Source organism: Oreochromis niloticus, linkage group LG10 (assembly GCF_001858045.2).
Source record: "Oreochromis niloticus isolate F11D_XX linkage group LG10, O_niloticus_UMD_NMBU, whole genome shotgun sequence".
Taxonomy (NCBI): Eukaryota; Metazoa; Chordata; class Actinopteri; order Cichliformes; family Cichlidae; genus Oreochromis; species Oreochromis niloticus.
In genome coordinates, this window is record NC_031975.2 from 11,711,348 (window position 1) to 11,850,351 (window position 139,004).

At 41.5% G+C, this 139,004-nt stretch overlaps 11 protein-coding genes and 2 long non-coding RNA genes across 30 annotated transcripts in view; 7 read left to right on the forward strand and 6 right to left on the reverse strand.

Annotated features, from left to right (window-relative positions):
* Positions 1 to 5,404: 5,404 nt before the first annotated feature.
* Positions 5,405 to 17,019, reverse strand: adamts15a (ADAM metallopeptidase with thrombospondin type 1 motif, 15a). Its single transcript, XM_003446868.4, has 8 exons — positions 15,827 to 17,019; positions 11,498 to 11,630; positions 11,203 to 11,370; positions 9,184 to 9,467; positions 8,906 to 9,083; positions 8,634 to 8,806; positions 7,795 to 7,970; positions 5,405 to 7,649 (listed from the first exon to the last, which is right to left on the reverse strand). The coding sequence occupies exons 1-8, from the start codon at positions 16,754 to 16,756 to the stop codon at positions 6,857 to 6,859; spliced, it is 2,835 nt and encodes a 944-aa protein (XP_003446916.1). The 5' UTR covers positions 16,757 to 17,019; the 3' UTR covers positions 5,405 to 6,856.
* Positions 17,020 to 18,169: 1,150 nt separating this feature from the next.
* stk36 (serine/threonine kinase 36 (fused homolog, Drosophila)) lies at positions 18,170 to 24,344 on the forward strand. Of its 3 annotated transcripts, none has more exons than XM_025910966.1 (20): positions 18,170 to 18,667; positions 18,752 to 18,892; positions 18,995 to 19,072; positions 19,157 to 19,287; positions 19,364 to 19,613; positions 19,831 to 19,924; positions 20,024 to 20,211; positions 20,308 to 20,480; positions 20,556 to 20,661; positions 20,809 to 20,940; positions 21,027 to 21,203; positions 21,293 to 21,384; positions 21,501 to 21,564; positions 21,700 to 21,810; positions 21,898 to 21,972; positions 22,065 to 22,182; positions 22,274 to 22,400; positions 22,499 to 22,679; positions 22,926 to 23,831; positions 24,120 to 24,344. In XM_025910966.1, exons 1-20 carry the CDS (start codon positions 18,584 to 18,586, stop codon positions 24,237 to 24,239), a joined length of 3,348 nt encoding a protein of 1,115 aa, XP_025766751.1. In that variant the 5' UTR covers positions 18,170 to 18,583; the 3' UTR covers positions 24,240 to 24,344. The 3 variants fall into 3 exon arrangements, with proteins under 3 accessions (XP_025766751.1, XP_025766752.1, XP_019219366.1); XM_025910967.1 differs by having other exon boundaries at positions 18,172 to 18,667; positions 22,128 to 22,182; positions 22,902 to 23,831; XM_019363821.2 differs by having other exon boundaries at positions 18,173 to 18,667; positions 22,902 to 23,831.
* Positions 24,345 to 25,095: 751 nt separating this feature from the next.
* Positions 25,096 to 30,184, reverse strand: atf5a (activating transcription factor 5a). The gene is made up of 5 exons (XM_005472060.4): positions 30,055 to 30,184; positions 29,837 to 29,958; positions 28,656 to 28,904; positions 27,130 to 28,318; positions 25,096 to 27,043 (listed from the first exon to the last, which is right to left on the reverse strand). Exons 3-5 carry the CDS (start codon positions 28,795 to 28,797, stop codon positions 26,857 to 26,859), a joined length of 1,518 nt encoding a protein of 505 aa, XP_005472117.1. The 5' UTR covers positions 28,798 to 28,904; positions 29,837 to 29,958; positions 30,055 to 30,184; the 3' UTR covers positions 25,096 to 26,856.
* LOC109203878 (uncharacterized) lies at positions 30,109 to 75,602 on the forward strand. Of its 2 annotated transcripts, none has more exons than XR_002063544.2 (6): positions 30,109 to 30,235; positions 53,037 to 53,173; positions 53,281 to 53,355; positions 53,501 to 53,719; positions 71,937 to 72,102; positions 75,422 to 75,602. It is a non-coding gene; the product is annotated as an uncharacterized LOC109203878 (long non-coding RNA). The 2 variants fall into 2 exon arrangements; XR_003221966.1 differs by lacking the exon at positions 30,109 to 30,235 and adding an exon at positions 50,366 to 50,494.
* On the reverse strand, positions 33,588 to 35,803 carry LOC109203879 (uncharacterized). Its single transcript, XR_002063545.2, has 3 exons — positions 35,487 to 35,803; positions 34,582 to 34,691; positions 33,588 to 34,466 (listed from the first exon to the last, which is right to left on the reverse strand). It is a non-coding gene; the product is annotated as an uncharacterized LOC109203879 (long non-coding RNA).
* On the reverse strand, positions 38,499 to 67,486 carry phldb1a (pleckstrin homology-like domain, family B, member 1a). 9 transcript variants are annotated; one of them, XM_013272306.3, is made up of 25 exons: positions 66,289 to 67,486; positions 61,690 to 61,788; positions 60,877 to 61,000; positions 59,994 to 60,164; positions 58,877 to 58,999; positions 56,644 to 57,713; positions 53,472 to 53,699; positions 53,260 to 53,391; positions 52,960 to 53,097; positions 52,277 to 52,405; positions 50,287 to 50,442; positions 50,092 to 50,202; positions 49,871 to 49,966; positions 49,629 to 49,760; positions 49,167 to 49,289; positions 48,826 to 48,987; positions 48,511 to 48,651; positions 48,056 to 48,166; positions 47,905 to 47,983; positions 47,206 to 47,350; positions 46,814 to 46,904; positions 45,012 to 45,158; positions 43,652 to 43,871; positions 40,076 to 40,161; positions 38,499 to 39,466 (listed from the first exon to the last, which is right to left on the reverse strand). In XM_013272306.3, exons 2-25 carry the CDS (start codon positions 61,747 to 61,749, stop codon positions 39,326 to 39,328), a joined length of 4,116 nt encoding a protein of 1,371 aa, XP_013127760.1. In that variant the 5' UTR covers positions 61,750 to 61,788; positions 66,289 to 67,486; the 3' UTR covers positions 38,499 to 39,325. The 9 variants fall into 9 exon arrangements, with proteins under 9 accessions (XP_013127760.1, XP_019219365.1, XP_019219364.1 ...); XM_019363820.2 differs by lacking the exon at positions 66,289 to 67,486 and adding an exon at positions 65,968 to 66,201; XM_019363819.2 differs by lacking the exon at positions 66,289 to 67,486 and adding an exon at positions 63,389 to 63,546.
* Positions 69,480 to 70,130, reverse strand: h2ax (H2A.X variant histone). The gene has a single exon (XM_003446866.5). The coding sequence runs from the start codon at positions 70,051 to 70,053 to the stop codon at positions 69,625 to 69,627; it is 429 nt and encodes a 142-aa protein (XP_003446914.1). The 5' UTR covers positions 70,054 to 70,130; the 3' UTR covers positions 69,480 to 69,624.
* On the reverse strand, positions 74,092 to 92,197 carry c2cd2l (c2cd2 like). The gene is given in 16 exon segments (XM_013272315.3): positions 74,092 to 74,413; positions 74,416 to 74,549; positions 75,441 to 75,654; positions 76,128 to 76,261; positions 76,605 to 76,703; positions 76,814 to 76,985; positions 77,516 to 77,637; positions 77,886 to 77,950; positions 78,653 to 78,785; positions 78,874 to 78,973; positions 79,101 to 79,208; positions 79,818 to 79,928; positions 80,247 to 80,366; positions 80,463 to 80,558; positions 91,162 to 91,600; positions 91,874 to 92,197. Coding segments are annotated over 15 exon segments (2,070 nt in total). The 5' UTR covers positions 91,516 to 91,600; positions 91,874 to 92,197; the 3' UTR covers positions 74,092 to 74,305.
* A 4,343-nt stretch (positions 92,198 to 96,540) lies between these two features.
* dpagt1 (dolichyl-phosphate (UDP-N-acetylglucosamine) N-acetylglucosaminephosphotransferase 1 (GlcNAc-1-P transferase)) lies at positions 96,541 to 101,089 on the forward strand. Its single transcript, XM_003446865.4, has 9 exons — positions 96,541 to 97,025; positions 97,135 to 97,255; positions 97,340 to 97,553; positions 97,654 to 97,800; positions 97,894 to 97,978; positions 98,095 to 98,283; positions 98,384 to 98,471; positions 99,859 to 100,014; positions 100,106 to 101,089. Exons 1-9 carry the CDS (start codon positions 96,871 to 96,873, stop codon positions 100,169 to 100,171), a joined length of 1,221 nt encoding a protein of 406 aa, XP_003446913.1. The 5' UTR covers positions 96,541 to 96,870; the 3' UTR covers positions 100,172 to 101,089.
* A 724-nt stretch (positions 101,090 to 101,813) lies between these two features.
* Positions 101,814 to 106,728, forward strand: hinfp (histone H4 transcription factor). Its single transcript, XM_005472062.3, has 9 exons — positions 101,814 to 102,274; positions 102,649 to 102,875; positions 103,962 to 104,073; positions 104,203 to 104,355; positions 104,439 to 104,516; positions 105,195 to 105,315; positions 105,422 to 105,560; positions 105,649 to 105,773; positions 105,845 to 106,728. Exons 1-9 carry the CDS (start codon positions 102,118 to 102,120, stop codon positions 106,209 to 106,211), a joined length of 1,479 nt encoding a protein of 492 aa, XP_005472119.1. The 5' UTR covers positions 101,814 to 102,117; the 3' UTR covers positions 106,212 to 106,728.
* Positions 106,729 to 107,588: 860 nt separating this feature from the next.
* si:ch211-117m20.4 (sushi, von Willebrand factor type A, EGF and pentraxin domain-containing protein 1) lies at positions 107,589 to 110,390 on the forward strand. Of its 2 annotated transcripts, none has more exons than XM_005472064.4 (5): positions 107,589 to 107,961; positions 108,123 to 108,287; positions 108,391 to 108,558; positions 108,651 to 108,851; positions 109,019 to 110,390. In XM_005472064.4, the coding sequence occupies exons 1-5, from the start codon at positions 107,790 to 107,792 to the stop codon at positions 109,030 to 109,032; spliced, it is 720 nt and encodes a 239-aa protein (XP_005472121.1). In that variant the 5' UTR covers positions 107,589 to 107,789; the 3' UTR covers positions 109,033 to 110,390. The 2 variants fall into 2 exon arrangements, with proteins under 2 accessions (XP_005472121.1, XP_005472122.1); XM_005472065.4 differs by having other exon boundaries at positions 107,589 to 107,955.
* Positions 110,391 to 112,757: 2,367 nt separating this feature from the next.
* abcg4a (ATP-binding cassette, sub-family G (WHITE), member 4a) lies at positions 112,758 to 134,895 on the forward strand. Of its 2 annotated transcripts, XM_019363458.2 has the most exons (16): positions 112,758 to 113,439; positions 115,699 to 115,936; positions 121,085 to 121,132; positions 121,485 to 121,602; positions 121,753 to 121,885; positions 121,969 to 122,019; positions 123,249 to 123,394; positions 123,485 to 123,608; positions 123,828 to 123,942; positions 124,027 to 124,166; positions 125,487 to 125,585; positions 125,707 to 125,875; positions 125,960 to 126,060; positions 126,147 to 126,305; positions 131,304 to 131,422; positions 131,552 to 134,895. In XM_019363458.2, exons 2-16 carry the CDS (start codon positions 115,708 to 115,710, stop codon positions 131,775 to 131,777), a joined length of 1,977 nt encoding a protein of 658 aa, XP_019219003.1. In that variant the 5' UTR covers positions 112,758 to 113,439; positions 115,699 to 115,707; the 3' UTR covers positions 131,778 to 134,895.
* A 2,469-nt stretch (positions 134,896 to 137,364) lies between these two features.
* The window catches only part of LOC100696624 (histone acetyltransferase KAT5), a 9,250-nt gene continuing 7,610 nt past the window's right edge, over positions 137,365 to 139,004 (forward strand). For 4 of the 5 annotated variants that reach the window (XM_013272318.3, XM_013272319.3, XM_013272320.3 and 1 more), the window contains exons 1-4: positions 137,381 to 137,503; positions 137,584 to 137,650; positions 138,356 to 138,424; positions 138,748 to 138,924. In XM_013272318.3, coding sequence (XP_013127772.1) covers positions 138,820 to 138,924 — 105 coding nt within the window. In that variant the 5' untranslated portion in view covers positions 137,381 to 137,503; positions 137,584 to 137,650; positions 138,356 to 138,424; positions 138,748 to 138,819. Of the gene's footprint in view, positions 137,504 to 137,583; positions 137,651 to 138,355; positions 138,425 to 138,747; positions 138,925 to 139,004 lie in introns of all 5 variants that reach the window. The other variant, XM_013272322.3, reaches the window with a different exon arrangement.

A 139,004-nucleotide genomic window follows, 5' to 3' on the forward strand; every position in this document is an offset into this window, starting at 1 on the left:
CACATAGGCGTGGCGAGCTAACAAGGTCACACTGTGGTCACGGGTTTAACTCCTTACAGATCTCCAGAATACTCCCGTGTATGTTACCTTCTTACCTTTCCTATTTATCAGCGTATGTGTTTCCCCTCAAGCAAGGTCAAAGGTGAGGGTACAGCAGCAGGTGACCAAAACATCCTTGTAAAGCAAGGAGCTCAACAGCAGTGTTGCAATAACAGTGGATTATCAGAGGAAACTTGTGTTGTGCACAAAACTTTCCTGCAATGTCTCTACAAGTTTGAGAACACAAATCATACCGTTAGCTACAAGGCATCCAACTAACTGATCTCCAGCTGGAGCGTTTATTCTATGGTATGGTTAAAGAATTGAAAAAAACATGGAAGGAAAATATGCTTTCACTTCTGGGTCAATACTTGACTATTTAGCTGTGTCCCAAAACGTAGGCTGCATCCTTCGGAGGCCGCATTTGAAGGCCGATTACGTCACAGCCAGGTGACGAAGGCTGTCCCAATTCGTCGACTCCTTCAAATGCATCCTTCATTTCCCCGAATTTGAAGGATGGGTCGGTTGTGTCCTTCGTGGCCCACCATATCCCAGAATTCATAGCGCGGCCCAGCCGATTCCAGTTTCCAACAATGGCGGCTATTAAGTTTTAATATTACTCTTATTAATCTTTCTGGGTCACAAAATAAACTTTTAACAAATTTTCAGGCAAGAAAGTAGCCGTGTAAACTTCTGCTTGGTTTATCAAGACATCGCATATTTGCAAAAGTGCTCTGACGTTTTCGTAGACGTCTGTTACCCACCAGCTCGATAGCTAGCCAGGGGGTTCAATAGTCACTCGAGCAGGCGAGAGCAGCGGACTCCCGGCTTCATCGTTTTCAGACCCCCGCTGTCTTTCACTACTCAGGTTAAACATGATATATAAGTCACTCGGATAACTTCAAATGTAATTGTTTGGCTTTTTTCTGTGTTTTATTTGTTCCGGAGTAAATCGGTTTGGCTGAGATCGAAGTTATTAGATTAGATTAGATTAAATAAAACTTTATTAATCCATCAGGTGGGTTCCTCCGGGATTTTCACACAGCTGAATAAACATCAAACAGAAAACTGATTAAACAGAAGTGTGAGACGGTCGAGAATTTACGCCAGTGTCCTGTTATATTTTAGATAGCGAGGAGCAGACAGCTGAGTTTATTAAACTCCACCAAGACAGCGGTGACGCAAATCTGAAGGCTAGACCGTCCCATTTCACAGCCTCGCACTTACGGCCTTCTCGGTCTTCGAAGGACCCGGCCCACGTAGACCGCGAAGGCCAGGTCCTCCGAAGGATGCAGCCTATGTTTTGGGACACAGCTTTTGTCTATTATCTGGAACTCAGTCACAGAGGCAGACTTTTATGCAAAGTAGCCTAGGTGTGCTGATTCACAGCCGCTTCCTCCAGCTCCTTCCGGAAGGATCTCAAAGAATATGACATATCTTCACTGCAAGTACTGGTTTCCAACCACTGGGACCCTACAGAGGTAACCCGGTATTCTTTTTGAATGAGGCACAGTGGCTCATTGGTTAGTGCTGTCACTTCACAGCAACAAGGTTTGAACCTGCAGGCCAGTTGGGGTTTTTCCTATGTGATCATTGCACTTCCTGTACCTGTGTGGATTCTCTACACTCACCTCCATCTTCACCACGGCAGAGTTTTAGGGCATCCAAACCACTGCAAACACATCCTCAATCCACCTGTGAGCCCACTGATCCTGTCTGCCATCACTCATGGACAAGAACCCTTTTCTACAAAGCACATGCAGAGGGGATATTTCCGGCAGCTTTGCTAGCGTTGTCTATTGTACCATAGACAAGGAAGTAAAACGTGGTTCAATAACCGCATCTCTGAAAGCTAGTTTTAACTTTTTGGTGGGTGTGTAGTTCAGATTTAGTTCAGCGGGGCAGCAAAGACTGAATGATATTTTCACATAACTACTTTTGACAGTGAGTTTTGGCTAATGATGCTGCACCCACATAATCTACATGACTGTGTCACAAACGTGGCATGCAGTTTAACTCAGCCACACTTAGCTGAATCATTCGAATAGTTTTCCATGAGCAGAGGTCAGCTGCGGCTCTGTCATCACTATTGTTTGCACACTGATCCGCTTTCTGCTGCAGTCAGCAGACCTCCTCAGAGATGAGCATTAATGAGGCTCATTGGGCCTTTCCATGTACCCATTCACATTCAATGTGTACATTCAGATTGTGTACAAAGCACTTCTCTGAGACTTCTTTAAAAATGCTTGTGGTGTGCTATCCATCTGACTCAGCACTTGCTGCAAAAACAAAAAAATATGCTGCTGATCAGACAAAAGACGCCACATAAAAAAAAGCCAATGGGCTCTTCACCCTAATTACTTACAGAGATGCTGAGCCCTTTACCAGTTTACATTTTTTTCACAGATTGTGGGTTAACCCTTCTTTGGTGAATTACAAAAAGAAAACATAGGAACATAAAGTAACAGCTAGTAAAGTTAGTGGCTCAGCGTCAAGGTCTTGCAGCAGTGGCGACTGAAGCAGAAATAAGAAATAATTGTTTGCAGAAATAAAACAAAGTATATTAGCAGGAACTGGTAAACTTGGCAAATATAATATTTGCATACCAAGTAATAGCAACATCAGAGAGAAGGAACACAAGAAGCTAGGGAGATATACTAAGGGCAGAGAGAGGAGCTCGACATGTGGATGGTGAAGGCAACAGTGGTCACGATACTATTTGAGAATTTGGAACAGTGACCCCTAAACTGGGCACGTGGCTCCAGCAGATTCCAGGAAGAAGATCCCTGTAGAGGACCTGAACTTGAAGGGTAAAGACGGCACGCATGGGTGAGTGGGAATAGATAGATAGATAGATAGATAGATAGATAGATAGATAGATAGATAGATAGATAGATAGATAGATAGATAGATAGATAGATAGATAGATAGATAGATAGATAGGTGGCTTTTTTCTGTACTCCATTTATCCAAAGACGTAATTGTTATTCTAAACTGTTGATTCTAAACTGACCTCAGTGTATGGTTGTCCTAGTGTGATGGTCTGGCAGCCCAGACTAGTTTTGACAGTCTATGGTAACATTTAGTTGAAAAAATGGAACTTTAATGTAAAGTAATTAACACAAAAAAGGTAAAGTAACTTAACTGCCTTATTTTGAAGTGTAGCCCATGTCTTTCCACGTCTTTCCAAAAAATGTTGCTCTTTCCAAATTTCCTGATTTATCTCTTGTAGAGGTCTATCTATCAGCTTACTCAAATACAAGAAAACTGTATGTATACACTGTTACTTTTGTTTTCCCTTTTAGATCTGACCTTATACTATAACATATAACGGCAATTAACCCACAACTAAGTTGCACTATGTTAAGCCAAAACAAAAGCAAGTGGTCGTATAAGGACCAGTGGTTTGGACGCAACTTGTGAATCTAAGTCATGTGACAATATGCCCTTCATTTAATCACCTCAGAATTCCTGTTGTGGAAGTTTCTGTTCTTCCACAAAAGTGAACATCACGGAGTGTGTACCATATAAACTGCTTTAAGGACTGCATCCATTAATCCATGGTGTTAAATTGTAATATAACACAGGCCTCACAAATTCTAAGATAGATTTTTCCAAATAAAAAGCTTAATTTGGTAGAAACTTTTACAACCAAACAGCCGTTTGATAAGGAGTCTGAATCAATTAAAGTCATGAAAACTGCAACTAGATATGACTGTAAACCCAGGCAAGAGGCAGCTGGGGAAAGAAATAAATATTTCCATTGGCTCTCCGGCAGCCTTTCCTCTATCTGTTCATATGTAGGTCAGACTTCTCTAATTTTTTTCTTTGACTTATCACTTCTTTCTCAGTAAGTAAAAAAAAAAAGGAAAGAGGGGGGGAAAAAAACATCGGAATCAAGACCGCCCACAGACCTTTTTCTAGACTAGTCAGACAGCTAGCCATGCATAAGTCATCTTGCCAAAATCACACAATTCAAAATTTCCACCTCGCAACACAGCTGCATTCTTGGACCGGTCACAGAGAATGTGAACAGGTTCGCATCAGTGCACGACCAGTGGAAAGTATTCATAGTTGCATGTCTGAAATGTTAAATGCAAAACAAATGCATGACAAAGTGGTTTATAGACTACACTGAAATGCTACATGGCCACAAATACCTCATCTTTACAATTACTGCAGCTGCACACATAAGAGAAAGGCTTTAATGCAGAGATTTGAGCAAAAAGGAAGCAGAGAATAAATGTAGGCTATTGTTCATTTTTTCTAGGCCACACTCCAGCTGCTTCTTCTCCTCAGTCTCTTTGAATACTGACCTCAAAATATGTTTACCACTCTAAGTTTTGTCTCCATTTATTCACACTGACATTTCTGTGAGGAACTAATTACAGCCTGTAAGTGCCCGTGATTAAAGCATTGATAGATTTTTTATAATGTGTGCATTGAAAATATCATGGCAGGTTTAAGAAAAGTCATCTATAAAAATACTTTGAACAGCAAGTGAAAACCTCAAGGGTATAAAAAAAGAAAAAAAAGAGAATGAAGCCAAAAGCAAGTCAGTGCTCATAGACTCACATTTTAAAGTGTTCAGATTTACCACAGATATAAAAACATTTACACTTTGGTACAAATAATAGTTTTAGTCTTTTCTAGCTAACAGCTGTATTCAGGTTGCTTTATAAGTCACTTATTTAAATTCTGTTATGGATTAAAGTTATCATTCAGGTATAATTCAGGGCTAGCTTTAAGGGCTAGGCTAAGCTGATAGCCTGCTATTAGGCTATTAGGCTATCAGCCTAGCCTAGCCTTTTGTACATATATATATATATATATACTTTTTTTTGTATATTTTTTGTATATTACCATCCATCTTCTGTGTGTCCAATTCAAGGTCGCAGGAGCATATCTCAGCTGTTATACAGCAAGAGGCACGGTACATCCTGGACAAGTCGCCAATCTGTCGCAAGGCTAACACAGAGACAGACAAACATTCACACCTACAGCCAGTTTATTATCACATTATCTCATCTCGTGTATGTCTTTGGACTGTGGGAGGAAGCCAGAAGCAGGGACAGGGAGAACAGAACTCCACACAGAGAGGCCCCATGCAGCACTAGTTAATAGGGATCCTGTGTAATGCACCCACAGAGTCTGTGGATGCACCTTTGTGAATAAGCTTGCTAGCTTGCTTAGAAGCCAGAGGCAGCTGACTAATATTCACCTTCCCTAAAAAAGCAAGATGACTTTGGCTATGTCCACCTTTTTACAGTCTATTGTGAAAAGCGGATGTCTTTCCGCCACCGAATGAAGACTGATATTGACATTATATATCTACAGAGTTGAGAAAAGAAAAACAAAGCACCAGTTACAACGGTAATGACTTTATTTTGGAATAAATACACTAGTGTCAAAGACCATTACAAATGCCTGTGTAAAAAAAGATTTTTAAAAAAAGAGTATTTACATTATTTTTTGCACAGAGCTGAATAAATGTATACATAGTATACAGTACAGCCCGTGTAAGTCATTGGTTTCTTTTGCTGTACAAAGTGCAAAAGCAGATTCAAAAACAAACAAACAAAAAACAGCCAACTAACATGAGACTTACCCTGTAGTCGGATGTTGGACTGGTGAATGTGACCCCTTCAAATAAAACAGAACATAATGGATTACAGGATTCCGAGTCTGTCGACAGAACAGCTTGGCTCAGGCTGTGAGGCCATAAGAAGATGGGGATCCAGGAAAACACATTCTCTCTGTGATTTATTGTTTTATTGATAATAAATTAGCTGTGCTAACTGTGCCAGACAGGCATGACTTAACAGGCTTCACGACTGGCTGAACACTATGAACTACGAATACTGTCGCTGAGGTCAAATAAAGGAAGTGATCACGAGAGAGAGGATCTCAATGCAGTCTGTGTGTATTTGCGTGCTTATAGTATCTGGCTAGGCCTCTATCTTAGGTCAGTGTTTCCTGGCCTGTGTTGTTTAGTCAGTGTGACTTCATATTCAAGCTTAAAGTGAAACACGATGTGTACAACGAAGGTGATCTCTGTTCACGTTTTGAAGAAATCCTGGCTACATGACTATCGTGTGTTTTGCATTTTTACTCCTAAAACGTCACAGTATTAGCAGTCTTGATCCACTGCAGGAGTTAACTGCCAGACTGTAAACGCGTGGTGGTAGGAATAAACAGTAAGTATTAACACAACAATGAAAATTATACCAGTTTCATTTCAGAATCAGTTGGAAGATTTTAAAATTCCTTGTGATTCAAAAAAAAAGGAAAAAAGATGGCCGATAAAACATGCGTGAGACATTTTGGAACTATGTTTTAGTCCAGCTGTTATTCATACATGTCACTCTTGGTATAGTTGCTATTTGAAAAATGACTGGAGGCGTTTTGTAAACTACCCACAGCTTTCACTAATCTGCAGCCTGCACAGTTAAAGTATTATGACATGAAATGGGTTCCAGACTCAAAAGGTAAACTAGATTGATTGCTTGCAAATGGACATTCTGTATCTGCTGACAGTACAAGGAATTCAACTAAATTTTATTTGACCTTGATTATCTTGTATTGCCATAAAATGTACTCCTGAATAATGCTTAAACAAAGTGGCAGTGAAAGATATCTTCCAGCATTCATCTTCCAGGTTTGAGCTTTGATATTCTTCCAAGCAGGTGTCCATCATCCTCTAACAGCCCAAGTGGAAAAATCCATGTCTGACAGATACAAAAGATACTTGCAGATGGAATCAATTCACCCTTTTAAAACAGAAAAAAACACTTGTGTCGTTTATAGGTTTAAGTTACTAGCAAGGCGTCATGTTACAGAAGTCCAGCTCCTGTGGTTTACGAACGCCAGTGCAGTGATCTCTTGTGAGAAGATGCCCAGTTTGGCTTTGGCAGTGCAGTGGTCGTCTCTTGAAGCCCTTCCCGCAGGTTCTGGAGCACGGTGACCACTGCCCAATGTACCACTCAGGACATGGCCCTTCACAAACCCTGGTGGCTGGAGGTCTTTGTGAAGTGTCACAGTTCCACCCTGGCTTCCCGTCTGGTTTCAAACACTGCACCATCCTCCTCTGGATCCCACGGCCGCAGGAAACGGAGCAATCATCCCAGCCTGTGGTAACCCACTTGTCCATAACGGGTTCCTCCCTTTTGTAAGACATCTTTAGGCTATCTGTGTCTTTCTCCTTGACACTATCTTCATCCAGGACACTGTTTTGAGAGTTTACCCTCTCATTCTTCTTCAGATTCTTGTCTTCCTTCACCTGACGGGCGAGGTAGAAGGAGTAGCGGATGCGAGGAGGTGTCATCTTGCCTGCACACAGCACCTCCACCGTCAGGGCTTCTCCCAAGGGCTTCGTGGCCTGTATGGTCTCCGAAGGGCCGACTGTGCCACTGTAGCGCAGCAAGCTTCCCTTTACAAAGATGTCCTTCTCGCCAGCTGACACGATGTAGTTCCCATTGAGCAGGTAATGGCCGTCACTGTTCTTCACGGCCAAGTAGTTATCATCACTGACCATTCCCTTGTAGCCTCGCTGGCGGATGTCTATATTGGCTGCACCCACTGGCAACATGACAACGAAGTTGTAGCCATGCCTGCAAGCCAAAACATTTTAGAGTCAGTGGGGGCTTGTACTAGTGGAGCGAAAATGATAAAGTTATGTTGAAGTGAGTGGGGGAAAAAGAATGACCTAAGCAACGCTTTGTAGAGCCCGTCCCATGATGACATAGTGATACTCACACAGGCTTTGTGAAGAGTCCAGACACTTTCTTGCAGCCCTTGTTGTCACCTCCACAGATTCCACACTTATCAAACTTTTTAGTGGAGCCAATTTTGCTGTCACAGCCGGTCTTAATGCACTTTCCCTGGACACACACTCCCGTGGAATCTGGCGAACATGGAGTCCCATCAACAACCTTGGATGTAAAAACACACGAAGCGTTACACATCGAAAAACTGTTACAAATGAGTTCACTTGTTCCTTTTATTCCTTTTATACAATAAACTATTTGTAATTTCAGGTAAACTACCTGCATGACTTCGTAAGTGTACACACCAGAATGTCATAGTATAGTGCATGTTTTGAGATCGGCCCTATTTCCAGTATGTATCCAAATGTGATATAGAAAAAGTGTGCAAGGTTTTTTTCATCCTTAACTATTGACTTCAGCTCATGTCTTAAACTAAATTCTACATAAAACCTGCTGCCAGCTAACTTTTAAAGCTGTGAGTCAGTGGTTAAAACATCCAGCTGACCTGTGCTGAGCTGATCTACGTGTCCCCTGAGTTCTCCCTATCTGCTCCTTCTCAGCTGATTTGATGGACTGAAGTGCGAACTCTGTCTCACTGCTGCAAAAGCTCACTCTACGCCCTGCTATCTGAAAAAGATAAACTGTCCTCCTCCTCCTCTCCTTCATTCTTTCCCCTGCTCTGTTCAGAGACCAGAGGCAGCTGGATGAAATATATTCTCTTTGCTATCGCTGCCTCTAAAAATAAAAGGATTTTAAGCGCTAATGTATTTTGACTTTTGACTGATCGCCAATCAGATTTTCTATCTCTAGAGTGCACCTTATTCTTACCTTTGATTCCAGGACGTTGAAGTAGCCCGTACCATTAGCCCTGCAGATGAGTTTGCACCTGTCACTGAGGGACACTCCAGAGTACTTGGGTATCCACACCACAGAGTGGCTGATACGGTTACTGCTGAATCTCTGGCCGCTACTCTCACACTGCTCTTCACGGTATGTCTTACCTACACAGAGAAGGAGGGACGACATACAAGGTGAGAGGTGGGATTGCTCTAGCTTAAATACGTAACTGGATATACTTGTTTGTGTTGAGAGATTTGTACCTGTGTCAGGGCAGCTGTTCAGGTTGCAAGAGCGATATTTGACCCGAACTCCTTGGCAGTATTTACCCCCATTTGATGGAACTGGGTTGTTACACTCTCTCTTTGACAGCTGGACACCACCACCACATGTGCGTGAGCAGGTACTGAACTGGCCCCACTTACCCCAGCGGCCGTCCACCTAGAAATAAGAATGCATTAATAAAAATGCAAATAAATACTATCATTATTCATATCCTCATAAAGGTATGTGCTGACAGAAAGAACTGCATGAATCTTACCTTCAAGTTGTGAACCTGCTTGTCAGTGCAGACTCCTCGGTCGCAGACCTGTCCGTCCCCACACCGAGTGCCATCTGCCCAGGGAAAGTGCCGAGTCATACACACCAAATGTCCGCTGGACTTTCCAGTGCACCACAAACGACTGCATGGCGGCTGCATGAAGGGACAAGGCTTGGAGCCTTCACCGAAGGCGAGCTCACACTGGCGTTCGAGGTGGTAGGATGATCCTGGCAGCGTGTCAGGCAGGACTAGCGGTTTCTGAGGCTGGTCGAGCAAACAATCACCTAAGAAGAGGGAGATTCAGTAAGCCACACAATGACACAGTATGACCTTCTTATTCTATGACACACAGGTATAACAGATGCAACCAAAATACACAAATGCATGAAAAGCACAATGAAAAACAATGTGTTTATGTTTATTCTCAAATATTTATATGGTCCTCTTCATTAAATGTGTGCTTTTTCTGCGTGTTGTGTTGTGGTGGGTGGGATTGTGGGTGGGCACAGGAAGCAGTCATTGCCCTTGTGATTTGGGCTTTGATGCAGTATATGTAATGTATGCCACACACACAGAATTCTGCATGAGCACACCACACACAGTCATTCCCACCCCAGTCCCTTCCTCAAACTCCCACTAAAAACCCACAAGCCTCTCCTCTTATTTTCCATCCCAGCCTTGTTGAATGACTTGCAGTTAGACTAGAATATTGATTAAAAGGATATGCAACTAGATAGTGCTGCAAAGGTCAAAGGCATCAGAAGCTACAAATACAGACTAATATCAGGAAGAGTTTGCAAGTAGGTGCAAAATGGAATCACGAAAGGCCGACATGAGTGGATGAAAAAGGTTTCCAGGAGAAGTTTTTTTATCCCCCAGAAACATGCAGAACTTTGCACTCTTATGGGGAATTTTCACATACAAACACATTAATCTGTGCTTGGAAAAACTGGGTTCCCCCACTTGAACTGTTTATTATGCCATTCATGTTGTGGTGAATTCGCAGCACATTATAAGCGAACTGCGGTACGGTGGTAACAATCCCACAGATGTAGCAGAAAACACACTGATTATCAGATAAGGCAATGCTGTACAAACAAATCACTCTACACCAAATAAGCTGAACCTCATCTCTTCCTTCCTAGTCTCTCTCCAAAGAGCAATCATGGAAACAATAGCTGGTGGTGTGTGTGTGTTTAAACAGGTTACAAATAGGTCTGGACACAGCGCTGAATGAAAATTACCACAAGCATGTGGCAACATGCTTTTTCCATCCCACTGCTTTTTGAAGTTTAGATTTATGACAGATGGCCAGGAGAAACCAGGTTACGATGCTGTCACAGAAATCACTCCCTGTCAAGTCAAAGATCTTCCTCTAAACTAGTACTTTTGTCCACAGATTATTTCCAAAATGAATAGAGAGGAGCAACAACAAAAAAATGTCTATTTGGAGTAAACCTGCATGGGAAACATTATGCAGATACACTTAGTGGTCCAAACCGCTGTGGTGACTCTCCCCAGAAAAAAAGGCCTGTAATTTGGGACAGATGTGGGGGCAGTTTTAAAATAAAAGTTTAGAATTGCTCCAAGGCCAAGTGCTGTGGTCTGTCCTGTTTGGCAAACAATCTGCATCCAAATGAATGAGTTTCTTCTTGGCTATTGCAAGCCTTTTTTATAAGAGAGGTTTGGCAGATGTGAGAAATCAAGCAAAGGTGGATATTGAAATTAATCCATTCTCTCGCTTGCATTTATCCAAAAATGATTTCAGTAATGTTTGGAATCAGGGCTTGCTCTTCAAAAACAAAAGCATGGTTGTGATTTGAACAAAACACAGCTGTGAACAGACAGCACCATGTGACCAACACAGTGAGGACAATGCCTTGCTATATGTTTGTAAGTCATTACTGCTTCAAGATTCTTTACAACTATGTATCTAACTCTGGCTTTCGACCTTTTCAAGGATGCTATGAGACTGCTTTCAGGTTGGAAACACTGAGGTCAGAGGTCAAGAGAACTCACCATGCCCGCCATCCAGAAATTCAGTGACGATTGCGGCACTGCAGGGGGACCAGGGGCTGGTACGGTTGATCTGAATTAGTGTGGGTGACATCATGTGGTTCTCCAGCATTTTTCCGAACAGGTCCTCACAGGATCTCACATTGTCATGTGGCATGTTGAACACATGCCCTGTGGAGAGGGAGTGAGATCTCAGATGTCTTTCATGAGTGCACAGACTGTGATTATGCATATACACTTTCAGGGACACTGAGATATTAATGTGGACTGAATGAAGGATGACGTCGACGGAGCATACCGAGCTCATGAGCAGTGGTGAAAGCTGAAGGAAGGCCGTCGTCTTCGATTACAGAGCAGCTCCTCTTGGGGTCGCACATGGTGCCAACATCTGCCATGCCAAGTGTGTCACAGGTGGAGGCCCCGCAGAGGTCCTGGATGAAAAAAGACATTAGCATGATTACATCTGAAACAATGACAGCTAAAGGCAAAGTCAAACATGGGCTTGCATCCATCCTTCCTCTTAACCGAAGTCTGAATCACAATGGTGCTCGAGGCTAGCCAAGCTAAGTGTCTCGGACACAGAAACACAAAGAGAGTTACAATTTTGTCTTCTTTTATTGTATTAGTCACTTCTGGGTAGTTGGTACTATTTATAAATGTACAGCTGACATATTAACACCTTTTTCATTGAGTTAAAAACCCCTTAGCATACTTTAGCTCCCTATTTTACACAACAAGAAGTAAGTGCTGTTTAAGGTCAACATATTTGTGTTTTTAGCAGCTTTGTTGGCAACTTTGTTCAGTACACTAGAAAAAAAGACGTTATTGGTCTTTGATATGTGATGCTGAGAAACAAAATGAGCTGCAGCGGATTAACAGTAAATCAAAGTGGTAACAACTGTGGGCCAAACATTTAAACAGCACAGCGGCCTAAGACTCTCCACTTTGTTTTGATAATGGCATTAGATGTATTTTTAAGATAACATAAAATCCAGTTGTAGCTAAATTAGACAATGATTTCTGTCGATTATCAAAGAATGGCTCCTACTGAGTTATTTGCAGTGTTATGGGAAAGTGTGACACAGCTAAATAAAGGTTATTGTAACAAGACATTTATTTTCAAGTGATCAGCGTGACCTCAGACAGTTTGGGTTATTGGTCTGCATTTTTCTTTCTCAGAGATGATTGGAGTTTGTTTGAAACTGGACTGCAGCTTATCCTCATTCTTGCCCTGTCTGGCTTTTTTGTGGTGATGTCACCTTGTTCCCAGACGTCGGCAATTAACTTGTCTGGGTGTGATGCTATTGGGCCGATTGAAATCATGTCCAGTTTATGAAAGTACAATTATTAAATTATCTTTTATGTTGTCTTGATGTCATCGCAGCAAGATCTGCTTTTAAGAAATTGGGAAATTATTCAGTCGTGTCAAGCGCTGCTTTCCACCACCCAGTCTTTAAATCTTTTTAGTGGGAAACAGTGTTTAGAGCACACCTTCTCCTATGAGGTAATTTAAATAACCCCAACCATAACATTTCCATGCCAGAGCAGAGTTTCCAGATGACCTATTTCTCTACCACAGGTTTTAAAATCCAGTCTTAGCGAGTATGCATTTGGAGCTGAACCTCCTAATCACAGGACAACTTCGGCAGTAACCGCTGCAAAGAACCACCCATCTGCCTGTTCCCTAAACAGCACTGTCCCTACATACCCCAAAACACAGAAAACCAGTGGTGGTCAGCTATTACAGATAAAACACCAGTTAAGTCTCCCGCAGCCCCTGCAATCCTCCGCCGTGCTTAATGTAACCATTAAACACGGGGCCAAGTGAAGACCTCGAGTGCTATGACAAATCATTCCTAGAATAAACCACAAAACCACAATTGTACACCAGTGCAAATCTAATCCAGATGTCCTCATGTGCTTGGAGGACATCTGAAAGTTTGGGCCATTTCAGTAAAAAAAAAAAAAATAGAAGAACTGCAAGATGAACAGGGGAGAAGAAACACCCAAGTCAATGAGTTTGTTGTTTGCTATGACCTACTTCCCACATCTGTCATCTGTCTTTGCAATTTTGGTGTTCCTGCGAATTAAAAAAAAAAAGAATAGAAAAACAATACTTACCTCAGCAGACTAAAATTTCCATTTTGTTTTGTGTACAGATTTTATTGCTTTTAAATCCCGTCCAGCCTGTTACCTGTTTGTGCTTTGGAAACAATATTCAAAAGCTTTGAAAAAGGTGCTTCTCAGAGTTTTATAGGTCTGATGCAGCAGTATCCCGGGCCGAGTTTATGACATCTGGACATTCTTTGGTGAGCTCTTTTCTTTCTCAGCCCATTATCTATCATGTAAGAAAAGGCAAACAAGCTGTGAGCTAAAGTACAGTCACCTCCTCTCTCCCCGGGGGAACTTGCATTCTAGCAGATTTATGGTCAGATTTTATCTTTTGGCTGCTCTCGTACAATAAACATTCTGTGCAACTTAAGGAACCGGAGCGCACTTTGCGGCATTCTTTGCACAAAAATCACGCTGACTATACTGTTTCGGGACAACCGCAGTTGCCTCCGGACAACACAGAGTTGGTCTTCATAAAACCTACAAAATTACACAATGGGCTGGTGTTAAGTGGAGAACGAATGGACTTTGAAATATCTGTTAAAAACTGTAGTAAACAAAGGAAAATACTACTCACTAATTGGACAGACTTAAAGTCACTGTGTCATGATGTGGCAGAATTGTTAGCAGACATGTCAGCAGAATCCTTGTTTTATCTGAAACTGATATATATTAGATGTGCTTGAGTTTAAGAGGGGAAACTTCTTAGGCGTAAATTGAGAAGAAAATAAAAAAGGAAAAAGTATATGTCAATCTAATTGCAGTGAACAAAGCCTGACAGGTTTAACTGCAATCTCATGATCAGTAAAGGCCTCTCATGCAGTACAATGGAGATCTTAGACCTTGAAATGTTTAGAGCTTGTTAGGTACATGTTTGCAAACCCCACAGTTTTATTTATTGCTTCAGGAAACAGTGATTATGCTAATAGATTCAATATGAAACTGACTGTAAAAGGTCAGTGAAGGCCTGTATGCTCTAGATTCCTGATGTTGAGCATGAGTTTGGTTGGATGGTGCTGTAAAGAAAGTTTAAGCACCACAAGCCACTGTTTAGACTTTTCATTTGTACGCTATGTTAGCATTCGCTCATAAACTCAATGTTTTGTTTTGTGTGCACTTTATATGTGATATTACACCAGGAATCTGTTGTTCAACACACAGTGGTTAGAGGTGAGAATTCTTTGTTCAACCTGCTGTGTTAAAAGGAGGCTTTTTTCTGAATCCCTGCACTTGTTACACTTCACCAAACCTTTGATTGCTCAATGCCTGTCTTTTTGCTTTATATAGTAAATTACATCCTTGTGACTCTCCATGAGAAGCCAGTAAAGCTGACTTGGGTCGTGTCAAGTGGCTGCAGAGTTTATAACATCAGCTTTGCATTTTAAGTAAAGAACCCAGTAACACCCTTGTTTTTGGAACACTTTTATGGAAAATGCTGACCGTCTTTAAGCTGTCGACATACAGCTAGGACATACTGTAAAAACTTGTGCAGAACCACCATGGCAAAAGAAATGGAGGAGGAAGCATGTGACAGACTGAAGAATTGCCAGGGAAAGATGCAGTCCAGCTGCTGATGTGGAGGAGTTTGTTTCAGATATAGAGCGAACAGGTGAGTCAAAAACATGCAGGCATGTAACTCTGACATCCACGAAGGACCCCACCGCCACTACCCTCAGTCCCTCCATCCCATCCCTTCAGGGGCCTGTTTAATGAGGAGCAGGCAGCTGCAGCAGAATGGGAACAGCTGAGAAAAATAACACATCCACACAGTACATCCCCAAGGGCACTGACGCTCATTATGTTCAGTAAATTTGCAGGTATAACAAGCAATAGTTTATTTATCATTATGTGCTACTAAGGCTGACAGAATAGTACCTTATTATGTTACCATAACTCTGATAACACAGGTTTTAAGACGACCTTGTGACTGCAAGCTAAACACTTTCACTGTAACTAAATCAGCTGGGCTGACTTGTCAACTTTATTGCAAGTTTTCACAGTGGTAATGGAAGCGCATACATCACACTGACCAATGAATGTGAGCAATGACTTCATCTCTGACCTTGTGTCATCTTGCAAATATTTGGGAGTGCAGGGAGAAGTCAGAGGTGGTTTGCAAGTCTATAAAACTGCCCTCTGAGGATCTATGACGAGCAATCAAGTCTGGTGCTCTGTTCAGCTCTGTGTGACCCAGCCTTGGTGTCAAAGCTGTGATGCTATTGGTGGACTGCCTGCATGCTCCCTGAGTTCATGAGAGGCGGAGAGTGTTTTCAGAGCAAACCAAAAACGCGTCAACTGGAGTTTTACTTATCACAAAGTTATAAGAGTACATTGCACATTTTCCTTCTCAAGATCAGAGGTTTCTTTACAGTATGTCACTCATTAAGGTGACGCAATACATGTGCGAAAAACAAACATTTACGTTTTCTGTGCGTAATTGCGCTTTCAGTACATATCCCGCTCTGGTTTTACCCCAAACATGTGTAACATAAACGATACTAAAAGTTTTCTTTACCTGTCTGGTGAAAAGAATAGCTGTGTCCCAGTACTCGGGATGCTTGTCGTTGTTTTTGTTCATCTTTTTTTGCCAAGTGCAAAAGTTCCGTAGCGTCATGGCTGCGTTCCCGGACACCTTGAGTCCTTTGTCCTCCTCGGATATAACCATGATCTTCACAACTGTAATGCTGATGGAGTTGAGGATGCTGGGATGCTTGTAGAGCTTCGCTGCCACTGCCATCAGTGTCAAGAGGTAGTGCTTTAAGTCATCTCCGTGGAATTTCGCCATGGACTCGTCCGCCACAACAAGCGTTTCCACGTATCTGGGGATTGAGGCGAACCTTTTGGCTCTCCCCATCCTCTTCAGCATCGTTTCGGTCACATTGCTGTGGTCTGCCAGTCGCTTGTATTTCTCCAAGGACTGCGCAGCCTGGAGGCTTATGTCGCTGTCCACTGCGCACCTGGAGGTAGAGCTGGGCTTCAGGTTGTTGCTGGCTCTGCGCCGGACGATGTGCGCGCTCTCTGCGCTTCTGGTGTCATTTTGTACCGGACTGATAAAATATTCCCAGCCGTGGAAGCCAAATGCACCTTGCACACCTTTGCAGAGGCTGAGAGCGGCATAAGAGTACTGATCAGCGTTCACATATCCAGAATAAAAACACCGGGTCAGGTCAGTGGTAACATCGGTATCGGAGAGCCACAATGCGCCTTGGTTAGAGATGGAAGGGGCAATGAAATTAGAGTCTCGCTGTAAATCGATCACTAATTCCTGCTGGAAAGCTTTAATCTTTAGGACATATTTTCTATTAAGGAAATCCACGTCGTTATCAGAATCCATACTCTCATCACTATTCATTCTAATCGGGAAGCAAAGTTCACTCTCCATGCAACGAGCAAGCTTTAAGAGTGAGACCACAAAGTAAAGGAGAAAAGTTGATCTGATAAACATGACGATGTTTGCATTAATCAAAGATTGCAATGACCAACGGGGGGGGAAAGAAAGAAAATCAGAATGATGAAGAATCTACAAGCTCAGTGGCGGCGACGAGAGGATCAGGATGAAGAGCATAATCCAAAGCGCAGGATTCTAAAACAGTGCAAGTCGTACAAGTCCACTCAGAGAAAACTCCTCCTGGTCATTCTCCACGTGTGTGCTCAGTCGACTGCTGCCTTGTGTGGAGCTTATGCATTTGGTCATGTGTAAAAATATGGAAACACAACCTTTCTTTGCTGGGGGGGGAGTCTTTCGAGGCGCTCATTGGATGAGCTTCAGCCTTTTTTTCTTCTTTTTTTTTGGGGCCGCCTCTTAAAACTCATCAAACAGCCCAATCAATAAGTCACAACGTACAAAATATGATGAATTAGCAGATCTTGCACTTTACACTCAGACTCCTGCACATAATCCACTACTCCATCAAATCTTTAGCTTTTGGTCACATGGAGTGGATAAAAATCTTTAATGTCACATGCATATTCAGCAGAAATCCCTGGCAGCAGGAAAATAACAGGCATGGTTAAATAAGGGATGACACAAGCCTCTATCATAGTGCAGCTGAAGTTCCTCTGAGGAAGATTATAAGTTGTAAGGATTCAGCATCACTTTTTCTCCATGTTGCGATTAGGTCCGTTTCTGAGAGAATCACACACGACATCTTGTGGACAGAATAATAACAATAGCGGGGGTCCGAGGGTATTCTTTTAAGACTGCCAGAAAATGTTAGAAAGTAACTACTTTAATTATTTTTACTCAGCTACAGCTTTTGCGCATAAGTACTTCTGTACAGGAGGATGGGGGCTGTTGCTAAATGATAGTTCTTTATTATTTCTTTACGGATTAAAATCTTATTTGCAAAAAGCATCAGCATTTGAATTAAAGTTGTTATGTGAGACATATTTTGTAGCCTACTATTATACATTTTATATGCGTTATACACACCTCACAGAGCTCTAATATAAACAGTGCAGCTAAAGTTAATGTAATTCAGTTTTGTTAGTCAAACATAGATAAAAGAAGTAACGGTGCTCTTTATACACGTATTTAACAGCTTAAATATCATTAATAGTTTTGTGTGTTGTCGTGTAAAAGTCTGTGGAAATCTTCATCTCATCCGTCTGTAGTAGTAAATATGATGATTGTGACTTTGGTCTACTATTAGCTTTGCATCTACAGACAGACTTTACGCTCAACCATAAAGATTTATTATATATTTATAATAATTTGTGGTATAAAGTTTCTACTATGGTACCAACACGGGTGAAAAATAGTAATAATACTCTAGGGAAGGGTTAGGGTTTTATTTAAGGTTCAGCTCTGTTTGCGACGTGGTTGCTATGAACGCAGCTGCCGTTGCTAGACTGAGGACCCCTGCTTTTAAGTTGTCCGCACAAAAGCCGGTCTTGATTTTGGCATTCTATCGTTAAAACAGTTGAAAACCACGTTTGCTGTTAAAATAAGCGAAAAAAAAGTCGCATATTTGAATACTGGGTGTATACGGACGACTTATCACACTTTGTTATATGTTCTGCGTCACTTTTTTGAATCGGCAGCTAAACTGGCAATCGTCTGTGCTATTCGTTGACACCCCGCACACCGAAAAAAAAAAAAACACTACTGAAGAGTAACCTCTGCTACCCGTCATAAGTTGTGAGTTTTAAAGTTAAAAAGTGAAAAATTTTATATCCAAGCGTCTATTTTAATAAGAGCAATAATTTACCAATGGTCACAGTTTGAAAGTTACGGGGATTTTTTGGCTCTAACGAACCAGCTGCCGCCGAAATGAACTCGTATCACGTTTTGTCGCTGGTGGGAGAGGGCTCATTTGGACGGGTTTACAAGGGAAGGAGAAAGGGTAGTGGCATGGTAAGCATCTACAGGAGCACAGTTTAGTTTCCTGTTTGTTTAACGACACTGCTTCACATCGTCTCTTCATCTTTGTCCCATGAGGTGGTGGCTCTTAAGTTCATGCCAAAGCTGGGTCGCTCTGAAAACCAGCTACGAAGTCTCAAAAGGGAAATTGAAATTATGAGGGACCTTCGGCATCCCAATATTGTCCAGCTCTTTGACAGTTTTGAGACTGAAACTGAGGTATTCTCCCATTTTCTCAAAACTCTCAAATAAGTCGCTGTCAGCTTATTATCTTTACATAATCCCATGATCATTATAACCCCCTATATATGTTAATGACAGGTTGTGATTGTCACTGAGTACGCAGAGGGCCAGTTGTTCCAGATCCTTGAGGATGATGGAAACTTACCAGAGAGCCAGGTTTTCACTGTTTTTACACAATTGCATCAGATGTGAAGCTTTATTTAATGTTACGTTATTAAACGAGTCTTCCCTTCTTTCAAGGTCCGTGAGATTGCCTGCCAGCTGGTCTCTGCTCTGTACTATTTACATTCCCATCGCATTCTTCACCGTGACATGAAACCCCAAAACATCCTGCTAGAAAAAAGCGGTGTGGTGAAGCTCTGTGACTTTGGGTATGTTGATAGTTGTAAAGAAAAAAGTTTCAATCGTTTCTAAAAGAATAAATGACATGATGCAATCTTGCTGTAGGTTTGCCAGAGCGATGAGCGTCTCCACCTTAGTGCTGACTTCTATCAAGGGAACGCCGCTGTACATGTCCCCTGAGCTGGTGGAGGAGAAACCATATGACCACACTGCTGATCTCTGGTCTTTGGGATGCATCCTTTATGAGCTCCACACGGGGGCGCCTCCGTTCTACACGAACTCCATCTTCAAACTAGTGCAACTCATTGTGAAAGACCAAGTGAAATGGCCAGAAACCATGAGCAGCACTTGCACGGTACAGTAAAGCTACACTTTACTCACCTTGTGTTATATTAGATTGAAGCCAAAATCTTCAATATATCCTAGCAAGGCTAGCTGGAAAATGTTAAGCCTGTAAAAGATTATGTTGCAATTATGAGTCCCTTGAAGGGTTTCTTGGAGACAAATCTAACACAAATTGTTTCCTAATGCACAGTCTTCTGTATTATTACTATCCGATGATTTCTTTGCAGAGCTTCCTGAAAGGCTTGTTGACCAAAGACCCCCAGAAACGGTTGTCATGGCCTGACCTCTTGTACCATCCCTTTGTTGCTGATGGTGTTCTAGGTGATTATTAAAACTCCTGAAGTAGAAAGCTTTCAAATGTAAATGACACATTCTCATGTCTGACAGTCATGATTTTATTCCCATGTGATGTGTTTGCAGTTTTGCCAGCCACAAATGTGTCCAGGCCCTTGACTGTCACACCCAGCCCTGACATGCTGGCGTTGAAACTCCAGCAAGTGGCAGAGAAGACTGTACCAGCTTCTGCAGAAAGCAGATTGCTGCGAAAGGTCAGGGAACAAACAGAAAACTGTAATAAGAGGAAACCACCAGGAAGTGACAGTGCCAAAGTAAGTAATCAGTAATTGTGATCATTTTATTATTTGTAAAAGTTTGTATGGTGAGATCAGCGGAGGGCCCTAAACCTCTATTGTGTGCACTGACAGAAAAATAAGGATGGAAGGGAAAATGGTGCGATGGCAGCAGCAATGTCCCCTAGAGTGTGCAATCCCAAGCCCTCTCGTGGCGATGTTTCTGTCATCTCGGGTCAGCTGGATATGATGGCTGCTAATCAAAGCCTCGGACCGAAGATTCAAGCTAGCTCAACATCAAAGCACAGGTGTTAATGAAGGTTCAAAGTAACGATGAGTTATGCTATTTTAAACAAATGTGTTTATAGTTCCTTTCTCTACAGGGGTCAGATAAGCATAGACTACGAACGGGAATTTCCCTCTATAGAGATCGGGCCGCGACTTGTGCGGAGATGCAGGGAGGAAAGCCACACCTCACTGCAATTGCAGGTCAGAGACAGCTGCCTTTTCCGCTCATTAGAAATTATTTACATATTCTCTGTCAGTAGAGGATCTGCTTTGATAACACAAAAAAACCCAAACTTGCTTTCTTAAATTAATATATACCTGACACTCAGTCATTTCTTGTTCTTTCAGGATGTAAACAACAAGGAATACTGGGAGAATCTGGCCGAACTATCCGATCCCAGCAGACAAACGAGAGAGATCTTAGATTACAGCATAATTATATCTCAAATTAAATCCAAGATCCAGGCATTTAAAGCTCAGGTAATGTTTCAGCGTTTCACTCGGCGTGAATTTTTTCTTCTTCAAAACAGTTTTGCATCTACTCCTTTTTTTCTTTGTTTGGGCAGCTAAAAGGAGGCGTGGTAAAAGAAGTTCAGCAGATTCAGCAACCAATGAGGGTCCTACATAATCTGCTAGTGATGGCCGAGGTTGAGAAGTTGAATCATGTTGGCCGTGAACTTGGACTACCCTGCGTCCTCTTTGGCCTGATCCAGGATACTGTAGAAAGCTCAGATTTCATTAAGGTTGCTACTCTGGATTGAAACAGTGTTTCACAATGAATTGATCCTGCAACACTGTCTCTCACTTATTTTGTACTTTGTAACCTGTTCAGCACCAGCAGAGTATCCCCGTCCTTCAAGAAATGATCACAGTGATCCTGATCTACTGGGAGAAGAACTGTGCCTGGGTGGAACAAGAACAAAGGTTTGATGAGTCTTTTTTTCCCTCGCTGAAACTGACTTTGTTCATTTGTGAAATACTCAGTGCTTACACACGAGATTCCAACTATGGCAGCTCACCATCTGCTTCTCACACTTTAGCCTGGAAGAGTTCACCAAGTCCTTCAAAACAATTCTTAGTCAACCAAATCTCAGTCGTCTGGTCGTGAGTACCCACTGACATATTTCAACAGCATCAGCCATGTTCAGCATGTTTTACATATAATATTCTGTGTCTGTAGCTTTTTGATATGCATTGAGCTGGTCTGTTGTGTGAAACACTTGGTTATCTGTCTTTTAGCCTCTGGCTGCTAGTGTTTTGTCTCTCTTCACACAACACAATGTTGATGTCGAAGTTGATGTGGAGCATCTAATATGCTTGCTGAAAACTCTGGTCTTGGACCCATGTGAGGTACTGAGCTCATGTAAACCTGGCAGTAATATGAAAGCTTAAAGGGATCTGAAAATGTGTGAACCATTTATTTTTCTACATTATCAGCCCCACATTTCTCCACCCTCTGGTTGGGGACTCTGTGATGGCCTGCTGTCTTTGTTCCTAGATGCACTTAATGAGGTCAGACTGCAGATGAAATTTGGTTAACATGTAAATGAGTGGATATTAGCAACATATCTGTACTAAATGTCTGTGCTTTCTTGTTTAAACAGCATGAGAATGGCCCTTTGCCCTCGGGTTTAAATCCAGTTTTCTTCCTGAATCTGTGGAAAAAGATCGGTGCTTCCCTAGAAGGTGCAACATCAGACTCTGACTTCTGTTCAGCAAATGGTAATTATACTCATCCTATGAAACCCATGACATTTTAAAACACTTCTAATGAAAAAAGCAAACCTTGCTTCTTTGTGTGTGTCTGTTACAGGGCTGTATTTCTTGCTCTCTGCTTTGCTGTTTGTCTTCACCAAAGATCCACGTTTGTGCATTCCTCTGTTTTGTGATGTTGGATCAGAATGTGTGTACGCTCTCGGCCGCCTGCTGGGCACCGAGTGGTTAGTGTTGAGATGTTTTAATTAAACTACATTTGAATTTGTATTACAAGTCAGCTACAATGCCAGGAGCTAACAGTAGCATCTTTTATACCCTACAGTCTTCATTTGTTTGCCAAGGGCAATCCTGGGAGACCCAGGTTGGATCTGAGTCACAACACTTTATCCACACTGAGCTGCCACTTGTTATGTTTTCCATTCGCCCTGGACCTGCCTCCACACACCATGTCCACGGTTCTCCAGTTGTATGACAGCTGTGGTATTGTTACAAGCCTCCTGCAGGTTAGGGCCTTATTTTGCTCCAATAAAGACCTCGCCGACAAACATAATTCTCTGATGCAACACAGGATAATTCTTGCACTAGTTTTGTGTCTGGCATGCAGTACTGTACACCTGGATGTGTCTGTACTTTTTTGAGAGCAGTGTTGTTGTTTGTTGTTGCCTGTTTGATGTATGACGAGTTGTCTGTGTGATTTTAGGAATTTTCTTTTTGTGCTTTGGCAGGTAATTCAAACCCTTCCTCTTCAGCTACTGGAGCTGCCTCTTTCCCTTCTGAGCCGCTTGCTCCTGTGTGATCCCCCCCACTCAATTGACCACCTCACAAAAGCAGCTTCTTGCTTTTTCTCGCCATCCTGGGACGATCAGCTCCCTGCCTCCAGCCGTCAGAGTCGTCCAACCAGAACTGCCAGCTCTCTGCTCCTCAAACTCCTGCAGCTGGAAATTCTGTGGGAAGCCGCTCTGGAGCTCCTCACTCTATTGTCTTGCATAGCCCGTTGTCCCTCCTGTCCCTTTCAGCTTTATGTAGAAACCTCAGTGCTGCAACATGCACTGGCTCACTCGAATGAGCAGATCAGGGCTGCCACGTGTAGATTTTTAGGAAATTTGGATCCATTCAGGCCTCTCACACAACACACCCTCCAACCTGACATTTTCAAAGCCATGATAAACTGTCTTAATGATTCTTGCGTGCCTGTCCGGCAGGTTGCTTGCCGGTCAGTTGGGAACTGGTTAGGCTGTATTGCAGCTGGGCTGCATATGGATAGATCCAATGAGAAGGGGATATATAGAGGGAGATGCTGCACAGGAAAGCATCAAAATAAACAGAGGTATTCAGATATTGAGGCAGCAAGTGATTTGGAAACAATAAGAGAGCAGAGAATGGAGGAGGTGGTGGAGAGGAGGTGGACACATGAAGCCAGGAGGACCGTGGCCATGCTGGTATCTCTAATCTGTGATCCTGATGCCCTCACACGTCGTCACTGCTGCGCTGCCCTGGGAAACCTGCTAAATGTTGATGGAGCTGTATCCTTGTTGCTGGAGGAAAATGTGCCCGGCTTACTTCTAAGAACTGCATGCACAGATTCCCATAGTGCAGTGAGAAAAGCTGCCATAGGATCTTTATACCTGTACAGCCAGCAGGATGCCATGCGTCAGGTAAGGAGCAGGTCACAGCAGGGCACATGCTCACATTACAATAAAACAATCTCTGTTTAGAGAATTTGGTGCTTTTGAAAAAGTTACATTTTACTTTTTAATTAGAAAATCAGAAAACAGTTCACACCTCCTGGTATTGAATTTAAAGCTGTGCTCTTACGCTCAGAGCTTGTTCTGTCCTTTAGATAAATTTGTTCACTGTTTAATCTTTCACAAGTCAGTAACACACTTTGAATCACACATTTATTGATTTTTTTAGATTATTGCTTTTTTTGCATTCATTCAAAGGTCCTGATGTCTCTTGATGCCAGTAAGAAGCTTGTTCAGACTTCACACCATGCTCCTCCACAGTGTGACTATCAGCGGCTCATTGGACAGCTGACTCCACCAGAAGAGTCAGCAGCTTAAACACCTGCTCCCTGTTTAACTTTACAACAACATATTTGTCTGAAGCCATGTTAGAGAACGACAGTTTCCCCGTTTATGAATCAAAATAAAACTGTTTTTACTGTTTAACGTCTCAGTTCATGACAGCGAGCTGTTCTAAATGTATGAGAAAAGGAAACGATGTAACTTCTTAAAAATCACGGTAGGTTTTCTTTTTCATTGATAAAATTGTCATAACAATAATTCAGTCTGTATAAAAGTGGCGAATTAGGAGTTTAATTCATTTCTGAGTTACGAGTATTTCTACAGGCACCGCAGCGTGCTGTCGATTTTTGAAAAGCTTTTCTTTAGGTGTAGCGAATGTTGTTGATGGATTTTTAAGGCGATATTTTTCCATATGCAGATCAACATGTGAATTTAGAGGCTTTCGCATTTCAAAGCCCTTCGAGGTCTTCTAGAAGTCTGTGAATTTGGGCTAAATAAAGTAGAAAAAAACGAAGCCGAATTTTCGAGGATTGGACGTCGAAAGCGTTTTTATGTTGTTTTATGTTAAATGTTGTATCGACTAAACCAGAAGAGATCGATACCCATGAAAGTTTTCAGTCCTCTCTGTATAACCGTCTGTCAGCTGTCTGCTCGGCGGGGCTGGGTGAGAAAAGAAGCGCTTGTCAGTGTCCGTCGGGCCCTGACCGGGATTTACTTTGATTTGCCTTGAAAAAATATAATAATAAAATAAAATGAAAACCCTGCGGATTTATTAAATCCAAAAAGCAAGGACTTATTTTCACGCTCAGGCCGCAGATTGTACTTCGGATAACTCAGATAAAAAATAAAAATAAATCCCAGTAAAAGCACCAAAAACAAAAAGCACAGCGGGCCAAGTTGATGATACACTTTATTTTTTTTAAAGCAAAAAGATTGACATCAGACGAAGTTAATTTGTATCTATGATTAAATTACCTTAAAAACACAACGCGCTAAATGTGCTGTTAGTACACACTTTTGGTTTAACCATCGGAATTGATAGTACACCGCTGGGGGCTAAAAAAAAAAAAAAAGCACCAAATAAACCCCATAAATAATTACGATAATTTCGCTGTTATATTTAAGATTGTCTTGAAATAAATATGCATAGAAAAAAAACTATCCTTGGTATAAGCATGGAGCAAATGACAGTAACAATGATTATTTGCTTATATGAACAAAAAAGAATTGAGAACTCTTACACCAAAGCTAAAGCTGCAAAAGCTTTAAGAAACAACAAAATTAGGATTTTTTTCCCAGTTAATTTTATAGAAAGAAAAGGTAAACACACTCCACTCCCTGAACATACAAAAGTTGTTACAAATTAGTGCAGATCAGCCAGAGGCCTATAAAACTTATTGCTTTAACAAGCAGTTTAGAGAGAGAATTGTTTCTGAAACCCTAAATTTTCTATTCCAGAGAGACAGAGAGTACATTTATGCAAAGGCATGCAGAGGAAGGCTGCTAGAATGATACTAGTTACAATATTTGTACACATTGGGGGGAAAAAACAGTTTTACATGAGGAAAACCTGCAAGCTTCAAGTCTGTAATCTCCTCCCATGATTATCTACTGATGTTTGTAGAACTGGTGGATTAACGTGTGTCCTGAGCTGCAAAACAGATTGTACATTTTGCAAAATGCGAGGGAAGAATATCTTACTGCCACCACATGATAAAATGTTACACATTTAAAAATAATATGAAAAAAAATGTTTTGGTCACAGAATGCATAACGCAGACATTATTTGAAGCCATTGCTAAAAGAAAGATAGCAAAGGTTATATTTGTTACATTTAAAGGGATGAAAATTAAACAAATGTAAATACAGAAGACAAAGTAATGTTTCCAACAAAGCTGGCTAAAATACTCTAAACATACGAATAAAATAATTCTGTTATTGACTGAAATAAACTGGAAGCAAATCAAAGGTTTTACAGAAAAACAAACAAAAAAAATACACAATAAAGTTTCACAACTCTTGTACGTTAGCCGCTCTTTCTGCAATTGTAAAAGTCAAAGGACATTCAAGGTCAGTTCTAATAATTTTAGTATTAATGCCAATTACAGTTTTTGCTGTTGCATACACGCAGTTGATTTGAAGTATGTGTCCACACTGAAATGTCAACACCCAACAACGCATTTCACCACTAACTAGTGATAAGGGTGATTCAGCGACTGAGCATGAAAATAATTTTTTTTTTTAAAGAAAAAAATACCCAAACAAACATGAGTTTTCTATTGCTGACATCAATTTTAACGTAAGGCTATTACAAATATAAAACCTGCATAATGAGTTACATTACTTCTGAAATTACCTTATTTCAATAGTAGATTCACGAAGTGCGAGAGCTATTGAAAATGATTGTCATTTTAAAGCATTGCTATGCCACAGTGCCGGCTCAAGTGATTTGAGTACGAAAGCGATGGAAGCATTGGATAGTGCTGATTTAAAATGTAAAAAATATTTCATATTAGCAAAGCATGCTTTTAACCCCTCGCTACAGAAAAAAAAAGAAAAATTTAACATTTGATTCAGGACAAACTTAAAGACAGAAAGAGCTCATGATTCTCCCTGTTACGCTCTCTCTAAGTGTACTCGCAGAAGCTTGGTGTTACGCTGTTGTGTCCTGCTTAAGCCTTTGGCTACGGGCCTTGTAAACTTCAATCAGCAGGTCTTTAACGTACTGGATTTCACGTTCTACGGACTCTGCTTTGTCCCGGAGCTCCCGGTTCCTCCCTTCAAGGCAGTGCAGTTGTTCCTCCAAAGAATCGAGCTCCGCCCTTTTTCGCTGGCGATACCTGCATCGACCAAAAACGAAGACTCTGTGAAAATGTAAACTCGTGAAATTTTGATAACATTGACATTTCATCGAGAAGAATCTCACCTGTGAGCGGCAGTTTTGTTCTGATCTCTCTTCTTTTGTTTGCGCTCCCCGCCTTCGCCTGGAATGATGTCCACTTCGTATTTCATTGCACAGTGGTCTTCCTTCAGCCGACATGCTTGTCTGTGCCCCGAAGAGTCCAAGTTCAAACTATCCCTAGCCATTAAAAGACACTCTGGGCCCTGATCCTCAAGGAAATTACAGTGTAGATCATGCTGAGCTATCTGTAGACTCTCTGATTTCACCTGCTCGTTGATGTTGCCCAAGAAGCTATGATAGGCCTCAGACTGTGCTGTCGTTGGAAGATAACAACCTTCGCTGCTCTCAGCTTTCCAAGAAACGCTGGCTTTTGTCACCTCCACACTAGTTTTGATACTGTTCAGCACATCACCATTACCAGCACCTCCGCTGACTTCCCTCATGCTATACATCAACAGATCCTCTTTCTTATGGGGGACCTCCAATGATCCACCAAAGCCAAACCCACCACCAACAATCTTCCCACCGCCTATCATGTCTTGAGTGAAACAGCAATTTTTCTCTTCTTTTGGTATAACGGCACATCGTCTGAGCTCAACCGCACTACCCAAGCAGTAGCTTTTCCCTACCACCTGGTCGTCCTCTACACAGCCATAATTACCTGTAAGGTTCACAGCTGAGTTACCTGAGTTACTTCCTTTGGAACTCAACAAACTGCTGTCATAGCCTTCGCTGAACCTCGCACCATCAGGAACTCTTTTCCTACCACACCCACTGGGTCGACTGCAACTATATGGGGCGTGTCTTGGAATTTTGGAGCGCCCAATGGGCCCGCCACAGATGCTGAGCAGGTCCAGTTCTCCGGTTGCCAAGGTAACAAGAAGTGGGCTGGATTCCGATTGGTTGGATGTAGCGTATGATGCGTATGGCAGCTGAGTGAATGGCGGAGGACCCGCAGGCAGTGGACCCCTGTCGCATTTTCCCAGCCTTGGCCCTTTCTCGGGCAGTGGCTCAGACAGGAAGTAGTCCTCTAGTTGGGCGAGTTCCTCTTGCAGCAGAGAGGTCATGACCTCCAAGTCAGAGGGCACCTGGATATCATTCTGAAGGGGTGAAGGGGGAAGGGAGGCATTAGTAGAGGAGGGAGGGGAAGGAGGGTTTGGGAGGTACGAGGAGAAATCCACTTCTTCCGTCATCCAGTCAGTGTGACCATCACCTATTGAGGAGGGGGAAAAAACTGCATCGGTTACAAGCTGTTTGTCGCAGGGAAATAATGCTGCTAAAAAAATAAAATAAAAAAATAACGTTCATGCAAAAAAAAAAAAAAAAATCCATCCGTGCACGTAGTAGTTTCCCAAAATAACAATCAGATTTATAATAATAATAATAAAGGCAAATCAGATTAATTTTTTTTTGCCAATAAAGTTGCAGCGTTTTAATATAACAGACGTAGCTAGTTTATTACTTACTGCTCAAGAAGGACGAATGTGCTGCAGTGCCGAGCCCACCTGAAATGGGGAAAAATATAAAAAAGCGTACACGCTGCAACTCACCAATTAAGTGCTGACTCTCCTCTGACACCTCCCCCCTGCACCCCTGTGATTGGCTGTGGTTAGCCTGTGGGTGAGAGAGAGCGAGGGGGTCTGCCGGGCAGACACGAAGAGTCTTCCAAACAGGCGCTGATGTTGCCATCATTTTGTCTGTTGGTGCTTTGATTCAGTCCAAGTCCAAGCATATGCTGAGAGCAAGCAGGGTCTGAGAGATGGGCCACAGTGAGCAGGTCTGGGTGAGCATAATGAAACCTAGAGGGTAAGCAGAAAGAAAAAAAGGGGGATCAGATATGTCTGAGAAAGATACGGCGTACTCAGTCGACTAATGGGGATCATCAGATGGGAGTCTGTCTGTGCTGCCCTCTACAAGTTTCTCTGCATGGTTTTAATAAGAGGCAACAACGAAGAAATCCCTTTCAGGTCCTCACTTAACTCATTTTCACACAAATACACTTTTTCATCTTTTAAACAAAAAGGTTTTACATTAAATACCAAATACTGAAAAGCAGAAAAGTACATTATTCCCAAAACCAAGCCTCAGACGTGACACAGTGGGTGATAGAAAAGTGGGAGCAGTGTCCTGTGGGCTTTAATCTGGCTCAAAGCAAAATTAACCTGACGTCCTCAAAACACGTGGGACCCAGTGACGCTGTCAAGGGCCCAACTGTTGACAAGAAGCACCACAAGAGCTACCTCTCCTCTCTGTAAGTGAGCTGCCCTGCTGGTCAAAGAGGATTAATGCTGATGAGCTGCTTTCAATCGCATGTTCCTTTTAAAATTAATTACCACTTCTTCTTTTTTTTTAATCACTTAAACAGATTGGACTCGATTACAGCAATGAGAGCTAAATTAAACATTGAAAGATTAAACGCTGGAAGTGACAGACGTGATGTATCTCCAGTTAGTGCACAGACTGAAGGCAATACATTTAGAGTAGAGGAAAAATCAATTAAAATCAAACTAAATCTGACCACAAAGCAACCATAATCAGTCAAACTCCAGGAGTGATCGTAGTTTAAAAAAGAAAGAAAGAAAGAAAGAAACATAAAAAATTTGAATTTGTCAAAAAGGTTAATTTAAAGCGAAGAAGCCAAACAAGATGTAGCCACTTTACACCAAAATGATAACAACAACAACAACAACAGCAGCACCAACAAAACAGCTGTAGAGAGACTTTCACTTACTCCATTCTTGCAGAAAAAATTGTAGAGCACTTGGGGGTGCGTTGCTAAAGCAAAGCACGACGACTTTTCGGGTCCAACAACTTAGCAAAGGATTAAAGAGCCATATTTCAGCTCGGAATATCCTGGACAAGGCAAACAGAGAGAGGTGCTGCTTTGTTGTGGTCGACCTGTAAACTGAGGAGCAGCTTAATTGTGACAAAGCATCACTTCATTCACACCTAGCAACCGACTGCGTCACCGGGGTAAACCAGGCTCCTCCGAGCGTGCAGATCCCTCCGCCCCTCCCTCCGCGGCTCACCGAAGGACGTCCCACACTCTCGCTGCCCACACTTTTAAAAAAGTATTGAGCTACTTTTTTTGTTGTTTCTGTAAAAGTAACACAGCTGCTCATTCCACTCGGTGAGTAACAGTAGTATTTATTAGTAATAAAAAAATTAAATACTAAATGCAAACTGTGCAATTCAAGACACAAGTAACAACTGGTTTCCATTTGTATAACCATTAAAATAGGAATCTGAAAAGTAGCCTTTTAGCTAGACATTGTGCCAGTTTTTAAGCTCTAAAGTGTATAACCTCGTCTTTAAATTAAATAACGTACAGAGAGGATTTAGTTTGCGCGAACGCGACCTTTCGAGAAAACTACAGTTCAGACACTGTATTTTACAATAAGGCGTGCCGCTGTTTTGTTTAAAGCGCTGTATGGCTCATAACACACTTTGTTGTTTAGAAGAAGTCTGTTGCATCTCCGTTGCATCAGTGGTCCACGAACAGTGCGATTGGCTGCACGGGCTCAGACTGTCGTTCTGTGATTGGCTCAAAACGGCTACTTCTGAAATATGATTGGTCGGTGGTAGGCAAGGCAAAGCACCACCGTGTTGTCATCTTTTTTTCTCTCTCCCTCTGTCTGCAGTGCAGACTGTGCACATGTTTCATGTCAACAAACCGGGCGTGGAGGTCGGTGCTGCAGTTTTGAAAGCAGAGAACAGCGTTGACACTTTGTGATACAGTTTAAACAAACTCAGATACTGATGCCGATACAGCATTCAGCTTGTAATGATTGAATCTGGCCGATTATGTCGCGAAAACTAATGAACATGCAGCATATATCATTTATTACATAATTTAAATAAGAAATTACTTAGAATTACATAATTGCTAATCACCATTGTTGCTACATGTAATGTCTTTATTTTAATTTAGCTTTCAACTACTCTATTGTGATTATGTCTCATTTCACTTTTATTTTGTTGACTTGTTCATACAACCTGTCTACCCATAGCTTCCCAGGTGCAAAATTACACTAAGTCAGTGAATAATGGAAGATAAATTATTCATCCCTTGTGCCTGGCTGTCAGCCTAATACACTTTGCGAATCCTTATTTTTGTGACTAATTTGGTGAGACACAGCTGGTGGAACTAAATGAAGTTACTGGTAATGACTGTCAATGACATTTATGTGAGGAATAAAGCTTTGTTTTCCTCCTTTCAGCAAATCCCGAAGCTGAGCGAGTGTGCTGTTCTCCTGTTGCTATAGTAATAGCGGACACTGCCCCCTATTTTAGACTTGTTGTCTGGTTGCTGTTGCCATGGGATTTGCATCTCTCTCTTTCTCCCTTTCTCTCTCTCTCTCTCTCTCTCTCTCTCTCCCTACTGTTTTCCTTTTACCTCACCTTTGTTTTGGCACTCCTAACTGCCCAGCCATTCTCCATCCTATTTGCTGAGTTGCATTTCTTTTACTCTATCATATTGCCAAAACCAACTGGTTTCTTTCCAGCTTTGCTGAATTAATAAATTGATTAGGCACTAGGATTTAGCCTCTAATAGATTTGTCCACAGAGAAGCATGTCTGTGCATTGAGTGAACATCTGAAAGTCCGATCGATCGCACAGAATCACATTATCCAGGATGGCTCCAGGGGAAGTTGTTTTCACACCAAGTGAAACATGTTCTTTGAAAAAGACCAGATGAAATTGAACTTGAGTGAAATGTCCCAAGTCTAATATACGCTGTCCGTCTGTGTCGATCTGATGCCTTTAAAAGGATGGCCCTGTTACAGCGGCGCTATTCAGCAAAACGCCCACCATGTGGTTGTTACCATAGGAGTGGAGCTCTGAGAGATTTGTAGAAAGGCAGCCTGATGCAATCGAGATAAATGTGGTCGTAATGGAGACCAGATTGAGATACTAGTAGCTGGTGAAGTTGGCAGGTCTCCCGGGGAAATCGCTGACTGCTCTCTCTGTCTGTATTAATTGGTCCACTGAGGGATTCCTGTTTGCGCATCATGAGAGAAATTTAAGGTGCTCCTCATGACAGCATGGCTGGATTTCCCTGCAATCTCCACTATTAAGTACAGTTTCCTCTGTCACTATTTAGGAAGACATGTAAAATGTGTTATTTGCGCAGCAAAACACCTTCATGTCTCCCCCTCCTTCCTCTGGAAAATCTTAACAAGCTCAGTATCCATTTGCAAAAACAGAATAGATAAACTTTCCAACTTGTTAAAACAACACATGAAAACGAGCCAAAGTAAACAACTCTGGATCAAACTAGACTTCAGATACTCTTGAAATATTTATTGTCGGTTTTTCTATAGTGGGAGTTGGAAGTCCATCACTCGATACCCAAATTCATTGTCTGAATATTGTGGATGAGCAGAGAAGTCAGAAAAGTCAATGCTGCATGCCAAGTGCATGTATGGCACGTTAGTAAGGGTTACACCATCATTTCATCATCATCTCTCTCAGAATTTATTGTCCTCAACTTTTGCCCCTCTTTGAACATACGAAGAAAACATGGAATTCAGTTACGACTTGTGAATGGAAGCCTCTCAGAGGGGATTTGTGGACGTTTCTGTGTGTGTTCAGCCTGCTGATCACTTGAATTTGTTTTTCGGTTTGCCGTGAAAACATGTAATCAAGTCTCAGGAAAGTGACAAGCATAATATCATTTTTCATTCACGGATGTTTAAAGCAACTTCATTTGCATTCAGCTGTGACAGATAGGAGCCAGTCAGTCATAGGGTTCTGTTTATTCGCTATTCCTCAAGGACTTCGTGGTATATTAGAGGTGTTTGATGTAAAGGACTACAGCATCTGCTTTGTCTTCCTGTGGGATCTCGCAGCTTTTAGTAGATCACTCATACCTAACTCCAACTTCTGAAAGCATGTTGAATGAAGCCGTGCGTGGCGTACAGTGTAAGGTCTGTAAAAGAAAACAGAGCTACAATAACAGCAGGACAACAAAGAAAGTAAACGAATTGTTGCATATCACAGCTTTTTATTCATACTTATTGTCCGTGCGTCACTTGTGTTTTCCAGAATTTCAGCTCTTTAAGCAAATGGGTCCCAAGTGGTTCCTCTGTGTCATTTACAGCACTCAGGCTGTGTGATGCTGCGCTGCAGAAACATTTAAAACCCCTGAGGCTCAGCGTCTGTCACCTATGAGTTTTACACAGCCGATAACCATCCAGGCCATATGCTTCGTGCTCATGACAAAACTTAAACTGTTTTGCTCATCAGAGCTTAAGTTAACTCATGCTGAACTTTGAATTCTAATAGTTAACTTGGTGTGGCATGTTAAAATTAGTGTACGATGTTATCTTCCATTGTTTGACTGTACATTTCAGTCATAAGGTCTCTGCTTTCTGTAAAGTGACTTTATTTAACAGAAAATTTGCAAGCAAACAGTCCTTTACTGTGATGTGGACCATAAGACAAAGTGTTAAGTTAGAGCAACATAAAGACAAAAGAAATGCATACACTCACTGACCACTTTATTAGATGCACTTTGCTAGCACTGGGTTGGAACCCCCATTTTTTAAAATTCTTTGTGGCATAGATTCAACAAGGTGCTGCAAACATATTGACATGAAAGCATCACACAGTTTAGCAGTTTTAAGGCTGCACAACCATGATGTTATTCTTCACGTCCCAAAGGCGATCTACTGAACTGAGATCTGGTGGCTGTGAAGGCCATTTGCGCACAGTGAACTAATTTTCATGTCCAAGAAACCAGTTTGAGATTTTTCATGGTGTGTTTTCCCATTCGAAGCATCCATCAGAAGATGGGTATGCTGTGGTCCCAAAAGGATGGCCATGGTCAGCAGCAATACTCTAGTAAGCTGTCAAGTTTAAATCAGGCTTACTTGGTACTAAGTTGTCCAAAGTGTGCCAAGAAACCGTTTACCTCATTACACCACTAGAGGCAGCCTAAACTGTTGAAACAGGACATAATGGATACATGCTATCACATTGTTTACACCAAATTATGACCCTACCCTCTAAATGTGGCAGCAGAAATTACGACTCCTCAGATCAGGCAGCACATTTCCAATCTGCTGTTGTCTGATTTTGTCAAACCAGTGCAAATTGTAGCTTCAGTTTTCTGACTGACACCTGGTGCGGTCTTCTGCTGCTGTAGCCCCTTTGCTTCAAGGTTTGGCATGTTCATTCAGAGATATTCTTCTGCATATCTCAGTTGTAACAAGTGGTTATTTGAGTTACTCTTGTCTTTCTAATAGCTCGAAGCAGTCAGATTATGCTCCTCTGCCTTCTTGCTTCAACAAGCCATTTTTACCCAGAGAACTGAGGCTCACTGGATGTTTTCTCTTTTTCAGATGATTCTCTAGACTCTAGAGATGGTTAGAGAGATGGTGGAAAATTCCAGTAAATCAGCAGTTTCTGAAATGCTCACACCAGCCCATCAGGCATCAATAATCATGCCACGTTCAAAGTCACCTAAATCACCTTTTTCCCTCATTGTGATGGTCAGCTGGAACTTCAGCAGGTCGTCTTGGCCATGGTGACATGCCTGGCTGGTTAAATATGCGGGTTAACATTTAGTTGAGCAAATGAACCTTTAAAGAAAAACAAGTGACCAGTGAGTTTAATTCTGCATCTAAAAATCGGAGCAGCAGCATATTTAATTTATGTCGTGTTCCCGGTATGTGCTGATATTTTCCTGTTGATGAAGAGTGATGTAATAGCTTGACTTTCTAAAAAGAATTTTTTTCATACCTGCAACAGCACTAAAGAGCCTGTTTTAAGGTAGTGAAAATACTACTAGAGGTGCAGAACATTTCAAATTAAATTGAATTATTCTTGAAACACCGGTACATTGTATCCAACTTAAACCTGTCAACTGACCCTAATACAGGAAGTCATGTTAGACAACGCACAGTTTTACTTATTCAGTTTTTCTTACTCTCTGCTTAATGGTCATTTTCGTCAGTAATATTTCTAAATATTGTTAAAAGTGGTTAAGATGCTGACATTTGTTTGTATAATTTAACCCTAACTGTCACAACATGACCAGTTTTTATGGTTTCTTCATTCTGTTTTTACAGTTTCTTCAGTTTTTTCTAATTTTTTTCTGCTTTTCTTCATACAATTCTTTCACGTCATTATATTTCTCTTCCTTCTTTTTTTTACCTCATGCATGTCTTTATTCCTTTATTGTACTTTGTCACATGTGGCTTGTAACTCCATTTCTTGAAGTGCACGCTTTTTATGTGTTTCCATCATCACTTCTCTTTATGCATTTCACCATTTCTCAGAACCTACACTGTATATCTGTCCATATTTTCTCCAGGTGTTCCTTCTCCTCCTCTGTTTCAGTGTTTTTGTCTTTTGCTTTGTTATAAAATACTCACAGTTCTGTATTTTTCCTCTCAGAGTCTTGGAGAATACTCTGCATTTCTCTCTGTGTTTCTTCCTGTTGTTCCCTCTCTTTCTTTTTTCTGCTTCAGTGTTACTTTGTAGTGCTTCATCAAACATTACTTGCAACCCTTCTTCTTTTTTTCCCCATGTCTTGGAGCTCACACTGCGGTACTCGGTGTATTTCCTCCTGTTGTTCCTTCTCTTTGTGCATTTCTGTATTCTTTGCAGTGCATTTTTTCAAGCTCCCTCTCTCACCCGCTCCCTTTTTACTGTCTGAGTGTGTCGATTCACTTTTCCCTTTGAGCTTGGCTGGCACACCTGCTTTCAATCAGGAGTTACCTGTGTGTAAAGACCCAGCTCTTCATCAACTCATCACCAGCTTGTTACAGCATTCAGTCCAATAGCTAGTCTAGCTCTAGGAAGTCTTCCTTGTTGACTATTTTCTCCATCTGCTTTGGATACCCTCTGGTATTCTCGTCTGCATTCCCTTGTTCAAGGGAATAAACAGTCTCTGTGAAAAGAAAACCTGTCTGCAAGAAAACTCACTTGTGGATACGCGCCTACCTGCCCACTCAAACCTCTTATGTAATAAAACTAGTGAGGCTGGTACCTCTCTCAATGCCTGCTTATGGGTCCAAAAACTTTACCAGTTATGACAGTTATGATAAACTTAACCAAAATCTATGTGTCCGTTATGGTGGGAGAAGTATAATGTGTCTGTTAAATAGAGAAATTCTGATTGAAAGTTGTGGCCACTGTTTTAAAGGAGGGAATGTGGATGGGACTAGATGACCTTCACCAAATATTTCCTTTAGGGCCTCTGTGGTGTCTCCCAAGTGTAGACACACGACTCATCAGACTAGGCAAGTTTGGGTTTTTTTAAACTTCTGTTGTCCAATTTTGATGAGCCTGTGTGAACTACAGCTTCACTTTCCAGTTCTTACACATAGCGTGGTCTTCTGCTGCTAAAACCCATCTGCCTAATGAGTGGTTATTTAAGATACCGTTGCCTTCCTTTCAGATTGAAGCAACCTGGCTGTTTTCCTCTGACATCACCTTTCTTCCTCATTCTGATGCTCACTTTAAACTTAAAGCTCTCATGACCATGTCTAAAAGTTTTAATGGATTTAGATGCTGCCGTGTGATTGGTTCATCAGATATGTGGGTTAGCAAGCAATTGAAAAGGGTTATCTATGGGTGAATATACAGTTTCTTTTATATCTCGGATTATCAAAAAATCAATGCACATGTAAAGTGTGATTTTATTTAGTTATCAGAATACAAAGAATTATTACTCCACAGTGGGGGTGCCATTGTGGTGTGTCTCTGTTTTTGTTGTTCTCATTAGGTCAACATTGGCGCTTTTCCCCTCTGGATATATTTTACACATTGTGTTGTGCGTGCTGTGAAGTCTGGAGAGAGAAAAAAACAACAACAGTGTAATCGAATGCTTTGTATCTATTGTGTAGCCTGTTTTTGAGTTAATGACTGTCGGTTTACAACCCCTTCAAAGAAAGCGAAGATGATTTGTTCAAAGCAGTAAACACTGTGAGTGCAACTTTCGCCAGTGTATCAGATGCATTTAGTGAAGGATGCTTTCATGTGTGATGTCTGAGCCTGCGTGTGTGCAGAGGGGGGAGCGTGTTCGGGGTTGGGCAGGAGATTTTTCGCTTTAATCTCCTAAATTAATATGAACTCACATGTGGATATGAAAACTTATAAATTACAAATGCCTGCGCTGAAGTGTTGTGAAGGATGTGAGAGTGGAGATCATTGACAGGAGATGCTAAAAAACCTTTCCCCTGAGCTGACAGATGTTTTCATTTCGTCAGATATTTTCGGTTGTCTTGAGACGAGGCTAATATCTCCTATTAATATTGACAAAATCGTGTAAGACCTTTGCTAATTCACAGCGTCGACGCTCTCATTTGTGTGATAAAGGCCTTGGGAAAAAGACCAGTGTGAGCGGGAGAGTGTGGGGAGATCACCCCCTGGTTCATTAATATTTCACCAACAATAAGGCTGGGTGTCACTCTTGCTCGTCACCACGGTAATGAGCGAGCGCTGCCCTCTTAAAGATCTGTTTATTATTCAGCTGGGCACAGCAGAGACTTAGAAGTACTGAATGGCACGATGTGTGAAAATCTCTCCCAAGGTCAGCCAAATGCAAATGATGTGAATGATATTAGTGAAGCGGCAGCGGTTATTAGTAGGAATCATTGGCTGCATTAAACTGAGGGTGCTCATTTCAGTCAACATCGCTGCACACAACATGTTTTTCCCTTCAGACCAAGAAATTAAGAATTAACATTTCAAGTGCTGAATCGAATCAGTACCTGTCAGCAGCAAGGTGTGTTTCCCTGATTACCTGCACATCTGCTGAATATCCCCCTGGTCCCTGGAGTCAGTTAATCATACTGCCCTGTCACAGGTTAATAGTAATCTGCACTTGCACCTTTACTGAGAAGATTTGAACACGAGAAGATCCGCTGCGTGGATGTGAGGAATTTTTACTCTTAAGCGCCCACTTTGTGGGAACTTCATGCACATGGTTTTATAGTACGTGATTTGAAATTTCTTAATATTGAATCATGCATGTAAAGTCGCATGTAATTCCCCTTCATGTTTTTTTTTCTTTTTTTCATTTTCATGTCTCCCACCTAGTGCAAAGTGAGCCATATAATTAATTACGCTGCCCCAGAAATACAAACACAAAAAATATGGCTTCAGTGTTTCTTTTGTACTTGATCAGAGTTAACGAGCCAATTTAACTCATTAAACCACCTGATTGTTCTCATGTAAATAGACCCGTTGTAACGTTTTAAAAATGATCACCTTTGTGAATGTAAGCAACAAGTTGGGGCGTGCAGGTTTTATTCATAGAAAGCTGGTAATTAACTTGTGTGCAAGACACGCTAATTAAGGAAGAAGTGCTAACTGAATGCATCCAGTTTAGGCAATTTGTCAACAGCGTAGTGCTTTATGAGGCAAAAAGCAACAAAAGATACATCATATAGTTTTGTTTATTACACGTAGTTTTACAATCCTGTTATATAATTTATGATTCTTATTAAAATCATATTATTACAATTTTACTTGACATAGGGTATTTATGTAAAATACAGACATATTAAAGCTGTGTTATTAGCCTAAATGAGAAGCTCCTGGAACAGTACATAAAGTATTAACACTTGTGTAACAAAAAACAAAAAAATCTGGCACAGCATTACAAGTATTTGGCACCAAATAATATGCGTCTCAATAATATATTTCAGAGTAGCTGCTTGTAAGTTGTTTTTACTGTATAGTTGTTGTTTTTTAATACTGAGAGGCTATTTTGTAATGTGAGAAAAGTTAACAAAGGGAAAAAGTACAAATGTATCAAAAAGGTTAGAGTGATAAAACTGCATGCATAGATCGGCTTCAAAGGTGTAAACAGGTTGAGCTTATATAAAGTAAGAATAAAGTATCGTATTGTAAATATTAACAGTACATTTGGTACTCGAATGTGATTGATGTTGCTGAGAAGTCCCTCGTGAATCTACTGGCAGGCTACTCAAAGTATTTTTTTTTCTTTTACTCACACAGCTAGGTGAAAGATAAATACAACTCTCATAATCACTGAAATCCACCCTTGTCATGAGTGAGCCCTCATCTGCTCAAAGGCATCTGGCCCAAGGTTATTCATCCCTTTTAAAGTCCATCCGTTACACGCTGTCAAGCTGTTTGATTCCAGTCCCGGCTGCGGCAGGGAGCAGCTCAGGTTGGCTCGCAGGTGTCTGGGTGCTCGCTCGGTTTCCGACATCAACCAGATCGCTCACCCAGTGGTCCCTCAGCTCATGAACTGCGTATAGCCCTCTGCACCCGTTACTATGACATCCATCCAGATCCTCATGGCCTCGGGGGATGGGGCCACCATATAGTAAAGCCGATCGTGAGTTTTCACGCAGAAGGTCAAAGATGGAGTGGGGCTCTGTGAAATCAAAGACGGAGGGGGATTTTATCGAGCAAAAAGTGAAAGCTGCACCTGTTGCTTTTTCCAGACGTTTTTCAGAACAACAAAAAATATAAAAGTGAGTTATAACAGTTAAACCAAACTCTGGCTGTAGTCTGTTTCAAACAAAAAGTAAACTAAAAGAAAAATAACCTGAGCATGTTGAACCTTTTGTGGGAGAAGTTGAAACTATGACAAAATAACAAAAATATTCCAGTCTTATCTGAACCTTTGGATTGCCCTGAAATTTTCAAAAGGCAGATATTTGTCACAGTTTAATTCTGCTCACAAAAAAATCAAAGCTATACAGAAATGTTGCTTTATACTAAAATTGCAGTCTCTTTTTTAAGGCAGTATTGCTTGTTAAAATAATGTAACATAATGTAAAGTAATGTATCTAATTTAAAATCTTTACTTAAAAATGATGGCTACGATTTTAAAAAACACGCCGTATTTTGGAATTTAGCGCATCACACACAAATCCACCCAGTCCTTTCATGAATTTATACTTGATTATCATGCATGCAAAATATTATAGAGTAGTCAATGAAATTCTGAATTGTAAGTAATGGACAAAGGAGTGTTTACCTTAGTGGCGCTGCGTAGGTGATCGTAATAAACCTCTTCAATCGCCTGAAAGTAAATGAGCCCTTTCAGCTTGGTCTCATGCTTGTCTGAGAGAGAGAAAAGGAAAATAAATATATTAAAAGACATTACATTACATCTTGTACTGATGCAAGACCTCTGCCAGCCCAAGCGCCTTACGGCAGAATCAGCCAAGGATACATCGGTGATAATATGAATGGACTGATTGTGTTTATTCTCACCTGAAGACGAGGGCAGACATTCGGTGACAAAATACATTTCACATTTTAATATGTGGCCTATTTTTCATGTTTTAGCCATTCAATCCTAATATAGGAAAGACGAAATATAAATAAAATAAATAACTGCGGTGAGTACACTGTGAGTCCCAGCAGAAACGCGGATGGCTGAAGGATCAGGGAGCGTAAAAGCTAAATGATATAGCAACTCATTCAAGCTAAGACTGAGCTGTAAAAAAACAAACAAACAAAAAAAACAACACTAGTGCGACTTTAAGACTGTCTTCACTCTAAAACTCAGAAATTAATCTGTTGGTAATTTATATTTAAGTTTAACATAGTTTCTGAAACTGAGAGTTTGTAGCTATTGCTGATTTTATAAAATTACATAAAACCATAATACACTATAAATACAAAAGTATGGAAAATTCACAGTGTAGATGTACATGTTGATTCCTTAGGTTTTATGTGCATGATTCTCCTTTTTGTTATTATGAAGTTTTTGTTACATTTTTCCATCTTTCTTTTTAACAATCACTTGACTTAATAGAACTTAATTCAAAGGCTCAAAGCGATTTATTAGTAAAAGCCAGATATTTTTTAAAGTGTGGGGTTTGTTTGTTGCATTGGATCACCGCACACAGAAATTATGCCCTTTTTTCTCTTATCTTAGTCCTATAGCTTAAATCTAGATGGAGAAAGCAGGCAAAAATGAGGAAAAAGGTGTTTAATTTTTTTTCCCAGCAACACATAATCCATGAATAGGTATGAGCAGCGCCGTATCAGAGTAAAAGTTAATTAAAAGTGGGAGTCTATTTCAAGCTATGCCTGAAGTCTTTACCATCCTATTAATTTGACTTGTTTTCTTCAGTTGTACTTTCTGGATTGTCTCTGTGTTTTTCTTTTTTTTTCGCTCCTGGCGAGGTTAAGAATTTTTATAAATCTTAAAAGAAAAGTCTCTTTTGAATACTACATTTGATCCTTCTGTTCAACATTTCCCTTGAAGCAGGTCAGACCTTCTGTCCAGTCCTTTGGATTTGTGTTCTGTACCCACAGGATGGCTTTAAGCGTTTTAAAATCACTAAGTGAAACCTGCATATGAAGCTCATCAGACACAGTCGGCACGTTGATGGGTTTTTCTAGTTTGAGGCTAAACTATTCGCCGTTGAGTGTGAAGGAGTTCTTCAAATAAAATCTGCTAAAAGAGTTTCTGGATTCCAGTCTTGTTCAAATAAACAGTGGTCTATTTCATTCAGTCTCTTTCATGCAAACTGGAGTGCCCAACTGAGAACCAAACATCCACCAACAATTAAAAGCGGTCTTTTGAAACGCGTCCGGCACTCCTTCTTGCTTTTTCCTTTTCCATAAAGTCAAATCTGCTTAGTAATGAGATAAATGTTTTTGAAATGTGAGTTTCGTTTTATTAGTCACGAACAAGCCAGGAGCTAGCCTCCTCCCCAAGAAAAACACATCCAGAGAAAGTATTGCATCTTATTTCATCACCGTCATCACCATCATCTTCGTCAGGAGTGAGGGGGTGAAAAGGCTAGGCAAGTGAGTGGGGAGAGCGAGAGGAGCAAAGAGAACGGGGGTAATGAAAACACACTCGGGTTCTATTTTGAACTTGATTGTAAAATAATGGCTCAAAAACGCTTGTGAATTATTCAGAAAACTAACTGTTCTCAATTCGAATTCAGAGGGCAGTCTGATAGACGCCAATTACAAACTGGCTTCAGTTTTAACGCACAGGAACGAGGCAAAGAACTCCACCTAGGAGCGGCTTTAATTAGCATTCGCTTGCAGGTGAATCAACACAGAAGTGTTTGGGACACTTTTACACTCATGTGTGCTTCTCAGAGGAGCCTCTGCACTGCTGTGGGGTGAATTGGATCAATCAGGTCAGGGTCTGGTGTACAGTAAGGAACCTTTCTACCAAATAAGGAACAGAGGGGTAGTTTGATCACTTAATGCTGAAAGTTTTTTCCGTGAATGAGGCTAGAGGCTAACTTGACACAATGTGATCCTTCTGCAGACATAAAGTCATCCTGTTAGTCCTTCATACTGTGAAGTTTTGTTGGTGATGAAAGCACTGAGTAGTGTTTAACAGGGCTCAGAGGGAGCAAGAAGAAAGGGTGGATGAAAGTTTTTCACTTTAGTTGCTCTTGAAGTGCTATATGAAGATACTGAAGTGGACTTTGAAAGACAAAGTGCAATTTGATTGGACAGATCCTACAAGCAGGCTGTGTCTGCAATTTTAAAAGAAGCTGAAAAACTGGAGTCAACTGGAGTTTTTTAAAAAACAAAGTGATGAATAATGGTGCTGTGATACACTCAGGAGTGACTCCATGCCGTTTTCAAACCTCTAAAACATCTTTTAAAACATCCTGCCAGTTGCAAAAAGAAGCTTAAAAAACTCATGAATAAACATGTTAATTGTAACACCGCATATCAGTGAGAACTACCTCACGTGTCTCTGTTCCTGTTTTCCATTTATATGGACAGCAAGACAACTGGAAGACATAGTGAGTGAACAAAAAATCTACCATCGCATGACCAGAAATCATCTTTAAGGGGAGGAATTTAATCAGAAAGTATAAAGCTTAAGAGGGCACGCAGTGACTGGACTGTATCATTGTACCATTATGATGCCAGTATAGCCATTATATTTTTTTTATGGTTTCATTAGTTTGATGCCATACTGAAAGCTGTGTTTTCTATCTCTGTAAGTCAGTTTTTTATGTGATGCAATGTCTTGGTGTGTTGTCTTTTGTGAGCAGCAGGTGTAACCAGTCGCTTTTTATTTCTGCTCTAACGAAGAGCTTGTAAGTTTTAAAACAGTCTTTAACTATACCTCCCCTTTGTGCACTTTTTTCAGTGTTTTCTTTTCTCTGAGCAGTTTCTTATCTTTAAAAGTACCTTGAGGGCGCCTGCGTTCACTGCGTGTGTGAAACTGAGCGAGCGCACTTGAAGAAAAGCTTCATTATAAATTGGATAGCTGAATTCACGCTTAATAGGGCACTAGATCACAGGGCAGATGAGCTTCAGAAGTCCATTTTGCCAACTCTGAGCTGGAAATACCGGTGTACTTTAATACTAGAATATACTGCAACACAAAGAGATATTAGTTTTCAAACATTTCTGTGATTTTTAAAATCATATCTAGAGAGTGATGATGGTTTCGTCTGACTCTTTATCTTGAATACATGTGCTCCGTTCGCAGACCTCTCTTGCAAACGACTTAAATAACCGAGGCTCGGCTTTCTCGTGATGTTATTCAATAATTAAATAAAATAAAATTAACCATTGTTTGAGGGAAAACCTCTCCTCGTTCAGTCCTCACCCACGTAATAACAGAAGTTCCTCTTGAGACGGTCAAAAACGAACCAGCGTTTCTTCCAAGATTTGATTTTGCCGCCCATCTTCACCAAGTGGCCCTTGCACATTTTCTCAGTGAGGATGACAAAGGGGCAGGTGTCTATGTTGTGGCCGCATGACTCCACATGGGCACGCAGGTCAAACTCCTCCTTGCGGTTCGGCAGGTAGCGCGTCATTGGACGGGCCTGTAAAGAAAACCCAGACACTGCGTCAGTGCTGCTTGGTAAAATTCTGGAAATAATCAGCATAATTGCTTTCTGTGACCCAAGACTTCATGAGATAACTGGAAGATTTTCTTTTAAAGCTGTGAGGAAACAAGATCCTGCTTAATTTGCTTACTAATCAAATATTAAGAGTGAGGCTATGCTACATTTTTGTTGTTCCTGAATTCAGATCAAACTAAACAACATTGTGAATTAAACCTGCAGCTTATGTGATTTTTATAACCACAATCCGAAAACAATACATTGATACTAACTACTGTTATCATTAAAGGTCTTTTGCAAGCGAACTTGTTTAATTCCAAGTGAAGGTTTGTGTGTGTAAATTTGTGATATTGGGTTTTATAAATAAATCAAACTTAAATGTGTTCAGACACATAGTTGGCTCTGTGCACATCCAGAAGACTCAAGGCAACATTAGCATTCATTTGGCACCATGATCGTCCGCCTGGCAAATCCACTACTTACTTCTTTTTTAGCCGTCTACCAACTGCTAAAAGAAATATCTGGCTGCTAAATCGCCCACTGGATGGATACTACCATTGTCTGTCAGTAACATTTAGCCCTGAGGAAGTAGTGTACAGTATCAGAGCTTTTGTTTTAGCTGAAACAGCTGTTTCATGCATGTAAATATGCTGCTGATAAGCAGGCCGGGTGATAACTGTTTGTAGTTTGGCTTTTAATCTGTTTTTCTTTTAAAAATAGTCATTACAGGAGCTCTAATTGTGACGCTAGATCAAAGCCTGCGGCTCACAACAGGCTGATCTTGATGTGTTTCTTATCAAGTCTGCTGTGACGGACGCTGATAAACACTGATAATCAGCCGGGATTAAAGCTTGAATTATGTGTATATCTTTCTCACACCACCTCCAATAATAACTTTCCCTCTGTTCTTCCTCTCTCTCTCTCTCCACCCTCCCCTCCATTGTTTCCCCCGTCTCTCCCTTCCTTGACAATCTTTGATCTTCATATATACCCAGCCTCTCTTTAGTGTCTCGTCTCTCATCCTCTCCCCCAAGTCTCCTAACCCCTCCTCTCCTCCCCTCTCGTCTCCTCTCCTCTCTCTTCTTCCCGCCGCCCGTCTCCTCCTTCTGTTCCACTGACCTGGGAGAACTGCTTCTCTCTCATCTTCACCTCCTCCTCCACCAGCCTCTGCCTGTGGGCCGTCTCGTCCTGAAGCCTCCTCTCGGCCTCCTCTCGCCTCCTCCGCTCCTCCTCTAACATCTGCCGCCGAGCCTGCACCTCCCTCTCCTGGGAGCGTCGGGGCAGGAGAAAGAGACGCAGATGGAGAGAAGACAAGAAAAAATAATGGGGAAAAGGGAGACGGGGAGAATATGTTAATGGTAGGCAAATATTGCAATACAAAGAAAATGACTGTCAGAAGATGCTCGTGAGAATTCAAGTCCCAATCCAGGGTTTTGTAAAATATATCCCTTAAGTCTGTGTATGGAAAAGTAAGCTTTGCTGATGTAAAATGATCCTTTGCAGCTTTCAGAAACTTACATATGGGTGTACTTTGTTTCCACATGAGGAAATAATACAAAGGTAAACACAATAATTACAACTTCATTTCACCACATCTGAAGTTCACCGATGACTTTGATCACTTTGTACAGGCAGGTTTTTATCTGCTGAGCGAGAGCCACACGAGAGGTTTTGCAATAACTCAAAGTTGGGATGTGTTGACTCTCAGTGGAACTGGAATATTTGGCGATTGCAGTCATTTATTTATTTTACAAAATCTGTGAGCCGGTGATATCATAAGAACTGTACTTTTTTTTTTTTAAACAATTTTAATTTAGTGCAAGATGCGCTTCTTATTTTGATACAATGTGTCAGAGCTGACTGTGTAATTATTTTGTATCAACGTCGTTTTGATTATTCAGGATTATATTGTGATATTCAGAATATTGGTATGGCTTTAATGACTGATCACAAAGGCTGCGGTTTACTATCCACCTCCTCCAGCCTGCAGCTGGTAGGAAGTAACTCTGGAGAAAAATTTCTCCTGACATATTGTGTTTGTGTGTAATAGGCAAAAGGAACATGGCTTGTAGTGTAAACAGGACTAGAAAAATCTCCATATAAATGTAGTTATTTTAATTTTATCCATACAGCACTAGACTGACTCCAGCTATAACCAGAAATTATTATGTTTCCCTGGCTGTAAAGTCATGTTTCAATAGTTGTTCCAAACACTAATTACTATTACTTTCATACTGCAGATAGATTATATGCTCATAGCTAAAAATAGCATAAATACACTTCACTTGTACAGTGTTTATTATGCCAGAGAGGAGGTGATTGCTTCAGGTCTGTCAGCTGAAAGAATGGCTGTAAATACTGATACTGTTGTCATTAATTTCATCAGCTGCCAATTATTTTCTTATCAATTAATCATTTTGTTTACGCAGTAATTGAACATAATAACAATTTTTTTAAACTGATGTAATTTCCAGCAGCTACGAAGACAGACACAGACACTGAGTTTTTTTTTCTGTTTTTGAGCAACAGTGTAAGCAAGATTATTGGAGCTATAAAGACAACTAAACTAAAAAAAAAAAAAACTCGATGTATGGGAAAACTAACAATCTTGTTTAATTAAAAGAAAAATGAACTAGACCGTTAGACAGTAAAAACAATACAACTGAATTGAAAAAAAAATATCTGGAAACAAAAAATAAATAAACAATCTAAAAATGTAAAAACTATAATAACTCCCTCATATCTGATTTAAAGATTTTTAGTTTTAAAAATGGCAAAAAGAGCTGATTATTTAAACCATATTACCTACGATTAATGGATGTGACTGTTTGTTCCAGCTTTTGAAAATAAGAGGATTCTTATGTTCAGCCATGTTAAAAATGGAGCCTTTTTTATATCAGAACTAAAAGTTGGGAACTCACTCTGTTCTCAATCAGTCTGGCTTTCTCCTGCTGCGCTTCCTTCAGCATCCTTTCCATCTCTTCTATCCTCTGGGCCTCTAAGCCACAGGCACTACAAGACACAGAATAAAGGAGCATTTGATGACAAAAAACAAAAAGTAAACAGACACGCGCGGAAACAAACACTGGAAACAGCAGGAGAGCGAGACACAGTCATTAACATCAGTAAACTTAACTTCACAAAATAACTGGAAACTAGAGGTGGCTGGTATAGCAACAGTCAGTGTACCTAGGAGACACGTGAGCAGGCGTGTAAGAAAACATGTTGTCACGGGAACAAAGCAGCAGTGACCCTTCTCCTGAGAGACAGGGCAGACTTGAGTGTTCCCATGGAAACAGAGCCAGCCTCTCACCTTTCTGGGGTACAGGCGGAGTTGCCGGTGGAGACGCTGGTCTCCATGCTGTCTGAGCTTTCCAGACTCAGGGTGTCATACGCCTGGTTGCCACTGGGTGGCAGCTGGTGATGCAAGATGGAGTGATGGACTGTGGGAGATGTATCTGTGCAGGCAGAGAGGACACAGAGTAAAGTGTGACAGACTTACACCACCCTCTACTGCTGGTGACAGGTCATTGCTACTTTTAGATTAAAATCGCATCCAGACAGCAAGTACACAGAAAAACACAGCCCCACCATAAACTGTAGTCAAAGATGGACATAGCCACTGTGACGTCATCTACTGGTTTCTGAAGAGCTGTTCTTAAGCAATGTAAGCGTTATGGCCTTCATCAGTTTTCTCTAATTGTTTGTTTTATTTAGAGAAAAATTAAAATACCTGGATGAGAAGGTGTAATTCTAGGTTATCAGTTAGCACATTAAGGCGCATACAAACAAATTATGGGCGCCCGTAAAACAATAAGGGAGTTTTTACACCTTCACAGTTAATTGCTTTGCAACCTTTGCACACCTATAGTACCTTGCTGCATCCCAGAATACAGCAAACGTGGCTACGGGACGTTTTGTAGCTCAGAATTGCAACGCACACCTTGTAGTCTTTCTCTACAATCCAGAATAAGTCATGACAGTGGACACACAAGCTAATGGACTCTGTTACCTCTGCTCGGCAAAGCCAACTGCCTCCTGGAGTCCATCTCCAGCGGGTTTGACATCTCTTTCAGCGCTAAGTGCAACCCCTAAGAAACACATAAAAAGCATCAGGTGGAGTAGACAGTTTACTGATTACAGTTCAGCTGTGTGAAACTGACCTTTGTGGAAGCATTTTTCTCCTGTGTAGCACCACTGGAGTGTGGCAACATGGTGGTGCTTCTGTTTGATGAAACCTGTCCAACTTCACCTTCTGATTTGGACTTTGACAGCTGACAAAGGAAAAACCGCTTACTCAATAAGTTCATAAATGTAGAATGCTTTGATTTTAGTTTAGCATTTTGTGACCTGCAGTTGAACAAGATTTTGATTTTCATGGTGTACTTTGTGTTTTGTGTTGTGACTCATTAAATTAAGTGTATAAATGTTTTGTTCTATCCCATCCTAATTTAGCTTATATGTTGCCTGAAAGCATTGGCTACCTTAACCCTTTTCCCCACTAGAGGGCTTCCTAGCCTTAAATATATGAACAGTGGCTTAACTAATGACATCTATATTGCTTTAGTGCCCTTTAGCAAGACTCTAAAAGGTGTCCGGAGAGCTTAAGTGAATTTACCTGCCCGTGTCTGCGTGTGGCAAAAGACTTTGCAGGCAGTGGTGGAGGGCATGGCTGAGGCTCTCCAGCTGCCATGATTTCCTGGTACCAGCGCTCAAGATTAAGAGGAGGCAATGCATTCCTGCTCAGCTCAGGTTGGCTCTGCGGTGATGTAAAGCGTTCAGGCAAAGGAAAAAGGGAGCAGCAGAGCAACAGCATCATTAACAGAAGCATCAGGCAGGTAGGAAAGACTACAGGCTAGTCCTTGTGACAATATCAAGCTAGGACAGAAACGAAGATCACAGCAATTCAGTGGATGGCTGCAAATGAACAAACCTGTGCAGAGAGAAAGGAGGAAGGACCACGTGCAGTTGTGTGGCATGAGAAGGTGGATTCAGAGGAGGCAAGTTGGAATGCTGGCATAGAGGAGGAGGAAGAGGAGGGATCGACTCGCTGCATCCCAAAGATCTGACTTAACTGACTGACTGTGATGTACTCCTTTACACAGACATAGAAGCATGACATAGACACAAAAGGAATCAGAACAAGAGCAGAGAGCAGAAAAGAAGGTGAGGATAGACATTGGAGGTAATGTTAGTATACTTTGTTTGGTTTTAGTACTACAACATGTCAGAGAAACATATCAGAGTATGGCAGAGAGGAGAAAAGGGATCTACCTCAGTTGGCAAAGCTGGAGTTACAGTGAGGGAGAGGCAGTGGAGAGCAGCAGGAGAAGAAGAGTGAGGCTGCAGAGAAGCATTTCCATACATCCTATAGACATCAGACATCCTGAGGTACTCCTGCATCGACAGCCACAGCAGAAGAAGGCTGAAGGAGCGGCACTCGCTTAATTCAACAGACTCACAAAGCAAACCCGAGGACGTTTCAACACACTCCACTACCCCACTGTCTTTGAAATGAATGTCTAACATTCATACAGTTTAACCACCAAAGCTCATCTTGCAAGCCTCAAACAATCACAGGGCAGATGTAGAGAAAGGCAGAAAGTTGACCTACTGACAAACACACTGCAAGCTCGCTGCTGTTTGTCAGTAAACGCTACCACACACCGTCATGCCCATTTTTTTAAATTGCAGAAACACAAGAGTTAGGATCTGTTAGGCTCTCTCGAGATTTACCTCTTGTAGCCTGACAGGATATAGCTCGGGGGAGGGGATGTGAGAGGAGGAGAAGGAGGCAGAGGAGGGACAGGGACTATGAGGAGAACCATCCACATAAATAAGGTCGGGCTCGCTGATGTGAAGCAATTCCTGTTTAAAAAGTTGACCTGAGTAAACAAAAGTTCCACTTTGCAGTAATTTTCCTCCAGCTCAGACACCACTGGCGGTTGTGACATGATGCTCTGCATGTACCTGCTCACCTCTTTCATGCTGCTGCTGCCACCGGGCTTTGGAAAGTTTCTCCCTCCTGTCAGCATGTGGTACTTCTTCTCCAGGGCGCACAGCCTGTCTTGTTCCTGAAAGCCAGAACCAACATGGACATTCAGGTGTTGCGTAACAAGTTATAATTGCATGTTTGAATCACCATATGATGTATACGCAATGCACTTTAGACTAGGTTATTGAACAGTGACAGGCTAACCTTTTGTAACAGATGCAAAGTCACTGTCCTGTCCTTTGCCAGCCTTTCACAGTCTTGAGATGCCTGTAACCCCAGCTGCTTTACCTGAGCTTCCAGAGCAGCCATCTTTTCCTGCAAATCAACACAACCAGTTTCTTCTTCTGGAGGTCAGCGTCTACACAAAAACTGTGCATGTTTTCTGCCATGTATCCCCACCTTCCTTTTGGCCACCCTGCAGTGATACTCGGCTCGCTCTTGGAGCAGTTGTGAGCTCTGAGCTTCCTTCTTCTCCTCTAGACGGCTCTCCTCTTCCAGCTGGCAGAACTCCAGCTCCTCAAACTGCTTGGTCCCAGACTCCAGAGCTTCAGCTTTCTGTGCACAAACAGAGAAGTTATTGAAATCTGTGAAATTTAGCTATTAAAGGGTGAGGCTGGTCATATCCTATGTAGTTTTTTAGTTAATGAAATGACACTGAAAAGACCAAAAAAATAACTGTGTATTCACAACGTGGCACATGTTACTCCCTTGAGTGACACATTTCTTTTTATTTTCAACATGTTTGTTTATTTGTCAATGCGTCATCTGGCAGCAATCCAGTGCATGTAAAAGCTTCTGGTCTAAACCTGCAATATTTCCAATACTTCTCTAACCGCAAATATAAACAATCTTCATTTAAGGTATATCTATCGGAAACCACCCTTCTGCTCACATGATCAATAACCTGAGTAAACACTTCACTTAAGTGTTTATGGTCTCAATCACTAGGTTCAAGTTCATGTGAATGCAAAATACAACAACACAGCCCCAATTAGATTCAGAAGGGACAATGATGCAAGGTATGCTTTAGGTGAGCTACTTTGTGGTAGACAATTCGCTAATGTATCAGCATGCAGCGTCTTCTTGTTTCACAGCGAGCTACCTCCTTTACGCCTGCTTTCAAATCTCTAAGATAGCACCACCTAAAACTCCTAAGCCGAGGCTTCAGAAACAGGAATTTATAAAGGAATCAGTGTTACCTGTCGACTAGGTGCATTTGTTAAATACAGTTTAAGCAATAAATTTAGCTGCTGCAAATCAATCCGCAGTTGAAAATAGTCCACAGCAGAAGCCCTTTGTACTCCAGTCTGACTACCACTTGCTAAAAAACCATAGTACAGAAACTGTCTTTGCCCCTTTAACCTTTTCTATTTGCCTATTTAATACTGTACTTAATAAGGCCTACTTTTGTGCAAGTAATGGTTCTTTCTATGGAGGTTCTAGCTGACAATACAGGAGAAAACATGTAGCATAGTTTTTATGGACATAAATATTAAATATTCTTTGTGCAAATTTATATGAGCTTCTCTCCTATGAAACTATTAAACGACATTCTTCAAAAACCTAATTGTATTTTAAATCCTGCTGATACTTCCACATATAACTTTGCACATACCCACACACAGTGCCATATTGGTTTGCTAAATTAAGGCTAAAGTTAGCAATGCTAGCACTAGCCGCCTTCTTTTCTTGCAGGATAGCAACTAAATATTGTTGCTGTCCAATAGAAGGGGCTGCTGGCTCACTAAAGGTTGCCTGGGCTGGTGAGGGCTCCCAGCATAACGTCTCAGACCTAAGTGAACAGTTTAAACAACTTACACTTCATTAGCTGACTAGCGTGGGTACCAAAGGGTTTTTTTGAGTATCACACAGATGGTGGCACGGTCAGGTCATATTTATACATGGACCTGCTTTTTTTTTTTTAGTCTTTTCATTGAATTCATTGACAATAGTGACACAGGCAAGGCGACACACTGGAGTTGAAATTAAACAAACTGGGTTTGAGTGAAAATGACTCAAGGTTTTCAAACTCATTTTCTACTAGAAGGCAAGCACATTTTTAGAGCAAAGCTGTTAATAATATTAATATTTATTACTAATTGAGACTGACATTGTCAAGCATCCAGAATGAGGGAATGGCAGCGAATAAGCAGCAGACTAAAACCTGCTGATGAGTTTCCTTTTGTGCACTGACGATTACAGGTAACATTAACATGATAAACCTGGTTTATGTGATGAAGCACAAGAGCGGAAAATGAGGAAATGCACAGACTTATGAGTAGTTCTGAGTGCTTCAAGACAGAGTCAGTGTCGTTTCTGTGCAGTACTGCAGTATTCTGTATATTATAACTCACTGTTGCCAGCCTGTGGGCTGCGTGAGAACACTGACCCTGCTGAGCTGCTCCTGTAACTGTTCCCTTAGAGACAAGGGGCACTTATCAAACTGCCTCTTCAGCTCATTGTACTCATTCCTCTGCTTTTCCAGGGCCTTCCGCTCAGCCGACACATTAGCCCTCCCCTAAAAACACACAGAAACACACACACACACACACATATGTGCGCACAGTTATGCCCCCATTCAGACACACGTACAACACCAAGGAGAAAAATAAAATCACGGGTAACTCAAATTCATGCAGTTAGGCTTGGAGGCTAACTAATCAAGGCAAGTTAGAGAAGATTTAGAGGAACCAGAGGTTAGGCCAAGCAGAGCTGTTATGCATTTGTGATGTTTAGCGCATTTGGTAAAATGTAATTATTAAATATAATTAAAAGAGCTTCTGCATATCTCAAAAGCAAATTTTAGCACTTTTGATCGCATTCGGCAAAACTTCAAGTTGTTCTTTTACTCTGTGTTTTTTAAACAGATGTGTGCATGTGTCTCTTGTGTTTTTGACATAAGCAGTGCAAGTCAGTTGACAAGATTGTCTATATGTAGATTTTAGTGTATCTAGAATATTTGCATATTCATAAATGAGTGAGATTCACGTGTTCAGGCGCAGACGTTCAAGAACATGTTATTCACGTGCAGTTTGTACATGTAAAACCAACGCCTACTGGATTTACGCCCACCTTGTCCTTCTCTTTCTGGGTGGCCTTGTCCAGCTGGTTAAGTTTGAGCTGTAGCTGAGAGATTATTTCATTTTCAGCCTCCACCTGCTCCTGCTCTGCCCGCCGCTCTGCCTGCAGCAGGGCTTGCTCCATCTCCACCTACAGACAAATACGGAGTCAGAGTCTGCAAGTTAAACAAATACTATAAAGAGCTTCTGCTCCTCTTGCTGCGTTGGTGAGTTGATCTAAGAGCACACAAGCTAAAAGGTGAAATATTTCATTAATGGTTATAAGCGTCAGTGTACATGTGTGCCTGCTGACCTCATGTTTGGTCTCTTGTAGCTGCTGCTCCAGCTCACTGACTCTGTGCTTCAAATCATCAACCCTGGCCAGGATCCTGTTCCTCTCCTCCTCCAGGTAAATCTCCTCCTGTCCGGCTAACAGCTCTTCACACTGAGTGCAGATTTATATATTAATAAAAATAACACAATTCAAATCAGCCACATCATTTAACGCTAGCATGTGTATTTCACCTCTTGGTGCGTGCTCTCTGTGCTGCTAGACTCCTCTCTCTGGATTTCCTCGTCGTTCTCTCTCACCCTCTGGTTTCGGCCGTCTCCCGGGAGAGCCATCCCACCTCCCGAGTCCGAACAAAGTCCTCTACCAGCACCCAGCAGACCACTCTTCACCAGCTCCACAGAGCCGTCCTCATGATTATACTCTGCGCACAAATTCAGGATGGTCTCCAGTCTCTGTCGCTCCTTTAGAAGAGATGCAAAATGTAAGCACGGCTGATATTAGAGATCACTGTATAGATTCGTGTCCTTGAGTGACATTGTCCCATTTAGGCAGCTGTCCCTCTGCCGCTGGCATGGGACAACAGTAACCCGAGAGCAGCGGGGCTGAAGCTGATGCAGTCTGTCTCTCGGGAGGGGGCTTCATGGTAAAACCTGTCTGAACTGCTTGAGTTGTTTATGAAAACACAGTCTGCTGTAACTGAGAAATCCCCAAAAATGCAAGATCTGTGTGTGCTGGATGAATGTATTGCGGTAGATGTTGCACTTTTTTACAAACTTATTTTTTTGTCTACTGCATCATCTGACATGGTTTGAACTTGTGGCCCAGTGTTGTCTCTCATTACAGCAGACAATAGCATGTTTGCTTTAATACTAAAATGATGTGGAATATGTAATCATCATTCCAGCGAGGAGTCTGGCAATATGAGGTACAATTGTATCCAATGTGCTTCTTCCTGTACTCTGCTTTTGTCTGCTACATAAAAAAATCAGCCAGTTAAAACCACCAGCTCTGTTGTTGCAAGATTTACTCCTCAGACTGTCTGAGGGAAAGAAGCAGCAGTATGAAAACTATGAAATGACAGTTTAGATTAAGAAAAGGGGCTAAATATATAGATATAAAGTCAACGTAAACCTTAAAATGGTGTAATAGATTGTAAGGCTAATTATTTAAAGCTATATGTTATTACATTTTAATGCGAGTGACCACAGTAAAGCAGGTTTTAAGCTGAATATTCAACATTAATTCTTACTTAGTTTCACCCTTAGTTTGTATCAGTAGGCACAATACAAAGTATTTTAATACCTCTGAGATGTTGTCTCATGGAGCACAGTTATTCTGAAAAATATGTATTTACATAAATATCTTAGATTTTCAGATTTACAGATGCTGGAGAATCTAGATTTTTATTAACTTCTTCTTTGTACACAAGCGACCAGTTTCTCCACTTCACTACAGTGTCTGCTTCACCTAAAGGTAAATGTGTTTCATTATATAGAAAAAATGGGGAGTGCGGCAGTATGCAGTGCCCACATTTCATAAACCCGAAGAAAATTTAGCATATGCACTTTATAACAACATTTCCACACACATATTAGTAAATGAGGGCCACTGTCAGAAGCCATGGTTGTTGGTTGTTTTTTATAATTGTAATATTTTATAGTATTTTATCCAATAATTGTCCATGAGGTAATTTTTGCAATGATCTCCACTCCTGGGAAGATTTGCAAGTGTCTTGAATGTTTTTACACTAGTGAATAATCTTCCTCACTGTAGAACGATGGATTTAAGATTGAAAGAGTGTGTACTTTTCTGTTCCACGTGACTGTATGAGTTGTTACTATAACCAACGAAGCAAATACATGAATTTCATGTCTTATAAAGGAAACTTTCTCAATTAACTCCAGCTCTCTCTCAAAAATACCCTGTGGCCGCTTCTCAGTGGAAGTGGTGCTAAAATTAAATTCTCTATTGCATTACTTCCTCTCTGACAATGCCCTTTGCTTTTCCTGAGCGATAACCTGCAGAATGGGGGTTTAAAGTGCAGGCAGTATCACGACTATAGGTGGGTTCTGCATCTGTGCCAACTGTGCCAAGAGTGTGGCCTGCCAAATATAGGAATGTATTTTACTGAGAGGATATCCTCCTTTTGTCTGTCCCAGCAGGTCTGCAATTTGTGTGTTTGAGGGTTTAATCCAAGATTATGATACTAAAAAATAAGAACTTATTATAGGCCCTGAAAATGTTTCTCTACATGCCAGCGGGGTTTGTTAGCACCATTCTACTAAAGAACCAAGTCTGTGTGGTAAAAACGAGAGGGCAGGAGAGAATCACTGCTCTAGCTGACACTGGGAGAGAGTTGGTTTGTCACAGGGCTGACACACACAGACAGACAACCATTCTTGCTTAAACAAGTCATAAATTTACCTAACAGACAATAAACCAGCGTTAGCATATTTGACACAATAGTGAATTCAGATGCCGATTCTGATTCCAAGAGCTGCCAGACAAGACAGGCTTATAAATAAATAAATTCAAATATAGATCACAAGGAAAAAAAAAAAAATCAGCACACACTTAGGTCAAGAAATATCTGTTCTTTAACTCCTTGGGTAGTAGGCAACGTTGTCTACACATGACACTGCAGGTGACTCAACACAGTTCTAGAGTAGCTCAAGTAGTAACTATTTTATTTGTTACCAGAAACCCTTTGGGTCCTTAAATAGTCTGCGGACATGAAGGCCAGGCAGCGACCAGCCGCTGGGGTGGTCGCTTCAGCTGTCACTAAGCCGGCAGGATGAGGTGGGGCTGATGTATGGGGGTTGGGTAGGGGGAGGTGTGTGTGAGGGGTAGACTGAAGATGGATTACAAGTATGCGATCTGTGATCGAGTGTGGGTACAAATAGGAAAGAACCTTGAGTCGAGCGCAGATAGCTTTGAAAGTAAAAGCAGCTCATTCTGTTGGTAAATAACCAGCCCGACCCTCCGCTCTGGACCCCAACACTTCTGGAAGAATGTTCACTCCGTGTCACTCGGGCCACATGGGCTGACCATTCCAGTAATGCTCAGAGGAGATGAGCTGCTGGAAGTATGCCACAGGATTTAGAGAAGACATGTGAAAGCAGACATGGAGTCTGCTATGCCAGCAGTGCCTCTTCTACTTAACTGTGTTTATGCCCTTTATAGTCATACTTTGTTATCCCTGTAGTCTTAGTCTTCATTCATAGTCCTGTGTTGTTTTTAATGCTGTGTATGAAGCTAAAGATCTCTTTTCATAGTGTGGAAAATAAACCAAATACGTTTATTTCCTTTCTACAATCAAACAAATTCAAACACTGCTAAAAAGAGATTGAACACTGCTCTTATACTTGTTTCCACAACTCCAAACCAGTATTGATGTTCACTTACCAGTTTCTCCATTTCCTGCTCACGCAGCCTCTCCTCTCTCTGCCAGCGATGGTATTCAAGCAGCTCGTCCTCATTGTCGCTGATCTCAGAGATGCTGTTTTTGCGTTCCCGGGTGTATGGTTTTGGAAGATTTGGGTCCTTGCCGGATGTTCCCTTGGCAGTCACACAAGAAGTCTTTCTTACGCTATGAGGGCTAGCGATAGGAGACAAGCCAGATGCCGAGCCTAAGCTTGAGACCGTGGCATTTCCTGGCGCAGGCCTTGACTGCCTGATTCCCTGCTCCTTCTCCAGCCCAGGGAGTGGTGATGGACTCTGCGCATACAGTGCCCGCATGACTTCTGCTTTTGAAGGAGTCGTGAGTTTGCGGTTGCCCTGGGGGCTCTCTGGGATGGGTTTAGCAGTGAAGCCCTGTGAGGTAAGGGGCAGAGCCGAACCCTGCGATCCTGAGGTCCCTTTGCCGGGCACCCTCAGGGCGGTGGACCCAGACGAGTCTGGAGTAATGACCCTTTGAGATATGTCTACATGGGAAAGAGACTGAACCTGCTCTCGCAAGGGGCTCTGGGATCTCTTCTGTAGGGTGGAACCCCTTAATTGAGGGCTTGATGGAGTCTTTGGGTAAAACTTGATGGATGATGGTTTGTGGCTTTGGCTTAGGTTTTCTGCGCTCTGTCCTGACCCCCTGAGATGTTGTGTGGGGCATGATGTTGCCTCTGCCCTTGCATTCCTCAGAGGCTTTGGACTCTCCTGGGCCTTTAGACTTCCACTGGTACCACTTGCAGCCACAGAGAGTGAGGGCCGTGGATGCGGGACAGGGGTGTGATTGGTATGAGGTAACCGGGCAGGTACTGGAGGTGTTGTGCTGTCAAGGTTATGGCCCAGGAAGCTGCTGCTGTTCTCATAAATTGAGACATCTATTTTGGAGTTGCTACTTCCATTGCGCATGTCCGGGGGAACGGGATGTTTACCAATCCCCGGTGATGATGAAGTCTTGAGCACCAAAGAGTCCTGCAAGGTTTTTGCCATACTGTTAATTTTGGAGTCATGGTTCCCATTCAGAGCCTTATGGGGGTCTGCAGGAGGGAGACAGAAACACTTGTGCATGAGCATTCCTGCTGAATAAAGGGAGAAGACAGTTGAGCAAACACATAAACACCCAATGTGACATCTTTGTCCTTTTGACCTCCACCATGCCTCAGGTCGGCTGCAGGACACAGAGGGTCAGTCCATGCAAGGAAAAACACACTCGCCTGCGCATGTTGTTGCACACGCACATTCATATATAGTGGCTTAATAGTGATAAATGTCTTGGAGCCCATAGGTTCCTGTATGAACCAGTGGTCGGGATGCTCCTTAGCTGTGCTGCAATCCTAAAGGGATCCAAAGCAGCTAAATATACATCGACAGCCATGTACCTCATTCAGAGCAGATGAAATCAGGGTTTGGTCAGGAAAGAGTGAACACAGTGAGCAGGGTGTGGCGGCTCTTACTGTTTAGGCACTGACAGCCAAAGCAGTAAGGTCAGAGGAGAATAGATTCTAAATATCACCTAGAGCACAGGGCAGCAGTTACAGTAGGCGGTGGGCCAGAGTAGTATAACATAACACAAATGTAAGTGTAAAAGCTGACATATTAGAAGCAAGAAAAGATTACAGCAATCTTTTTGTGCAATGAGGTCACACACTGAGCGAGAATCACAGATTTAAGTGGAGTAGATCACAATGTAGGCCACAGATAATTAGCCCTGAACAAGCTATTTCTGCATCCTGTCAAAGATAATAATATTTCAGTCAAACTTCAAGACTAGCAGGGCTGAAAATGTTTGACTTTTTCACTTTTGCATCAAGTATCTCAGGCAGATTTTGTTTACTGCTGAATATCTCACTAACAAGGATCTAAGCCTTGATCTGTGGGTATTTTAAAAAGGCAACCACCTAAAGTTTGATGTCTGAATGTCATTCTACCCAGACATCCGGCCTCTTAATCACTTTAAACTAAACAGTGTCAAATTGTAAGGCACCTATTCAACATTATCAGGAACTGATTGACTTTTACAGCAGGAAATTATGACTCCAGAGTGGTTTGTGTGCCCAGAGCATTTGCTCTGCCCAGAATAGCTGCTGAGCAAACTGTGCAACCCTCGTACACACAGTTGTTGCAACAAGATTATATGAGGATCACAGGAAATGTTGGAATGTGTGTTTGCATTTAATAATCATTAAAATGGGATCTTTACCAGATGGAGTTTTTGCGGCGCTCAGCCCGCGGGTCCCCTCTGGTAGCATGCTCTTCATCCTCTGAGCCTCTTCGGGATGGTTGAAACGGAAAAAGGCCGACTGACCGAAGCACAGCATGCACCCTGCCAGGAGAGGCGACCATGGACATACAAAGCTTTATTTGCTGTCCACTTAGAAGAGTCAACATCATTCATATCACAATAAATCTACAGCCAAAAAAATGGACTGTTGTTAATCTATATATTTTTTTAAACATTATAATTTAAATTAGATCTTATGGCTTTATACTTTTTACAGACCACTGCACGTGTCCTACAGTATGCAGACCAATTCATGCTTTCCTTTTTCAGTAATCGGTGCACTGGAAGGTGTGAGTGAGGTGTCATTGCAAACTACCATAAACAGATGAGGTGGTAAAATAAGATTTCTTCCTTTTTTGATGACGAAATGCAGAGTTTGAACCTCCTAAACAAAGTTTTGACTTGTTAACTAACATGAGCCGACTAGTTCAACTTACATGTAATTAACCGGAAAGTGAAATCAGCTCCTCATCATTAGCTTGCATTTCTGAAGCCTTTCAAGAATTCCTGATACTCCTGAAGTTTTGTACTGCTATTCCACACGAAGTTTAACATGTAGCTGATCCTTTAGAGTCCATAGACCCGCATCATTGTTCCTTATGATGCATAAACAAAGCCATTTCCTCCATTTACAAGTACTCGTCTTTTTCAGTTGTCCTTTGAATGAAGCAAAGCCTGAAGTATTCTTGTTCAGCAGCTGCTGCCTCCACACATACCGGCTTCAAATGACATTTTGGTGTAGCTGCTGGCTTGGATCTTATAGAGAGGGGACTGAGGGGGGGGTGGGACTGTAATGTCTTTTTTTTTTTATAGCAACTATGCATGTTACCGGAAGGGCTTGGAATTGTTTTGTCATCATGACGCCTGGCAGTGTTTTTATCAGCATAGCCTTAATTTAGACATTCAGACACTCAACATTTTATTATTTTCTACTGTTCTGCAAAAGCAACTGTTGCCCTACTCAATCTGTAACCATCAAGTTTAGATTTTGTATTTTGGCAGTTATTTTAGTTTCTTAAGCCTGTGACGGTGCTACCTTGAGTAAGCCGATAGGGTTTGGTGAGGCGAACGCCGTCTGCTGAGCACTGGTTTCCACATGGGTACAAGGTGATGTTGCCTGCCTGGTTTTCAATGTAGCAGTGCTTAGCTGCGATTCCGGGGCCCTGTAGGGGGATATCTGTCCCCTCACTGCCCAGCGTGGTTTTCCCTGAAACCAAGAAAAAAAAAACCCATCTGTCAATAATTTTGGAGAGTCATGTGGTTCGGAATACATTAGTAAAACATTCTTAGACCTGCAGTTCAAAGCCAGTGATGATGTGAGTGGAGTCACAAATGGAACCAGCTTATGAACTCATGTTAAGTAACAGGTGTAGGTCTCAGGAGGTGTGTTTAGCCTGACAGATAACAGGGATCTCATCAGTGGAAATTAATACACCCATCTGCTGACCCTAGTGTGTTGTTCTTAGGTTATCAGTTACATTTTGTCTGTAGGTACAGTAAATATAGCCTGACACAAACACATACTGTATTTATATTTTAGCACAGAGGAAATGGAGCACACACACACACACACACACACACACACAAATCCCCTTTTTTCTCTGGGGTGCCACAGCCTCTCCTCTCTCTCCCTGTGAAATGTTAAGGCTCAGGGGAAGACAGAGACAAATGGTGCAAGAAAATCACAGGCAGCATTTGTAACTGTGCCTCAGTACGAGTAACAACAACACGCTCAGAAGTTAACATGTCTCCGTCACTTCATTACTCTTGACATACTTTGCCGGCAATTCCACTTAAGGAAGTGTCGGTAAAATACAGTAGACTCCACTTATGATTATAATTCTCCAGTTGAGACCCTAACTGTCAACCAAACACACAGATATATTCTCAAAACCACACACACACATAAGGATTGTGACCTTCCAGCAGTGGTAGTAAAGTGATGGCTGTGCTCAGGCGTCCACTTCCCAGGCTGACCAGGTGGGGGCGCTCTGCCTGGACTTTGAGGGATTTGCCTGTTTCAATCAAGTCGAGCGGAGTGCTCTGTTAAAACAATAAAACATCATCAGAGTTGTTTTTACACAGCATAAGGATCTGTTTAAGACAATAGTAGTGGGTAATATTTGGATCTGTATGCATGAAGTAAACAGCATGTCACAATATAACATATAGCATGTAATTAAGCCTGAGTTAGATTGTACTACAGGCCTCACCCAGTAATGTGGCTTTTTTTTCTCCCATGAATAAGATTTACAGATGGACAAAATCTTATGTGTTGTACATGGCATTAGTTCAATAGCCAGCTACATTTTGTGATGCTGGAAATAAATCCGTGCGCAACCCAGATGTCTGTCTGCAGCTGGGAGACACTGGGATCATTTTAATAGGATAATGACTGATTTTATTTAGCAAAGTCAGACATATTTGTAAAAAAAATAATAAAGAGTTGTAGAAAGAAAGTCCGAAAAGTCAGCGCAAAAGCACACTTATATTACTACTCTTATAGTCTTGTGCTATAAAACCAGATATGTCTGCGCTGAAAGCTTGCATTAATGGATCTGAAGCTGATATTACTGCTATGCTCCTGCTTTTAAACGTGTAAACCTCTCAGTTATGCTGAATAAAGCTGACTTACAACAAATGCTGCTAGTAAAACGAGTTACAATTTAACTTAACACCCCACTTGTGTCTGCCATAAACAGTCAGTGGCACCGCAGGAAGAAATGCCTCACCTGTAAGACCTGGTGCGTTTGTCGCCCATGCTCCACTTTATTCCTGCTCATGCGGTCCATGTCGGCCGGACTGGCAGAGTTATCCGACTCATGAAGGTCCTGAAGCGCAGAGACAGAGTGGCAGGGCATGAATGGGAGTGCTGGGAATACTGCTACTACAGTTGTACTACAATGAGAACAGTGCTTTCCATAGAAACCCTTCTGTCCCAGTTATAAGCCCATGTGACCAAACCGTTGTACAGAGTAATTGTTTCTTCAGAACTAAACACAGAGCAATCCATCAAGAAAGCTGCTATTGATTTATGCCTCAGCCTTTAAAAAAACATTAGAGAATGAGAGCAAACACAACAATAGCAACCACAGATTTTATGTGAAATGTGCTTCGGATATATAGCAGAAGGTTTGAGCTGGCTCTGCAGGTGCTTTACTCATCAGGGGTCAGATGACTGCTTCGTCTGGCTGTGGTGAGTCACTGTGATCTTACAAACAAACAGCCCAAACTGTCTGCAGAAACATGTTGTAGATTAGAGCCAGCTGTCTGCTCGTCTTCCTCCAATCAGACAGGAGAGCTTCAACAAGCCATGAGGACTAGACATGGCTCAAACAAACACATAGGCAGCCCGGATGATTCACTCATATTTCCGCTAAAAGCTGCCATCCGCATCTTTCACTATCACTTGTTTTGCCATCTGGGCATGTAAGCAAAACTAGAGTAGACGCAACTACCTTACTATCTAATGTCTGTTGTGTCTAACCAAGGATGAAAAGCTGCTGTGTGTCGTGCTTGACTCTTGGTTTTACATTTCAAAGTAGAGCTCAATGCCCGCCAGTGCCACTGTGCTTGAATGATTCGGTTTAAACTCTGTGACATGTCTTGCGGTGTTTGTTATAGTGCACAGAAGACACGTCATTCCCACAGACACTTTTTTAAGGGCCTGAGCTCTTTGTCGGTCTATGTTGTCATCACTGATTAATTTAAAAAAAATTTAAATATCCACCATGCTCCAAGTTTAGCTCACGGCGTTTTTACACAACAGGGCGTTCAGTCTGCGTCTGATGTCACTCCAGGCAAGGCTGCTGGGTGAAACCGCACGCGTCTGACAATCGCGTCCAGTGTGCGAATCTCAGAGGACCCAGTGACACGAAGAACAGACCGTCCCCTCTATTCGTCACTGACACCGGACCCCTCGCGCCTCTGCTGTCAGCCCCACTGGCTGTCAACACTGGGCCTCTTTGAGCCACGCAGTCAGACACAGGACAGGAGAGTGGGCAGGCTAATGTGCCTCTGTCTGCCTGACTCACACACTCACACACACAAACACATATGCTCCTGCTCCGAAAAGCCTCAGTGATTTAACGTACACACCCAGGCAGAGGAACAGTTTTAATGCTTGCAAATGCAGGGCCTCGCATAGTAACCTGTCATTATGGAGGCAGTTATGCCCTTCAGAGCTGCCACAAGCTTCTGAAAATAGATACTTGCCTGCCACACAGACTGGGCTGCCACTTTTAAAGAGAAATGACTTTGGTTTAGAGTGAACAATGAAAAATCAGAGGAATACACAGAAAATTTAACAGCTGGAATGATCAATAAAAAAAATGAAATAAAATAGAGTTATCTTACAAAGATATTAGCACAACAATGTTGCTGAAAGCAGCAAGTGTTTACTTACTTCACTGACAGACAGGCAGCTCTTACCATCTCTTTACTCTTGCTAAGTCCAGACAAAAGCTGGGTCCATGGGTTTGCCTGACAGTTACTAGCACATAGAGCAGTGTCCACATTATTGTGTATGTCTAGCTCCTTGCTTTTTTCATTCACTCACTGAGTTCCTCTGCTATTTCCCTCCTCCCAACCCCTTCTCCTGCCCATCCCGGTGCAGAATTACATCAGATTACAGTTACAAACAGTAGAGGGGAACCAGGCACTGCCCTCCAAAACATGCTCCCAATTCCTCCATATTCATTTCTTCTCTTTTTTTTTGGCAATTATGAGTAAATAACTTCACCCCAACATGCAGTTTCAGAACACTCCAGAATTAGCGAGGCACAGAGTTCACATCCTGCCGAGAGAATGGTTGAAATTTTCAGGCTCTTAACAAGCTTTCCATTAAATGAAAGTTCAAATGGACCGCACCGCCCGATCACACAAGGCGGGGTCGTCTCCTTAAAAGTGTCTATGGGTTAAGCAGGTGTTAACAGTCTGACCCATGCAGGAAATAACACAAAGTGTAGGAGGTGGTGATGGAAAAGACCTTGTGTCCTCTGACTTCCTGCTCTGAGCTCTGGACCGCTGATACAAGAAACTCCAAAAGAAGTGTTTCCACTCTGGAAAACTGTCGAACAACACTTTATGATAACACTAACTAAATGGACGATGGTGGATTACAATGCTTCCACTGTGTAATGATGGAGCAGAGCGATATGAAAGGTCCACAGGAAGTGAGCGAACACATGTGAGCATCTTTTCAGACGTCCCACAGGAACTATTTGGCTTACAGACAAACACAGAGAGAGTAGAAGAGAGTGGGAGAAAGCCTCCACTATTGATCTCTCAAGGCTTTTCCCATGGTCAGCGGCCAGAGAGTAGAGGGAGGAAGTGAGGCAGATGATGACTCACTGAGGAGAATGAAAACAAACAAACAGAGGCAGCTTAGTAACCCGATGGATTGAAGACTGCAGAAGTCTGCAGATAAGGTTTGTGTTTTGAGTCCTCAGCGATCATGTGGAGGCTACAGCTGAGGGGGTAAAGTTTACTGAATGACCTTTAAATGGTGATTACAATGGAAATCCCCATATAGCTGTCCATCCATGTGAACAAGCAGATGGAAGTGATTTTTAAATACAATGCAGTCTTTATACCATTTAAAACATAGACTAAAGACCATCCATCCATTCGCTTCCACTTATCCAATTCGGGATTGCAGGAGCCTATCCCAGCTGCCATGGTGCATCAGGTGGGGTAGACCCTGCACACGTATGTCACATGCCTAAGACAGAGAGACAATCAACCATTCACACCTATGGCTAATTGACAATCAGTAGTTAACCTAACCCTACTAACGGCATGTCACTGAAGTATGTAAGGCAGGAGAAAAACATTGCTAACCACTGTGCCACCATGCTGCCCAGTACCACAGTGTAGTTCTCATAGAGGAAAGTATATAAATGAAGTCAGACGAAGCAGGTAAAGTGGAGCTGGTGGGGAGGTGGGTTGCAAAGTAGCTTGCAGATGCACAAAAGTCCAGGCAGGCAAAGCAAGCTGAAGATGAACTTTTCAGTCTTTCTGAACCGTCTGCAGTGATATCTCAGCCTGGCTGTGAGCACTCTGGAATGATAATAATAAAAGTCCAAAACAAGCTATGCTGTGAGTGTGTGATTTCCCACAGATACTGAACTGCTTGTCTGGTAGGAGGTTTGGATCAGTCAGCTTGTGAAACCTGCAGTTACACACTGTTAAACACTGTGAAGCAGATGTCTGCAGGTCTCTGCAGGATGACATTAGGCTGCAGGTGGAAACAATGAAGATGGCAACAATTATGCAAGTGGGGGCTCAGGCAGTCAACACTCATTCAGGCTGTGTTGGAAGCCTGATGAGAAGTAGCTTACACATAACGCAAATTTCATTGCCTTAAATTGAGGGTCTCGCTCTTTACTTCCTCTCAGACCAAGCATAAATCCTACCCCTTCCCTTAACACTGACAGGACAAAACAAAACATTTCCTTTTAGACAAACCTTAACCTAAATGTAACCTGTAATTATTCTGATGCCACATGTTGAGGGGTTGGAGAGGCTCAGCTCAGGACAGGAAATACTATCCTGAAGGAGGGGGTGATCGTGGCGTGATCACAGAACATCTGCAGCCCAAATTGTTTGTAGAGTTATGGGAAACACTGCGTCTCATTTTTGGATATAATCAGAACATATAAAATCCTTTCTAAGAATGCACACACACAAGAATGCCATTCAAATCTCCTGATTGGCTAAATTGAAACAAATCAAGTCACATTGAGAAAAAAAGTACCATCTCAAATCATGTGATTAGTCAAATGATGCACAGAAAAGGCACAAACCCAAACGAACTAGTGAACAACAGGAAACTGGAGACATTTCCACAAAAGAATTTGAGTTGCCCACAAAACCAATGGACTGTCTCCACGTGTGACATCTGTCCACTTGTCTCCTTCAGCTTTTTTAGTATGTCTGTATGGACTCATCAGATACTTATTTACATGTAAACAAGCAAATTTCCCTCATTGCAAGAAAGCTATACTCACTCAGGCACAGTTGCACCTCACAGGCGTGTCGGAGAAATATCTTATCATACTGTTATTTCACCAAAGGTAGCCTGAGCTCTCTCTCCCTCTCTCTCTCTCTCACACACACACTAAAGTGTCCATTCACAGAGCCAGCTGGGTTTGGCTCCTATCTTTCACCCTGTCAAATGACTTTCACCTGCTCATGCCTCCCAGTTAAATCAAAAGCCTTCCTTTAAAGATAATGCAAAGAAGCGTAACCTGCCGCAAAACCCTGGTGACGTCCTTCTGTCTTCCACACACTCATACACACAGTCAAACAATATTTTTGTTTTCCCATACCCAAGCTCGAAAGGAACATCTCCTCTTCTGCAGTATGATTCAGTCCAAAGATTAAAAACACAAGACGAGGCATCCTCCCAAGCTTTCATGTGAAAAGTCTTCCAGTTCTTTTCTGGAGGATGGAGACGTGCCGTCCCATCTTCACTGCTGTTGAGTAACTTTCAAAGTGAATGTTTCGGTGCGTCTGAACATCATTGTAGCAGATCCAACCCCCTTCTTTCCAGCCCTCTTTTTTTCCTCTTCCCACTCATCATTCCTCTTTCCCATTCATTAAGCAGGTCCTTCTGTGCCCCTGTATAACTTTGTTTCTCACAGATTTGTTGTGTATACCAAGATTTTCTCATGTTCAGACAAATATAATCGTTTATTTCACAGCAGCTTGAGTACATCAAAACTCTATTGCTTTTCAGATGCTGTATAAACAAAAAATTACCCATGAACTTGGAAAAACCCTCCTTTTCAGTGTCCCCGACTCAGTCTAGATATTTGCTTTTGTTCCAGTCACAGCTTCACCAAACTGTAATTAACATGCACGAGGTGTTTTGTGGATAATGGAAATCCAAACTTCAAAACTTGCAGAAGGAAAGCCAACAAATTCCATGAAACAACCAAAATGACTGTTTTACCAGAGATCATTTTTTTGCCACAAACAGCTGAAAAGAGCATCACCAGTAAATTTAGAGCCTGTGAAAATGTCAACTCAGGAAATTATAGTTATAACAGCCAGTGGACACCGGGGTTTTTCCTTCTGGGCTGGAATTTTTAGCCTGGATGTTGTGTTGGACACGTTGTCAAGCCCGAGTAATTGGTTCAGCCTGTCCTGGGCTCGGCTCAAACTTGGTGCGTCATGCCGCTTTTGCCGCTATAAAGCACTCAAAGCAGACTGAAATATGTCCCATGGAAAGGTTACGGGTGAGTTTAGCTGCACACGACTGAGGTTTAATGAGAAAACACATCACCACCTTTGATATAAAACAACCAATCATTTTATCAGTTATGGATCCCACAAAAGGAATATGTATGTATTATAGCTGAGCATATACTAATGACACCTTAAAATAGTGCTTTGCTGTGTTTTTCAGATGTCGTACTATTTTATGTAACAGTTGAAATCCTTTCTTTCCTCCGTGTTATGAAATGGCTTATGGTGCACATCTGTCAGCGCAGACAGTCATCTGTCTTTAATAGTTATTAAATAAAAACACATATGGGCAACAATCACAGTTTATGCCACAAATCATTTTGTGAACATTTTCAAACATCACATGGTGACCCCTGGTGGCAATATTTGTGAATTACACTCCTGTTGTCACGTTCCCATTAACTCCTTTAAAGTTTAGTGTAATTTCTGCCACATGCTTTTTTTCTTGATGGGAAATTAAAGGTATTTTGAGCATTTTGAAAAGCAGAATGAACAACTGTCTGTTAGCAGGTGTCTTGTTGTGATGGACTATTTGAGACGTCTTCAAATCGTACTTCATGTCTGCATATGCATACCTGCCTTTTCGGGTAAATGTCAGTTTCAGTCAACATATCAGTGACATGTATGTGAATAGATTTAATCAGTCCACTGATGTTTAATGGTTTTCCCTGATCTGGTGGGTCACATCGCCCGATGGTAAATGCTAATGTAAAATCGATATTATATGCAACCAAAATAAGTGCTGGAAATTCAATCCAATACTCATAAAGGCTGATGATCCATGTCAAAGATGTCAAACTCATTTTCAAGCCCACTTTTGTTCCAATGAAGTTTTTGAGTTTAACTACACATTTAATCCCTAAGATATCTTTATATGAGGGGAAAACTGGCTGATGTCAATAGTATGACTCAGTTTTTCTACATGATAAAGAAATGCTGCTGTAGCAAGTTAATGAATTCTTCTTCTACTTAAATTGTTAGAAATGTTAGGGAAAAAAATGTGTAAAACTGCAGGAAAAGTCCCCGACTGTCCTGTAAATACAAAACAAAAAAGTGTGGTTAATTCACAGAAAATGTCTCTTTTTTGTTTTTTTAACTGTGGATTGTAAAGCAGAAATTTCTATAGTAGATAGTGTAAAACGTATGAAAACACAGTTAAAAGTACTACATTTTCGCCCTTCTTCACATGTTCCAAAGCTGTCCAGAGTCGGACTGGAGTCTGCTGGGTCAATTCTGGCCCCGGGCCTTATGTCTGACACCCCTGATCTATGTGGAGATAATTGACTGCCTAACATTCTAATTATTCTGTGCTTCGAAATAATTAAATATATATCTCAAATTATTTCTCGATGGTACGGCTGCTGCACAGGAGCTGTGCATACTGGGTCAGACGTCACTGTGCCGGTAAACTGCAGCTGCCTGTTTCTTCACATGTAACAAGGAAACACCTGGAGCTTTAAGGAGAATGAGCCGTTGGCATGTTTTTCAGGCTTTAACCACACTTTGAACAAACAAACATATTATTCAGGTCGCTCATACGCGAAGATAAAGGTGGTAGCAAATACAAAACAAATGGTAAAACAACCCGCCTTAACTCTAGAAATAGGTTAATAGATCTCCAGTTTATCAGGCGTATACCCAAGGAACACTAATGCAGGATAAAAAGAGCATGTATGGATGCAAATAATCCTCCCCTCCTGATGGGTGCGTTTCACTTCATAGTGACATTGCTTATTACTCCAAAAATATGGAAATTGCGGTGCAGGAAACCCTTCAAAATGGATAGAAATTTAAAACTGCTCCGTGCACATGAACACTTTGAGAGCCGAAACTCAGATTAGGTTGAGTTATTTGTAGCATATTATGCTTTAGATGGCAATGTGCAATAGGCCTACATAGACCATTATTTCAGCCACAGATGCACACTGAAGAGCCATTTCTGCCAAACCAAAAGTAATTTAATCAGCTACCACAAAAGCTGCACAGTCATGCTACTAATAAGGTGAAATGCAACCGGTGTTGCAGGCTCTGGCCCATGTACCTGGGTTAAATGTTGATAAGTGGAGGCCATTTTTGTTTTTGTTTTTTAACCCCGATCATGAAACAAAGCCCTGGTAAATGGCTAGTGTTGTACTACGACTCTCGAGCTCACGGTATAATCGGTTAGAGTACACCAGTCTGATAAATTCAGCTCAACCGGTCAGGCTAGCAAGTCTCAACAAAACTAGCAAGTAGCATCAATTAGCCTTAAATCAGCAGAATACAACAGTTCTTACAAAACAGGCTTTTTATTAAATAAAAATCATGCGAAAAGGGGATGTAAGACAGCAATAATCAGGAAAAGTTGCTCTTTCAATTAGGAGTGAGTGGCCCTTAAAAGGACCGTTGGGTGTTAAGAGTTATTAGCTAGCAAGCTAATACTCCTGTGACTGAGAGGAGGCCTTCTTTCCCGCTTTGCCGGAGCTCGGTGCAGACTGGCCGGTCTTCTTGGGCAGCAGGACGGCCTGGATGTTGGGCAGGACGCCTCCCTGTGCGATGGTCACGCCACCGAGGAGTTTGTTCAGCTCCTCGTCGTTGCGTACAGCCAGCTGAAGATGGCGAGGGATGATACGAGTCTTCTTGTTGTCTCTGGCGGCATTGCCGGCCAACTCCAGGATCTCAGCGGTGAGGTACTCCAGGACGGCGGCCAGGTAAACTGGGGCCCCGGCGCCAACTCTCTCTGCGTAGTTTCCCTTGCGGAGAAGACGGTGGACACGGCCGACGGGGAACTGCAGACCGGCGCGAGAGCTGCGGGTCTTAGCCTTGGCACGGGCCTTTGCTCCAGTTTTACCTCTTCCAGACATTGTTGGTTACTCAAATAGTTCTTCTGAATCGAAGCACTGCAGTCGCTGGTTTGCTAGTGATGAAAAAATCGCTTCACAGCCTACATATAAACCTCATGCTTTGTCCCGCCCTAACCTGCCATTGGGTTTTGGAACAAAAGTACTATTGTCTGATTGGCCCTGAGAGGAACATCGTGAGAGGAAATTAATGACTATTGGTGGATCTCTCCTGGTTTGTGAACAATCACGATGGAGCCTAAAAGGAAGAAGCACGATCGATTGGCTGTTACTGTTACTGCTTTCTGTCAGTGGGTCAAAAGTAAAAAAGGAGGAGCCAGAAAGCCAATCGACTAGCTTCCCTCCAACTTTAAATTTTTTGGCGCGCAGACCAACTCTGCGGTAAAAGTTAAATGGAACATTTAACCCCCCTTATGTATGTGTATTGGAAGCCAAGCTTCGTACACGCTGACCAGTGCAAAAACCTGGACGAAATGTTGACAGCGTGGCAAATAACATCGAGGATCTGTGTGCCAAAATGATTAAACTTTACACTAAAATATAAAGCTGTTTATAACTAATAATTTAACTGAAGTTTTAAAAAAAAAGGAAAGAAATCCAACATTATTGTGTACAAACAGGAAATGTTTTTAGATTTACTCATTGGTCAAATGTGCCCACCCGTCCATAGATGTAATGGGCATACATACACATTTATTTCGACTAGTGTGTCTACATAAGTGAGTTTCATGTAGACCTTTTTGTATTCCAATTGTAATACCTTTTCAGAATTCCTTAAATATTTCTCCTAACAAGTATCTTATTAATAAATAAATACATCTAATACTAAACAAAAGCCAAATATTTTTAACAATAAAAACTAAAGTGAAAACCAAACTGCTTCAAAAAGAAGCTACCCTTGAAAGAAAAAAAATGCTGTAAAGGTGCTCTCATCTCATGACCATCAGTATGGAGAGGCCTGCAAGACTGTGGAAAACTACAGGACACCATCCCCCACTGCATCCAAACAAAGACCTATTGACCTGAATGCCTTCTACTGCAGGTCTGAAAGGAATTCCTTTGTGCTCTTCTCAAACTTAACAACAGCAGTCCCCATCTTTATCATCCTCAGATATTTAAACTAAGAACAAGTTTAATGGCCATACAGTATGTGAGTGCCTTACTCTGTACTATGTGTCCCGTGTATAATTTGGTTTATATGCCATGAATGTATCTGGTCTGTCCTTTTTTAGCTAATCACAGCCGGAACCACATTTCTTTTGTGCACATTTTCAAGTAAATTTGATTTTGATGAAAACATAACTGAGAGCCAGCAAGCAGCATTAGCAGACTAAACAATTACTTAGTGCCCCCAAGCTAGCAGACAACCCCCACCAAGACCGCATGAAATGCCACACAAGACAGGTTAATCGATGTATTTTTGTGTGTGAAATATCAATAGTAATTGTACAAGTGAAAGTTACATATTGTTACTATTTTATTAGCAGACTGGTGCCTTAATGCCACTGGTTTAATCATTTTCACTGTTGGAGCTGGGATCATGTTCAAAACACTGTGTTTCAAAGTAGGTCAAAGTGCCACAAAAACATACTAGGTATTTATCATTAACATTCACTTACAATGACATCTTTCAGTTCACTGAAAGTGTAGCGTAGCTGTGCAGACACCACAGGCATTATTTTTGGTAACCTGCTGTTAGAAACTGACTAGGAGGATAAGTATCATGAGGGTTATGTTCAATTCTTTCTGGCTTTGTGTAGTCCCAGTGCCCTAATGGATAAGGCACTGGCCTCCTAAGCCAGGGATTGTGGGTTTGAGTCTCATCTGGGGTGTGTATGAACAGAGTGGAGCTGTGGATTGAAACCATCCCCTGCTATGTCTTTTAGAGAACTGGATCCTTTGAAATGTCATCCAAGAACAGGCTACTCCCCAAAGACGCAGAGAAGCAACCCTCTTGCCCGCCAAAAAAGACCCCAATGGATACAAGGACAAGCACCCCTGCCGACTGGTTCAATCCCTGGCTGCTCCAGTCTTCTTGTCAAATATCCTTGGGTAAGATACTAACTCCAAGTTGTTCTCCGATGTATTCATATGTGTCTAAATGTTAGATAGAAAGCACTTAAGCATAGGAAAAAAGTAAATGGGTGAATGATGCAGGTTTAATTAAGAGCTTTGTTTGCAAAAACAGTTTTGTTTTTCTAAAAATCCACTGATTGCTGGTTTATTTGAGTTCTTTCCAGCAATCTAGTTAGCCATGACAGTGGTTTTGGTAGATGTATAATTTAAAAGCATTAGTTCAAGCACAGACAATATTTAGTTAACATTGGCGGTGCTGAGATGAGATATTGGTGATGGGTTTAGTTGGAGGTTATGGCCTCAAAATCAAATTCTGCTCAAGTTGTCCTAAAATCTTGGGCCCATTCTGGTGTTGCTAGTCAGCGAAGACAATGAAATGCAGGGAAGAGCCACAAAGAAGCAAACTTATTAGCACATGTAAGTTAACTGCAGGTACAGGAAGTTACGTTCTTTTAATGTTACACTGTAGCCCATGCGCCTTTACAGACATGCAAGTGCATCATAAAAAGGAACCTCTTATGGTTTATTGAAAATACAATGAACGGACTCAGGTACAAAGATGATGCTTAAAAAATAATTTATTTGCAATAAATTAAATATTTAAAATATAACAGAAGTCATCGATTTTGCAGCCACTTTTCGTTTCACAATACAGCCACAAATCTTTATTCATAACGTTTGCTTTATGTGCCTTTAGATGAATTGTTTTGTAAAGCCCATGCCCCTCGACAACAGAGCCTCCACCTCCACCCCTTTCAAAATCCTTTTATTAAAAAAAGAATTATAATTAAAAAAACCAACCATTTATTAAGTTTGTTTTTTCTGAAGTCTCATAGTTAATGCAGATTATTTTCATGTTTTCAGACAAGGCTCAATTGGCCCTAAAACATATGTACAACTTCACATACTGGATCTATTTGCCTTCAAAGTATGCAAACGCTTTCTTAAAACCTGTGGCTGCTAGTAGATTTCATTAAAACCCTGAGTACCGTATTTCAACTCTACCCCACACCGAGTCCTCTTGCTTTGCCTGAGCACAGCATTAGTGAACACTGAGACACACCAATCTCCTTTTTTTAAATATAAACTGCAGAAATAGTTTAGTGTGGCTTACATATATCTAAAAAATATTACATTATAATAACAATCCCAAATGTTCACACAGGAAATGCTTTACTATATTAGTTCATTATTAGGAACTAATCACATGTCAGCATTCTCTGCAAACGATTTCACCCGCAACCCTTTTGAGGCATTTAACACAACATGTCCTGCACAGTAATGATCGCTATTACAACAATGAAGTCTGTAGAAGCACGAGAAGAGGAGAGCACGCCTGATCGCGTTGCTGTTTTCCCCCCGACAGAAGACTGTGAGGCTTTCAAAAGTTTAAAAATCACCTTCTGGCTTGATAAATAAGGTGGCTGGTTAGATTTTCAAAAGTAAAGTGAAGATATGATACTCCAGAGAAAGCACCTTTGTAAAAATAAAAGTACAATATGATCTTTTCGGGTTTTTATATAAGATACAACATTTAACATTATTCTAAAGCCAATGTCGAAGCAATCATGAATGGACATTATAGCTAGATCAAGACAACTTACTTAAACTATGTGTTGAAAATTACATTTGTATAGAAAACACACCTTAATGTCTCTATATTATAGTGTAACGCAGCTATGATGACTAGTTGTAGGGGTTCAAATAAATAGCACTTGTTTAGTGAGTCCAACATATTAATAAATTACACTTTAACAACCAGCACATTTTTTACATGTGCTGTTAAAAAAAATAAAAAGTCAAAAGTGCAACCAAGAGCATAGTGGCATTTTACATCATTAAAATGTTTTGGAGCGTTTTCACCACCAGTGCCAGTCCAACAAGCCCAGAAGCATGGAACATTTCTTTGTAGCTATTCCCCTCTCCTCCACCGAGCAGCAGATTTCTCCTCAAATTTAACAACAATTCAGAGTCAGCGATGTGATTAAATGAGACTTCTGTCCTGAAAGTGCAATCATTTCTATCCAGAGGGGAGCTCTCCCAGAGGTATCCTCCTTTAAAGCTGTGCAGTTGACAACCCACCTGGGGGCGCTCAGCCTGTCAAAGACCGTGTTGAAGTGTAGTGATAACAGAGAACGCTCTCAGGATGACTCGTGTCCATGTCTGCTGGCCTCGAGAATTAGTTATCCAGTGCGCTTGCTCCTCCGTTGGCAGCCTTGCCTTTTGATTTGCCAGAAGAGCGGAAGGAGAAGCGTTTGATGAGGCGCCGGGAGAAGCTGCCAGACTTTTACGGCTGATGTTTGGTGCGGCGGCGAAGTTATTGCCCAAGTTGGAGATGTCTTCGTGGGACTGGCTGAGGCAGGACTCTTTCTCTCGATGTCTTCTGCGGAAAAGCAGCTTCGTCCCGCTCTGCAAAAAGCCCACTGCAGGAAACATCGTGGAGTTATTACTAGTTTCACAAATGAATTCAATTATTTCACAACATACATGACAAACAATCCATGCATTTTTGCGACAGGCTGCTGATAACAAAGTGCCTGAAGACATCATCTAAAACTGGCTCTCTAAGTTCTCTGTCATGTGTAGACACAACACTGACTCATCCCTTGAGTTTGGAGCCTTTTATTGGGTGAGCAATTCATAGGTCAGTGTAACGTAGCTTACCAAATTCTAAGAACTGGACTGAAAATGACTGAAGAAGCAGAAAATGTCCAAAGGAAACTTTGAAAGACCTTCAGAAAGGTCGAATAACTATTGTTAAAAAGCACTTTGAAAATACAGCAAAGTCTGGCTCCTGGGAAGCAAAATATAAAGAAATTAGGGGTGGCTTACTATACTTATTACTGCTTCTCCCACTCCTCTGCATCACCATTCAAATTTAATTATACTGCATGAAAAAAATAAATTAAATTACAAACAAACACACATTAGTTTGGTTTTGTAGATGCTGCAGTATGGCCTCTAGAGGGCAGCAGCAATAGAGGAAATGACTGTGTTAAATCTGTGAATTGAACCTGAAGTTCTGATGTTACGTAAGGCTATGAAATATTTGTTTGCATATAAAATACACTGTGGCGTTTTTGATATAAAAAAAACAGTGAAACATGAAAATGAAATTTAAAAGCAAAACGTCTTTGAGACTGAAAAAAATGTAAAGCTGCTTTTGAAATGTTTTAATGACAAAAAAGAAACATATTTGAATAATTTACAGAATATTTCAATAGCTGAATAATGTTTTTACAGTTACGCTTTTCTCCGAGACGTTACTGAGAACTGGACCTCTGATTCTTTACAGCACAGACTGCCTGCGTTACCTTTATGGTCCTTGAGACTGCGGGTTTCCAAGGCACCAGTGGAGCCAGTATCTGATTCCACATCGTCCACAGAGGGACGCTCTGATACGTCAGAGGGCGTGGTTTCATCTGGGTCATGGTGACGCCCTGACCCGTAATGGTTGCCGTGCATGGCTGCGTCCATGGCTGCAGCGTAGCCACTTGATAATGCACAGTTATCTTCAGAGAGTGGAACCTGAAGCAGAGAAATGTATGTCATTACTGAAATTACACGCTATTACCCCGTATATGATGATTAAATTCAAATATACCACAGTGTGTGTATATGTGAGTACTCTCAGAGTATCACGATTATCAGCACACTTTCATTTAGCGAGGTTGTCGAGTGCTCCTGACACGTTTTCACAGATTCTCGGGCTAAAATCAGGTCAGAAGATTCTCATTCTTCTATAAAGTGGTCCATGGGGGGGGCTGTGGACTAAATTTAGATCACACTCATTCTGCCTGGCTCCTCGTTGTATTTTACAGTAGATTCCCAGTAGCAGTAGCAGCAGTTATTAAGGCTTACAGCTCATTTAATATAAAGACTGAAGGTTGGACTATTTCCTGTCAATCATTATACAGGTAACTGATGACCATAAAATAGCTGAAGTTTTCAAATCAAACTCAAAGCACGTGTCTAGAAAGACGCCGTATTCACTCTCTGACCTTTGACACGCCCGAGATGATTAGCGTGCTCCTTTTCGTCGGTGTCTTCCGTGCTGCCCTGGACGCAGACTCTGTCAGCTGCCGTATGGCGGTTTCTGCAACAGGATCCAGGCCATTAGAGAGGCGGCTGCTCTCTGAGCAACAAAAAACACAAATATGTAAATCAGCACTATACTAGCAGACCATCTATTTTTTTTTTATATATTGCTGAATTAACTGGTGTTGCACTACATATCAGTTTGTGCTTATCTTTTATCTGTTTTGTGTCAGCGATTAGCTTCCCGGTTCACCAAAAACAGCACGTAACTCCAACCCGTGTGCGAGTTATGTGATGCTTTTGAAAAGGATTACCTGCACGGAGCACACGATGCGTACTCAGAGTGCATTCCTCTCGACTCGTGTTACTCTGCTGCGTGTTGCTTATCCTACTTTGCATCTGTTATGTAAAACAAATCTGGTTTTCAGGGTAGAACTCACTGCTCGGGTTGGGGCTGCTGCTCCTTCTGCTATCAGGCAGGACGGTGGGTTTCTTCTCATTCACCTCCACTTTAGACGGAGAACGCAACGGGGAGTCACCTGGAAGGGAACGCTGCTATTTCATTTCTTATTATTAACACTGCTAAAAAAAACTCATCAGGCACCTGCCCTGCCTGGTTTGGTGACATGCTTTGCCTTGTCAAACGCACCTGGACTGCGATCGAGTTTAGGTCGGGATTGGACCGTCGTGACGGTGGTGACGATGGTTCCGTCTGGCATGATGGTTCGGTCCACGTCAACTTTCTTGGTGGGGGTGAGAGAGGAGCGAAGTAGCAGAGCTCTGTGGGCACTGCTAGGCTCCTCTGTTTCTTGGTACAACAGCTGGAAGAGGGAAAAAAAAAAAACTGTATGCGCTTGGTTCTGCTGGAGGTTTCTTCCTGTTAAAAGGGAGTTTTTCCTTCCCACTGTCACCAAGTGCTTGCTCAAAGACGACTGCCTGATTGTTGGTCTTATATAAAGCACCTTAAGCCGACTGTTGCTGTGCTTTGGCTCTATATATAAATTGAAAATTAAGTTATTAAGTTATTAAAAAATGACAGCATTTGCCAAATGCATGTTTATACTAATTTTCTCTCTCTTTAAAGACAATGTGGACTACAAGAAAGGCAAAAAAAAAGCAACAAGTTGGCTGCTGGAAAGTCTACAAGAGATCTGACACAGCGATCATAAGAATGACAATGGATTTTGTATGAGCTGTTACACAACACTGCCTCTTTCGTTGGGAATCTTTGATAAAGTCCAGATCAAGATAATAAACCGTAATGCAACTTTCGTTCTGCGTCAAAGCACAAGTAAGAATTTCAAACACTTCCCTACACTCTTACAAAAATCGAACTCGTCTGGTCACTCACCTCAGCGGTGATGACAGCGTTTGGCGTTGAGTCTTGGCCAGACCTCATGGACAATACGTGCTGCCCAGTGGGAACTTTCCCCTGGATGTCCAAGGCAATAGAGGCGTGACCCGGCAGGAATTCTAATCACATTTAAACACAAAAAGAATATAAACAATTGTACAAAAAGCAAAAAGGTCTTTCCTTTTACTGTAGTTCTGAGGCCAAAAAAAACGAGCCTCCCCAGACATCACAAAATGCTAACAAAGACAGTGAGTCTGCCAGTACTGCATTTTCAGCACTGATGACTCTGCTTAAGCTGTAATATGTTCCTGCTGATCAGGTTTCTGAGAAGCAGCCAGTAGTAAATTGCTATTGAACTATGCCTTACGTTCCCGTTTGCCGCTCCGCTCCAGAAGTCTCACTCTCAGCTCTTTGGTTTCTGGGCCCAGCTCCCTTCAAACACACAGGAAACAAATGAGTTAGCATTACAGTGAAACTCCATTATCCAAGTATTATTATTTCGATTAAATAAGTTTCTTTCTATAGCCATTACTTCTCTGGAAAATTAATACTAATAAAAATATTTTAACTACTTGATTGTGACTGTGAGATTATGGGCTGAAGAAATTAATGTTGTTAAATCTTAATTGGAGCATTAAAATAAAAGATCCCCAAAACTGTTGCAACTTTAGAAGGAGTTTAGAAGAAAATATTGTGGTCTTGTAGGACTCACTCACAGCTAGAAGCTTTAATGTTGACCTATTATGCTTTCCCTTGTTTTCTGTACTATATATGCTGTCACAGAGGTGGAGGCTCATGCTAACTTGACCAAAAGTTTCATAATGAGGTCTAGTCTTCAGATCAGGCTTTAACACCCAGTTTCAGACATTTCTTTCTACTCTTGGATTTGTGAGGGAGAGCTCTGGCTGCGAGCACAGCAGCTCCACCACCTGCTGTTCAGACCTTCTGGTTGTAAGGTGCAGCCAATCAGAAGAAACGAGGATTATTTTAAACTGTGAATCATGCAAAGCTGCTCTAGCAAAGTGCAGGAATAAAATGGGGGCTGCAAATGAAGCCAATAGGTCGCCTGCAAATGCATCACAATCATTATACCCTGAATCTAACATGAATCTGGTTTCTAACATGGCAGCTTACAGAGTAATATCTTCACTCCATTCGAGTGCAGCATTGGCACTGCTGGGCACAGGCAGGAAGCGGGTTGTTCTCTCTGTAGACGGTTGGTCCAGGCTCAGGACACAGCACAGCTCCCCTGATTTAGACCACTGACCTGCAAAACACACGATGACGCAATGAGACTTCGGTAATCAGCAGGAAGCTGTGCGGAAATGATCTGACGCTGGGGGAAAATATCTGACCTTTACTTAAGGTCGCCCTGAGCTGCCGGAGGAGTAGTCGTCTCACCAAGACACTCTGGGATACAGAGTTTAATCCCACTGAGAGACTGTCCATGGGGGCCTGGGAGTGTGCAGAAAGGGGGGTGGAGAGCTCAACAGTGAAACAGCTTTAAGCACATCATCTTTTTTATTATATAATATATACACCTTTTAGTTATTTGTCTCATTAAAGGCAGTAAATTTCTCACCAAAGGACTGGACGTCCTGAGATTGAGGACCATGGCTGGCTGAGTGCTGAACAGAGTATCTTCTATCAGACCCTTAATTGTGTCTATGTCTGCTTCACCTTCAGTGCCCTGTGAAGAAAAAACTACACTTATTACTCAGTAATGGCTAACCAACACCCGCTGAACCAAACTAACTACAGTCACAAATTGAGGGTTTATTTATTTCATCTCAATTCTAACAGGATCCCAAAGGAAAAAAATACTGTAGCTTTAATCTGAAAGCATTTTCACCTCTGTGGGGCTGAACCAGCCTTGATACTTCACTCACACTGGGCTTGCTACACCGTATAAAACATAGGCTTTTTATATTCCCCTACGGTGGACGTCATTAGTCAACACAATGTCTTATGCTAAGTATTTGTTTCCTTTTTATTTTATTAACGTTGTTACTTCCTCAGACAAATGCATTTAATGGCATGCCCATTTATATAACAATATTACAGAACGGCACTTCCTTCGTGACTCATCATGGGTTTAATGGGATGGAAAGTCACTTGCATGCAAAACAGCACATGCTGATTTACGAAGAAGACAAATTAGCAACGGGAAATTTTTTAATGTGCGTTTCCTTTTTTTTTTCTTTTTTTAATAACACATGCATGCTTTTAATTTGAAAAATGGGACAGTCACTGACAGCAGTGACATCAAATTAGTGCCATTAGTGGTAAGCGTTCCCACCCGTCTCTGCAGCTTGCATGGAGAGACGGTCAGAGAAAACGACGGCTGCTTGGAAAGACTCCAGGATATCAGCAGCCCCTCATCCTCCACCTCCTCCAGGCACGCCACAACCTGATGGAGGTAGACGGAGCAGGGGGGCAGGGACGGATAGAAAATAGTAACAGGCAGTTATAACATAACACATAATCTCTGTGCAGCGAATTGTCATTAATAAATAATAGTCTTACTTTACAATGCATCAGGTAACAGGTAGCAGAAAAACATTTCACATTTAATGACCACTGCAATGAGGGCACAGATGACATGCGACTGTCTGTGTAAATTTTCACATTTGAATAACAATGCAAATCATGCTCTGACATTTGTTTTTTTAAAGGTCTGGTCTCCCGTGTACAAATAGCTAAAATCCAGGTGCAGTGCTTCAGGTACCTTTGCCACCACAGGTGCTATAGTGATCTGATAGGTGTCCATGGAAATGGCAGCTGGCGACTGCTGGGTGACCGTCACGGGTAACGTGACCCTGTCTACTGAACAATTACAGTGCAAAATCTGCAAAATAAAAAGAGAGGAGGACAAATACTCATGCACACATACGCTCAAAATGCACTGCTCCAGATGTCACAGGTATAAGCAAAGATTACTAACCATTCGGTTTGCTGACTGGTCAGTGCAGCTCACGCTTTCTATTGCAGAGGCAGCACTTATCTGGAGGCTGCTGTCAAAAGTGATCTGAATGGAGCTCTGGCAGAGACAGAGGAAGAGAAAAATGTCCCAAACATTACACACGAGAAAGAGAAAAGAGACTTGGAGATGACAAAAGATGTAACAGTGCAGGGATACAGCCTTAAATGCAGCTGACTAGCAGCTGGGTATGTGGAACTTGCTTTATGGATCTTTGATCATATCATAAAGTAAAATGCTAATTAATCCTGGTATTTAATGCATTTAAACAGTATCTGCTCGCATAGCTCTTCCTAGATAGACACTCACATAAGACAGTGACTGTGTCGTTCACATGTTGCTCATATAATGCAGTCTTTAAAAAGTAAGAACTACTGTTTGTTCCTGTTTGTACACTTCCCTGTTAAAGCAACCACACTGTCTTTGCAGAAGCCAAAATGTTCCTTATAGCTGTAGTAACCACTACACACAAGTTACTTAAGTTACAAGGTGCAAGTGAAAAGACTGATAGTAGAATTCACATATATCTATAGTCACTCTTGTAAGTGCTATACGGCTATAAAAAGGCCATGCTGAACAAATGCATGCAAATGCATTATTGAATTTACAGTTCACGGCCGACCACAACTGTGATTTAAGCCCAGGCAGCTGCATGGATTAGTGGGCTCAAATGAAAAATATCCGGAAATACTAGCAAAAAAACCCAAGACATGTAGTGGTAATTGTGTTAATAATAAATTATTATAAGGTTTTATATAATCCTTTTTTTGTAATCCTTCAGAAGTTGGGAGATTTAATGCTCCTGGCTGCTGAGAAAACCCCATGTCTCCGACCTCGTAGCAGCATCTATTTATCAAGTCGGTGCTTACTCAAGCTTACAGCCGGGCACGTTTTCCTGTGTGGAGGACAGCCCTAACAAGAGGAAGAAGCAACTCGGTTTTAAGAAAAGATTCAGCACAATCGCACGGGCACAGCGGTGACCTACTATCACTATGTGTGCGTGTGTGCCAGAAGATCTGTTTTACTGGACAGCTTTAACTGAGAAGTGCGAGAAAACAAAATCCCCTATTGTCATAGCATATGTTCCACTAGGTCCAAGTCCAATCTGTATCAAACACAACAGCGGAGGCGGGGCAGAGGTGGGAGGATGATATAACAAAGTTTGTGGTGTGCGTGCGAGTGTGTGTCTGTGTGTGTGTCACTTATTGCAGCCAGAAGGGCAGGAAGCCAAGTGCAATGCCGCAAGCTTACGTAGGTTCCCCTGGACTAACACTGCAGTCACATGACCGCAGCGTACAACTGGCTGTGTTTACTTCGGTTGGCTGGAGCCTCTAAAACTGCTCAGTCACCCAACTGTTCATTTGGTTTAAAGTGCAGAGCAAATATGATATATCAGATTGAGAAATACAGCTTAAACCCTGTCTGTGTCGCTGCAGGCGGACACATTAGCATCTTTGCCATGGAACTAAATGGAGTCATCCAGCAGAAATTATTACGAGGAAGGCACAGCAAAGTCCATTTTTTTAGACTGCTTTTACAACATTTTGCCTGTATTAGATGGCTTCTAGTGTAATTATAGAGTAAATATGAGAAGACAGGCAACAAAGCCGCCTGGAGTGAAATGAGGACATCACACTTTGATCGCCACCAGAAAACAAAAAAACACCCTCGAATCCAGAGTCAGATTTCTGGCGAGTCAAACTGCACTTACAGCACAGATTCATGTTTGTGTGCAGCAAACTTGCTAATCCGTGTTGAAAGGAAACTGACAAATTTCCTTTTTTTTCTTTTGCAAATGACTTCAGTAAACATGGCAGCAAAATATTGCCAGCATGTGTCAATCACTCATCATTCATAGGGAAAAGAAGGCTGGCTCGCTCCAGCTTTGTTCATGATTTCGGTTAAAAATCATTTGCTATTCTTATCTTTTTTCCAGCACTATCCGTTTTTGGGTTTGTTGTAAGATGTGCCTGAAAAATTATTATGGGAAAATATTCAGCCATTATCGTTTACTGTATTTTAGCAAGTTAATAGAATATCTAATTAGTGGTAGGTTTATGGTTTCTCTTCCTTCCAGGGAGTTTACACTCATTGGCTTTATAGGGAGCCATCTGCTGCACTGTGGTGTTTTGTATCCTCCTTGGCAAAGGCTACAGACCTCATTTTGTCATGGAGAGGGCAGTGCTAGTAGCATGGCCACTGATTTGTCCTTGTGATCCACCGCTGCTCAACAGAGTGTATGTGAGGGGTATTTCTGGGTAGAGACAGTTCCTGAGGACATCCATAGTGTCACTTCAGGTTTGTCAGCGTCCCCCCCTTTGGGTCTAACTGGCTGAACGCCTCTGAAAAGCATGTGGGTCAACCAGAAATACACTCCCCCATGGCTTCTGATGACCCTCATTTTCCTTCCCTATATTTTACGTTATCTGAGCTTCCTGCTACAACAATGTTCGTGCACAGGAATTAGTTAAAAGAAAAAACATACATGAAAATTATTATTGATGTAATTACTCGAAATGGCAAAATAACAGACAGCGTCTGTGTGAGGGCAATGTCAACAAACTGAATGCATGCATGCTGCCATACTAAAAACAGCCAGAGGGGTACACCTTGGACAGCTCTCCGTGCAGCCCTATGATGGACCATGATGGACACGGAGAGACAGACAAGCGTTAGCTCTACAAATGGAACTATATATACTGTCTCCACTTCTTCTATCAATAATGCAACAAAAATTTGCATTTTTTGTATAGACTGTATAAAAGATGGATGGAGCCACTGTGACTTTACCCACTGCTTGCTATGAAGCCTCGATCTGGGTAGTTTTTACTATCACCATCTGAAATTGGATGTGACAGGTTAGGGGTGTATCTGACTGAGAAACAAAGGAAACTGTAAGCCCATTAGCTAATTAGTTGAAGCTGATCCTAGATAATTGTCTTTCTAAATGTTAGAATTGAACAGAATTTACAAAATGGACTTCATGTTCTATTTAACATACCTGACACTAGCCACTAAGCTGAGATTTTTACTGACATCATAGAGCAAGCAGGCACACCTAGAAGTCTTTTTGCAACCAGAGGAGTCGCTCCCTGTTCCCCATTAAAAAGACCATCATTTTTTTATATTGTCTACTATTTTTTTCTACAGCTTTATTGCTTCATTATCTCACAAGCTATAAATCTGGAAGTGAGAGTACAAAGAGAGGGAGTTCGTGAGGTTTCTCCAAAAACCAAATGGCTAACATGTGAGATCAACATGCTGTTGTCAGTACTTTTTTTTACTCTTTTATGAAAGCCATAGTTTTTTAGTCTGTTTTACAGTATACTGTTGTGCCAAAAGAATTTGCTACACTAGCTGCTCTACTTACAATAAAATGTCCAAATATATCAAACCTGTCCTTTTTACTAACCATTACCTATTCAATTACATGTTTTTTTTAAATATTTTTTAACTAATTCACTAGTTCGACATATACCAAATATCCATCCATCCATTTTCTTACACTCGCTTTTACGCTTAGCCCTCGCTTCACCACGACAGACCAGTACAGTGTTAACATCACTGCAGCCGCAGCACCAATTTGTCTGTCGACCTGCCGCTCCCCTCTCCCCTCACTTGTGAACAAGACCCAGAGATACTTAAATTCCTCCACTTGGGGCAGTAACACATCCCTGAGCAGGAGGGGATACTCCACCCTTCTCCGGCTGAGGACCATGGTCTCGGACCATGGTGCTGATTCTCATTCCTGCCTCTTCACAGTAGGCCAGTGTGAGCTAGATGCCACCACCTGATGAAGCCAACAGAACCAAATCATCTGCGAACAGCAGAGACAAGATTCTGAGACCATCCAAGTGGAAGCCTTCCGCCACTTGGCTACACCTTGAAATTCTGTCTATAAAAATTATGAACAGAATCAGTCACAAAGGGCAGCCCTGGTGGAGTCCAACACCCACCATGTGAAAGCTTTTACAGAGCCACTACGGTTACTATTACTACTATTATTACTACTAAAAGACTGATAGTACAATTCACATATATCTTTACTTACTCTTGTAAGTGCTATATGGCTATAAAGAGGCAGTGCTGAACAAATGCATGCAAATGCATTATTGAATTTACAGTTCATGGCTAACCACAATTGTGATTTAAGCCCAGGCAGCTCTGTGGATTAGTGCAGCGGTCCCCAACCCCCGAGCCATATAAAAATTATGAACAGAATCAGTCACAAAGGGCAGCCCTGGTGGAGTGTCCGAAAATACTGGCAAAAAAACCCAACACCCACCATGTGAAAGCTTTCACAGGTTTCACAGTAGTCCTGTGAAAAACTTAAGAGGAATTAAGAAAGGAACTAGCAGCCAGCTGCTGCTGATCAAATGCACTCCTGTGGACATACCAGCATTTTCACCCCAAGGTCAGAGCATGCAATGCTCAGACTATGCAAACCCAAGAACTACATCTCAGACTCTACAGGCATCAGGTAGCATGTTAAATGTTAAAAGTTCATGACAGTACAGCTAGAAAAAGACTGAACCAGTGTAGCTTGTTTGGAAGGGTTGCCAGGAGAAAGTCTTTCCTATTTAAAAAGAACATGGCAGCTTAGCTTTGCAAAGCTGCATCTGAACAAACCACAAGATTTCGGAAACAATGCCCTTTGGACAGATGAGACGTTTGCTCAAAATGCACCGCCACATTTGGAAAACACCTAACACAGCATATCAGCACAAACTCCTCATACCAACTGCCGAGCACGGTGATGGAGGGGTAATGATATGGGCTTTTGCACCCCCAACGTATGGGTACCCCGTAGTCTTTCAGTTCATAGTGAACTCCTCTGTATACCAAAGTATTCAAAACTTGGCTGAAATGTATCATGCAACAGATTTCAATCATAGCAGAATATCAACAAGAAAATTGGCTGAAAAAAAGAAAATTACCAAGGCTTTCCAACAGCCCAGTCGAAGTCCAGACCTCAAATCAATTCAATCTGAAGAAAGCTGTGCATAAACAAACGCCTGGAAACCTTGATGGACTGAAGCAGTTGTACAAAGTCAGCCTAAATTCCTCAAGAGTGATGTGAGAGAGTGATAATGATAAAAAAACGAGTGCTGCAAGTTATTACTTCTATAGACTCTTTTAGAAACTACTGAATCAGGGAGTGTTCTTAGCTTTTGACGGGACTGCACCGAGTCCCATTAAAACTTTTTTCTGCAATATACCTAAGGATTGTAAAAAGTTGCAGTGAATCTGGAAAGACAGTAGTACTTTGAGTATCCAGTAATCCATCTTCACTTCAGAATTTGTTCAGGTACTATTAAATTTACATGTTGGATATTAGCTGTGCCTATTTAAATGCTGAGTCATAGCAGCCTCAGAAAGAAGTTGGCATAATAGTAGATTTTGGCTGTTCAAATAAAACTGGCTGGTGAAGATGGAGCTCATCATTAGCTCTGACTAAAGGATAAAAAGGTTGGTTTCCTGCACTATGGTATCAAATCAGCGCTGAGTGTTTAATGTCCCCTGTTGTTAAGAAGGAACCTACTTGAGAATAATCATAGGGCATTAATCATCTACCAGCAGCTCTCAGAGGGAGAAGAAGCGAACTGTGTCCTCAAGCTATTCACCAGACTCTTTATAATTGCAGATTGTGAATATACAGGGAGCTTCCTTCCCTGCAGATGTACGCTCGTTTTGTCCTCCCCTACCACTCAGTAATGATGGCTTGACAGCATGTGTCAGCTGCACACACAGGCTGCTGATGCCTTATGATCTGCACGTCTGGGGCGGCCAACCAGTCCAGTCCTTCAAGACTCCTCTACAAACTAATCCGGCCAGAGACATCTGAGTAGCTCCATATCAAGTCATTTCTTCCGAGGCAAGATTATATCCAGAGGCTCACACTGTAAATACCTCAACAGACAGGACATTTTTGCTGGGTAAACAACTGAGAACTGCATCATGGGATTACGCCCCAAAGCTACAGGAAGAGACCAAAAACACAGACATGCTGCTGCCGATGTTTAAATTAAACCATGCTACGCAGTTCATGTCAGATCAGACGTAGTTATAGTCGGTGTTATACGCAAGCGTTCGAGATTAATGTGCAGAATGTAAAAATCACTAGAATCTGACACAGGAAGACATCAGAGATGACATCCTTTTGTTAACATCGCAGCAATGAGCTGTAATGAAGCCTTGGGGCCCTCGCTGGACTACAAGGACAGACGAAGCGTGAGAAGGGGGTGGGGTGGAGCTGGTGGTAACAAGTATTAGTTACTGGGGCAAGAGGTAGACTCGGTGTGTCTTTTAAAACTGTGAAGAAGAATGAAGCACGGCTGGTGCTCCACCTGTTTATCCTGGGTTTGCAATTGTCTTCTCTAATCTATATCAGATACTGCGTGTCGGACACAGAAAATCAAACCTGATGGCTTTAAGTATCTGCAAAGAAAAAGCCAGACGGAGCAGGATACTAGCTTCTTTCTCTCCTCACACAACAGTCTATTTGGGTAGTATAAGCATTCTGAGCTGTGCCGTTCTGCAGCACAAATGTACTTTCAAGTCATATTACATTTAAATAAGTTGCCCTCATTAGCTGCCTCAACATCCTGCAATCTCACTACAAAAGGATGAGGCATTAGTATGAGGCATTTGTTGCCGTTTATGTAACAAGCCCAAACCCCGGTGTCAGTACTCAGCCTTCTGAATCTTTTTTTCTGTGTGTGTGTCTCATCTTGTTGTTTCAAATGCTGGACATCAGGGTCAGGGTTGGGTCTGCCCTCTGGAATGTTTTGCTACAAGGACAGAGCACTGTGACAACACTGAAAATGAGCAAAACAGCAAGAGGATTCCTGGCCTTACATCACTCCCCGCTGCAGTCAACAAAATATCGACAAGCACGCCCGAGTCAGCCTTCCGGGATGAGGGATGTTCAAAACTGCACAGTCACGTCACTGACACGTAGGAAGATATCAGGAAAAAAAAGACCCGAAGGCACTTTTTGTTTCGCTGATCTCTTTTCAATCTGGCAACAAGTGCCAAAATTTAAGAGTGCGTCAAACCAAAAACCTGCATTTTAAAATGTCAACTTTCACAATCGAGAGCAGCAAAGTCTTAAAAACTTTATGTGGTAAGGTCACAATAGCAGGCTAGATCACACTGCCTGTCATTTCAACTATTTTACTTCATAATTTGAGTATAAAACCAGTTTTCCCTGTATTAAGCTGAGGCACGTTCTCAAACTCAGAGTCAGGTGACATTTTAAGAATTTGTTGTTTCCCGACTTCAAGTGAGGTACACAACAGGAATTTTCGGGGACTGTTAGTATGTATAGATTAAAATAATTATTGGGAAAGAATAAATCAGTAAAAATACAACTTGCTGACTGGCAGGAGGTTTGATGAACCCTTTCTGTTGCTCCAACTTGACCTTGCATGCTCAGTCAGCTTGCCTTTATTTGGATACATTTCAGCATAGTAATTATTTAAAGACCTCTGTCACCATCAATCTTAAGTGCCGGAAAAGTACTTAGGTTAATGCTATAAAGGATTTGCGTACTAATCCCCACGATGACACTGAAGCACCACTTCCCCGGTGCTGTGTTCCTCCGGGGAAGCTCATGTTTTGCCCGATGTAGAAACACAATCATGCAAGTCAGAGGAGAATATGAGTCTTTGGGACCATAATATATGTTCCCGTGTCTGTTTTCAGAGCGGCCACAGAAACCTGCCTGGCAGGTGGCAGAGCCTCGCTGTATGCGCGAAGCAAAGAATGCGAGGCGACAAGTTTCTTGCCACTTAATGCTTGCCGTATCTCCACGTCTCCTTACAGCAGGTTTTTCCAGTCTGGTTTTTACGTGGGAGGTGAACATAATACAGCTAAGACGCAGTTAACTGGCTAATAGAACACGACACTACTTAATAATGAACAATTGAATAGTGTCACATCCAACGCACCTGTTGTGGATGTTAAAAAGGACACTATGGAGACCGAAGCATGTGCCCTTTAAGCTTCAAGACAAAGACTGCTTCTTAAATTACATCCTGTGGGTTTATCTTTGAAACAAGGCACACTGGTGGTGTGGTACTTAAGAGTAATGCTCAAAGGTTCATTAAGAAACTCACATTGATTTGCATACGGCCCAGACACATTTAGAACAACAGCTTGCTGTGTTTGCAGACAGTATGACTAGCAGATATTTTATTGTGATGAATGAACTCGGGAAGCTCTGGTTCACACACTCGAACACACAAACTAAACACCCCATGGACAAACACACACAGCCAGCTCGTCTCCGTGTCCTCCAACACTGACTTGCTTGCCCAGTGTTATAAAATCACCTCCCAGTGAACTTCAGACACTTTAATCACCCTTTTTCTGCACCTTTCTAGTCTAACTGAAAGTCCCTTCACTATGGTCTGAAAGCATTTCATAAGTTGACCGCACAGACCGCACTCACACAGTTCATGTGACTATAAATGAGCTATGAGCATGATGCTATTTATCTTTGAATTATTGTAAAATCATAAAACTTTTTATGAAGGTAAATACAGCACGCTCGGCACCTGGAAAGTCTATTGAAGAAACTGCCACTAAAGGCTCACCCAAGGTTCACGCCAGCGTTTGAGTGTCTTAGTAAATGAGAGTGTCAAAGGTCAAAGCAGATCAGCCAGCTGAGGTCATAGTAAGATAACTCGGCTGACAGCAATATAGTGAACAAAAAAGATCCAATAACCACAGGGACCTCTGACTACCAGCACAAAATGGGGTTATATGAAAGCAGGTATCGAAAGCTCAACAGACTTACTCTTGCATACAAAGTGCAGGGAATGTACACTTATCTGCCACTTTATTAAGTACACCTTTTGCCTTTAGAGCTGCCCAAATTCTCTATAGCATGGATTCCACAAGTGGCTGGAAACATTCCTCAGAGATTTTGGACCATGTTGACATGATAGCAGTTGATGCAGATTTATCAGCTGCTCATCCATGATGTGACTCTCCCATCCAACCGCATCTCAGAGGTACTCTGTTGGGTTGAGATCTGGTGACTATGGAGGTCATTTGAGTACAGTGAGCTCATTGTCGTGTTCAAGAGATCCGATTGAGATGTTCTGAGTTTTGTGACATAGTGAATTATCCTGGAAGTAACCATCATCAACAATACTTAAATGGGCTGTGGCATTTAAATGAAGTTCAGTTGTTACTAAGGGGCTCAAAGTGTGCCAATTGAGACTCATCAGACCAGAGCCTATATAATCTGTAGCCTCAGATTCCTGTTCTTAGCTGGCAGGAGAGGCTTGGTGTGGTCTTCTGCTGCTGTGGCCCGGAGATGCTCTTCTGCACACCTTGGTTGTAAGGAGTTGCTATTTGCATTATTGCTACCCCTCTATCAGCTTGAAGCAGTCTGACCATTTTCCTCTGACCTCTGGCATCAAAAAGGCATTTTTACCCGTCTGCCTTCAGCAACCACTCAGTTTGCTCAGTTTGAACTTCAGCAGGCTGTCTGTACCATGTCTGCATGCCGAAATGCTGCCATTTAATTGGCTAACAGGATGATAAGATATAGCTGAGCAGGTGTACCTAATAAAGTGACTGTGATTGTACCTCCAATTTAAAGAAATACAAGGCAAGCAGTGTTCAAAGCTCTGTGCTCTCATTTAGATGTTTAGATTCTTATCTGTCACATAAAGCCATTAATGACCTGAAACAGATGTTGAGGCCCTGATCCTGACTCATGGGGTCAGTCTGGGGTCACAAGGAAAGACAGAAAGGGAATCAGATGCCTGAAATACTCGGTTATGAAAACAGGTGATCTTTTAAAGAAAACCAAATACTTGCATTGCAATAATGTTAATCATATTATTTCTGAATAAATGCTCTCCTATGGAAGATGTTTACTCTGGACATCTGCAGATGAGCTCTCAATCAACAAAGGTTAGGTGACCCTCACGAATCAGAAAACAAGTGCTGTTTGTTGTAGATGTTCAATGCATGTGATTGATGTTGTCTGACCCCTTTAAACTCCCCGCCAACTCATCTCTCGATAAACACACATGGATTTAAAAGTGGGGGGTGTAGAGGAGCCACCTCCGTCTGACTTTGATTCACACAGATGAAAGAACGACTTAAAGGGAGAAAGACCTTTAGGAACACTGGACACAAAGTGGCAGGCTGTCTCCAGTGCAGAACCCACTGAATCAAACATTGATGTGTTAGGCTGCGTTATAACTGATGGCCAAGGTTATGAGCTGAAGGGAGGGTGACACAGCCATTCTTTTCATTCTGCCTCTTTCCCAATGTGATCAAACACACATCTACTTCTTCCCATGAGGGTATAAGACTATTTTTATGAGGTGTGGGTGTTACTGTGGCTGTGCTGACTGCTCTTGCGTCTCCACTCTTTTGTGCATTAAATCAGAGCTGTTACGCAAGGCTCTGCCCCCCATCCTCTTACCGATTAGACACTCCAACTCCCACACCTCCACCTCCTCTGCCTACACACACACTTCCAGCTGCACATGGGCACACTGACTGTAACAGCTCCTGCTTAACTATTTATGCCTCCACTTAATCGAGTAACCTCTTGTGCACACACACTGGCATGATGTTTAATCGTCTCTCTTGTTAAATATGATGTATTAAAAGCTTAAAGGTTTCAACTCACCCCATGCCTGCAAGCTTGCTCGTTCAGAGCCTTCACCCAGGTCCTCTGAAACAGCTCCCTGAAGGACTTGAAGGAGAACAGAGAGGTCAACAAGCCTTTAACCCCGGCCTCAGATGTGGGTCGTCCATCCCGGCCGGAGCGGAGCTTCAGCAGGAAGCCCCACAAAGCTCCGGCCAAGCTCTTATTGGGATGCTGCCTCCAGGCTGGGTCTCGGCTGTGTCGCTTTGCTGCCTTCCTGGCTCTCCACAGCCGCAGCACAGTCAGCGAGTACTGGAACAACCATCCCAGCACGATGACCAAAGAGGCGAGGAAGAGACCCACCAAGCACAGCCAGCTCAACTCCTGGAGCTCCATCACCGCCTCCAGCAGCCTCTCATATCATCAGCTCCAGATGGAAATAGCAGGACTGTGAGTGGTGAGCAGATCAGCTGCTTTCAGCCTGCGAGTGGCAGCAAACAGACGGTCGCGTTGATTAATGGAGAATTTACGCATTATAACTGAGGTATTTCCCCAGAACGCGAGGACACCGTGGTTATAACGACAAGAACCAATTTTCTTATTTTAGGTCAAAATAAAAACGTGTATTAAATTAAAATAAAGATGAGGCAGTATATTAAAAAACACTGCGTTTGCGCCATGCAGGTATATAAAACATGTATATGATATCTAATAATAATAATATAGAGAAAAGTCACATAACGTAGCTTCATACCAAGCTGAAGTTTAAGCGGTCCGAGCTGCAGGCTGCAGGTAATCGAAAACAAATGAAGCCGTGTTCATGGCGATATGGAGCGCTTCCAACAACAACTGTGTCTGTCCCATCTTCGAGCGCTCAGCGGTGCTTCAGTCTGTTTGTTGTCATCTGTCGATCCCAACACAAGCCTCCCGCTCTCCGCCTGTGCGCTACGGGCTCCGGCGCATTTAAAATCTCCGCTGGTCTCAGCTCCTTCCTCCGCAACCCCTCCGCGGCGATGATTTAACAAACAACAGCATCGGCAGACAGGTGGCGCTGCGGGGGACGGACTCAGCAACAAAACGGAAGCTGATTGGACCTTTCAAAATAAAAGGAGGAAACAAAACGGCGTTTGTGTGTGAAGGTTTTTTTTTTTTTTTTAAATGAAATAAAATTTTAATGTTGAAAGCACGAATACAAATATGGTAATTACTGTCAAAAGACAAAATCAATTGCCAGAGAGAACTGTCATTACAATAACAATGTAAACATGCAAAACACAGACTGCTACACAGATGCAAGCACATGATATTAAATTAAATGTCACACTGAGAAGAGAGAAAAAACAAGGGGAGATACGTTTAATCTCAGATATCCAAATCAGTGGGAAGGTGCTTTAAAATATCACACAGTTTTGTGGTTTATTACCTTAAAGTAATTTTAAAGGTTTAATATATCATTTCAGTTCATGTAAGAAAATAACAATTTTGGTAATTTTGTAATCCTACTTTTGTGAATGAAAACTTTGGCTATGTACAAAATAACGTTACAACACAGTTTGTCATTCTTATTTTGTCAAATCAAACCAAATGCTGTACTGTGGGGATTGGGGAAATCTTTGGTTTCATCAATTTCTCAACATTAAGCAAGAATTTCTGTTTGTGCAAAATGAGCACATGTTCTCATTAATACTGAATCATACTCTAAGTAATTCTTTATAAGGATAAATGTCATACATTATCTTAAAATGTGATGTTGGTTCAATGTAGAACTGTGCCATACTTATTTACTTAGCATCGATCTGATACCAAGTAAACACAGGGCCAGTCTCGCTGGTATAGTATTGATACCAATACTAATACTTTTAACCTATAAAGGGAGATTAGGGAGAGTAGTGTGTCATGACTTATGGGGTGAATCAGCATTGATTTGCAAATTTTGAACCCATTGTAATTAGCAGTAAATCACTGTCATTATTTACTTTCCACAATTAGTTAATACAACAAAACACACCTTTCAAATTTTTATCTACTGTTTGTTTTTGGAGACCAGGAATATAAATGTGCCTGTAGCTTTAAAGGACTTTGGGTCAGCCTTTGTTCTGTAAATGTGCTATAGGCAATAAATAAAATAGATGTGACAGTCAACACAAAAAATGTTCAGACATTTTTCATAGTGCATGTTTGCTTTTTGTGACTTTCATCAGCTAAATACAAAATCAGGTTCTGTGTTTCTAAATAATCAGTTACCATGTCATTGAAGGGCAAAATGTCTTTGTGTTTACTGTATACTGTTCTCACATGGCAAAGACTCATATGCACCATATGTCAGTCTACGTCCCTACCCTTACCTATGGCCTATGGTGAACCTTATCCACTCCAGGGGCCCTGCCACCAGGAAGTTATTTAACTGCCTCAGTTACCTTGCTCCATAGATGGACGAGTCGTCCCGCTCATCCCCAGACTTTGCTTCCTCTACTGAAGAAGTGTCAGTGGGATTAAGGAGCTCCTCAAGTATTCCTTCCACCACCAAATAATATTCTCAGTTGAAGTCAAGCGCTCCACCAGCACTATACACGGTGCAGCTAGAGCACTGCTTTTCCCTTCGGAGTCGCCTGACGGTTCGCCAGAATCTCTTCGAGGCAGTCCGAAAGTCTTTTTCCATGGCCTCTCTGAACTCCTCCCAAACCCGAGTTTTTGCTTCAGCCACTGCCCAAGTCGCATTCTGCAGACACAGTCAGCTGCCTCGGAAGTCCCACAGGCTAACCAAGCCAGATAGACTCCTTCTTAGGCCTGATGGTTCCCTTCACCTCCAGTGTCCACCATCTGGTTCAGGGGTTACCACCACGACAAGCACCAACCACCTTGCGGCCAGAGCTCAGTGCACGACTTTCACCAATGGAGGTGCTGAACATGATCCATTCAGACTCAATGTCCCCAGTCTCTCTCGGAAAGTTGTCAGAGCTCTGCTGGGACCTCTGCCAGGTGTTGGCAGTGCACCCACACTATATGTTTTGGCACCCCGGGTCTGTCTGGCATCCTCCCCCGCCACCTGATCCAACTCATAACCAAGTGGTGATCAGTTGCCAACTCACACCTCCCTTCACCTGAGTGTCCAGAACATATGACCGCAGATCTGATGATACAATTACAAAATTGAGCATTGACCTGCGGCTTCGGGTGTCCTGGTGCCATGTGCACTTATGGACAACTTTATGTTCGAACATGGTGTTTGTTATGGACAAACTGCGGTTTGCACAGAAGTCCAGTAACAGAACAGGGCTTCAGATCTGGCAGGCTGTTACATCCAATTATGCCCCGCCAGGTCTCACTGTCATTGCCCACATGACCCTTGTCTCCCACTAAGAGGACGGAGTGCACAGGTGGAGCATTCTCTAGCACACCACCCATGTACACCAAGAAAGCTGGGTACTCTAAACTGTCATTCGGCACAAAAGCGCAGATGACAGTCAGGACCTGTTCCCTGATCTGAAGGTGCAGTGAACAAACACTCTCATCCACCAGGAAAAAGCTCCAATATACAGGCAGCAAGCCAAGTGGATACTAGTAATGACTATGTGTTGTTTCTGCATATACTTCACTACTAAAGACATTTTGTATTGTGTCGAATCTCATCTGAATCTCACAGTTCATCAGAACAGTTTTTAGCTCTTTTGTCATTCAGAGCTACAGATCTCTCACTTCCCTTAATGCTACTTTATCTCAATGGTTTTGGTGCAGTTCTCACATCAGGAAAGTCATTCTTACACGTCTTAATGCAGTTCTCAAATCAGTAACAAATTTACCCTAACCACATTACTCCTTTCTCATTGTTTTTGCACACACTGCTATGTCTACACATACTTCACTGCTAAAGATATTTTTACTGTGTTGATGCACTTCTCACTTGAATCTCACAACTCATCAAAACAGTTTGTACTGTTTTCTGGCTCTCACATTTTCCTTAATACTGTTCAGCATTGCAGTGGTGTTTTTACTGTAATCAGATCACTTAAAACATTTTTCAAATTGTAACAATAATTAACCCTTCAGAACTGCTTTAATTCTTCGTGATGTTGGTTTAACAAGGTGCTGGAAACATTTCTCCGAGATTTTGCTTCATATTGAAATAATAGCACCACACAGTTGCTGTGGATTTGTCATTTGCTCCAGATTTCCCTTAAAATGTCCTTTACTGGACTGAAATCCAGACTGTGAAGACCAGCCCATCTGGTACCAACAACCACTTTCAATGTCCTTTCTTCCCCTAGTCTAATGCTCGGTTTGAATAGGCTGTCTTGGTGATGTCTCTCCACCATTTGACCTTAGAACTAAAGAAGCTTCTCGGTTGAGAAGCAAAACATCTTCAAGCAACTTAAAGTCCAGACACTTTTCTTTTCAAACTTCTTAGACTACAATGTCTGAGAACCTTCACAGACATCTACATGTTTAAATGCTTTGAGTTGCTGACACGTGATTGGATAATTAGATGTTTGGATTAACGAGCACTTGAACATGCATACATAAAAAGTGGCTGCTGAAGGTATGTAGCATGACTTTACTGGAGTGTGTACAGTAGTTGGTTCTATGTTCTCAGATTTTCTTTGTCTCTTTTCTGATTCATCAGAAGAGAGACAGTATCAATTTGCTTTTCTCAATTTCAGCCATTTAAAGTTTCAAATAAATTCTTCACTTTTTTTTATTTTGGGGTCTGAACTCTGAACACTTTTCACTCTACATTAGGCTTTAATTTTGGCCGTACTCTTTCTGAGGTTTCAATAAGCAAAAAATCTTTTGGTGTTTTGTAACAGCAGGTGAGTTTTTGTTATACACACACACACACACACACACACACACACACACACACACACACACACATATATATTCAGTAAGTATAATATATATATATAAAATCAATTTTCAGTATTGATTAAAGATATAATATGATGAGATAAGTCCCACACTTGGGAAAGTTTTACTATTATAATATCAAAATGAATAGAAAAGAAATAAATCTATGAAACATAGCCTATAGCCTACAACAATATTACTAAACAGCAACAGATGAAAAATGTACATTATACAAAAGAGAGGAAGAGAGAACGCATTTGTTTTGTCAACAGGTGGCAGAATATTATCATCCAAATGATGTATGTGCGAAAAAAATATGTACCGAAGAAGAAGATTTCACTTCCGCGTCAATACAGATGTCGGAAGTCAACGTTAGTAGTAATGTAGTGCAAACAATAAAGTATACACAAATCTCTCAAAAACTTATCAAATTTTCAGAAATTCTGTAAATAATGCAAAGATTGAAACTTACACACAATAGCTATTTTTATCTATTGAGAGCTCCTTTTAGCGTTAAAAACAGGTTCGAGAAATAGACGTCATGGTCCAATAACTTTTTATTTTGAAAACCCCAATCGGAAGTCCCATCTTGTTGTAAGTGGTGTGACTTAACGATTAAACTAATGTCAGACGTGGAGTTTAGACAGCCAGGCAATGCAGAGCTAATAAATTTACAAGTCGTAATGACAGATGGTATGGATTACCAGTGTGACTCGAGGACTTACAGACTTGTGGATTTTTTTTTGACCGTGGAATTACAGAGACGCGTTTTGTTCTGAAATGATGGCTTGATATGTTTCTCGTACCTCGGTAATCACAATCAGAGCCAGTCCGTCGACCGCCGTCACAATAGCTACAAACGCGATTTTGATCTGACAGAAACCAATTCGCCAAAAGCCCGAAATAATGTCACCCATACCCGTCCTTCCCCTGGTCATCAACTGTTTCCTGTCTGTGCTCGGCTGCTTGGCCACACTGAAACTCATTCCGGCTTTCAAAGATCATTTCATATCAGCCAGATTGTACGGAGTGGATCTAAACAAAACGTCCAAAAAGCAAGTGTAAGTCGTCTCCCTGTCTGTCCTTTTAGCTACACAGCTTTCAGCTTAATGACATATTCAGTAAAATATGATAATCAATTGTTTTCCTTTTCACTCCCTTTCTTTACAGTCCAGAGTCTCAAGGAGTCATCAGTGGGACTGTCTTCCTCATCATCCTTTTCTGCTTCATCCCAGTGCCTTTCCTCAGCTGCTTCGTTGGAGATCAGTGCATGGGCTTCCCACATGATGAGGTGAGTACACTGATGTGCAATGACCCCGTGTTTCTCTCCAGTCTGAACCTCACGTCTGACCTTTGTGTGCGTTGCTTTTGCCAGTTTGTACAGCTCATCGGTGCACTTCTGGCCATCTGTTGCATGATCTTCCTTGGCTTTGCCGATGATGTGCTGAACCTCCGGTGGAGACACAAGCTCTTGCTTCCCACCATGGCTTCTTTGCCGCTGCTCATGGTCTATTTTACCAACTTTGGCAACACTGTCATAGTGGTGCCCAAGCCCTTCAGAGCACTGCTCGGACTACACTTGGATTTGGGTGAGTTGTGTGGTTGTTTGCAAATCCATCCGCTGTTCTTTGTCTGGATTCACTGCTTTGAAGTCTTCCTTTAAATGGTGTTTCGTCGTTTCTTTTACAGGCATCCTGTACTATGTCTACATGGGAATGCTTGCTGTATTCTGCACAAACGCCATCAACATCCTAGCAGGCATCAACGGGATCGAATCAGGCCAAGCACTGTTTATCTCAGGCTCCATCATCTTATTTAACCTGCTGGAGCTCAGCGGTTTGTGTTTTCGTTTCCCGTCACACGTGTGCAGAAGCTGGACATATTTTGTGTAACATGTGGTTCTTTGTGCTTTCTTGTTATTATTATTAGGAGATTACCGCGATGACCACGTTTTCTCCCTCTATTTCATGATACCGTTCTTCTTCACCACATTAGCGCTTTTGTACCACAACTGGTAAGATAAGTCTACTGAACTCGGGAAAGTTAACATATATTTTCTGCAATCAAAAACAAAGAGCTATATGTGCAAGTCCCCCTCTAGCGTGGTAATTGTAATCTGTTTTGTCACAGGTACCCTTCATCTGTGTTTGTGGGAGATACTTTCTGCTACTTTGCTGGGATGACCTTTGCTGTAGTCGGCATCCTGGGACACTTCAGCAAAACAATGCTGCTGTTCTTCATTCCTCAAGTGGTTAACTTTGTCTACTCCGTACCACAGCTGTTTCACGTAATCCCCTGTCCCAGGCACCGGCTCCCGAGGTGACTGTCTGATTATGAACATCATTTATATACGATTATACCCTGTTGTCGTGTGTATTGCTCAACTTCTTCTTTCTTCCAATGCTCCTTCTAACTAAAGGTTGAATCCAGAAACTGGCAAGCTGGGGATGAGCTACTCTAAATTCAAAACAAAGGACCTCTCTAAGTTAGGCCACCTCATTTTGACGGTAAAGCTTTTCTTTTGCGTATTCTCTGTTTGAGTATACCCATGTTTTAATAGAAATTCTCCTAAACTAAGCTGTAAATCATGTCAGCTGCTGGTCTTGTCCCATCAGCTGTTCACAACTCAAAGAGGAAAGCACCAAATCCAGACTTTTGATAAGATGAAATGAGGAAATCTTTATGAATATAATTTGCTAATTGCTTTGGGCAATGAAGCTGATTGTTTCTGCTCCAATTGCCTCGCGCTGTCAGTGTCCGTTATTAAAACTCAGACGCATTATTTGGTTGTGATGCAGAACACATTTTCTCATACACTGTATGACGGAGTCCCATAAAATACTCACTGCACTGGCTGCTTCCATAAAAAAAATAACAGGGTAAATAGCAGCCAGGTGCTGCTGATCAAATGCGCTTGATTAATTGTTCATCATTAAGTGTGAGCGCCTCTATAAAAGCAGACGTGTTGGCAGTTTGCTTGTGTGAAGCATTCAGGTGCTTGTTAACAAAACGCCCAATGAGAGAGAGATATAAGCATTAATTGCAGAGAAGCAATTGTTGCTGCCCATCAGTCTAAGATGGGTTATAAAGTCATTTCCAAACAATTGAAGTCCATCATTCTACAGTTACAGTCTTCCTACGAGTTCCAACAGATTCAATCCGTGATCACATAATACAGTTTTCAGAGAAATTAAAAAAGCAAACAGCAATATGGCCAAATATGGCTGTGCATGATGCCCCTCCAAGTGTCACGCACGGTAATGGTGAAGTTGAGATTTGTGCTCCCTTTGCAGCCACAGGTTATGGATAACTTGCAGTCATTCGGTCAACCGTGAACGCCTTTGTATACCAAAGTATTCTAGAGCCAAATGTGAGGCCACATTTAGCTGTCTGTTCTGTTGAATGGCCCAAGTGATCCCAAGCACAGCAGCAAATCTACACTAGGAAAAAAAAAAAGATAAACCAACAAGCAATAAGAGTGGGCCAGAATTCTTCTACAATGATGTGACAGACTGATAAAGCCATACAGAAAACAATTAAAGGTGGTTCTGCGATCTAATGAATCACAGGGAGCAGTTTTTCGCAGCACTGCATACAGGTTGTACTGCACATCACAGCACACCTAGATATGGCACACAATAATTGTGCCCGTGGGTGAGGTTACATGCAACATAAAAAAAATGACAATGAACCGTATGTATCAACCTGAAAATCAAATTAATGAATTCAATACATTAATTTGATTAATTTAAAATATTGGAGAAATTGATAATAACTCACAAGTTTGGATGTCATGTATGAATGCACACACACATGTATGAATGCAGCACAGCCCTAGCATGCGCTGGGCTGTGTTTACTGGCTGATAACAATAATACCTTTAATCCTCAACAGGTGGCAGAGTTATTAAAGCTGCTCGAGGTGCGCAGAGGCCATGAGGGGGATGGTGATTTTATTGAGTGCAACAACATGACTTTAATAAACCTGGTACTGAAAGTACTCGGACCCGTCCACGAGAGAACTCTCACAGTCATCATGCTCATCATACAGGTATAACAGAGCACCTGCAGTATTCACATATGCCTGAATATTGTCAGCCATATAATGTTTGACTCGCCTCTCATTTCTGCGTCTCACTCAGGTGATGGGCAGCGCAGTGGCTTTTGGGATCCGTTATCATCTCGTCCGTCTCTTCTATGATGTCTAGATTACCGGGACTGAGGACAGAGTGCTGACTGAGCAAAATATGATACTGCTGTGGAACTATTTTACAGGCTCACTGTTCATTTGCCTTTTAATAGATTCCACTACCTCACTGACATTTTTCATATTCAGGCTCTTTCTGCAGTAAAGACCCAGGGCAAGGGTTAAAGATTTATTTAACTTCACCACAGCATTTTCATATATATGTACAAGCAGAACAGCTAATGGTTTGATGCCAACAGTAGCACTCTCCTGGGATTTAGTCATTACAGTCAGGGAAATGTCACCGGGTCTTAATCTCCCCACGTGTTCACCCTGAAAGTATATTTTTATACTTGGTTTTTAAAAAGAAAGTCTGTCAAGTGTGGTCAACTTTTGATCTTCAGTGTAGCAGACATCACTGACTTGCAAACGTAGAAACCCTCTAAAAACTGCTCAAATATTCACATATTCACACACTGCTTGAATCTGCTGCTGAGGGAAAATGTGCCTACTTACGCTGTATGCAGTATGGGTGGGAATATTAAACTCATTTAGTGCTTCTTGATTGTTTCTTTTCCCTCTGAACAAAAGTCACAACAACAAAATGATTGTTGTGAAGAACAGCAGTGAAATATCAAAGGAGTGTAGTCATCAATAAAGTGTGAGGAGATGATTAAATAGAGGTCATGAAGTGGCATGACTACGTCCTGATTGCGGAAAAAGCACATCCCGATTAAAGAGAACTGATCGTCTTTGCTTTTCTTTCATCAAATACATAACTGTGTTGTTTAGGACTGAGCATCATCCCCACGGTTTCAGAAAGAACATCAATGTGAAGTCAACTGGCACTGGACTTTTTTATTTAGGAATGTAACTACAAGTGCAAAACTGTTTACTGAGATTGAAGGCACAGATTATCAAATAAAAACTGGAAAAATTATGATTTAAGATTGTGTTGTATTAATACTTGGGAGAAAATTTGTCCCAATATTTGGGACAAAGTCACAGTCTTTGTGGTTTTACCTCTCTCATGCTGGATTGTAACACAAGCAATCAATATACAACTGAAGTACAGACATTTTACCAAAAATTTTGCATTACCTGTTTACCCATTGTATACAAATAGCTGAAAGGCAGGACATGCAGAGGGTTGGTGAGACAGAAGAGAGTGATAGGGTTAGAGTGAGGCAGGTGATCCGCTGTGGCGACCCCTAACGGGAACAGGTTGTGGGTTGTTTGACATGGAGGACCAGAATAGTCACTCACCTCAAATAGAACATTTTGTGCTTTATTAATGAATTGTGCAATGAAATGTGCGCTAGCAAAATCGTTTACCAAATACTTTTTCATAATCTTTAGTTAGACATCACTAAACTTATGATTAAAGCACAAAATACTTTAATGTTGATGTGTGTAACTCTTCTGGTCTTCCATAATTATAAGCGTGTAGTAAGGGGGTATTTTTGCCTTTAAAATGTATACAGTGCCCAGTAGCATAAAATAAAAATGATTGGAGCATAAATGCCCCAAATTTATACTTAAGTAAAATATTTGAATAAATGTCAATAAAAATGAAGCTTTATTGTAAATATTTTCCCAAGACCGTTTGAATTGTTAACTGTAAATACAATAGGGACTTTGCGGAGGAACTATTTAACTAAACTTTGTTTCAAGGGGAACGTCGGTGTTGTTGCACAGCCCGCGTTTGTGGACGGACTCCGAAAAATAACACGTCCAATGTATGCGAGCTCTCTTTTAACGCTGTCGTGAAGCTTATAACAATTGATTCTTTTTTATTCGTTTCGCTTATTAAACAGTTCTCTGCTGGTGTTTCCGCAGCACTGTGGAGACTGTTTAATGTAAGCTAGCAGCTTAGTTGGTGGGCGGTCAGGTGATGGTCAAACAGCGTTTGCGACTTCGGTCCTGGAGTGAAACGTCTGACATTTAGTCCAGTTGTGACTCGGAGAGATGCCTCCTAACAAGCGCATGCAGAAGAAAGCACTCAAGCTGGAGTGTGAGTGGGGTTCATGCCAGGAATCATTTAATCGGATGGAAAACTTTTGCAAGCATGTGGAGGGTCATCTAAGTGCTTTGGAAGAGGAGGAGGAGGAAGAAGAAACAGAGGGTGAGGTGAAACGCAGCTTCGTGTACGTGTGGCACGTCCATAGCTGAGGTGTTTGTTTTGGAGATGTAGCGTGAGGAGCTGGACACCAACGTGTTTTAATGATTTGGTTCAATGGGCCTGAACCAAGGCAGCCTCACTTACTGCATGTCTAGACCACTATTAGAAGTGACGAGAGCTTTTAGCTGCTTATTTATAACAAAAATTTGGCCACTAAATATTGAATTGGATTAATTTACTTAACTTCGCTGACATCCAAAGTCCTCTCTTGCTTTTGAGTGATAATAAACAAGGCATTCAAATCAATAAGTCATATTGATCCTTTGCCCAAAATGATGATTCCTCCTAATCGTGTCTCTCTTGCTTTTTGTGCAAAGGAGAGAGAAGCTGTCTGTGGAGAGACTGTGGTTTCTGCTCCGTGGAGGGATCTGAAGAGTTGCGGCGACACGTGTTTTTTCACTGTTATCACACTAAACTAAAGCAGCTGGGTCAGCAGGTTCTCAGTGCCCATCCAGAAATCGGCAACTGCTCCATCGCCTACCACAATCGCAACATCATCCCTGAAATCCCAGATAATTTTGTCTGCCTTTGGGAGGAATGTGAAGTAAGTTTGCTGTGTCTGCTGCTGCTGGTGAAAGACGAGAGTTTTTACACTCTATGAAAAGCCGCCTGTTCAGTCTATTTTTGGAGGAATGACAGCAGCTTTCCATTCTGTAGTTACAATACCAGTTCTAAAGAAGTGGGAAGGCTGTGTGAATTGTAAATAAAAACAGAATGCAATGATTTGCAAATCTCATAAACCCATATTTTATTCACCACAGAACATAGAAAAAATACCAAATATTTAAACTGAGAAAATGTAATACTGAATTTGATGGCAGGAACGCATCTCAAAAGGTTGGTATAAAGCCATGTTTACCACCGTGCAGTTTTTCCCCTTCTTCAACTAACGTCCAGTAGACGTGTGGAAACTGAAACCAGCTGCTGTCTTGTCTGATGGATGATTCTAAGTGCTCTGGTTCTCTTTGTCTTATGTTTTTGGCTCATGATGCCTTGGATGTTTTCAGCTTATGAAAGGTCTGGACTACAGGCAGGCCAGTTCAGCACCCGGACTCTTCTACTACACAACTATGCTGTTGAATAGCTGCAGTATGTGCTTTAGCATTGTTTTACTGAAATATGCAAGGCCTTCCCTGCATGGGAGATTATTTAGCTTTAAAACTTGTATCTACCTTTGAGCATTGATGGAGCTTTCCCAAATCTTATGCTGCCAGTTCTATAGACACTAATGCTGCTTCATAACGTGAGAGGTCTAGGGTTTTGAACTGAAGCCTGAAAACAAGCTGGCTAGTCTCTCCGCTGTTCACTCCAGAGAACATGACATCAATGTTTTCCAAAAAGAATTGCAAATTTTAATTCGTCTGACATCAGAAAAGGTCTCCGCTTTGCTTCAGTCGATTATAAATGAGGTTTAGCCCAGAGGAGACGGCAGTGTTTTGGATTATGTTCATAAATGGCTTTTTCTTTGCATGACAAAGCTTTAACCTGCTTTTGTGGATGGCACTTCAGACCGTGATCTCTGTTAGTGTTCTTGAACCCGGTATTTCTGAGTTTTTAAATGATCTGTGTAGTAGAATTAAACTAATAATACATGTGGCTCTGTTTCTCTCTTAATGCACATCTGTTAAAGCAACCACCATATGAAAACCCTGAGTGGTTTTATCGCCATGTGGAAATGCACAGCCTGTGCATAGAGATACCTACAGGAGACTGTGAAATCCCGATACGCTGTGGATGGAAAGGTACGCTTACAGTGTTTTTTTTTTAAACTGTAAATGTTAGTTAAGTGAAGATTGTACAGCTGTACATTTTCAGTGTTGAGCTGAGGATTTCAGATTTTTGAATCCAGGCTTTGTGCCTGTCATTTTCAGACTGTGAAGCTACTGCTAAAGGCCGTCCTAAGCTGCGAGAGCACCTGCGCAGCCACACTCAGGAAAAGGTGGTGGCATGTCCCGGCTGTGGGGGGATGTATGCCAACAATACAAAGCTGTTTGACCACATCATACGACAGAGCGCCATGGAAGGTAGATTCTGTCAAATTTATGAAATGAAGCTTAGTAATGTTAAAAAAAACCCCTGTAATAATCTAATATGTTTTGTCATGTAGGTCAGAGGTTCCAGTGCTCACACTGCTCCAAACGTTTTGCAACAGAAAGACTTCTGAGAGACCACATGAGGACCCACGGTCAGTTATGGCTTCATTGTGCTTCTTTTTTTTTTTTTTTTTTTAAAATTCAATTGAGCTGTGACTCAGTTGTGTTGTTGCTTATCCAGTGCCCACCTGAAACATTTTTTAGATCATCCAGTTGAAGGACGGCTTGAGCTTATGCCATGATGAGGTGTCCATCTATACACAATTCACAAAAATTGATACTCCTGGAGTATGAAGCAAATCTGTTCCATACTCTAGGAGGTGAAACTTTCACACTTTGTTCATCTACCAGGTCTTCACTCAGATTGTGTTTAAGGTCACAACTGTCGTTCTCAGCTCATTTAAATTCTCTTTAGTTTAACCAGTGCTGCCAACCAATGACAAGAAAACCTAAGACTTTATTTCTGCATGTCACACATTACAATAACCCGGGAATTGTGATGGACTGTGAGCCAGATGAGTTAATCACCATCTTTCTGGATCTTTTCTGCTTCATAGTGAGAGCATCCAGTTTTAAAATTAAGCATTTCACAAGTATTTCTTGGTTTGACGCAACCCAAAATAAAAATAGTCCTTCACAGTGTCTATTTTTGATCTGCTGAGCATGTGATGCACTTTGTTGTGAGTGAGTGAAGAAGTCCTGTTCCCAACAAACAACTCTGTAGTCTTAATATAGACAAATTTAATTTCCCCACTGCTTTATTGGGACAGTGAGCCACTACAAATGCCCATTATGTGACATGACGTGCCCGTCGCCCTCTTCACTGCGCAACCATATCAAGTTCCGGCACAGCAATGAGAAGCCATACAGCTGTGACTACTGCGAGTACAGGTACCCAAACCCCTGAAACTTCACCAATTTAAGTCAGGATTAAGTTATTAAACAGACAATGACATTTGCTTCTCTCCCCCCCCTCCTTTTTTTTTTAAACTCACAGCTGTAAGAATCTGGTCGACTTGCGCAAACATCTGGACACCCACAGCAGCGAGTCAGCCTTCCACTGTGACGTCCCTGGCTGTGGCTTTACATCTCGAGCCGCTTGCACCATGAAGATTCACCACAAAAGAGAGCACGAGGTGATCTTTGAAGTGTTTGTTTAAACTTGCGTTCAAGTAGGGATTTTTGATGTCTTCATTGATGATTGTGTTTTCTTTCCATAACCAGGGGAGTTTTGTAGCTCGCTACAAGTGCCATGTGTGCGGCCAGTGTTTCACCAGGGGCAACAACCTGACTGTCCATCTGCACAAAAAGCACCAATTTAAGTGGCCGTCCGGACACCCAAGGTTCAGGTGAGTGTTGCAGTGAAGCAGCTGCAGTAATAGCTATTGCAACGCTTGAAGTCTTTATTCGCTCTTGACAGGTACAAGGAACACGAGGATGGTTTCTTGCGTCTGCAGCTGATTCGCTACGAGAGCGTGGAGCTGACTGAGCAGTTGATGCGAGAAAGACAAAGCAGGCAAGCGGAGGAGGACGGCGACAGTGAGCCGACGGAAGGTCAGGAGCTGCAGGAAGGAGCAGTTCCTGCAGAGGTGCAGGTGGAATTGAAAGGGGTGCTGCTGGAAGAGCAGAGGATCGACGAGCCAGGCTCGACTGTCGGCGCTGAGGAAGGCGGACAGGAAGAGGGCATGCTGTATGTCCTCACTGGAGGATTGTCACAGGCAGGAGAGGAGTCGGTAATGCTGCAGCTCCAGGATGCTGCTCAGCAACAGGAGATGGAGGTGCTTTGACTTGATGCACATTCTGAGCGAGCACAAAGTACACAGTCACACTCTTCTTGGAATTCATGAACTTCTACAAAGACCTGGCTTGGATTTGAACAGAAAGCGAACTGCTTTACTTAAATTAAAACATCTGAATTAAGGAACACGTACTGTTATGATTCATGTTGAATATAAGCCTATATTAGGCAAGTAAACTGGGTTTTTTTTATGTTTATTTGCTAATGTGTAGCATCTTAATTTTAAACTGTTTTCAGTTAGAAGATGTTCGTGTCTCGTGCTGTAAAATCTGTCGAGACAGTTGAAGGCTAATGTTGCACTGCCTGCTGGGTTCTCAGTCAATCAAATTCAGAGATACATCAGCTGAAACCTTTAAAGGTTAAGAACATGAGTCACGGGACGTCGTGTTGTCATTAATATTCACCAGAATCTGTGGATTAAAGCTAAGAGGGCTCACCTTATCATCTCGCAGAGTGTGTACCTTTCCCAGTTAAACTTGAATAAACAAGTGAAACCTTTTTGTCTATTTTTTATGTTTTTTAATATTTTTTTAATAGTGAACTTTTTCCTTTATTTATTACATACATTCATCATCTGTTTTGGCTCCCCCTGCTAACTCTAACTGCACTCCTGCAGCTCTGTTACTGATATACACGGCTGTATAATTGACATCTCAATCATCTAAAATGTCTTGACTGAACTTAGCATAGCTGTAAATCTAAACGTTGTCTCTGTAGTATTGTTAACATCCACATTCACCACCCACATCATTAGTTACACCTTGTTAGTACCAGGTTGGACCCCCTTCTGCCTGCACAGCTGCCCTAATTCTTTGTGGCTTAGATTCCACAAGGTGCTTGTAACATCTCTGAGATTTTGACATGATAGCATCACACAGTCATTGCACATATTGTTCACTGGATATTTTCTCTTTCAAACCATTTTCTGTAAACGCTAGAGAGGGTTAAACTCATACCAGCCCGTCTGGCACCAACAACCATGCTATGTTCAAAGTCACTTAAATCATCTTTCTTTCCTTTGTTTGAACTTCAGCAGGTTGTTTTCAAGCAACAAGGCCAACATTAGGTTTCTTTTCTGCTTTTTTCACACAAGAGAGACAAAAAAACCCCAGAAAACAATTACAATTTTTCATGCTGACCGAAACAAAGTTCTACATTTCTCTCAATATATTCTATACAATTATATATATTTAATATATTTTAGTTAGTTCACCTAATGTGAATGTTGTGCATTGGATAAAGTGTCTGTGTTTAAGGTACAAGTACCTCTGTTATCCATCACCCTTCTCATAAATTTGGAGACGGTAGTTTTTTCATCCCTCTTCTGCTTCACACTTAATAAAAACCTTTGATCAGGTGTCAAAATCGTGACACAGCTTTGCCCAAGTGGAGTCCCAGGATGATAAACAGCGCACAGCATTAGCTGTTTGTACAAGATTAGGCAGCACACAGCTTAGTTCAAGCGTTACTTAAACTCTCTCTCGCTGCTTCCTCTTCCTGCAGTCAGTGAACTCAGTTCTCCTGGGACTGATTCTAATGGCTTCATGTCTAGTGATGGCGTAGTGTAATGCTGCTAGTTGGTTCCTGGGTGCACCTAAAACATTTTTTTTTAGAAAAACTACTTCATCAGGAGATGGGAACTTTGAGATTTTACATACTGCTGCTCCCGTTGTTGTTTGGGTCCATCCACAGAGGGATATCTCAGTTTCCTGAGTGGAATGGAGAGCTGGAAGGTAGTGGTAAGATCTCCTTTTCTGATACTGTAATGCTGTAATTGGTTATGGGGACACAAAACAAAGATTCTTCAATAACTTTCTGGTTCCTAAGTCATGGCATATATGAATGTTTGTCCAATCCTTGTGTATTAAGAAGCCAATGATTTAGTATTTTTCTTCTTCAGGTGAGATAATATTGATTTCCCAGCCGAATTTCATAGATGACACATACTGGTCTGGGTCAGCCCCGCTTTGTTTAGGAGGTTGTAAGGCGCGGCACCGGGAGCTGAGGAGAGATCGCTGTGGAGACTCTAGCTGCTGCTGGCTCGGCTACAAATCCTTGTGCAGAGGTAAGACTCAGAATCAGAGCGAAGAAACAAAAGGTCACTGCTGTTTAAAATACCTTCGTCTTGTGCTTTGTATTTCCTGCATTTCCTTTTCTCTGTGTGTCAGTGAACTGTGGAAGGCCAGATGTGGACTACAATGGAGTAGTGTATGGTAATGACTGGTGGGTGGAATCTGTGGTGAGGTACACCTGCCGCTCAGGATTCAGGCTTATTGGAAACTCTACCAGATCGTGTCAGCCTAATGGCCTCTGGACTCCGAAACCTATCTGCCTACGTGAGTCCACACAAACCGCAACAAAACAACAACAACAACAAAAGGTTTTCTGACCCAGTATCAACATTTACGCTCTTTGACTTGCCTTTTAGGAATGTGTAAGCAGGGGCAGATTGAAATCAGCGAGAGTGAACTGAGTGGGACATGCAACTCCACCTGCGTGGGTAAGAGCTACTTCGGCCCACCCAAACGAGGCTGCACTCAGCTAGACAACTGCAGGAAGAAGGAGACCGGCTGGAAACGGTTCTTTGCACAATGTGTCCCTTGCATTTGTGACTGCGCTTTCTCGTGTGGTGAGTGGCTTCCACCTCCACATTGTCAGGACAAATGCAAAGCAGAATGAGCATGCTGCGGTGCTGTCTGTGTACAAATACATTTGAATATTGCTCTACACATGAATTTGCCATCCTTCTTTCAGGAATAATATCTGCTTTGTTTTTTTTGTTTTGTTTTTTTCAAGTGTCTGCAGGCTAAAACACAGAGAACGCATGCTTACAGTGCAACAAGGCTGCAGACAAAGAGGAGACACAGACCGGCTGTAGAGCAAAGAGTCACGCTGCATTTCTGCTGCTTCATCCAATTTTAAGAACAAATCTGGGTGTTTAAGGACAATAATTTAATCTCTCTGGCACACACTCCAACCCTGGCTGCCTGCTTTCTGTATGTAAAGGATTACATGGCAAGAACAAATCCTTCTGGCACGCCAGTGTTAAGTCACTCTTTAGGATGCAAAGCGGCGAGAGGGTCAGAAAACAAAAGGGAGGACAAATTTAGTGAAAGGCGCCTGAGAGGTTTAGATTAGATTCAAGTTCAGCAATTATTTGAAATAGAAAGCGACTTTGGCTGATTTTAAACCCCATTTTTGGGCTTTTCAACATCATTTCCTGTCCAGATATATATCACATACTGTATTTAGCTTGGATGTCTGCAAACACGTGCGCATCTTTACTTTCCTCAGATAAGGAAGGGAATCAGAGAAACAAGAAAGAGGGAAGTGAAGCCAAAGAGATTGGCATCTTGTCTCTCCTCTCAGCCCATCTGTCGTGGAAGGAGCTGAGACCTTAAGCTTGTTATAAGATGTTTTTTCAGGGGTCAGAGTTAACAGAGAGAGTGATGTAGAACTTATCTGTTAACAGCATTTATACTTTAGGTGTCATGCTGTGTGTACTTTTATTTTCAAGTTATTTATTGAGTAATGTATATCACAAGCCAATTGTATGAATGTGAAATTAATTAAAAACTACTCATGTCTTTGAAATCAAAGGTTTAACATTTAAAGCGTAACTCAGATCATTTCTGAGCCCCGCAGACCTGAAGCAGAGCTTTACAGATGGCACTAATAATATTCTGATTATATTATCAGTCATCCCCCGTGTCCATTATCCCGTCGCTCCTCACAAAACAACTACTGAGCAACACGCTTCCAGGCAGGCCTGTGACACTTCATATAGTTCTAAATTAAAAAATGGTAAGAAGTAGTGTGGAGAAAGTCGCTAATCAAAGATTTTCAAAAGATATATGACAAAATATTTAATATTTAAATATTTAAATTTTGACCTCTGCTCCCATTTAATGGCTTATACTTAGACTTCAGAACTTTTTCCCTCTGTCTTTTTTTTTTACTCAACTAAAATGGATTTCATTTTGAAAACGAAAAACAGACTCAAAATGTGTTTTTTTCTGTCATTGCCTTTAATAAACGACATTACAGGTTAAACCACTAGATGTCGCTGTTTTGTCACAAAGTGCATCACCGGTGTGAGATTTAGGACTGATTCCCTTCCACATGTGATCCTGAGGAGTTACTGCTCAGCGTGCATCACTGTTGAGGACTCCAGGTGGTGTACCTCAAGACGATGTGTTCATCCGCTTTGGGCATGTAGCAGCCGATCCCTGTACGACGTTTAGATGACAAACACTGATATTTACACACATACAGCCTGACACAGCATTATAACAGAAACAGCAGCTAATTGAAATAACAATGGGCGTAGCATCCTTTCTCTAAAAGAAAAAAAAAGTTGCTTTAATAGATAAATCACTATTAATGTGTAGTACCACTGCCTTCTCCTTCTATAAAAGATAAACATGCACAAATGTTTTCATAGCAGATAATTTTACAATAGCTGTAGGAGGCAGTAATTGAAAAAGACAACCCAATCTCCTGTCTCATTACGGCTCATTAAGTCGTCCTCAGATATGTTGAAGTGAAGCTCTGGGGATGACACTCACCCACATCCAGTCTGTTGAATTCTCCGGAGCTTTCAGACAGGATCTCCCAGTATGTCTTCTCATCCTTATTTCCAGCCACTCCATTCACGCTCTCCAAGAACAGGCCAAAGTTTGGGTCCTCCTTCACTGTGAACCTGGCAACACAAACAGTCAGGGCATCTCTCTACCAGAGTTTCTTTAAGAGCAGAACTGGGTCACCATCAGCTTAAATATGTAAGAGAATCAGCCGGGGCTCCTTTTTAGGAATAAAGGAAGATAGACAGTTATATTAAAGGGGATGTCATGGGTGGACTTACTTAAAGTCGTGCTGTGCATCGTGCAGTCTCCTCAGAGCTCCCAGCAGCACACCTCCCTCTACCACACTGCTGGAGTAGGACTTGAGAGGCTCGTTAGACAGCTCGTTCTCCACAGACAGTTTGATAGAGAGGGATCCTGATAGTGCACGCAAAGCATCTCACATGTAATACAATTTATGATGCATTTCTGCAAAAGATCAAAGCTTCTGTAAAATTTACCTTCATCTGTGTCTGTAAGAGCGCCACATGTCAGCAGGAGGAAAAAGCCCACAGAGAGCAGAGCTGATGTCCTTAGTGCCATGTCGAGCGATCTTCTTTCTCAGATGTGTGTCTAACACCACATCACCTCACTACTTATAGCATGCCTAACCCACATTTGTAAGCAAACTCCAGTCCCAGAAAGTCACGGGGCACTCTCAGATACCTTTGTTGAGGTTAAACATTCACATTCACATCCTGATACTTAAAACTAACACAGAAGTGCTTTTATGTGACAATCAATGATGGTTAATGTGTGCTTTATGAATACAGAAACACTGTTATCTCGGAGGTTACACTAGATGATTCATGATCTGTCCTGTGGCTGTGGGTTTTTCTTTCAGATGGCAGGGTGGGAGAATTTCTTCTTTCCCTAAAGACAAATATTATGTTACGCAAACAAGTTTTTCTTTCTTTCTTTTCTTTTTTTATCTTGACAGTAGAATAATAAATGTAGGTGACACTAAATGTGACCCAAGTCTTATCAGACGAACCTGGTTATGGGGACACAAAACATCAATATAGAACTAAAAACGGCAGGTTCAGCTTAATTTTGTCAACTGACTTATCCCCCATTACACTAAGAATGATCTACAGAGAATTCAATTAAAAGAACCAAAGTTAAAACCTCCTGATTTAAGTCTAACCCTTACCGTCTGACAAAAAAAATATGGTCCCGCCTCTTAGCAAAATGAGTCTGGCAGAGAAAGAGTGAAATGGGCTGGTTTGGTGAAATTGTTTGTCTGGCCACCAGAGAGTGAGAGCTCGTTTTAAGTTAGTCTGATTAAGAGGCAGGTGCGATTGGCTAAAAATGGTTTTGATTTCCTCTCAGGGGTGATGTAAGGCATGTAGGGCCCGCTTGAACGCGAGTAACCCCGTCTGTTTTACCGAAAATAACCCGGGCACTGCAGCATCAGCACCAGGCAGCTGCGCAGGTGCGGCCTTTAAAGAGACAGAGGGGCCTGAAGTCCTCATGTTTACTCCAAGTGTACAGCGATGGAGCCAGACTTTATCATATGTATTAGCATTGGATGTATACACTTATTACATCTATGCATATACAGGCTGTATATTGTACGTTACCCCAGCAAGAGATAGCCCAAAAATAACCACAGAACAGATATCAGTACAAAAAAACATGTTTAAATTGCGGTCAGAGAGGCCAATTTAATCAAGAAGGCTCTAGCAGTCACAGCGATATGAATACATTCAATTAACTGTTTATGAGTTCCCAGTTTAAGTTCAGTGTCCCAGCTTTAAATCCCCACAGTATTCTTAAAATGTTTCGGAAATGTGCTTATTATCGATCAGCCCTGCTGTAGATTATTGTTCACGCAGTTTTATTTCCATTTCATTAAAAAACACCAGGTCGGGATGACGATTTGATCTGTCAAAAACCCAAAACACTGTTTCCTCCTCTAGCATCTTGCCAGCAACGCCCTGCATCCCAGACCGGCGTGCGCACCACACAGACGCACTAACCGGCGAGAGGATAACGGCGGCTGCTCTGTCGGGCTGCAGCTCATGCTGCTGAAGCATCTGCAGCGCTGTTTGCTTGGTTTAGTGTGTGTGTCTGTGTGTGTGATTCCAGATGTCACCGACTGAGGATTGGCGTCCACACCGCTGCGGGAGATGTGTGTGAGTACAGGCCGTTTGGATGCGAGTTCGGGACGGACGGATTTCATGAAAGGAACAATCTCTGCGAGGGAAAACATGAGAGGCTTCCCGCTCCCCTGACGATTCTCCGGGATGCAGTCATAGTCTGAGGCCGGACATGATCTTAATCTCAGGGGTTGCTGTAGTTGATGCGGGATGATGTGCGCCGCACCCCGAGTGATATTGATAAGGGGAACACAGCTCGGTCCTTCATTGCCCCGCTGATTTTTGCTGGACTGTGGCGCGCGGTGATTATCTTCATTTATTTATTTTTATTATTTATTATTTATTTTTTGAATTTTTTTGCTGGGCTGGGACTGTTTGGGAGACCTGATGTGGAAGGACTGGGCTGTTTTGCCTGAAGGGATCAATTGAGCACTGTTGCTCTCACCCGGAGGGAAACCAGGGCTGAGCTGCTCACCTGGTCATTTCAACACAAGTATGTGAAATGTTTTGCGTGTATGCGCGTGCATGTGCAATGAAACACACTGCATATTTAGGACTGACTGGTGAAGCCACTTTTACTGCAAGGATGTCCTCAGATCATACTAATGTATGACTCATCTACTTAAAAAAGTCACTTCTGCTAAATATCTGGCTTTCACCCTTTTACTGTTAACAGGTGCTTTTTGGAGAGCTGTGAGCATCCCTCACCACCAATGGCAAGTCTCTGCAGGGCGCAGAATCAATGCATATTGCACTGCTATACATTATAGTGATAACCATATTTCATCCCCCTGTATAGGAGACTTCTTCTATGGCTGCCTGAGCTCACGTGTCCTGTCTTTAGGGCTGCACATGGTAAAACACTGAGGCCTTCCTCTGACTGAGAGGCCATTAAAGTCTGTCAGGGTTTTACAACACTTATATGCAGGCTTGTAATGGAAAGTCACTAATGGCTGGATGATCAATAGAAGCCTTGGTCAATCTTCATCACTGGCCCTATTCTATCTGAGGATATTTTATTACACATACAGTAGGTCATCGGTGGCAGACACTGACTCAGAGTACTACTGCAAGCACTGCAAGGCTTGCATGACAGCAGCAGACGTTTGTAGCCTTTACAGTAAATGCTTAAACAGTTTGGATTTGGGTAGTTATTCAAATACGTGTCCCACAAATGTTTTCTGATATAGTTTTACATCCATCCCAAATTTCAGTAGTATATGTGATCTGATTGGTGTCATGTAATAATCGTTGGTGGTCTATGAGCATTGATGTAGCTGTAATGATCACACCTTGGACGTGGCTAAGTGGATGATCTGGCGTGGTTTGTGTATGTGTATAATGCATGCATTGCAATATCCTGTTTATTTGTATCTGTCCACAATGGCTAAAACTGTCCTAAAGACACATTAGTAGTAGTAGTAGTAGTATGGCCATTTCAGACTTGCATAACTAGGTTTTTCTTTTTCAAAATTATTTGGATGTAATTTTGAAATTTTATGCATTAGTTTTGTTCTTTTAAAATTAGATACATACAAGACTTTTATATTATAAAGAGAGATGATTATATATAAATATTATATATAAAGCTTGTTAAATATACATACCGACCCACTAAGTCAGAGCAATCTGTGAACATACAGACATCAGTCTCCACATTACTATGAAGGACATGCCAGTAAGCAAGTAATCCACAATTTTGGACAATATCACACAAAATTTGATACAAGCCTGCTGCTTAAACACAAAGATTACTGATCAAATGTATCTATACAATTTTTTCAACAATGCACCGATATATTTGGTGTAAAATGAATCAAGTAAATTTCATTTGCCCAGATTCGAATTTAAGTTTTACATTGCACTTATGTAATATCATTACATGTAATCAAGTTACTTAGAGTCAGGACTTTGGGCATACATCATTCACTCACACAATAGTACTTTAATATGTTTAAGTTGATGTGTAACATCCACGTAGTTCATTTAAAGGTTCTTAATAACAAACTAGTACTGGTCAAAACCAGGCCACTCAATTAATTCCTTAAGCTGTCTGAATTAGGCCCGTTATCCCTCGAGTTAATTCAACTTAGTTCTAATAGTAATTTATGTGTGTCAAAAACTATTGACTTTTATTAATGATTAATGAAATAACTGTGTTATAATTTTGTTTACACTTCCAACAGGCTCCTCAACTCGGGGTGAATTTGTGTGAATCAGCAGAACTGCAAGTGTGCTGCAGGACTGAAACCAGATCCCAGCTCCTCACGCTCTGAATCTCATTCCCTTAAAACAGCCAGTCCATAGAATAAACTGTAATCAGATCATGTCCAGCACCTAGTTTTAGGATGATGTCTGCAGTTAAACTAAAATCATTCCTGGAACACACCCTCATGCACTCACCTCTGCTGAGGCTACAAAAGTCGGTTTGTTCACTACGTAGAAAATACTTCAAATGAATCAGAGCTGCTGCGTGAATAGTGCCGTTTACCGGCTAAAGTTTGCCTTAATCTGGTTTATTATGGTGTCTTTTATTTCTAACTACATCTAGCATGTGACATAAAAACTATCTCTGTCATTCATGTCTCATTTAAAAAAAAATCATGATGTTTTTCATATGAAATCTTTAACCATGCTTTGGTTCATTTATCAGGGGAGCTACACTTCAAAACCTGTATAAAACCTCAGAGATAGACATGCCATTGCTTTTGAAGCAGAGGCTGACACGTCTCCCTCTCTCCCTCTCCTGCAGCTTTTCAGCATGGCTGAGAAGACGATCGAGCAGGGCTCGGTCAGCATCCCCATGGAGGAGACCAAACTTCATGGCGGAGCGCCTCAGGAGGCGCCGCTGCTCACCCACCTGAAGAAAGTAGAGAACCACATCACTGAGGCCCAGCGCTTCTCCCACCTCCCACGCCGCTCCGCTGTGGACCTGGAGTTCAATGAGCTTTCGTACACCATCCGGGAGGGTCCGTGGTGGAGGAGGAGAGGTACGGGCAATGCTTAATTCACACAGTAACCATGATGGATGAGCAAGCAAACATCACCAATGGCGATCAATACGAGGAGCTCGGAAATTTCAAGGGAGGCCTTTAAAAGCCTTTGTGACATTTAAGAAAAACAATTTTTTCTTGTTGTTGTTATTTTCTGTTACCCTTCTCCATTATTCTGCCACATGAATCCCAGCCCACTACACACACACACACACTCACAGACCTCCACCATGTTGTAGCAGCCAGTGTGCCTGCAAGCTTTGCTGCGCTCAGCACAGTTTAGACATAGTAAATAATTTACACTTGCAGGTTGGCACACTGCTTGCGTCTCTTTTGTGGTGATGGCGAGTCAAGCCCATGATTGAGCTGCTCGTGAAATATAAACAGCGCTTAAACTCAACGCCCTGGTTGCTGATGAGCCTCCGGCCTTCAGTCGACTCGTCAAATAAACCACCCTCCGCAAACTGTTCGGTTTAGCTGCTTTTTTTAATGCTCTATATGCTCAAAAGGATGGGGGAATGTGAGGATAAAGGGTGCTTCAGAGGAATCCTTTATTTACATTAGGCACATGTTACCCTAGGAAAGCCTCTACATGATGCATTGCAGGTTGTGCTATTTTCAGTCTTGTGTAATATTGATGCGCATTATGAAAGCCTGGCAGAGGAGTATTGTGAAACCTGAATTCGTGGAGAGTATCAACAAGGAGTGAAGAGGAACAGCGAGGGTCCCTCTAGCTTGGATCAATAATCCAGCGTTGCTTTGTGCATTGAAGCACATGGTTTTTTGGAGGCAAGTCTTATTAAAATCAGCCCCTGGTTTGCTTCTGTTGTCTCATCGGGGTGCCTGCCTCAGCTCATCAGCCTGATGATGTGTGAACAGAAAGTGTCTCTCCATCAGCTTTTGCAAATGAAGTGGCTCCATTCATAAAGAGGTTCTCCTTGTCATTTTACCCTCTGTCCAAACTCGCTGAACCTCCGATCACGCCTCATACCGGACCCATTCTGCCTTTTCATTTGTTTTAACCAAAAGCAAGCCACACCTAACTTTCTGATCTTTTAATATTTCACCTGCGCTGGAGTTTATTCTGAGGGGCTGGCCTGTGTTTGTGCCTCATTTACCCAGCTAAGCTCAGAGCTGCTCCTCTCTGATCAAAGCTGCAAAGAAGGTGTAACAGCACAGAGCTTAGAACTGCTGATCTGCTGTGTGCGTTTATATCAAGTGATTATTTCCCCTCTGAAAAACACACATTTTTATATAATTCCCTCTGAATTACACATTGTAGGACAGCAAAGAGCAGAGGAGAAGGGGCGATGTGCACGAGCCGTGAGCAAGTGATGTCATTTGTGTTTAATGTGTTTAAGTCTTTTGGTTAGTGACACACTGCTTATGAGTCATCTCTGAAAATCTCTGTGATGAGCAGGAAGCAGAAGAACTTGTAATGCAGTAAACGTAGTTTCTGTTTACTGTAAGTCAGTGGAGGAAGGTAATGCATGAGCCGTCCTCTGTCTGTGTTATTGTTATTGTGGGCCCTTTTGTCGTGAGGCCAGTTATTTATCGCTGCTAGGATGAAGCTACTGTGACCCGCTTTCATGTTGAGGATATTTTCCTCCTGTGGGGAATAACTGGTGAAACACTAGCTCATACTTAAAAGGGGAGGGAGGGAGGAAGGGAGAGTGGGAAATGTTTACATGCCCCCAGGCGATTTACTGTGAGTTCCTCATTGCACCTGCACTGATCATCTGGTTAGTAGACAAAGGAGGGTTGCTTTTATTTTTTTGTTATATTTGCAGCTTATTCACTGAATGCTGCACTTCCCGTACCATTATCCTTTTAGGGCTAATCTTTAATCTGTAAAAGGAGTGGTTCGTGCTCAAAATGGAGCATAGATGCTCAGTTCTGAGACGCTGTGATGTAAATCGTGCATCCTGCTTCATCACTGACATTGTCTTGCAGAAAGGTTATGGATATTTTTCATTAGTGTTGATCAAATATGAAAACGAAATCTCTACATGACGTCTGCGTGATCAAATGAAAGTAAATTGGGAGCCACGTCGTCACTCTGTTTGTTTGCCATACGAAGGCTGGCTATTATCTATTAAATATTCTGATTCCAGTCCTCTTTGTTTTGTTTGCATTGCACAGCCTGGACAGTTCAGAATGATTCCCTTCAGTTTAACAGAGCTGTTTCTTCCATTAAACAGCCAGGCTGAAAATGAGGCTGTGAAGTGAGAAAGAACTTACGCTTCTATCACTCGCTCTTCATCTCTTATTGAGGCCCGTGGCTCCATGATGCATTAGCTCTCACCAGTAGCCTATAGCACACCCACGTCTCTGACTGAAGTGTCAGCTGTGTGGTGGACAGCCTAGATATCAGGTTTTGACAGAGAAGAGGGACGCATGCAATAAAAGGGTTGTGTTTCTAGTTTTGCTGCTTTTTTAAAGAAATCATTTTTGTGCATCATATGTGTAAAAATGTTATAGACGTGCAAAGCGGTGAAGTGTTCTTTCTTTTTTCAGTCTGTTGTGATGGATTGCGTTTTTTCCCCCCAAACCAGGCAGCGTTTGAGCAGACACTTCCTTTAAGGATAGAATGAAATTAGATAATATAGATACCAGTGAACAAACAGTGAACTCCAAGTGTGAGGGGAAAAAAAGAAGGTTTGTTGGGAAAGATCTAATAATGTTCTTTCACTTTAGACATGTGATGGCCACACCTGATGCTATTCCCCTTCTTTGACTTTGTCTATGAGATCAGGCTTTAGTCACTCACTGAATATAGCAGTGAACAGTGAGGTGAGCCACATAATCTATGGCTCTCATGGCACTGGGTTATGTCCCTGCAGACCCACACAGATAAGGCCATTATCATCCACGGCTTGTAGCATCAGGTTAGATCATCAGTATGCACCACATGCCATGGCATCACTGCTTCTCTGGCAGCAAGCAGCTCTGCTGTCTGAGTGGAGGCTGTCTGATGTTATAGCACTGAAAGGAGGAGGGGGCACTACTTTTAGGCTGTTTCACTCAGAAGGCTGGCAGCTGTGCTGCTGAGACCCTAATTACACAGCTCAAGACAGGAAAATGTGTCCGTACGGACACTGGAGAAATGGGTAAGGCGAGGGAGACGTGTCAAAAGCCAGGGTACTTAAAGCTCTTTTTGACATTCGATTTCAAAAAGATTTCAGGTTTTCTGTCAGCTATAAGGTGGTTGTTTTTGCTGTTCCCATTGTGCCTCAAGAACTGCAAAGGTTAGAGAAGTTCATCATTAAAACCTGAGTCATCTTCATTTGCAAGCCACACCAAACCGCTGCATGGGAGTAATGACTGTGGTTCTTCTGTTGGTGCTAGCGAGGGCATCATCATCTTAGATTTTTCCGTAGTACTGCTTTAATGTGCACACTCCAAACGTGGTGAAACGTTGTTGTCTTTTTTGCCAGTATGCTACCCCCTGCAGGTCTCAGAGACTCTGAGAGCTTGGATATGTCTGAACTATAGTGTTTTTTAAAACTAAGCTAAAGTTCTTTTTCTTTCCCACTTAAAAGTAATATTTATGAGTTTTCACTTTTCTGTATTTTTTAAATTTTGTGCTTAATCTTTTGGAACGTTTTGTTTTCATATCTTTTGCATTTAAAGGTTTTCTTTTCTTGAATTAGCCTTTTATTGTTCATCTTTTTTTTAAGCATTTTAACGCATTACACAGAGCAGTTGAAGCTGTCTTTGTGCTAAACAAATAAACTTGGTTTCCTTTGTCTCACACCTGAACCCTAGCCCCCTCTAACTGCAGTTCAAGCTTCATTCTGTATGCGCGCTTCACTTAAGAAGTCACTTCTAACAGCAAGTGCATCTTTAACTTACAATAAGACTCCCTTTGCTGGGTGGTAGGGATGCCATGGCCAATACCTCTGCGCTGTGACTGACAGGACTCTTAGTTCTGCTTAAAGGTGGTATTTATCGTCTGGGACTTTAAGTGGTGGAGTGAAAATAGGCTTGCTACCTGCATAACCGTCTGTTGAAGCTCTTCTAAAATCAGTGAGCTGAGTCCATTCCAGCTGGAGACACAAAACTGCCTGTTTCACTGTTACGTTGTCGGGAGGCTGAAAAGGTCTTTTTTAACAAGTAGTTTAAAAATGACCAAGCGGATGGGTCATAGCACTTTACTTTCCAACACAGGATATAAGAGTTCATTTCATGCTTTTGTCTCTTGTAAAGCCTGAGGGTGGTAACACACACATTCAACAAGAGGAGCGCAGACCTCCACCAAGCCAGCTATAGGGGAATAATGTTACATTTTTATATTTCGGAAATCTTTTTGTTTTGTGTAGTGCCTTAAACTAAGTGGAAAGTGTCCTGTTGAAACTACTTGATATAATTCTGAGTTATTTTTATTTTTGTGGATATAGTAAATGTGAACATGCATTCCAAGTGAAATACTACTAAATAAAGTTATTTAGTTATAAAGTTATTTGTCAATAACTGGACATGAATAACTTGAGCTGATTATATATTATATCGCTAATGAACTAAGCAGGTCATCCTCTGTCTCTTAACACTTTCTTTAAAGATATAATGTATTTTGGGGTCAGTTTGAAAGAAAGGCAGATGTGACACGTAAACGTGAGGTCAGAGGTCAAATGTGACATGATATTTGGATGCAAACTATAATGCGATATTTAAAATTCCCGTATATCGGTGTCATTTCCTAATTATTGCCAATACAAATAAAGGCAGCAGAAATTTAAGTGTAGTTTTAAAGATGAAGACATTTTATGAAAGTTTGACCTTATTTGACTTTGAAAAGGTCAGAGGTCGAAAGTAACATGATAGCTAGAATCCTAATGTATTATTCCATATATGCCTATATGTTGTCAGTACAAATAATGTCAGGAAGAAACATATACAGCTATATATAACAATATAGCATTATTATCACTTTGACCTTCAGATCAATCTATTGAGGTCAGAGGTCAAATGTGACATATTTAAAACTTTTTAGGCTACTTTCAAAACGTTTTTTTGACCAATAAATCTGTAAGTTGACCTTGAAGACTTGGTGGATGTAAGCCAGTTTTTAATGGGCTGTTAACATCACCCTACTCTGCACTCCTACAAAGTTTTATCAGAATTTAATCAAAACTTTGTTTACAGACAAACTGACACGTGAATGCTGTGAAAAACACACCCTCGTTGGCAAAGGTAATAAAGTGCAGTACTCCCGCTCTAAACACTTTAAACGAGCTGTTTATCAGATCAGGAGCATTCAGTTTTATTTTTCCATCGTTACTCTTTTTTTTCACACAGTTCTTGTACTTCTCGTTCTCATCGTCTTTCCGTATCATTTCAGGGCCACATTAAAAACAAATAAATAAAAGATTAAATGAATAAGTAAAAGAGTTCAATTTGAATCCAAAGGAAGAAATGCTCACATTAGACCTTCTAACAGTTGACCTAAAACCATGAGTGTTAACTTTGAAGTAGTGCTGCTTATAAGAATAACTGGTGAAATTAATCACATGATTATAAATAACTCAGCTTTTTTTGTTGTCAGGTTATAAAGCCCTCCTGAAGTGTCTGTCAGGAAGATTTAACAGCAGAGAGCTGATTGGCATCATGGGGCCTTCTGGAGCTGGAAAGTCCACACTGATGAATATTTTGGCGGGGTACAGGTGAGCCCTGCACTTGGAGTGTTTGCAGACGTGGAAATGGAAGATCTTCTCCTTCATAGTATTTTTTTTTAAACTTTTTTTTAAATTGAATGATATGAACATGTAGAGGTGTCTGTCATGCTCAGAAGCTGGTACTGTGTTTAAAAACAGGGAGACCGGCATGAAAGGTACAATCCTGGTGAACGGCCGACCGAGGGATTTGAGGACTTTCAGGAAAATGTCCTGCTACATCATGCAAGATGACATGCTGCTGCCACACCTCACTGCGAGGGAGGCCATGATGGTGAGGTCATTAAAAAAGTAAAATCTTAACTTCTCATTAAATCCTAGTTCAGTAATGAGAGCTGAGCTCTGTCTGTCTTTCAGGTTTCCGCCAATCTGAAACTGAATGAGAGCGTCCAGGTCAAAAAGGAGCTTGTAAGTCTGAACTTACTGATGGTATTTCTGCATCACGTGGAGAAGCGCTTGCTGGTGTTAGGGGTGTGGAAATGAATAGAAATGTGTCTAGCTGCAGAGATTTTCCTTGCCATTAATACAAATGTTTCTGAGGTAATTTGGGGTAAAACTGCAAAAAAATGAGGAGGACACTTTTTGATCATTTTAATTTTTTGGGACTTTTAAGTCACCACTTTAACCTGAAACAGTTCTCTAATGAGAATTTATATTGTGCTATTTAGAGAAGCAGGGCACAGACAAGACAGAGGAGGTCAACCTAATAGTTGCCTGATATAATGGAAGTCAATGACCTATAGCAGGGGTGCCAAAGGTAAGGTCCAGGGGCCAGAATCGGCCAAACAAAAACTCCAGTCCGGCCCGCTGGTCTCTGCCACTAGACAGGAACACTTTGGAAAATGTTTAGGAAGTCATATATTTTGGACTTTTAATTGTATTTCCACAAGTTTGACAGCTTTTCTTGCAAATAATGACTTCCCACCCTTGTTCATATTACAAATAATTAAGTAATTAAGTAATAGATAAACAGTTACCTACTATAGAAATTTTTTTTTTCAGTAAAATATTTAAAAAATGAAAATTTCTGCTAATCAACTAAAACATTCAGTTTGTAAAAACTACGGGACACTCTGGCGAATGAGCTACCGGACGATTTTGTAATTTTACAAATTTATTTCTTACAATTTAAGACAAAGACTCACCGACACATTTCTTTCATTTACCACAACAGCATTTCTCTATCAACATATTGCTGTAATTGCGCTTCATTTTCTCATATTAAGATACCTCTGGGATTAAATATGTGATTAAACTTCTGTACAGTGACAGAAAGGTGGGTTTAACTGTTCTGGCCAAAGTAACATTAAAGCAGGCTGTGGCCCATGATGCAAAATAGGTTCGACATCCCTGCCTTATATTATCACAGCTAAACCAATCTACATTTTCACATTGGAGCCAGAATACTTGTCTGATCCACATCAAACAGCACTGAAGGCAGCAAAACGCTGTATACTGATGTGCAGCTGCGGTTGATGACCACTGTCTTGTCTGCAGTGAAATCCTTCTGCTGCACATCACAGCATACATCCATATTTGGCTTTGAAGTTAAATCTCTTTCATATTGCACACCTCTATTTTTAGCTTTGAGTAAGCGTGCCGTGGTGTTCCAACACTTCTCTTTGTTTGGGTTTAAGGTGGATGAGATCCTGACCGCTCTGGGCCTTCAGGAGTGTGCTCAGACACGTACCATCTCTCTCTCTGGGGGCCAGTGTAAAAGACTGGCCATTGCCCTGGAGCTGGTTAACAATCCACCTGTCATGTTCTTTGATGAGCCCACCAGGTAGGACAACACTCATCTGGATTAACTCTGTATGATTTCAGTTTAAACGCAGACTAAATAGTCTATCTTTCTTTGCGCGTCCCATCCAAGTGGTCTGGACAGCGCGTCCTGCTTCCAGGTCGTTTCCCTCATGAAGTCCTTGGCTCAGGGAGGACGGACAATCATCTGTACCATTCATCAGCCCAGTGCCAAGCTCTTCGAGATGTTTGATAAGGTAACTTGAGTGCTCTTTCTCCCGGGCATGCCTCACCACCCATTAGCTGCAGCTCAGACCTAGACACTACATGCTTGCAGGGTTTGTTTTATGCAGCCGAAGCTGTGCATCAGTCGATACCCGGCCCTGTTGTTTTGTCAGTTGTTGATGCATTATTCACGGAGCCATTGTGTTCAAAACTATGTTGATTACTCTGTACGTGTGTTCCCTATTCACCAGCTGTACATCCTCAGTCAGGGTCAGTGCATATACAAGGGCACAGTCCCTTACCTCATCCCTTATCTGAAGAACCTGGGTCTCCACTGCCCGACATATCATAATCCAGCTGATTTCAGTGAGTTGATTACAAGATTATGTCCATGCATAACTTTTTATATGTTATGCATTGTTCTCATTAGCTTGTCCTCTCTATTCCCAGTCATTGAGGTGGCATCGGGGGAGTACGGAGACCTGAACCCAGTGCTGTTTGAGGCAGTCCAGGGCGGACTGTGCTCAGAGGAGGGCAAGAAGAACTCCAAGGACAAAACTGACTCCTCCTGTCCCTCACAGTGTCACAGTGTAAGTGATATCAGCGCTTTAACACAGCACACACACTCTGTGTGTCTTGTATTTAACATTATTAAACCCCTGAAAGTACCAGACTTTACTCATTTTAAAGAACTGTTCATTTATTAGGAAAATTGATCAAATCTTGCTTTTTGTTGTCTCTGGTTTTCCTGGAATAAACCACGTTCATTATTGTTGTCTATCTCTATTAACAATTAGATGCAGGCAACATATTTCTAAACTACAAAGCCACCGTATAATAGAAATGATAAACGATACCTTCATAAAAAGTAGTAGTGCTGTACTTCCTGGGTCGTATTTCACCCCAGATACTCAAATTGCTCACAGCTGAATGGGAACCTTAAAAATGCTGCTATGACAGCCAATAAAAAATATATTCAGCAGCTAAAAATTGAGGCAAAAAAATAAAAAAAATAGACATTTCCTATTTCCTATTCACAGTAATACCTTTTAAATGGTACAAATTTTTCATCCCTACTCCACTCCATTGATCTGTCTCATTAGTCTCTATAAGCTGTCTTCTCACTTTGTCTTTCTCAGCCTTATAATATAATAACTTAATAAGAGCATCAGCAAAAATGCTAGAACCGTGACTGTAAACCACCCACAGCTGTCTGCTTTACGGTTACTCCTGTTTAATGCATACTGCAGTTGTGCCCTGCTGCTTCCTTTAAGCGCAGTGAGGTCATTGATTTTCTCTGTTATTCTTGGTTATGCACTTATTACCCTTCTGATTCTGAAGACGAAAACCACTGTTGTATCTGTCCTTTAAATAAAACTACAGCTAGTGTGGATTTAGCTTAGATCTGCACAGGAAATGGAGTTCTGAGTTTGAACCTGGTCCGTGTGGAGTTTGCGATCACTCCTCATGCTTCCAGCGTACTCTGGTTTCTTCATGAAAACACACTGGGTTAATTCTGCTGTCACTGTGCCCTTGACCAAAGCAGTGGCTTACACGAAGAGCTGGCCCCAGGGTGCTGCTGCATCCTGATCGTTGCTCCTAGTAATAATAATTAGAGAGAACGTGTTTCCCTGTGGAGATGAATAGAGATATCCTTATCCTCATAGTTTTCACTTTCATTTTTGTAAAACAAAACAAGTTATAGACATTTATTAGCTGTGACCTAATGTTCAACATACACACACAGAGGCATCATCTTCATATTCTAATTATTTGACAAAAGTAAGCTGCGAGTGTCTCTGCCACTAGACAGGAACACTCTAAATCTTGTTTAAAATACACCAGAAATTAATGCAACATGTTATCATTTTAACTGATGTGAGTACTCTATAATTTCTATTTTTGCACAGGACACAGGAACGCTTGAGAAACATAGCTTCGCCACCAGTACATTCACACAGTTTTGCATCCTCTTCAAAAGAACCTTCATTACGATATGCAGAGATACGGTATAGTATTTACTCTATAAATATCTCCAGATTTTATCAATTAAAATTTACTTAAACTTTGTTTTTATTCTTGTCATGAGTTACAGACTTTTGAGTTGTATTTCTTTTTTCTTTTCTCAAGGTGCTGACCCACCTTAGGGTGATGTCCCATCTGTCCATTGGAGTACTCATTGGCCTGCTCTATCTCAAAATTGGAAATGATGCCAGCAAGGTTTTCAACAACACTGGCTTCCTCTTCTTCTCTATGCTTTTCCTCATGTTTGCTGCCCTGATGCCCACAGTGCTAACCTGTAAGACTTGTCTTCTATGCAGAGAGTGGAAGTTGTTTGTCTGTTACAAGTGGAAAGTCTTTTAATGCCGCTGTTGTTCCACAGTTCCTCTAGAGATGTCTGTGTTTGTGAGAGAACATCTTAACTACTGGTACAGCCTGAAGGCCTATTACTTGGCCAAAACCATGGCTGACATACCGTTCCAGGTAGTGTTTTGCTTTTTGAACACTTTATATTTTGTGCATGCGTGGAGTACAGTTTAAACTAATTGCATTAACAATCTGCTTCGCAGGTGATTTGTCCAATTATGTACTGTAGTATAGTGTACTGGATGACAGAACAACCTGCAGAGGTGGGTCGCTACCTGCTCTTTATGGCCTTGTCTACATCCACAGCGCTGGTGGCGCAATCGCTGGGTCTGCTTATAGGAGCTGCATCAACGTCTCTGCAGGTAAGTAATGGAGTGTTCCCTCCCACCAACTTACAAGAAAAAATAAATGCACCCATGTGGTTTTATAATGATAGAGGCAAAGTTAAGCTACTTCATAATAAGTAGCTTGGTGCACCCCAAAAAGTACATATACAAAAGTACATAAGTACATGTACTATTTAAGATGGGGAAATATTGCTTGTTTTTTTGCAAAATTACCAATAAATTACACAATATTTAAAGTTGCTTACAGTGTAAGTTGTGTCTCCTTTTCTGTAAAATAACCCAAACTTATTCACAACTTAAAATGACTTAAAATGTAATTATTTGTTCTTTCCTGTATGGTACCAAAGTTATGCAGTACTTAAACCTACTGATACACAATCTAAAATTACTTACAGTGTAATTATTTTTTTTGTTTCCTGTAAAAACCTGAGTTGTTACCTCCTTATTCTAGTGTCCCTGCCTAAGTATTTGTAGGTAAATGTAATACATTGAAATTTCAAAGAAAATACAATGAAATTACATTTAATTACCGGGGAATTACACCCTTAGTTATGGGCTATATTATAAATAAATATGTAAATATGGACCTGTAGTGCACTCACTGATTTTCAGTAAAGTAAAAGATGTTTGTGTGTCAGATTTTGCTTGTTTCGCTGCTGGACTGTCTCTACTGTTTGAAAGAAATCGAATGGGCTCACACAGCAGAGTTGTTACTACAGTAGTGGGTGGTTTTAGTCATACATTTACTCTGAACAATGCTGTGAACATCTTGGCATTAAATTGCCATTTTTCACATGTAGCACACAACAAGAGACTGTGTGTGTCAGATGAGGTGTTGTAATCATTTATTGTTTAACGTAGGTGGAGATGGTCACCCTTTATCAAAATGAAAAAAAAGTATCCCTGCAATCCAAAATTTTTATTAACAAAATTTTCTGTGTTCTTGGTAAACTAGCTTTGTTTATTCTGGCAAGTCTATATTTAGGAATGATAGCTTTCTTTAAAAGTGGAAGGTGTGAGGGTGGGCTTTTTAGAATAGAATAGAATAGAATAGCCCTTTATTGTCATTGTACATGTACAATGAAATTGTAGGTGCTCCACTCCACTCCACTCCACTCACTAAATAGTAGACAATAGGAATAAACTGCAAACAGGAGAAATATATACAGTCAAGACAGATATATACAAAATAAGAGAAAGGCACACACTGGAAAACAAAATAGTTGCAAAGTGCTCGGAGGTAGTGCAAAGTAAAGACTTGCTGTGAATAGGGCAAGTGGCCTGTCTGAATGGCCTGAGTGATGAAGGTTACTCAGACCATTGCTCAGATTGGTGGGTAGGTGTGCAGGGATGAGCTCGGGGGGATAGTCATTGTTGACAGTCCGAATGGCCCAGTGGAAGAAGCTGTTAGTGAGTCTGGAGGTGTTGGACCTAATTGACCTGAGGCGCCAACCAGAGGGCAGCGGGTCAAACAGGTGGTGGGTGAGGTGCAAGGGGTCACCTGTGATGGCTCTGGTTCCTGAGACAGGAGGATCTGGTGATGGTCTCCAGAATGGGAAAAGGGCAGCCAATGATTTTTTGAGCGGTGTTAATTACCCTCTGCACAGCCTTCCTGTTCTCAGTTGTGGCCCCTAAGGACCAAACACCCAGGCAGTAGGAGAGCACGCTCTCCACTGAGGAGCGGTAGAAGGCCAGCAGCAGCTTCTGGTCCAGGTTATTCTTCCTCAGAATTTTGCGGGGGTTGGGTGGTCTCAAGCTGAGCAAAGAAGGTGTTGTGCTCCCCTGTGAGTTTGAGGCTGCTGTTGGGGGTTGTGGGGCTCTGTCCTTTGTAGTTACTGAGAGTTCGGATACCTCTCCAAACCTGGCGGGGGTTGCTATTGGTGAAGAAGCCTCTATCCTCCTCCTGCAGGCCTCCTTGGCCTATTTGATGCCCCTCCTCAGGTTGGCGGTGGCTGAGGACAGGGAAATGTCCCTCAGCGTGAAGGCTGATTTATGAGTCATGAACAGAGCCTGTACTTCACTCATCATCTAAGGTTTTCAGTTAGGAAAAACCTGGTTGTCACATTCTCTACACAGCACTTGATGTAGAAAAGGACAGACTGAGTGGAGGTTTCCAGGTCCTGCTGTTCAAAGATTGACCAGTCTTAAGGATCAAACCAGCCCTCTGCTGGAGGAGAGCATCATCTGGCCATGTTTTAATGACCTGGGTGCTTCGAGGGGTTTGTTTCCTGAGGGGAATGTAGGCAGGGATGAGGAGCAGATAGAGGTGGTCAGATTGTCCTAGGTGGGGGAGGGGTGTCGCTCTGTAGGCATGCCTGATGTCACTGTAACCTTCTGTGAAGGCTTCTGTTGTTGGTGAGGCAAAGTTACACTGGATGCATGGTTAAAAAAATTCTGCAGATAGTTGGTTTCAGTTTTAATTTTGGCATTTGTTCAATAAAAAAACGTAATATGTATGCAACATGTAAATAAAGAGAATGGTAAAAGGACTGGATCTTATATAACGCTTTTCTACTCTGCCTGAGACACTCAGCGCTTTATACAACTCGCCTCATTCACACAAGCACTTTTTAAAAATACTTTTTCTACAAAAGTGCTTTCTGTCAAACATTCACAGTCCAATGGATGCATCAGAGAGCAACTTGTGATTAGTATCTTGCCGAAGGATATTTGGCATGCGTACTGGAGCGGCCAGTGATTGAACCACCAACCTTACGATTAGTAGATGACCTGCTCTACCTGCTGACCTACAGCCATCCCAGAATGGTGGATACTGTGTGTATTTATATAAAGGTGTCTTGACAGAGTTTGATAAGGTGTCTAGCTGATGTTTTAAAGTTATGCAATTACTTGGTTATTATATTTTTTAAAATAACTTGTTATCCTGCACTGACATGGATGCTGACAACTATCCCAGACTTCGCAGTGGCATAGTGTCTTCTTACCACTTGTAGTTTGCCACAATGGATGATAAGGTCCTCAAAAATCTGTAATGCAATGCAATGGGGAAAAAAGCACCATTTATAATTACAGTTCCACAATGTAACAGAACAAATTTTATATTGCAGAAAGTTGGTTCAGTTTATCTGGACGTTGTGTTATCTTCAGTCTCAGCTGACTGCAGATCTCCCAGCCGTATAAACAAGACAGCTGCACAACAATCACAACGAGCAGCATCGCCTAACAATGAGCCATGAGCTCAGTTTGTGGTCATTAATATGCACATTACATTCAGAGAGCGTTGTGGCATGGTAGTTTGCAGCAACAAGGTCCTGGGTTTGAATCTGCTTTCTGTGTGGTCTTTGTATGTTCTCCCCAAGTCTGCGCGGTTTCTCTGCGGGTACTCCAGCTTCCTCCCACAGTCCAAAGACATGTAGTTGGTGAGGTTAGGTTAACTTGCAATTTTAAATTGACTGTAGGTTTAAATGTGAGTGTGAATGGTCTGTGTGTCAGCCCTGCAACAGATTAGCCTGTCCACGGTGTACCCCACCTCTTGGCTTCAGACGCTCCCTTCTTCCCAAGAAAAAAGGAAAAAGAACATGGATGGATAATATGCATATTAAAATGACAGTTAATCAGCTATGTGAAGATACTCTTAGGCTACGTTCACACTGCAGGCGAAAGCGCATCAAATCCGACTTTTTTGACCCTATGCGACCCATATCCCATCATGGTATGACAGTGTGAATGGCACAAATCCGATATTTTCAAATCCGATCTGGGTCACTTTCGTATGTGGTACTGAATCCGATACATATCCGATGTTTTAGAAAGCGACTGCTGTTTGAACGGTCATGTCGCATTAAATCCGTCTTTTACGTCACTGACACAAGACAGACGCCAATTATCAGCGCAGGAGAAGACATCGCGAACGCTTCCTGGCCATCCCGTGTTAGATGTTAGTGAAACTGTTGGGAAGACAACGTGAACATTTTATTTGTGCTGTATAATCTGCAGATTCTGATCGAAATCTGCAGATTATCCTTTGAAGCACCGCCTCTCTAAAACTGCAATAAGGATAATTATTAGGTTATTTACTTTATTATGTAAATAACAAAATAACTTAAAGCAAAAATTGGGAAACGTAAAGTCCGAAGTCTTTATATTAAGGGCCATCAGTCAAACAATACCGTTTGCTCTCGGTCTAAACAGAGCGCGTTGTGTGTGACATCTTCTTTTGCGCATGCGGGCCGCTTTGAGCGTTCACACTAGAGCGCGTTTGCTGTCACATTTTATTTGTAGTGTGAACAAGCAGACAAAAAAATCGGATTTGATCAAAAAATCGGAATTGAGCATTAAGACCTGCAGTGTGAACGTAGCCTTAGGTACCCTCCTTGGTCTAGACATGATTGCGCTCCTTTTATACATATGGCCGTTTGCTCGAACCAGCTCTCCTCCATGTCTAGGCTGATCCTCATTCTCGTCACTGAAAGAGTGCCCCCTACCCTGTAGGTATAGCTAAACTGCAAGATCCCACCTTTGATGTGGCTTCCCAGCCATTCCCCAAGTCTCTGTAAATAGCACATATGGCCACTGAGCAAGGGTTATGATAATTTGCATATTAACAATCATGAAGCTGATTTTGTCGCTCGTTGTTAGGCAATGGTGCTGGTTCTGATTGTTGTGCAGCTGTACTGTTAATATGGAGAAACGTGCACTCAGCTGAGATGGAAGAAATCACTTGGATGAGTTATAAATGCTCTTCTAACAGAAAAATGCCGCCTCCAAATGAACTGAATCAATGTTCCTTACCTGCATCATCGAGGATGCACCAAACCCACATTTTATAGAAAAAGTGACCAGTGTGAGCAAACAGCAGAAAATGATAATACAAGCTTTTTATTATAACTAAGTCTTTGAAACTGCATTTTCTGTTCATGAATGAGTGAAACAGGCCAGTTCTGATTTATTTTCTTAAATATAAAATGCTATACTACAGTACTTTTTTTTGTCTGCTTACAAAGTATCAAATTAAACTTTTCATGTGATTTTTGCTGCTAATTTATTCCACAGGTGGCAACGTTTGTGGGCCCAGTCACAGCCATACCTGTCCTCCTTTTCTCGGGCTTCTTTGTCAATTTTGACACCATTCCCAAATACCTACAGTGGAGCTCTTATGTTTCCTATGTCAGGTATGTCAGCTACTAATTAATTTCTAAGGCTGTTGAATAGAAAAATCAGGGTTTTTCTAAACTCATTATAGTCGATGGTTTGTGTGGTTTGACTGTCTACACTGACTCTCTTTAATCACCCACTTTTAGGTATGGCTTTGAGGGGGTGATACTCTCTATTTATGGGATGAACCGGTCTGAGCTCGAATGTCCAGAGCCTGTGTGTAAGTTTCAAAAGCCAGAGGAGGTCTTGCAGCTGTTGGATGTGGAGGACGCAAAGCTTTACGTGGACTTCATGGTGCTGGGGGTTTTCTTCCTGATCCTCAGACTCGCCACTTACCTGGTTCTGCGCTACAAAGTCAAGTCAGAGCGTTAAGACGTCCAGAGGCACATTGCTAATGGATATGGATGCTCGTGAATATCCCAGAAGTGTGAGATAGTAAGAAAACCTATCGTCTCTCTTTTTCGGTTTCCACATTACAAAATCAATCGAGTATGTGCTGCACCATTACTCAAACACAGATTGAAAAAGTTTACTGATAAGAAAATGAAAAGTTTCAACTGTGAATTGTTGTTCCCTGCACACCGTTACTGTATGCCAGGTAATGGTCACCATCACCTTTCATAAATACAATAAAAATATTGTTCAGTGGCACCATGAGTGGACAGAACGTCCCCCAAAAAAGCAGATCGCATGTTTCATTAAACTGAGAATTTTAAAAATGTACTTTTTTTGGTGACTCCAGGAAAGTGTTTGTAACTTGGAGCTTCTTAATCCAGTGCCTAAAAGGTATTTCAAGGCCCACATCAGAATCTGCTTAATTGACACAAAGAACAGCAGCCATCAAGATGACCCTGATTTCAAGTCAGATCCTCTGTTATAGCCAACAGAAAAGTGGAAGCCTTTTTTGGGGCTCATCTCTCTCTCCTGTAGGATAATCTTGTCAGGTATCCTTACCAAAATGCACGGCGTGGCGACTTGTCTTTATGGAACAGAAATCGACTGCCAGTGGATGACTCTCCTCGCTGTCTGTCTCCAGCGAGGATCATTTTCGCAGGCCTTCTGCCCCAACGCTCACAGTGATGGGACACTTTGCCTCGGATGAAGAGCTTGTGAATATGTTAAGCAATGTGTCTTACACAAAGACTGACATGGATTCGCCCCGCATCCGGCCCTAACGACTCCTTACTTGCTCCTGCACGTGTTTGCTTCTGCCACAACTCGGGAAGCATTGAGTGAATTGGGAGCGACACGTGAAAGCGAGTAAGCTGTTTGCAGCCTGATGCAGCGGGCCGTCTTCATCGCAGACAGAATAGCATTTTAGGTGAAGTGCAATAGCATATATTATGGCTAAAAAAATAGCAAAAAAAAAAGAAGAAGAAGAAGAAGAAGAAGAAAAGTGTTGTTTGTCTAATCAGTGTCGCTCTTTTGACACAGTTCTTTGAAATGCTTGTTTCCACTCGTATGACTCTTTAGCTGCCTCCTCCCTGAGCTGAAAAAGGAAGTCCCCTCCTCCTTTCCTCCTCTTTCTCTCTGCTTTGCTGATGTCTGACAGATGCGTGTTGTTCAAAACAATGTTAGATACTTGAAATGCTGGCTGGGCGGTTTTTGTGCCTCTGAACTAGAATGATTTGAGTTTTCTCTGCTTCCTTGTTTGCACATACACTACACCTTATATCTACATACATACTGGCTCTCTATTTCTCTCTCTTACACACACACACACACACACACATGGAAGTACATTACACACATATACACACACACACACATCACCATGGCAATGTTTAGAAGAGCCTCTCCTAGTCACAGGGCAATGCAAATATTTTCCAATAGACTTGCTATGAAATATTTCTTACTCCAACTATGCTACTTAGTAATCCTTATTATAATACTTCAAATAATGTGAGTATATAATCAATGATTGTACAGTGAGTATGTCATGCTGTAAACAAATGTACATTTGCACTTTTCAGTGTATCTTTATTGTTTTTTCTTATTTATTTGTATTTAGTTTTATTTTTTTAAACCTACAAGATGAGTGCTGCTTGAAAGCGCAACGGGGGAAAGAAAACGGCACTTGGATGTTGCATGATCATCTTAGGAGTGAAATTTATGAGATATTAAATTTCAGAGTATGGGACAGTGGTTTGATTTCCTCATCCAAACATATCTGTCCCGCCACGTTTGAGGAGATGCAAATCCTCCGCTCTCCAGTGAGCATTTCTTTTAGAACATCTGGAGTCACGTGTGCGTCACTAGTGCGGCTTAAAGATGACACGATCAGGAGTGAAAAGAGGTGACTGTACGAGACGTCTTGGATGGAAGAAGGCAGGGATACTGAACAGAGAGCCAAATATGTCATTATGTAGCTAAAGAGGTTCACAGTCTCTTTGGGAAGCAGCTGGATTGGAGAGCGGATCACTAATCACTGATCTGCTTCGCTGTTCAGCACACGCACAGAGATGGCTGTCATTAATAGCAATAGTTCACATCGTGATGTTTACGAAACCTCCTGCAGTTTATAAGGTTTATGTTCTTCTTACCGGTTCTATTATGTGCAATAACCACACAAAGGCAACTCTGTGAGACCAATTACATGAAATGTGATGCTGAAATCAGAGCTTTTTTTGTCGTTGTTGTACTTTCGTTGCTTGTGTTCAGTGACAAAAGCTAATGTAGGGAAATGGATTGTCAGAGTGATTTAACCTGAAGGACCAAAGCGGGATCATAAAATTTATTCTAATATCAGGATAATTATAGAAAAATGCATGGAATGAAAAAAAGGTGTTTAAACTCAATTTTCCTACAAAAACAGATGAGATGTGTTTTAAGTTTCTCTAAACTGGAAGCAGAAACTTAACTGCAACTCCAACGACAACCAACGGACAGTCATCAAGTCATTGAACAGTCTGGGGGAGTTTGGGGCTTAGATGTTAAGCCCCGCGGTACCAAAGACGAAAACAAGTCTCCCTTCTTCTCCCCCAGAATGTACATGCAGTGTCCAATGTTCCCGTTAATTTTCTAACCAAAATAAGTCCTCTGCGGACACATTAACGAAGTCTGTGGTACACTCAGTTTGTCTGGTAGCATCCCTGATTAGCTGATTATAAATGAGGTATGGGAAGATGTGAGATATGTGTAAGCGTTATGAAGTAGCTATGGAAGTGAATTTGCAGGATGCAAGGTCACTTGAGCGCATGTTGACGTCACACTGTTTGCTCTTTATCACTTTGTTAAATCATTTCACAGCTTCATCCGTTTGCTCATAAGAAGCCACCAGGCTTATTGTGCACTCGCATGGTAAAGAGTAATATGCAGGCTATCCCTACAGAAAGCTTGGACTGTCTGATTAAAAATGTGTGATGGGATTAGAGGTAGTTGTTTTATCTGATTTATGGCTTAGAGTTTAATTTCTGATTTTAAAAAAATGCAAGTTCTGTATACTGAACGCTGTTCCGAGGATTATAATAAAGATCATTTATAACCTTTACCCTTTCTTTGTGAGATGATTTGATCGGACACTGATCGCTGATACTTTTTCCATAACCATATTTATACACTGATGAGTAGCAAACACTTAATTATTTGTGATTCTTTCCAGTGCTCAGGAGTACACTCATCATGAGCATTTTCACAATACTCTCTTAGCTTTAAATTTACATTAGAGGCATTTAGGTAACCCAGTAGTAGCTTGGCTGCTGTTTCGTGCCATGTATTGATACGAAAACCTCTTGAAACAGCTTTTTCAAATACACTCTAGCTGGGGCTACTAGCCCTGGTAAGAATGGCAGGTGTGCTTTAAAACATAAATCATAAAGCTGAGGGGCGTGTAGGACACATCAGGAAGAACCAGAAAATGATTTCCACATTTTATTGCACATTTTATAGCTCCGAAGCTCCCCAGTCCTGTTGACTCGGAGGGCAGTAATTGCAGACGGGCACAATGTAGCAGGATGAGAGGGACTGAAGTGTTTCCACAGATGTACATAATGGGTTTATCCAGAGTGGTGAAGCAGTTCAGTCATAAATTACATTCCTCATCTCAGCAGAAGGTGACAAAAGAAAAGCAGCTTCAACGTAAACGCTCTTTTTCCACATTCACTGGGAAAATATTTAGTTGGGGCTGAATAGGAAGCTAGATTTCAGACTTAATCGACTCTCATTTTTTTTAAAATAGGGAAAAAATACATGAATAAGCATGAAGAGAGAAGATATTCCTTCATTTTCTTTTGCTTATCCAGTTCAGAGTTGTAGCGGGGCTGGATCCTGTCCCAGCTTTGACCGGGTGAGAGGGAGGTTACACCGAAAACATAAAGTTCTTTGAGAGTGTTGCACAGCCTTAGAACGGACTTTAATAACTTGAAGATGATAAGGCTCTGCGTTAGCACCTTGAGACAAATCAGCGCACTCGCTGGCCAACAAGGCAGCACTATAGCTAGTAAAGGAGCTGCCTGCCTGCTACTTTGCTCACCTAAAATCCAGCAAACCGAACAAGCAAGGCAAGTTAGACTTCACGACTGTACTCACAATAATGGGGTCATTGAAGGTAAATGCTAGTGTGAAATTCTAATGTGTTTCACTGTTTGATAAACTGGTCAGAGATGAAACTCATTAGGTAGGCTTGGCGATCCCAGCAGGCCCGATATCCCATGACCTCTTACCTGCAATGATATATAAATAAAACACATAAAAGTGGTAGAGGCACAGCATTAATATTCTTCAACTCCCACTGAAGCTTTATTTAATGAACTACACGGCCTTGAAAGATAAAGACGGAGAATGATAACACAGCTCTCTGCTGTTAGAGCTCTGTAAAGTGCAGCTGGTGTTTCAATGCTTGGAGGGCTCTCTGAGTCTTCCCTATCACCACACAGTGAAGATGATGTTCAAAAACACCTCATGATAAACTCTTACACAGCTACCTGCAGATCTGTAGGCCCTGATTAAGGATACAGTCATTTGTAGCATTTAATGAAATGCAGATGTGGCTCTAGAAGTTCATTAGAAAAGAATGGTGGAGGTTGCATTAGCTTCACTGGACTGTGCCTTACCAGGCAGTAAGTGCAAAGATGTGCCTCAGGTTGCTAATGTGGACCTCCACAAAGCTGACCACATAACTGAGCATGCCACGCAAGGTTACTTTATGATGAGAGACCGTAGTTTTCAGTAGATGGTAAAACTTCTAATTACAGGGACGAGATCTTAGTAATCAAAAAAGGGGTCACTTCTTTTTTGACAAAGTAATGCTATATAAACAAATCATACTTGGTTAACAAGAATTTCACTCACATGTGCTGTACCAGTGTACCAGAACATGTGATGTGACAATAAAAGTGATTTGATTTGATTTAATGAATTCAAAACAGTACAAACAGCAGTTGAATAAAATAAATAAAAATAATAATAAAAATTAAATAATCAAGGAAGCTGAACACGTTATTGTTTTCAGTTCAGTTTAGTTTAAGTTAGATTCCACAGTTTGCATACTACTGTTTTAATTAGTACCTGCATGATTATTTAAGATCAGTACAATGTTCTGATACAGACATGTGGCTTCCAGTCATAATGATACTCCAGTATCAGTAGACATACTGGTTCATGCCAGTTTTGTTGACAAAATGTAATCAAATTGACAAAAACTAACTATTAAAAAATTGTGGTTTTTTTGGTTAGCTTTTTGGTAGATGCTATGATTCTTATAGTAGTTTTCTTTTTCCACTAATAAAGAAATAAATAGCTGTCCATTAGTCCAAATTATAGGTTATCATCTCAAAACTTTGACTCACAAACTTCTGAGAAAATAACTCAGAAATGAGGGGGAGAAAACTTCCCAACTGTTTTCAGTTACTTTACAAAAAATAAAGGTTTTTTTTTTTTTAATTCATTTTACCTTTAGTTTTTCACACTTTTATGCCAAGGGAATCGACACAGAAACATAAGCAAAATCCCCCCCGCTTAGCTTCCGGGTTGGTTTTCCGCGGCTCCTTCTGGAAGTTTCATCTTGCCGTATATTTCATCTTTGTTGTAGACCGGCATTTTCCCACAACACCCCGCTCCTGCTCGCACAGATGACGAAAATGGCGGACAACTCATCGTCGGTAGGCTTAAGAAAGATATAATGTTAATATAGGCACATTGACCGGTTTCAGAGTATAAATTAACGTGTTGTTATTTACAGGTCGAGATTGTGGAGGGCTGTCGCCTCCCGGTTCTTCGTAAAAACCAAGAACACGAAGACGAATGGCGTAAGTATTGTCCGTTTTTCTTTCAATGCTAAGCTAATGCTAAGGAGCTCAGCTCAGCTGTTGTTACCAGAAGCCACGGCCTCCAGTTAAAGCGCTGTAAACACCATGGCCACAGATGGTGCATGCAGCTGTAAAGTGTGAATGAATTAAATTTGAAGACTTAAGAAAGCTGCTGCCACTCTCTCGGAAATTAAATTGCCAACTCTTAAATTTGACTTAGTTTCACGTTTTGTAGAAAAAAAAAAAGTACTAAATGCAGGTGGCATCAGTGATGTTTACAAATTTGAGAGCGAATTTATCAGGTTATCTCTCTTACTCTCTTGGCACTCAGTTTGGTCCATAGTAATCTAACACTCCTTTTTAACACATTTAGGCAAAAATAAAGAAAGAAATTAACGAAATTAAAGCACAGGTGGTATTTAAACCAAATTTAATTGGGCATCGCACTTAGACTTTATAATCCTGATACCTCAGCATAAATAATTACATTTTAGGACATTTAAAATCTCCCATTAAAGTAGATTTTATGCACCTTTGGTTTATTTTTAGCATTGAAATCTAAACAGTAACTTTTATCACATATCACATGCCTGTGTATTTAATGTTAAGTGTGTTAAAGCTCCAGTGTTTCATAGAAAAGCATCACAACGATTGTCTTCATTTGAGTACAGTTCAGATAAAATGTGACATCTCTGCTTTGTACAGCACTGGCTGAAATCCTGAGTGTGAAGGAAGTTTCTGGGAGAAAGCTCTACTATGTTCACTACATTGACTGTGAGTATATTTTGTGTCAGTCGTCTTGGTTTTTCTCAAGATTTGATTCACAGCCCCAGTTTAGTAAACATACATCAAAGCTAATTACACCTTTTAAGGTTTGTTTATTAAGTTGTTATCTAAAATTGCAAAGCAGATTTTTATTTATCTAGTAGTTCATTGATTTTTTTTTTTTGTCATATTTGGATCAATTCAAAATTATAGCTTTGTACCACATAGCTTTTGATTTATTTATTTTTTCACCCACCGTTTCCTGTCATGCTATAAGCTAAATAACTTCACACATCAAATCACCACTCTCTCTCTTTGTCTGTGTATTTAAGTCAACAAACGTCTGGATGAGTGGGTCACAACAGAAAGGCTGGACATGAAGAAGCTTCAGTTCCCCAAGAAAGATGCTAAAACACCAACCAAGAATGGTCTTTCAGGTTCCCGTCCTAGTTCTCCGGAGGGAGGGAGAGAGAGAGAGAGAGAGAGAGAGAGAGAGAGAGAGAGAAGTGGTAAGGAGTCCACGTGTGATTTAAAGCAATGTAATTATGATTCTCACAGTGTTAAGAAATGACGTCAGTCTTAATTTCTG

What these genes read in the sequence shown, in the direction of transcription:
- adamts15a (XM_003446868.4), bottom strand. Translation starts at nt 16,756, where the DNA reads ATGTTTATCAGATCAACTTTTCTCCTTTACTTTGTGGTCTCACTCTTA. An exon ending in CACCACTGCTCATGAGCTCG is followed by an intron (nt 11,371 to 11,497) that starts GTATGCTCCGTC and finishes CCCTCTCCACAG; the next exon opens with GGCATGTGTTCAACATGCCA. An exon ending in TCAACGTCCTGGAATCAAAG is followed by an intron (nt 7,971 to 8,633) that starts GTAAGAATAAGG and finishes TTTACATCCAAG; the next exon opens with GTTGTTGATGGGACTCCATG.
- stk36 (XM_019363821.2), top strand. Translation starts at nt 18,584, where the DNA reads ATGAACTCGTATCACGTTTTGTCGCTGGTGGGAGAGGGCTCATTTGGA. An exon ending in GTGAAGCTCTGTGACTTTGG is followed by an intron (nt 19,288 to 19,363) that starts GTATGTTGATAG and finishes ATCTTGCTGTAG; the next exon opens with GTTTGCCAGAGCGATGAGCG. An exon ending in AGCTCAACATCAAAGCACAG is followed by an intron (nt 20,481 to 20,555) that starts GTGTTAATGAAG and finishes CTTTCTCTACAG; the next exon opens with GGGTCAGATAAGCATAGACT.
- atf5a (XM_005472060.4), bottom strand. Translation starts at nt 28,797, where the DNA reads ATGATGGCAACATCAGCGCCTGTTTGGAAGACTCTTCGTGTCTGCCCG. An exon ending in GGAGAGTCAGCACTTAATTG is followed by an intron (nt 28,319 to 28,655) that starts GTGAGTTGCAGC and finishes CCTCCTCAATAG; the next exon opens with GTGATGGTCACACTGACTGG. An exon ending in AACAAAACTGCCGCTCACAG is followed by an intron (nt 27,044 to 27,129) that starts GTGAGATTCTTC and finishes TGGTCGATGCAG; the next exon opens with GTATCGCCAGCGAAAAAGGG.
- phldb1a (XM_019363819.2), bottom strand. An exon ending in CTTTGCATCTGTTACAAAAG is followed by an intron (nt 49,967 to 50,091) that starts GTTAGCCTGTCA and finishes TCTGGCTTTCAG; the next exon opens with GAACAAGACAGGCTGTGCGC. An exon ending in GAACTTCTGTTATTACGTGG is followed by an intron (nt 40,162 to 43,651) that starts GTGAGGACTGAA and finishes TCTCTCTCTCAG; the next exon opens with ACAAGCATGAGACCAAGCTG.
- h2ax (XM_003446866.5), bottom strand. Translation starts at nt 70,053, where the DNA reads ATGTCTGGAAGAGGTAAAACTGGAGCAAAGGCCCGTGCCAAGGCTAAG.
- dpagt1 (XM_003446865.4), top strand. Translation starts at nt 96,871, where the DNA reads ATGTCACCCATACCCGTCCTTCCCCTGGTCATCAACTGTTTCCTGTCT. An exon ending in AAAACGTCCAAAAAGCAAGT is followed by an intron (nt 97,026 to 97,134) that starts GTAAGTCGTCTC and finishes CTTTCTTTACAG; the next exon opens with TCCAGAGTCTCAAGGAGTCA. An exon ending in TCATCATGCTCATCATACAG is followed by an intron (nt 100,015 to 100,105) that starts GTATAACAGAGC and finishes CGTCTCACTCAG; the next exon opens with GTGATGGGCAGCGCAGTGGC.
- hinfp (XM_005472062.3), top strand. Translation starts at nt 102,118, where the DNA reads ATGCCTCCTAACAAGCGCATGCAGAAGAAAGCACTCAAGCTGGAGTGT. An exon ending in TGTGACTACTGCGAGTACAG is followed by an intron (nt 105,316 to 105,421) that starts GTACCCAAACCC and finishes TTAAACTCACAG; the next exon opens with CTGTAAGAATCTGGTCGACT. An exon ending in TCCGGACACCCAAGGTTCAG is followed by an intron (nt 105,774 to 105,844) that starts GTGAGTGTTGCA and finishes CGCTCTTGACAG; the next exon opens with GTACAAGGAACACGAGGATG.
- si:ch211-117m20.4 (XM_005472064.4), top strand. Translation starts at nt 107,790, where the DNA reads ATGCTGCTAGTTGGTTCCTGGGTGCACCTAAAACATTTTTTTTTAGAA. An exon ending in CTACAAATCCTTGTGCAGAG is followed by an intron (nt 108,288 to 108,390) that starts GTAAGACTCAGA and finishes TCTGTGTGTCAG; the next exon opens with TGAACTGTGGAAGGCCAGAT. An exon ending in TCCGAAACCTATCTGCCTAC is followed by an intron (nt 108,559 to 108,650) that starts GTGAGTCCACAC and finishes CTTGCCTTTTAG; the next exon opens with GAATGTGTAAGCAGGGGCAG.
- abcg4a (XM_019363458.2), top strand. Translation starts at nt 115,708, where the DNA reads ATGGCTGAGAAGACGATCGAGCAGGGCTCGGTCAGCATCCCCATGGAG. An exon ending in TCTTCGAGATGTTTGATAAG is followed by an intron (nt 123,609 to 123,827) that starts GTAACTTGAGTG and finishes CCTATTCACCAG; the next exon opens with CTGTACATCCTCAGTCAGGG. An exon ending in GATGCCCACAGTGCTAACCT is followed by an intron (nt 125,876 to 125,959) that starts GTAAGACTTGTC and finishes GTTGTTCCACAG; the next exon opens with TTCCTCTAGAGATGTCTGTG.